Genomic DNA, 144179 nt, shown 5'->3' on the forward strand with positions numbered 1-144179 from the left:
TCTAAACAAATGGAAAAACATCAATTGCTCATGCATAGGATGAGCTAACCTAATAAAAATGACAATCCTACCAAAATTAATTTACTTATTTAGTGCCATACCCATTGAGTTACCAAAAAACTTTTTTACTGATTTAGAAAAAACATAACAAAGTTCATTTGGAAGAACAAAAGATCAAAGATATCTAGGGAAATGATGAAAAAAATACAAAGGAAGGTGGCCTTGCAGTCCCAGATCTCAAACTATATTATAAAGCAGTGGTCATCAAACTAATATGGTACTGGCTAAAAGACAGAAAGGAGGATCAATGGAATAGTCTTGGGGTAAGTGACCTCAGCAAGACAATCTATGATAAACCCAAAGATCCCAGCTTTGGGGACAAAAATCTATTTGATAAAAACTGCTGGGAAAATTGGAAGACAATATGGGAGAGATTAGGCTTGGATCAACATCTCATACCCGGCACCAAGATAAACTCAGAATGGGTGAATGACTTGAACATAAAGAAGGAAATTATAAGTAAATTACGTGAACACAGAATAGTATACATGCCCAATCTTTGGGAAAGGAAAGATTTCAAAACCAAACAAAAGTTAGAAAAAAATCACAACATGTAAAATCAATAATTTTGATGACATCGAATTAAAAAGTTTTTGTACAAAGAAAACCAATGCAACCAAAACTAGAAGGGAAATAACAAATTGGGAAATAATCTTCATAACAAAAACCTCTGACAAAGCTCTAATTACTCAAATTTATAAAGAGCTAAATCAATTGTACAAAAAAATCAAGCCATTCTCCAATTGATAAATGGGCAAGGGGCATGAATAGGCAATTTTCAGATAAATAAATCAAAACTATTAATAGGCACATGAAAAAGTGTTCTAAATCTCTTAAAATCAGAGAGATGCAAATCAAAACAACTCTGAGGTATCACCTCACACCCAGCAGATTGGCTAACATGACAGCAACAGAAAGTAATGAATGCTGGAGGGGATGTGGCAAAGTAGGGACATTAATTCATTGCTGGTGGAGTTGTGAATTGAGCCAACCATTCTGGAGGGCAATTTGAAACTATGCCCAAAGGGTGCTAAATGACTGTCTGCCTTTGATCCAGACATAGCATTGCTGGGTTTGTACCCCAAAGAGATAATAAGGAAAAAGACATATATAAGAATATTCATAGCTGCGCTCTTTGTGGTGGCAAAAAAAACTGGAAAATGAAGGGATGCCCTTCAACTGGGGAATGGCTGAACAAATTGTGGTATCTGTTGGTTATGGAATACTATTGTGCTCAAAGGAATAATGAACTGGAGGAATTCCATGGAGACTGGAATGACCTCCAGTAATTGATGCAGAGTGAGAGGAGCAGAACCAGGAGAACATTATACACAGAGACTGATACACTGTGGTACAACTGAATGTAATGGACTTCTCCATTAGTGGCATTAGTGGTGTGAGTAGAAACACCAAAGAAAAACAACTACTTGATTACATGGGTCAAGGGGGATATGATTGGGGATGGAGACTCTAAATGATCATCCTAGTGCAAACATCAACAACATGGAAATAGGTTCTGATCAAGGATACATGTAATACCCAGTGGAATTGCACATTGGCTACAGTAAGGGTGGGGGGAGGAGAGAGAGGGAAAGAATATGATTCTTGTAACCAAGGAATAATATTCTAAATTGACTAAATAAAATTAAAAAATAAAATAAAAACAAAAAAACATATATCTTCCCCCAAACCTGCTCTTCTTCCAAACTTCTCTATTATTGCAGGAGGCAACACCATCCTTTTGAGTGCAAACTTGGTGGTGGTCTATATTCCTCACTCTCACTCCACATATTAAATAAGTTTCTAAATCTTACTCTTTCTTTCTCTACAAAATTCCTCCAATTATTTCTCCTCTACACTCACACAGTTACCAACCTAAGTCAGGCATTCATCACCACTCATCTGGCCTGTTGAAATAGCCCTATTTGGTGCCCTTACCTCAAATCATTCCCTATGCCAATCCATCCTTTATACAAACTCCCAAAGTGATTTTCTTAAAGCATAACTCTGCTCATATCACCCTCCACATTTCCATTCAATAAACCCCAATGGATCTCTATAATTTCTAGGATCAAATATAAACTCCTCAGTTTTGTTTCAAAAATTCTTCATAGTTTCATGCCTTTCTGCCTTTCCAGTATTCCTATATCTTACTCCCCTGGATTCTCCTGGTTCTTCTCACTTCATATGTCTTTCCAGAATTTTTTTTAGTGATTATCTTGTTATTTCTTATGGCACAATGGTATTCCTTTATGATCATACACCACAACTTGTTTAGTTATTCCACAGTTGATGGACATCCCTTTATTTCTAGTTTTTGCCATCACAACGATAGCTGCTATAAATATTTTAGAACATTTAGATTCCTTTTCTTTTTCCTTGATCACCCTAGAAAATAAACCTAATAATGGTATTACTGGGTCAAAAGATATCAACAGTTTTATACCTCTTTGAGTATAATTCCTGATTGCTCTCCAAAATAGTGAGATCAGTTCACAGTTCCACCACAATGTAGTAGTGTCCTTATTTTCACATCCCTTCCAATCAATATTTGTCATTTTTTGACCTTTTATCACTTATAGCCAATCTGCTAATCATGAGATAATATCTCAGAGTTGCTGTGATTTGCATTTAATAATCAATAATGATGTATAACTTTTAAAATATCATTACATATAGAATTTTCTTCATACAAAAACTATCTGTTCATATCTTTTGACCCATTTATCAATTGGGGAATGACTCATATTCTTATATATTTGACAAAGGAGTTCTCTACATATTTTAGAGATGAAATCCTCTATCCAAGAAACTGCCTACAAAATTTTTTCCAACTTATTGCTTTCTTTCTAATCTTGGCTACATTGGTTTAATTTATACAAAAAATTTCAGATTAATGTATTCAAAATTATCCATTTTAAATTTCATACTTGCTTTCTATCTCTTGATTATTCATAAATTCTTCTCCTGTCCAAAAATCTGACATGTAATATGTTCCCTATTCTTCTAATTTATTTAAAATATCTTCCTTTATACCTACGTCATGAATTTTTATTTTCTCTAGGTAAATGATGTAAAATATTGGTCTATATCTAGTTTCTGTCAAACTGCTTTCCAATTGTCCCAAAAATTTTTAATAAATAGTGATTTCTTACTCCAAAAAACTTGGAATTTTACCTTTGTTAAACATGAAGATACTATAATCTTTCATGACTGTTTGCTCTATGTCAATTTTATTACACTGATCTATTTTTCTATTTCATAGTCAATACCAAATAGTTTTGATAATCATCACTTTATAATATAGTTTGAAATCTGGTACTGTTGGACATCTTTCCTTAACATTTTTTAAAATTATTTCCTTTGATATTCTTGACCTTTTGCTTTTTAAAATTAGTTTTTAAATTATATGTTTTTGTTCATTTGGCTGGAATAGCATTGAATTGGGTAGATTAGCTTAGTTAGGACTGTCATTTTAATTATATTGACTCTGACCATCCATGAAAAATTAATATTTTCCAATGATTTACATTTGACTTTATTTGTATAAAAAGCATTTATAATTATGTTCATATATGGTCTGGATTTATTTTAGAAGGTATGGTCCTAGGTATTTTATTCTATCTAGGATTCTATCTATGACTATAGGCTATCTCTTATTGCAGGACATTATTAGTGATAGATAGAAATGCTGAAATCTGTGGATTTATTTTATATCCAGCTATTTTTCTAAAATTATTGACAGTTTCAATTAATATTTTAGTTGCATCTCTAGGTATATATGCACATATGTGTATAACATTATCTGTGAAAAGAGAGAGGTTCATTATCTCTTTGCCCATTCTAATACCTTTTATTTCTTTTTTCTTCTCTTATTGCTATTGCTAGTATTTCTAGTATAATATTAAATAATATTGGTGATAATGGACATCCTTGTTTTACTCCTGATCTTATAGAAAAGGCTTCTAATTTATCCCCTTCTAGAAAATGTTTGTTGGTGATTTTTAAATATATACTTCTTGTTTATCTAAGATTGATCTAAAAATCCATTCATATATATGCTCTAAAGTGCTTTTAATTGGAATGTATTGCATATTGGCAAAAGATTTTTCTGCATCTTTTGATATAATCATAAGATTTTGGTACTTTCTGTTGATGTAATCAATTATGTTAATATTTTTTCCTTATTAACTATCCCTACATACCTAGTAAAAATACTATTTGGTCATAATGTTCAATATTTAGCATATGTTGTAGTTTCCTGGTAAATATTTTATTTAGAATTTTTGCATCTATATTCAGTAATGAAACTGGTCTATAATTTCCTTTCTCAGTTTTTGCTCTTCCTAGTTTAGGTATCATCACCATGTTTGTTTCATAAAAAGTTTCATAGGACTCTTTCTTTACCAATTGTTTGAAATAACTTGTTTAATATTGGAATTAGATGATCTTTAAGTGTTTGGTAAAATTCACTTGTAAATCCACCTGGTCCTGATGATTTTTTCTTAGGAAATTCTTTTATATAATGTTCAATTTCTTTTTCTAAAAAACATTTATTTAAATATTCTCTCTCTTCTTCTATTGGTATAGGCTATTACATTTTGTAGGTATTCATCTATCCCACTTAAATTATTAAATTTGTTGGCATATAATTGGGCAAAATAACTCCTAATAGTTGTTTTTATTTCATCTTTATTAGTGGTAAATTAATCTTTTTTCATTTTTGGTGCTAGTGGTTTTCTTCTCTTTTTTATTAACCAATTATTTTTCTATTTTGCTATTTTTATCATAAAAGCAATTCAATTTAACTTATTAATTCAATGGTTTTCTTACATTCAATTTTGTGCATCTCATTTTTAATTTTTTGGATTTCCAAATTATATTGGTAATTTTTAATTTGTTCTTTTTAAATATTTTTAAAATTTTAATATACAATTCATTGATCTGTTTGTCTCTTTTATTGGCATAAACATTTAGAGATATACATTTCCCTCTAATTACTGCTTTTCTCATATCATATGTTTTAGAATGTTGTCTCATTATTGTCATTGTCTTAAATAAAATTATTTATTGTTTCTATGACTTGTTCTTTAACCAACCCATTCTTTAAGATTAAGCAATTTAGTATCCAATTAATTTTTATTCTGTGATTCTATTGTCCTTCAACAAGTATAATTTTATTGTCTTGTGATCTAAAAAGGGCACATTTAATATTTCTGCTTTTTGCATTTAATTATAAAATTTCACATCTTAAATATGGCCAATTTTTGTAAAAGTACCATGAGCTACTGAGAAAAAGGTATATTCTATTCTATCCCCATACAGTTCTCTCCAGATATTTATTTATATAAGATTTTATTTATCTCCTTAACTTCTTTCTTATTTACTTTTTGGCTATATTTATCCATTTTTGATAGGGGAAGGTTAAAGTCTTCAATTATTATAGTTTTGTTATCTATTTCTACCCATAATGCCTTTAGCTTTTCCTTTTTAAATTTAGATTCTATAACATTGGGTACATATATGTTCAGTAATGATGATGCTTCATTATCTACAGTACCTTTTAACATAATGTAGTATTCTTGTTTATCTCTTTTAATTAGATGTTTCAGCTTTAACCTTGTCTGAGATCATTATTTCTATCTCTGCTTTTTTTTTCAGCTATAGCATAATATGGTCTGCTCCATCCCTCTATTTTTATTCTATGTGTGTCTCTTATTTTAAATGTTTCTTGTAGTCAACATATTGTTTGGTTTGGGTTTTTAATCCATTCTGCTGTCCATTTCCATTTTATAGGTGAAATCCCATTCACTTTCAAAGCTATAATTATTAGTTCTGTACTTCCATTCTATTTTTCTTCAGTACTATTCCTTCACTGGTCTCAATCTCACTTTTTATCATATCCCTCCTCAAAAATCTAATTTTCCTCTAACCATTACCTCCCTAATCCCCAACCCTTCTTTTATCTCAACTTCATTTTCCTCCCCCACCCATATGAGGTTCCCTCTCTTTCTTCCTTCCCTTATCTTCATAGTTGTTCATCTAATTGCCCTTCCATTAGTTCCTTTCTTACCTTTTTATTTGTTCATATAAATGACCTCTATAATTAATTACCTGGCTTGTCTTATACCTTTGCCCTTTTTCTTTTAATCTAGATGCCCTTCTAAAATTCACTTTTAATCTCTATCCTTCACTCTTGTATCTCCTTATAAGTTAAGAAAAAAATGTCCCCTTCTTTATGTATTTTTCCTTCTTTTATCCAGATATTATGAGTATAAAGTACTAGCATTACCATTCTTCCATCTCCTGCTTCCCTTCATTATATTTCTTTCATTCATGCCTTTTACATGAGATGATTATTCCGATTTATCCCTCTCCTTCCTATTTTATTTTTTAACTCATTCTATCATATTCAATTCAACCTTGAAAATTCTCTCTATAAAGGATCCTTTTCCCCACCCAATTAACAATCATTTTTAAGGTTTAAACATACCATTTTCCCATATGAATAATAAATATTTTGACCTTATTAAATCCTTTACAATTGGTTTTTTGTCATCTTCTTATGTCTCTTCTCATTCTTGTATATCAAATTTTCTATTCAGATTCTAGTCTTTTCTTCGAGAATATTTAGAAGTCTTTCTTTAAATAATTATTTCCTTTCTTATCTGATGTTACTCAGTTTTACTGGGTAGGTTATTCTTGGTTGTAAACCAGCTCATTTGCTCTTCAAAATGTTGTGTTCCGTGCCCTTCATTGTTTTCATTATTAATTAAATTAATAAAACCAAATTTAGTTGATTAAGTTTCTTGAGGCCAGGTACTATTCCATTTTTATCTTTGTACCCTCAACCCTTAGCACAGTGTCTGGCATATATGTAATAGACACTTAATGCCCGATAAGTGAATTATTAGTTGTTCATGGATAGGGCAGAATTTGTATCTTACTGTAGTAAAAATGTACACTTTCATGAGGGTATATTGTATAGCAGCTTTCCCATCTCTCCTTTCTGTTTGCTTAATTAATGAACAGATGGTTTGCAATTGAAATAAGGAAAATTTTCACAATTTTTCCTGACACCACAAATCCACAGAGACCCATTCACCTATGGAGGTGGAAATAAATGGCATCCTTTTTTCCCTCCACATACATTGAAGGGTTCAAGCTATCTTTTTTCTTTGTTTTAACCAAATTCCTTTGTCTGTTCTTGCTCTCCTTCTTCTCTTTGTTTTGTTCCCTGAAGCATAAGATCAGCCTCTTAACTTCACCCTAAATATAGCTGCTTTCTGCTATTATGTGACCTAGCACCATCTGCCCTGGTCTTGGTGACCCCTAAGATGACAAATATTTGAGAAATGAAATGAAATACAATATGAAAGGCAGCATTGTGTAGTGCAGTAGTTCTCATACTTATTAGTTATGATATTCTCTTATGCTCCTAAAAATCAAGGATCCCAAAAAACTTTTGTTTATTTAGGTTATATCTACTGATATTTTTAGAAAGTAAAGCTGAAAAGTTTTTAAAATACTTCTTCACTAATTCATTAAAGCAACAATAAACATAATGTATTAATATAAATAAAATATTTTATAAAATGGCTTTATTTTTTGTTTTGCATGATCACACATGTCTAACCTCAATCAAATTGCTTACCATGTCAAGGAAGGGATAAGGACAGGAAAGAGAATTTGAAACTAAAAAAAAATTTTTTTTAAGATACAATAAAAGTTGCTATTACATGTAATTATAAAAAATAAAATATTACATTTTAAAAATTGATATATTTTCTAAAATGAAAAAGTGAGAAGAGTATGATTATTTATGCAGCTTTATAAATCTTAAATGTCTGGCTTAATAAAAGACAGCTGGATTCTCATATCTGTTTTGGCATTCAATGTTGTTTTGGTTAAAGTATTATATGAAGAAAATCTGGCTTCACACAGATATGTAATTGGAAAAGGGTATAGTAGTCTAATAGTCAAATAATGCCTTAGTATTATTATGAAAATAGTTTTGACTTTGTAGACTTCCCTGAAAGGGTCTTGGGAATCTCCAGGAATAGACAGACCAAACTTTGAGAAGAGGTGATACAGAAGATTGAAAGTTGGCCTCAGAGTCCAGAGGGCCTGGGTTCCAATACCAACTCTGGCTGTGTGACCCTGGACAAGTCACAGAGACTTCCAGTGTCTCATAACTACTTATTCTCTGAGTCTGAGCTGCAGAGAAAGGTACAGATCTACTCTGGTAAAGGAAGGTCCTCACTAGCTACTCCCTACAGAAATGAAACTATAGGTACGTTAAAAACAAAACAAAACAAAACAAGATACAATTACAATGTGAGCAGGCAGTGGGAGATATTTTCTGAAGCACATAGCCTCATCTCGATTCACTAACATCCCAGCTCTAAATACATACTTTCTTTCTCTCTTTTCCTCTGCTGCCTCTCACCCTTCTCCTTTCTCACTTCTCCTTTTTTCTGGATCTTTTCTTCATTTTAATAATCTCTCAGTCTTAGCAACTCTAAAAATCTCTCATGGGCATTTCTTATTTAAGGGGAAAAGAAAAAAAATCAGTCAACAATGCCCCAGGTCCAGATAGAGGAATTGCTCTGTTAATGGCTCAGTCAAGTATAACTAGAAGAGAGAATACTTTCTAAATAAATCATTCTGCCCATGAAATATTTTTTAAACGGAGTCTTCTTTGCCCAAATGAGTCTGGCATAAAAAGGAAGGCCAGGCTTTCAGCAGTGAGTGAAAAAGCTCTAATTTTGTTTCTACTCAGATTTTCTCAGGTGAATAAATATTATGGAGCAAGTGCCCCATATTGCAATGGAGAGGCCAAGGTATAGGAAAAGACTGGCTCTTTGCTCCAAGCTGAGCAGGAGAGTAGATGACATTTGAAGTTCAAAGGAGGTAAGCTTTATTTAATGAAGAAAAATCTCATCTTTTAAGAAAATAAAAAATATCAATTAAAATATCCTGATAACCCTTTGAAAAATAATAGCATTCTTGGAGGATGTTGGCTTAGATTCTTCATTCACTGTAAAATTTGGGGTTTTTTTAAGCAGGTCTGAACAGTCAGTCATCATAACACACTTTTATTGTTCTTTTCAATCCCTAGAAGCTATCTTCTCTCTCTCTTTCTTTCTGTGTGTGTGTATGTCTCTGTCTCTGTCTCTATCTGTCTCTCTTTCTCTCTCCTTCCTTCCTTCCTTTTTTCTCTTCCTCCCTCCCTCCCTCTCTGTCTCTGTCTCTCTCTCAAACCTCTCCTTCTCTCTCTCTCAGTCTCTCTCTCTCTCTGTCAGTCCCTCTCAAATCTGTCTCTCTCTGTCTGGTCTCTATCTCTCTGTTTCTCTGTCTCTAGCTTTCTCTGCCTTTCTGTCTCTGTGTCTATCTGTTTCTCTGTCTGACTCTTTCTCTCTAACAAAAGGTGGTGACAGCCATTCTGATCATCTCTAAGCCCTCCTCGCTGTGCATAATTCTGTGTTTCAAGCAGTCTGAAACCCAAAATGAGAAATAATGATCTATCCTGTAGGCAGACTTAAAAATAAATTAAGGGATAAGACTCAGCGCCATGTTTTGTCCTGTCACTCTCTGCACCATGTTTCTAGGGGAAGCAAAGCTAAGCTACAGACCGAATTTCTACCTTAAGCAAACATTGAAAATTGACAAATAGGCTTCCTGCACCCTCAGCTTTCTTGCTTACTTTGAAAAGGTAACTGTCATTCTATGCAGTGCCCAGGCTGGAAGGCTAGGTATTGAGATTCCAAGGGGAAGCCACATCTTTAATGATACATTTGATAATTAAAGAATACAATAAACACAATTAGCATATGTTTTAAACAGTTTATTAGTGAAGCTTACCATAAAATCAGAATATATAGCGCTCCAGGGTTTGTTGGGATAACAGCTTTGAATCCTTAGAGTCATAAAATCCCTGGCTTGGAAGAAATGGGCATCTTTAAAATGATGAAATCAGCAGGCCTTGAGTTAGAACACACAGATTACAAACTCCAGCAGTTGGGCACTGTTCAGTGACTGTTGCAATGCAGTGGGGTGAAGTCATAGCTTAAAACTGCCCCAGTAGCTCAGCCAGGATAGGGAGGAGGAATGGGGAGAAAAAAGGGGGGGAGAGAAGAAAGAAAGAAGGGAACCAGGAGGAAGGAAAGGGGAAAGGAAGGGAGACTGCTGCTCAAAGAGGAGGATTAGAATGGGTTACCACAGGATATAACCTGCCAGGGAATAAATGCTTTAACTCTTTCCACATAGAATTTGTTTTGCTGGACTTTGCATGTTTGTTGTGAAAGTTTTCTGTTTTCCTTTTTGTTACTTGTTTGAAAGGTGAGGCAATGGAAGTGAGAAATAACAAATCTTTACAAAATTAATTAATTTTTTTTTAAAAACAGTGAGAAGATATTTCTAAACTGGGATGACAGTTCATAGTTCTAGATCTGCAAAGGACCCTAGAGGCCATCTGGTTCAATTTCCTCATTTGACAGTCGAGGAGACTGGGGCCCAAGAAGGTTAGGTATTAGTCACTCCTTCCCAGTTCAAGTGGCTAAGTCTTCTGTGTGTAAACAGAGCCCAACCACCCAGAGGGGAGATAGGCCTGGATCCTAGATTTAAGGATTGAGAAGGGACCTTCATTACTGAATCCTCCCCTCCACTGCCACCACCTATTTTATAGAAGAGAAAACTGAGACTAGGAGAGATGCTATAATTTGCCATTGAGCACACAGTAAGTAGCATAGTCCAGATTCTTACCCAATTCCTTTACACTGAACCTAGAGCCAGCACACTTGGGTTCTAAAGTTTCTTCTGTGAACCTGGGCAAGTTAGTTATATTCCTTGAACCTCAGTTTTCTTATCCGTGTAATGGAGACAGTACCTGAACGCTCCTACTTCCCTAGGCTTTTGTGAAGGCCGGCATTTTCTAAATCGTAAGCAGGCTCATCATCTTCCCAGGCTTTGGGAAGGACAAACGCAAGGTTATTGATCAGATTCGATCAAAGGTGACGTGGGGAGGCCGCCTGACCAGGTGGCCTCGCAAACATGATTGGCTTTCTGTCTTTAGCAAAAATCCCTGCGGGTCTCCAGGTAATTAATGAGTTGCCGCAGCTTCATCAGCGCCCTCCAAAACCCGGACTCAATGCCGGGCAAAATAAAGCCGGCTGAGCCATTCAAACTGTCTGACACTTGCCTTCCTGGCCTCGGTCCCAAGTCCCACTCCTGCTGTTGCCTTCCTCTGGCGCACTGCGCAGATACTCCGCTGTAAATGAGCAGCCCACGAGCTGTTTCTCATTCCAGGGGAGGAGCTGTCTTCCCCGGGCTTTTGGTGTTCCATTGTCTGGCTGGGGTGGGGGCTCTGCATCTTTGCGGGGGAGGGGAAGAGTAGGGGAGGCAGGAGCAAGCTCTTCTGATTCAGGTATTGCCGATTTCCAGCGGAGCCAGCGAGCGGGAGGGTATTGGGCTCAGTCACTGTCGGGTAGAAAGGTTGTGCTTTGACAGAGCTCTCTGCAGGCGTCGGGGTGAATCTCCAATTGTCAACTTCATAATGAATCTTCATCAGCTATGATGACTTCTCATTTCTGCAAAGAGAAGAGAGAATGGAAATCGAGCTGATGTTTGAATACATTCTTATGGGGAAATTGGGATGTTTGGACTTTAAATTAGATATGAAGACAGCTGATCATCTCCATAAAAATGCGAGTTTCACTCTAGCACAGGCATTTCAGATGTGCTCGGCTCTGGGTCCCTGGTGAACAGATTCAGTCACTGCTCAGCTGAGGATGCAACTCTGCTCTCTGTGAAGGAGATTTCAGGCTACAGTTATATTGTCGTGCACTAAAGTACTGATCGAGATGGAACAGAGAAAGTCAAGGGTTAAATATGTTTTAGGGACTGTGTGAGGGGCACAGCTTCTGGCTCAGGGAATTGAGAGCCAGGTCTAGAGACAGGAGGTCCTGAGATCAAATCTGGCTTCAGACACTTTAAAGCTGTGTGACCCTGGGCAAGTCACTTAACCCCCATTGCCTAACTCTTACCATTCTTCTACTTTGGAATCAATACACAGTATTGATTCTAAGATGGAAGGTAAGGGTTTTAAAAAAAAAAAGAAGGAAAAGTGTGACCTTGGATGTAATAAAAATTGTGAAAAAATTATGCATGAATTTTCAGGCATCCTGCATTTACAAAAACACACATATGTCATAAGATCAGCATGGAGGGTGTTTAGAGACCACCTAGACCAACCTAACACCCTCATTTTACAGAAGAGAAAACCAAAGTCCAAAGAATTTAAATGACTTGCTCAAGGATATAAGTAAAGTACAAGAGAAGCATTTGAGCCCAGATCTTCAAACTCCAAAGTCCAGGTTCTTAATCACTCTACATGTAATCTCTCTGACATGATCAAACTCAGATATAGAAATGAAATTTTTATAGGCTTATCCTTGGAAATGTGTGTTTATTCCCTTTATTGGAAGCTAATGTCCAATTATGACTTTGTTAAGTAATATTCTATGGATATGAAACTCAAGGCTCCATGGCTTACCAGAGGTGTTTTCTCCATAACCCATCCATATCTAAATCTTCTGTAAGTTGCTCTAGCAGAAATTTCTATCAGGATTCTGATTATAAGCCTCCAGCCTCTAAGCTGATTCTTGGATGACCTTCACTCATACCTCTAATAACTAGGTGATACAATGGCTACAGCACGAGTCCTGAAGTCAGAAAGACCTGAGGTCAAATCAGTCTCAGACACTTAATAGCTGTGATTCTGGACAAGTCACTTAACCTCTGTCTGCCTCAGTGTCCTCAACTGTACAATAAGGATAATAACAGTATCTACCTCACAGAGTTGTTGTGAGGATCAAATGAGACATCTGTAAAATACTTAGCAAAATGTCTGGCACATAATAAGCACGAGATAAATACTTATTCTTTCTCCTGCTTCCAGTAAAAATCAGAGTTTAGGTATATTGAGTTATTTTCTTTACAATTCCCTTTCAGTGGACTAAACTTGGGCTTAGAAAGCTTACATGATTTGTCTAAAGTCAATGACTAGTATCAGGATTGTGACTTGTACTTAGATCTCTTAGCTCTGTGTCCAATGTTCTTTCCACAATATTGTACTACCTTTCCAGTTCCTTGAACCTGCAAAAGCTTGTGTTCTGTTGTCATAGCCTTCAAGAGCCCAGAATCACCCCAACATCCTAAACAAAACTCAGTGAAGATATCTGTGAACTCCCTAGTTAAAAAGGAATCATCCAATCAGCCATTGTGGTGTTTTGCCCACCCAAAGTCTAACATCCAGATATTTGGAAACATCTGGATAGCTGCCTGAGTTTCTTTTGGATATGTAGAGATCATATAGAATTAGCTTAGAAGTCGGGCCTGTTTTCCTTTGTTCACACTTCTGGAACAACTGTACCACTGACAAGAATTAGAAAGTGTGAGGCCCTTACTTAGAAGAGATGCTGTAGAGAGGATTCCTGTGTGGGGTGGGAGTTTGGATTTCTTTACTCAGCAGGCATATGCTATGGGGCAGTGTAAGTGCATAACTCCTAAGGTTATTACTTGTAGACATAGGATTTCAGAGACTAGTTGAAAGGGAAAGTTACCACCAGCCTTAGAAGCTCAGATTTACATATAGCTTTTCTTACTGTAGCAATTCGAATTCATGTGAAGTAGTGTCAGTAGCTACTGAAGGCTGGACAGAGATACGTACTGTGTTATGATGTGTTGTGGCTCTAGCCACTGGAAAGGTTAGATAAGTAGAAAAGCAGGTAAATTGCTTTTCAGTCATCCCCCATCAGGTCAGAATTTTGGAGTTTTCAAATATGTGATATCTGTAGAGGAACTGTATAGATCATCTAATGTTAAAGCTGAAGTAGTCTTCAGAGATCATCTAATTCAACCCTTTCATTTTACAGAGAAGGGAACTAAGGCAAAGAAAGCAGATAATGAGAAACAATATTTCAAGATGGTCTTACAGTAGGCACTTTGGAAAAGAATAATAATCAAAAAGTGCCAATCCCACTTCCAGAGGGACTTATGGCTTAGGGACAGCTAGGGGGCACAATGGTTAGAATGCCAGACCTAGGAAGTTCTGAGTTCAACTCCAGTCTCGGACACTTACTATCTGTGCAACCTTGGGCAAGTCAAAACCTCTGTCTCAGTTTTCTGAGATGTGAAATGGAGATCATAATAGCACCTATTCCCAGGATTGCTGTGAGGATCCAAAAAGATATTAGTAAAGTGCTTAGCACAATGTCTGGCAAATAGTAGGTGGTTAATAAAGGCTTACTCTTTGCACTTCTATTGGATGGAGGGACTTGAATTTACATAAATAAAGGTGCATGTGAAACCTGTGCAAGTCAAAACCTTGAAATATCGCATCTTATTTTGAATGCATTCGAGTAGCTTGCTATTTGAGGAACCCTGCAGAGAGTGTTTTTGTAAAGTGAAGGCTCCTTCTGCAGTGTCAATAATGATTTCCAATTTGTTTTGTAATTTCATATGTTGGGTTGGCTTAAAGTAGAGCTAACCTGCTCCTATATATCGTAGTGGTCCAAACACAAAACCAACTATGGCTGCCAAGAGAAATATATTAAGAATAATAATAGCTCAAGTTTCCATCATGCTTTAAGGGTTACAAAATACCTTCTCCACAACCACTTTATGAAGTATGTAATTTTAGTAAATCCTCAACTTACAGATAAAGATACTTATGCTCATAGTGTAAAATAACTTGTCTAGGATCTCAAAGCTGCTAAATATAAGAACTAGGACTAGAATCCTGGATCTTATGACTGCAAAAGCAGTGTTGTTTCTATTCTTTCCAGTATGGCATGCTGCCTCCTCCAAATAAAGTGTCAGGATCTTGGAAAGGTAGGATGGAAATGGGAAAGATAACTGGACAAGCAACACTAAGATTGCCATCTGCAGTGACCATCATAATCCAATTTCCTTCCACCTTTTTTTAAAAACTTTCTTCAGACACTGAGATTGCCTACTCAGTTATTTTCTATTATTGAATTGTTTTGGTTGTCTACAAGGATATTCTGGCTCTCACTTTCCTGAGAGAAGCATGTGAAGGAGATATCCTTTGTTGTTGTCATTGTTTTTGTTGTTTTCAATGACACAATCATCTTTCAGTACAATGTTGGGGCTTAGTTCTGCAATGTGTCTACCAAGCTGGCAACGATTCCCAAAAGGAAAATTCCCTCTTCCCGTATATGCAAGAAGAAGGAGAGATATTTGAGGGAACTGGGTATGAAAGCCTGGAGAAGAGAAGATGTAAGGAAAGACATGACAGCTGTCTTCAAGCTTCTGAAAGGTTGACTTGGGGGAGATGGATTAGATTTATCCTGCTTGGCCCCTGGGGGTAGAACCAAAATCAATAGGCACAAGTCATAGGGGAGCAGATTTCAGTTCAATGTAAATAAGAGCTTTCTAACCATCAGAGATGCCCCAAAATGGAATTTGTTGCCTTAGGAGGGAGTGGGTCCTTGTCATTTGGAAGATTTGGGGCAGAAGCTGGATGACCACTTATAAGGGAGGCAATAGAGGGAATTAAAAGATTTCCACATAGATCAGGAGGTTGGATCCAACTTCAATATTCTACAATTCTAAGTTTGGAGTGAGTTGGATAGAGCTTGTCATTTGCAAAATGTGTGGCCTGAAGGGCTGTCACGGCAGGATGGTCAGGAGAACAAGTGAACTGGAAGGAGGACATTTCCTTTGGGCAGAAAGTACAAACAGAGCCTAAAAATTCAGAGCTTTTCAACTCCATGATTTCAACTGCAGTTGATCCAAGGGGTAGTTATAGGCATCTATCCCCTGAACTTAATTCAATTTGGCCAGTGTTTTAGAGCATCTACTGAGTTCTCAGTCCTGTACTTATAGTGCTATTTGAGGTACAAGAAGTGTAGACCCAGTCAGCCCCTGCACTTAATCTCCTTATTTCTAGCCTCAGCAATTGTAAATTTCTCTTTTGCCTTCTGCAGTCTTTCATCCAGTGGCCCCACTGAACCATTCCAGTTTGAGAAGAGCACATGAATTTAGGGGCAAAAAGAAACGTCAGAGATCATTTTGTCCATCTCCTTCATTTTACAGAAGAAGAATCTGAGTCTCCAGAAAGTGAAGAGAATTTCTCAAGCCTAAGCAGTTAGTAACAGAGTCAAGATTTGACTCTATGGTCCTTATATTCCACTTTCCAAACTGCAAGGTAAAAGGGCAGTTTTTATCTTTCCACGTCTTCCACTTCTTTCAAGTAGCCTCTCCCACCATCTTCCAAACATGCCTTATTTATTTATGCCTGGATGTCTTCTTTTATGTGGTTTCCCTCATCACAAGTAGCCTCTATTCTCTCCACTTCTCTAATTTGCACCATCTTTCAAAGTCCTACCACTTCAGGGAGCTTTTCTTGATCACTGTCACCCACACTGATTTTTCTCACCTCTGAATTCCTAGAGGATATGCCTGTATGGCACACTTTGTCATTTAGGATCATAAATTCACACATAAAGCTAGAAGGGACCTTAGACACCATCTTGTCCAACCACCTCACTTTATAATTGATGAACTTAGGGCCAGAAAAGCTGTACAAGGTCACACTAATAGAAGGTAGCAGAACCAAGATTTCCATCTAGGACCTCTAACTCAAAAGTTCTTTCTACTGTACCATTACTCTCTATACAGCCTTTGTGGTCATCTCTTTTCAATTGTCTCTTCCCCATCCCCCTACTCTCAAATCATCTGAACCCCAGAAAATGGCACTCCACCACAATGTATGTGCTTTCTTCACCAATTAGAATATAAACTCCTAGAGGGTAGAGATTATCTTGTTTGTTTGTGTTTGTATTTGTATTCTCAGAATTTCGCTCAGTGCCTGGATTGTAGTAAGCACTTAATTTTTCTATCATCTATCTATTTAGCTAGTATGTATGTATGTGTTTATCTTTCATCTATCTGTCTACCTATCTTTCTCTTCTCCACATTCAAACTGGAAACTTCATGAGAGTAATAACAATGTCTTATTTTTTTCTCTGTGTCTTGGTTGAGTAACTCTGCTCAGTAATATTAGTAGTAGTAATAGTAATAACAGTGACAACTAGCATTTATGAAATGCTTTAAATTTGGCAAAGCACTTTCCATGCATTATCTCATTTTATTCTCATAAGCTTGGGATGTAGGTGCATTATTATCTTTGTTTTACAGGTAAAGAAACTGAGACAGACAGAGGTTAAAGGACTTGCTCAAGATCACACAGCTGGTAAATGGCTGAGGTCATATTTGAATTCATGTCTTTCTGATTCTAGGTTCAGCATTCTATGGATTGTACCTCCTACTTGCCTTGAAATAGTGAAAAGAGTCCAGTCAGGACTCCTAGGTTGAAAACCTGGCTCTGACCTTTACCAACTGTGTGACCATGAATACGTTACTCTCTAAAATTGTTTCTTCATTGGCAAATAGGTGTGACAATACTCAAACTTCCTACCTCACAGCCCTATTATAAGGGACAGAGTTTGTAAGTCTTCAAAATTCTAGAAAAGGAAGTTGTTATTGTGACAAATTCTCCAAAAGAATTAAATAGCAATAAAATTCAGCGTGCACTTATGATAGCTTGTCATAACCCGGAGATAGCTACTCCACCAAGAAAAAGATGGGGATTTTCCCCTCACCCAAAAGGTAGGGTGTCAGGATATATGGCAATTCTGACTCCATACGTTATCCTGATTTGCTATGGCTACAAACTGCTATGATGTGATTGGAACTATTCCTGGACCATTACAACCAACCACAGCCAGTGGGACTTGAGGGAGAGAGGCCCATACGTGCATCAAATTTGCATTCCATGCAGCCAATTATATTAACCCAGCTATTTCTATCTCAGCATCACAGAAACAGTACAGGCTTGATTTCAGGCACATTTGATATTTGGGGGAATGTTTAATATTCATCAAATCACATTAATTCTGACCAGTAGCTTACATGCCTATATGCAATTTTGCAATTTTACAGCTTTGCTCAGACCCATGTATTGGAGCTTCACAATCAGCAGTCATTTGGATTAATACTGTGTCCCACATAATGCATTCCCTTCCCTCTGTCAACTATACTGTTACAAAGTGCAGCTAATGTCCCAGTAAAGAGGAAAACAAAGAGGTCAGAACTAGGAGCAACAAAGTGGGAATCACCTAGATGCACATTCTAGCCCAGATTAAGAAAACTATTTCTATCAAAGAAAGCTGGCCCATAGCAGAAGAGGCTATCTCAGTTGCTAGTAAGATTCCCATCACTAGAAGTCTTCAAGAGAAGAATTGTAGGATTTGCAATGTGAAGAAACCTTAAAAATCATGGATGATAGTCATCCCATCTTATTGATACAGAAACTGAGGTCTACCATGGTTAAGTGGCTTACCCAAGGTAGTAAGTAAGTAGCAAGTAAACCTATCATTCCTAAGTGTCAACTTTGTGCCTAACACTTTACTAAGAATTAAGAAGATACTAAAAGCAAAATCCTGCCATCAAGGAGCTCACATTCTAACAGGGGGGCTAACATGCAAACATCTCTGGACAGACAAGATACAAAGGGTAAATGGAAACCAGTTTCAGAAGGAAGGCTCCAGCATTGAGGGTGACTGGAAAAAGCCTCTTGACGAAGACAGGTCTTGAGTTGAGACTTGAAGAAAGCCAGGAAAACAAATAGAAAGAACATTCCTGGCTTGAGGGCTCTGCTGGAGGAAAGGCAGAGTCAAGAGATAAAAACAGGAACAGGAAGGAGACCAGCATTCTTGGATTGAGGTGTATGTGGTGGGGAGGAAAATATAAGAAGTCTGGAAAGGCAGAAAAGGACTAGCTGGTGAAGGGTTTGGTTTTAAAGCCAAATAGAAGATTCTATTTTAGATTCTGGCGATAATAGAAAGTCACTAGAGTTTATTGACTTGTGGGGTGTGGGGAATGGTGGTGTCCTCTATAGTAGTAGAGAAGTTTGGAAGAGAAGTTCATGGGGGGGGGGGGAAGGGGAAGATAATGGGTTCAGTCTAGGACAAGGATGAGTTTATAATCTCAATAAAATGTACTGTATGAGACCTATATCTCAATTAAGGCAGCTAGGCAAGGCAGTGGAAAGAGCCTTTTTGCAGAGTTTAAATCCAGGCTCACATACTTACTAGCTGTGGGAACATGGATAAGTCATTTAACCTCTGTCTGCCACAAATTTCTCATCTGCAAAATGGGTCTAATAACAGCACTTACCTGCCAAGGTTGTGAGGATAAATGAGATAACAGTCATAAAAGTGATTTTCAAAAATCTTAATATCCTACATAAACTCTAGTGTTATTATATAGGCAACTAATTGGTTTAGTAGATAGAATATTAGGCCTGGGTTCAGGAAGACTTTAGTTCAAATTTGGTCTTGGACACTAGCTATATAGCCTTGGTCAAGACATTTAACCTCTATTTGCCTCAGATTCCTTCACTATAAAATGAAGATTAATAATAACATTGACCTCATGGGGATGATACTTCTAGAATACTTAGCACAGCACCTAGCACATAGTAAACACTATATAAATGCTAGCTATTATATTATTAGCTGTGTCCAATGGACCATGGGAGATGAGAAGCTCTAGTTTCAGAGAGAGGTTAGGGCTGGATAAAATGATCTGGAAATAGTCTACATAGAGTTGATCATTAAATACAGGGAACTGATGAGATCACCAGGTATGAGGAAGAGAGAAGACCCAGGACAGATCCTTGGGGGACACCCATGCTTAGTGGGTATGATCTGGACCAAGATCCAGCGAAGGATTATGAGGAGTGTCTGGGATTCTGTGACTTCTTCACTAAGACTAGTTAGAATTTCTGTTTCCCAAGACTATTTCTTGAAGAACTTTCACCACATTTAGGACCCTTGAATACATGAAAATGTGTTTGTATTTTATGAGCTTTGCATTTTATACCAAGGACCCAGGCTCAGCAAACACAATCAGTCTTGGGAACAGAAGTTCTAAACAGAAGCACAACATGTGAATTTGCTAATTAGTCTTCTCTCACCCTGGACATTATCTGGGGTTCTGTTTTTAACCATAACATCTGCTCTAACAGTTTTGAGCTACGTACTCTATACATAGAGGGTGAGGGCTTATGCTTTTTTTTAAGTGATTCAATATGCAATTTTAAAAGTTCCTCAATTTAATGCACTTAACATGTTTCCATCTGTTGGCTGTACTTATATGAACTCTGCCTTAGAAAGGGTAAGATTGTTAGGTGTGGCATAGCATGCCTGTGATCCCTTCTTGGGGTAGGCCAAAGTTGACTGATTGCTTAAGTTCAAGAATTCTGAGTCCATTTTGTGTCTGCACCAACTCTAGAATAGATGGTAAGCCCACAGGAGTAGACGGTCACTAGGCTGTCTGGGAAGGAATAAACCAACCCAGAGCCGAAAAATGGAATTGGTCAAAGCTTCCATGTTGAGCAGTATTAGAATTGGGCCTTTCAGTGGCCATTAGACGTCCTGCCTGGGCAAGATACTGATACTCAGTCTCAAAAAAAGGTGGAGAGAAGGGCAGCTAAGTGACACAGTGAATAGAGTGCCAGGCCTGGAGTCAGGGGGATTTGACTTCAAAAGTGGCCTCAGACACTTCCTAGCTGTGTGACCCTAGGCAAGTCACTTAACTTCAATTGCTAGCCCTCACCATTTTTCTGCCTTAGAGTTGTAACTAAGACATAAAGTAAGGAATTTTTTATGGGGGATGTGGTAGGGAGAGATAAAACTATGAGAATTCTTTCTTGTCAAACCAAGATCTGAAGGATTCTACTAGACTAGAAAGCCAATCACATAGCTGTGATTTCTATCTTACATTGACATATATATGTACACACACAGATATAAATATATACATAAATATGTGTGTATATGATAAAGGAAATAGTCCATAGGCATTTTGAGGAGTTCTCCAATCATGGGAATAAGGACTAGAGGTTTGACTTTGTCAATATATGGAACTCCCAAATGAAAAAGCTCCCTCCATCAGTCAGTCCACAAGCACTTAATAAATGCTTACCATTTTCCAGGCACTGTGCAAAGTGATGAATATACAAAAAACAAAAACACTAGTTCCTACTCTCAAGAAGCTCATTTTCTAATAGGCAAGGTAACAAGCAAACAACTAATGAACAAGATATATGCAGGAAAAATTGGGGTAGTCCAAGAGGGAAGTATCTAAGATAAAGAAGAACCTGGAGAAGTTTTTTTTTTTTTTTTTATAGAATATGGGTCTTTAGCAAGGTCTTGAAGGAAGCCAAAGAAGCCAGGAAGGGGAGATGATGAGGGAGATAGCTCCAGGCATGAGAAATAGCCAGTTGAAGTGTTCAAAGTCAGAAGATGGAGTATGAAGACCAGAAAAAAAGGTTAGTGTCACTGTATCGAAGAGGGGAGGGGAGTATGTGGTGGAGACTTTATGTGGACCAAAGTCTCCAAAAACCCAACATAGAATTTTGTATTTGATCCTGGAGGTGATAGGGAGCCTCTGGAGTTTATCGAAAAGGGGGGTGATAGGGTCAGACCTGCATTTTAGGAAGTTTACTTTGACAGCTAAATGGAGAATAGCCTGGAATAAGTAGGTCTCCCTGCCAACAGGGCATGGCAATAGCCTACATGTGAGATGATGAGGGTTTGAACCAAGGCAGTGTCAATGTCAGAGGAGAGAAGGGAATTTATACTGGAAATGTTTCAAAAGTAAAGTCTTCAATACTTGGTGATAGATTTCATGTGAGGAGTGAGAAATTGAGGAGTTAAAGATTACACATAAATTGTAAGGTTGGATGACTGAAAAGATGGTAGAACCAATAGGGAAGCTCAAAAGAGGTGAGTTTAGGGAAAAGAAAATGAGTTTAGTTTTTCATACATCGAATCTAAGATATCTATAGGGTATCAGTATGAGATGTTCAAAAGGCACTTGAAGATGCAAGAGTGAAAGTAAGGAGAGAGGTTTTGTATTGTTCTAACTGAACAACATAACAAATAACTTTTGTAGAAATGTTTCATTTGGTCCTATTTGGGATTTTCTTGGCAAAGATTCTGAAGTGGTTTACCAATTCCTTCTTCAACTTATTTAAAAAAAAATCTTTACCATCTTGGTATCAATACTATGTATTGGTTCCAAGGTAGAAGAGTGGTAAGGGCTAAGCAATGGGGGTTAAGTGATTTGTCCAGGGTCACCCAGCTATGAAGTGTCTGAGGCCAAACTTGAACCCAGGAACTCCCATCTCTGGGCCTGACTCTCAATCCATTGAGCCACCCAGCTGCCCCCTTCAGTTCATTTTATACATAAGTATCTGTGCAAACAAAGTGAAGTGACTTATCCAGGGTTACACAGCTATTAAGTGTTTGAGGCCAGATTTGAACTCAGAAAGATGAGTCTTCCTGATTCAGATCCCTCCATCCACTGCACCACTAAGCTGCATAGGAGAGTTTAGAATGGAGTAAATAAAATCTATTAAACAACTTCATAGAGATAATAATTAAATCCTTGAATCACCAAGCAAATAGTTTAGAGACAGAAGAGAAGAGAACTAAGGACAGAGCCATGGCAAACATCACCAACTGATTGATCCCTTTTAAATTTATATTATTAGATAATTGATTAGAGCACTGAGAAGTTAAATGACCTAGGGTCACATAACCAGTAGGTATCAAAGGTAGAATTTGAACTCATTCTTCCTGACATGGAGGCTAGCTCTCCATTCACCATGCCACATTTCCTCTCCATGTTGTCTTTAAGAAATCAACAGATAAGATTCCTGAACTTAAATCATTATTTGAAAGAAAAGAGAAGGCATTTACTCATGGACTGAAAGCTTGACCATTGCCTCCAAAATAATTTTGGTTTCAGAAATTGGCATTACCTCTCCAGTGACTGACTAAGAAATCAGCCCCTGGGGTCCATAAAGCCAAGATATAAAACAAAATTCAATCTTTTTTTCTTTCATTCTTCAGGCCTTTCTTCACTTTTTTCCTTTATAAATTCTCTGGAACACAACAAAGGAAATCAGAAGATAGTTTCTCCATCCTACCTTTTCCCCCACCCAGAAGACATAATAGTGATTTATGTCAAAAAACATAATACATATAAAAAAACGAAGTCAAATTTATAAGAAAACAAGTTATTCCCCAGTTGGTCAAAGGATAATCATTTTAAATGTTCTAAATCACTATTGATTAGAAAATTTTGAATTGAAACAATTCTGAGATATCACTTCACACATGTCAAATTGGCCAATATGACAGAAAAAGAAAATTATAATGTTGGGAGGGATGTGGCAAAAAGTGAGATATTAATGCATTGTTGATGGAGTTGTGAACTGATCTAACCATTCTGCTGGGCAATTTGTAACTATGCCCAAAGGGCTATAAAACTGTGCATATCCTTTGACCCAGTAATTCCACTACTAGATCTGTATCCCAACAAGATGGGGTGGAAGAACCTATTTGTACAAAAATATTTATAGAAGCTCTTTTTGTGGTGTCAAAGAATTAAAAATTGAGGGCTTGCCCACCAACAGAGGTACAAATTGTGGTATATGATTGTGATGGAATACTATTGTGCTATAAGAAATTATGAGCAGGATTTCAGAAATGACTAGAAAGACCTACATGAACTGATGCAATGTGAAGTAAGCAGAACCAGGAGAACTGTGTACATAGTAATAGCAATAGTGTATGATGATCAGTTGTGAGACACTTAGCTACTTGAAGCAAATACAAAGGTTCAGGACAGTTCAAAAGAAAATTTAGACCAAAAAAATGACAAAGAATGCTCCACCTTCAGAGAAAGAACTGTTGGAGTTAGAATGCAGATGAAAGTATGCAATTTTTCACTTTGATTTATTTGTGTCTTTATTTGGGGGATTTGGTTTTATATGAGTATTCTCTCACAACAAAGCCCAAATTGAAAATATGCTTTGCATGATCATACATCTATAACATACAAACAGCTTACCATCTCTGAGAGGGGAGAAAGGAAAGAGTAAGGGAAATTATTTGGATCTTATAATTTCAAAAAACATCGAAAATTGTTATTACATGTGACTGGGAAAAATATTTTTTAAAAAGAATATTACATGTACTTACTCAGACTTCAGAGGAAGTGAGGTCATTGTTCTTGAACTTCAATCTTTTTTATAGAAGAGAGTGGGTTTTGAATCACCTAGAAAGTGAGATCACAGAACATAATCTTTTAGCCAGAGAAGTATGATGGCCTGGGAAGCTTTAGTTGTGGCACCTCCAGAGTGGCCCAAAGTTCAAATGTACCAGGGATCCGAATTCCTAGAGAGAGAAAGAGATTTCCTGATGCAGCATTCTTCTTGGAGAAGGAAGAGGAATCTAAGTGAGTGACTTGGACATCTATAAGTCCTATGAGAGAGATCACTTGTTCATCAGTATGGTTATCTCCAAAAGGAGCCCATTGTACAAGGTGTTACAGTAAGTCCTGGGGAGATAGGAGAAGTTGTAGGAAATAGGAAGACACTAGAATTACAGAGGATTGGCCCCAAGCACCCCCAACTTGAGTGTTTTATGTTTCTGTGTCTCCTCATGGAGACTTAATCCTGTGATTCCTTTTTGCTTTCAATCATTCCCAACATTAGGGTCTTTTCAACAAGTCCTCTCTTCTCATAATATGGTTAAAGTATTTAAGCTTCAGCTTAGTATTTGACCTTAGAGTGAATAGCCAAAGTTAATTTCTTTAAATAGTGATTGATCTGATCTCCTCGCTATCCAACGAACTCTTCAGTGTTCTCTAGCACCACAATTTGAAAGCATTAATTTTGCGGCACTCAGCTTTCCTTGTAGTCTAGCTCTCACAATCATACATTGCTTCCTGAGAGACAAAGTAATTTGTCTAAAAGTCATGAAGCTCATTGGTGACAGAGTTGCTATTTAAAACCAGGTTTTATGATTGATACTAGGCTATTTCTCCTCCACTATATTTCTTCAGAATAATTCAAGGAAATATTTTGTTTCTTTATATTATTATTGTTATTCATACTTCAAGACACGAAAAGCCATTATTTCAATGAGAATAGTTCCTCTCTCATCAAAGATCACAAATTTCTCTTACTAAACAGTCTTCACATGTTGCTATTGCAAAAAATAAAAATAAGAAATCATCACCCAGTGGTTATCAAATCCCTCTGCACTTATCAAGACTGATCTTTGTATATCTAAAATAGAGTTTGTCACTGGACCAGAACTTGGAAGCTTCCAGCTCAGCACAGCCTTTCAGCAATGCTTTAGAGAAGTTGGGTAACTTCCACTTTCTGATGAGGCATCAGAAACCTACTTGACCAGAGCCTGGTGCAGACTCTGAAATTTGAGCCTCACCTTTGAGCGTCCTGATCCTCTTCCCTAAAACCAGACTTCAGAGGCCAGTTCAGTCCCTTCAATAGTTCTGGGTGCCCTGAGAAATGAAAGAGAAAAGTGATTATTTGATTTATAAAAACTATGCTGCACCTAAGGGCTTCAGTGTAACCAAAACCAAAACCAAAGAAGCCCTTGGTTTACACAGTCACCTCAGGAAATGAGACCCAAAAGAACATGGAAGATACAGATACAGGAAAAAGGATGTCTGTGTCTCCTCTGGTGAATTAAAAGTTTTCAATACCCAGCTTAGAGTAAGTGCTTAATACATTCTTGTAGATTAATTGGTTTGATCTGTGTGTGATTTATAATGCAATCTAAAGGTAATAGGTTATCCGTCTTGAAAACTTTCATTTGCTTATAAAGGGAAGCCATATGTTTTCAAGTAGGAAGAAAATCAGTCAAATTCTACTTTCAACTCTACCACTAACTTTGGGTTTGGGGGCAAGTCACTACCCTCTCCATGACTCAGTTTCTTCCTCTGTAAAATGAAGTTGGACTAAGTAGTGGGTTCTTAACCTCAGGGGCACAGCCTTCTCACAATCTCCCCAAAAATCCATGTATAGATTTTAGGGGATCTGTGAATTTAGGTGAGGGGGAAAATCTTTATTATCACTAACCTCTAACTGAAATTTAGCATTTCTTTTACTTATGAATTTAGACTACAATACTTCATTTTGAGGAGTCCATGGCTTCATCAGACTTGCAAAGAAATCTATGAAACAAAAAGCAAACCCTCGAATTAAATTAAATCTTTTCAAGGTTCCTTCTGACTTTTGTCCTCTGCAGTAACTAGGCCTGTGCCTACTTATAACCCTGCTGTGGAATTACAGTTCTATTAGAGAATAATTGATACCTTTGACCTTTGCTCTCTTATTCTGGAAGTTTCTATCTTTTTGATGCTACCTAGTAAACAAAACCTTATTGTTTACTTCTCAGTGTCTTGGCCAATCCATTCAGGGGTTCCCACCCTTGTCCAAAGGAATCGATGTGCATACTATCAGGAATTTAGTTTGCATAAATCCACTTACCGATTGCACTTGATCATTAGGTCCATATTCAGAGGTGAACTGGAGTCATCCCGTGCTAGCCAATTGTAAAATTTTGGGTGCAAGCTTACAAATAAAGATATAAATTCATTCCTGTACCCCTGTCACATAAGGAGAATTGTTCTATGTGATTCTATGAACATATACAAAATATGTAAGAAATAAGTACAAGGCCATTTTAGATGGAGGACACTTAGCTAGAGGGAATCATAAAAAGTTATAGAAGATGATGGCAATCTTAAATAACTCGAAATACAATACAGGAATCACACTAGATGGGAAGACAAGAAAGGTTTGAGACCTGCAAGGTAGGAGAACCTACATCAATGAGGTCTACATCTACTGAAGTATTAGGATAAGAAAGAACAACTGAAAGTCTAGAACAGGGGGTCTTAAACACTGGGTCAATAAGCTTATTTATTTATTTATTTTTATTTTTACATGTTTTTTAATTTTTTATAATTATTATTTATTTTAAAATTTGTTTAATAGTTGTACTTTAATTTATTTCCTTTCTAATTATGTATATTTTATTTTATACATCTAAAAACGTTATTCTGAAAAGTCTATGGACTTCAGCAGATTGCCAGAAGGGTCAATGCTACCCACAAAAAAGGTTTAAGAGTCCCTGATCTGCCCTCTGGGCCTCTGGCCTTTTCTTCATGTTTTTGAACAGTCTATAAAAACCTTTTAAAAACACATTTCTATTTCATTAAACTATATCTTTAGTCATACTAATTGCTGCAATGTACCTCAGTCTTCGTGACAAGCATCATATCTAAGGGTCTTAAAAATAGCTGACACTCAAAAAATGTTTCTGGAATGAATGACAGAAGTGAACTAAGGAAATCAAATCATTTAGACACCCATCAGAGGGTAATGTTTTTCCTGACTCCTCACTTAGAATAAAAACCTCTGGAATAGACCCTCTGGGAGCTCAGGAGGCTGTCTCTCTAGGGATGGAGAAGAGCTTCTTCCACTTGTTGAATCCCTACTTTTCCTTTATATCAAAAGCTCTCTCACACATAAAGCTTTCTCTGATCACCCCACCCTCCCATCCAGGCTTCCCCTCACACTTTGCCTGTATCATATACTTTCAATGTATTTTTAAAACATATGATAGTTTGGATTCCTGTCATGTCCTCTACCATTCTGTAAATCTCCAGGGGAAGGAATGATGTTTTGTCTAAACTTTGTCTCTTCTCTAGCACTAGACACAGTGTTTTATAAGTAGGAAGAACTTAATGGTTATTAAATTGAATTGAGTTGAATGTTACTGAACCTCAGGTAAAATGAGGAAATTGGACTAGATGATCTCTGAAGTCTCTTCTATATCTAAATTGATTTAAAAGTGAGACAGGATCCTAAGTATCATGATTTCCTGCTCTGGAACCATTGATATAAGGCATTGAGCTGAAGGAAAATGTGGTGGAATAATATAGAAAACAGAGAGGGTCATGTCTAAATTCATATTCAAAAATATGTTCTGATATAAAATAAATGAAAATATACCAGTGAACCATACTTTACAAAGAAAATGAAATTCCATAAAACTGTATGAACTGATTTTAAAAATAAATTCAATCATATTTTAAATGCACTAAGATATCTTGTTATTTAAAATAATCATATAGTGAATCCCTTTGTAAAAGAAATAATACATCCTCTCTCCCCTACCATCCTATTTCATTTTCTGTGTAAGTTCAAATTTTTATATATTGGGTCTATGTAAAGCAATGTTAACTATATGTAAATTTCTATGCAAATGAAATTCAAAGGGGTGAGGGAAGCATTGGCTGCTTATAGGGATGGGAAGTTATCATTTCTTTGTCCTTAGGAAAAGACTGAGGTACCCCATCTTCTCCCTTAAAAAATAACTCAATGTAATATAAAGAATATTGGGCCTGAAGTAAAGAGAACTGAGTTCAAGTCATAGCTCAGATGCTTAATAGACATGTGACTGAGAAAATTATTTGATCTTTCTGAACCTAAGTTTTTGCATCTGTGGAATAAGGACTACATGATCTTTAAGGTCTGTTTGAAGACTAAACTTCATGCATCTATCACTTAGTCTTTCTAAGCCTCAGTTTCTTCATTTGCAAAATAGAAATATTAATTATTATGCTATCTAACTTGTAAGATAGCACCCTGGAAATTTTTTTAAGCTCTTACCTTCCGTCTTAGAATCAATACTGTGTATTGGTTCCAAGGCAGAAGAGTGGTAAGGGCTAGGCAATGGGGGTCAAGTGACTTGCCCAGGGACACACCACTAGGAAGTGGCTGAGGTCAGATTTGAACCTAGGACCTCCCATCTCTAGACCTGGCTCTCAATCCACTGAGCTACCCAGCTGCTCCCTCCCCCACCCCACCCACCCCCCCCCCCCCCCGCCCCGGAAATTTTAAAACACTTTTGTTATGGATTTGGCTCTGAAATTGGACTTGATATTGATGAAGCCTACTCTCAGGCATCCACAGTGAGACTCTAGCTATCTCAGGAAGACAGTATTACCATTAATTAGCCAATATTTATTGGCTGACCACCACCTGCAAGTGGTAAACCAAGCCTAGATACAACATAAGAACCATGTAGAGGAGAAAAAAAAGCAGACATATGGATGGCTCCCTTGGCCTTACAGGAGCAGCATACCAAAAAAGACAAAAAGACATACTCATGTCAGAGAAGCTTTCAAGGGCTCCTCAACAATATGGCCGTGCTCTTTCCATATCCTGGAATCATTTCCTGATTCTCTCAACTATTAACACTCTCTCCCTCTTGAAATTACTTTATAATAACTTTTATTTACTTGAACCAATGTTTTATCTCCTCCCCCAGCAGAAACGCAAGTCTCTTGAGGGCAGAGTGTTGTGTTTTTGTCTTTGTTTTCCCAGGACTTTGGACAACGTCTAGCACATACTACTGAAACATTTATTGAATTGAATAATAACCCAATTAAGTTCTCTGGCATTATAGAATGAATCAAGAGACACGGGTTCTACTCCTTTCTCCATTATTAACTTTCTATGCAGCTTGGAAGCTTCTCTTCAACTAGTTTCTTCATAAGTCACTTGAGGATAACTCTCTCTGCCCTGACTACCTCAAGGGGCTATGGTGAAACTCTAATGAAATGAAATAATAGTGGGAAAGCACTTTGGATAATGTACTTTTTGTCTTTAAAAAAACAGTAACATATTTTAAGCATCCAGTTCTTCAAGGAAATAGTGACCCACAATGGGGTCCAGGAAAACCCTGAGGCTCTGCTCTCCTGGATCTGGTTTAAGCTGAAAAGGCAGCCGAGCTCTCAGGAACAGAGAGTCCATCCAGATGAATCAAAATTACTTGCATGGCAAATCAAACCAAAAAGAGTTATTTTCCAAACGAGGCCTTTTACATAAGAGGAAAACACGGTCACAGTTGTGCAGCCATCTGCCTTCCTTATGACAAAATCACAGGGATTTTAAACATACTTAGGGAGCTTTATAGACAACTTCCCTCTCTCCACAATTTCATGAGTACAGTCTTCTCACCCTTTGGGAAATGATCCTGGCCACATGCCTGAGGCATAAGTTTGGAGAACCTGGACTTCAGTCAATTCAAATGTCTTCTATTCAAAAAGTCATTTAGATTATAGATTTAGAACTAGAAGGGACCTTAGAAACTATTTAGGCCAATCCTCTTATTTTACAGATGAGAAAATTAAGGTCCAGGAGGGTTAAGTTACTTGCCCAAGGTCACACCGGTAGTAAATGACAGGTAAAAATCTGAATCACTGACATCTGACTTTAAATCCAGTGATGTTTCCATCATCTCATGTTATCTAAAAGCATGGATCACATTTGAGATAATGAGAAAAACTGTCAAATATGGGATATGTTACAACCTTAATGTGTATTAATCTGTGATAGAGCCAGACCTCTACTTTCCTAAGTTCATTGTCTTATGGCATTAGCCCAGTAAAATGTTTCTGGCCCTTGTTTCCTAGACCTACTCATATTAAAGTATAATTTTTTATCAAAATAACTCCCTGAAGGTCAGAGATTCTAAGAAACAAAGGATACCACTAGCTAATCTCTATTAAACTTCAACTAATTAAATTTTATCCAATGTCTAAGACCACAGAAGCCTTTTTGAAACCTGACTTTGTCATCCAGTGTATTAGTTATATCTGACAAAGTCATGACATCCATAAATTTGATAATTCCTAATGATGACTGAGAGGAAAAGTGTCTCCGTTTTGCCATCTTAGTAATCTCTGGACACAAGAGGAAAAATAGTTTCTAACTCATTGATGGTCATGATATCATAGACATAGAACTGGAAGGCATTTTAGAGATTATTTAGTTTAACCTCCCCGTTTTATAGCCAAGGAAACTGAGTCCTGAAGAGGTTGTGATCTACATATGGTCATAAAAGTAACAAGTGGCAGAGCCAGGATTTGAACCAAGGTACTATGACTCCAAAACCCATATTCTTTCCATTGTACTGCCCTATCAGCTATGTAAAATAGGGAACAAAGATCATAGGAACTGTAAAGGACCTTGGAGGTCACCTCATTCAATTCCAATATGTCACAGATGAAGAAACTGAGATTCAGAAAGCTTAAGTGTTTTGGCCAAAGTGGTACAAAGTGAAAAAGCCAGAATTTAAGGTCCTTTGATTAAAAATCTGGGCTCTCTCTACTACACCCTGCTGACCCCTATAGATTAATACAGAAAAACAATACAGTCAGAACTTAGGTATAAAGTTGGCCAACATTAGCAGGTATCAGAATCCTGTACTATTATCTTTTGTTTGCCTCCTAGAATCTCTGAGTTGTATGAGATCTCAGATCTGATCCAGCCCTCCTTGTTCCTGAACAGAAATGTCCTACAGCATCCCCAACAAGTGACCATCAAGACTCCAAGTAAAGATTTACATCAACCGAAAACTCCCTAACATCTGAGGCGGTGGATTATACTTCTAAATATCTCCAATTGTCAGGAAGTTCTTCCTAATGTTGAGCCTAAATCAGTCTCTCTGCAATTTCCACACGATGTTCTTAATTGTTACCTCTGGAACCATGTAAAATAAATGTAATCTCCTCTCCACTTGAAATGTTTGAGGACAATTATTATTCCCTTTTAAGTCTTCTTGTCTCCAGCCAAACATTCCTCATTTCTTCAACCAATACTCAACTACATAGTATAGTTTTGGGTTCTCTCACTATCCTGATTACCCACTTGTCAATATCCTCCTGAATATGTGATGCCCTAAATATGAGTAAAATGCCCTCGATGTGCTCTGACTAGGGCAAAGAACAGCAAAGCTCACCACTTCACTTATTCTAGATCATTTCCTTCAAATGAATGCAGCCTAGCTTTTTTGGTTGCCATGTCACATTGTTGATTCATCTTTATAACATAGAGAGTCTTTTGCATGAACTATGGTATAAAAACTTCATTCAGTAGTTATTCACTTGATTTTTTGAACCCTTGTAGGACTTTACATTTATCCTTTTTGAATTTCATCTTATTCTATTCAGCCTATTATTTTAGCCTGTCAAGAACTTTTTGGATACAGACTCTATCAACCAAAATGTTAACGATCCCTTCCAGCTTCCTGTCACCCCATATTTGATAAACACAACATTTCTGCCTTTAGCCAAGTCATTGTTAAAAATTGTGGACAGAACAAGGCCAAGGACAGAGCTCTGTTATGGTCAACTAGAGATGCCCCTCCAGGGTGATTTTCATCCACTAATGACTACTCTTTAGGTTTTGTTATTCAACCAGTTTTCAATCAACTTAACTACCATCATCCAGCCTACATTTCTCTATTTATCTGATCCATAACGAAATTGTATTCTTTGCTGAAATTTAGAGACATTGTGTCTAGTATTCCTTGGATATTCATATACTCATATGCACGCTCACATGGACATAAACATGAGATCGTATACACATAGACATGCCCATTCATATTACCAAAGTTATAATGTTGAGATTTTCAGAGATTGCTCCTGAGAGATGAATGTGGCTTCTGTTTACAACCAATGACCAGTTTTTATTCCTGGTCTATACTTGTGAATACCCAGATGAATATCTTTTTAATCAGATATTTAAATAATTTGTTTTGTCTTCCTTTTTTTCTATCCAGAACTAAATATCTAACTATCTGAAAATATCTGAATGTATGACAATGTCTTGGGTAGACACTGACTGACCAGTGCATTTTCCCCTTCGATTTCTTCTTTGAATGAAGCACAAAGGTATTTCCTATGTTTTCAGGATGACAGGAGCATCATTTACAATAGGGCAATCTAATAACTCTGTCAAAAAAAAGAAATTAGGTTAGTCTGGCATGACCTGTTCTTGATGAGTCCATACTGGTTCTTAATGGTCACCTCTTCCCTTTCTAAGTGTTCATGATCCATCCTTTCCATAAAGTATTTGAGAATTTTGTCAGAAATTAAGTCCACTGGCTCACAATTTCATGAATCTAACTCCCTCTCCTTTTTACCAATCTCCAGGCCCAAAACATCTCCCTCATTCTCTTTCCTTCCCTTTTCTATCATAACTGCTCACATTTATATAGACTTTTAAGATTTAAAGTTTATAAAATATTTTCCATTAATCATCTGACTTGATCATCAGAACAACCCCAAAAAGAAGGCAACACCAGTATTATTACTTCCATTTTACACATTAGGAAGTTGAGGCTCAGAGAATTTAAGTAACCTTGACAGTAAACATAAGCTAATAGTTCTCAAAAGCAAGATCCAAATCCAGATTTGTTTCTGACTCCAATTCCAGTGTTCTTTCCTTTATACAACACTGCCTCTCTTTCCTAGGCTCTGGTGTGACCCCCCTTTCTCACCAGACTAATAGTCTCCCCTCGATTAGATCAAATCTCCTTTTCTCTTTGAACAATGTAACAGCAGTTTAATCTCCTCATCTTTCCACATCCAGAGGGCTAGCATACCATTCATTTGGAGCAAGAAGTTAATGATAATAGAACATTACCATCCAAACTCCACAAAATCACATCATAGAATCACTAATAAGGAAAGGATCTTGGAGACCTTTGGTATCTGCATGGAATACTTCTACAATGTCACTGACAAGTAGTCATCTGGCCTTTGCTGAAGTACCTCCAGTGAAAGGAAGAGTAATTCCCAAGGTCACCATTCCATTCCATTTTGAATAGTTCTAGTTAGCAAGTTTTTCCTTACATTGAGTTCATGTCTGCCCCATAGAAACCCCCATCCACTTCTCCTGGTTCTATCTTCTGGGGCAAAGTAAAACAAGTTTATTGGTTCCACTCTCAAGCATCTTACTTTATACAAATGAAGACCTGTGGCTAGAGAATGGATTGATTTATTAAAAGAGAAGATGCTGTTTAATGACTGACAGGGAAGCAATAGCATTTTAATATCAGAGAAGTTCATTCAAGGATGAGGTAGGTTCAACTACAGAGTACCAATATGTTAAAATATGATGGGAGAAAACTCACCTAAGAAACTGCCCTCTTCCTAATATCTGTTCATCATTGTCAGGCATTTTGAGAGAGAGACTGCATTTAACAAGTTTCATCCTCTCTGATAGCTTATGTGTTAAACTCTTTTACCATATGCCCATTCCAGGAATGTTTGGGAAGAATTAGGTCATCACTTAACCTTATCACTGATAAGTTGAGGAGAATGAAGGCAAAAAAAAAGAAGGACCTGCATACACCAGTCAAGGGGATTACTCCAATTCTCCTCTTCCATTTCTTAAGGCTACCACTGTTCAGATGTACCACAGCTTAAGATACGTCACCTCTAACTGAACAACAATAAGCAATAACAATTTAACATAATGAGTCAGTATCGTATAGTGTGGAGAAAAAACCACTGGTCTAAGAAGCAAAAGATGTGGGTTCTGGCTGAAAACTCATTCTTAACTTATTTTGTGACCTGGACAAGTCTCAGTTTCCTAGTCTGTGAAATGGGAGAAATTATGCCTACTTTTCCTACCAGAGAGGACTGTTGTAAGCAACAGATGTGGACATGTATGCAAAAGAGCCAAACAGGTATAATGTATTATTTTGAGAAAATTGGGAGATGAATATCCTAATATCTGACCTGGAAAGGAGTCATGCCATCTTGTTCTTTACTCCATCCATTTGTTCAAAAAGTCAGGCTTCATTCCACATCTTAGAAACTTTCACTTACTAGAAATGTGTATTTAACAATAAAAATTTAAACCCTAAAAGCATTTATACAATGGCTTTGTTGTGTGCAGAAGATTAAAGCCCCTTTCCATGAAAGTGTGGAATTTTCTAAATGCATCCTCTTTTCACAGGGCATCAAAGGGTTTGGGGCTGCTCTTTGATTTAGCCAAGTGAGCTGGTACATGGAAGGAGGAATACTCCTGAATGAGCTCATATTCTTTTCTTAATTTCCAGATATAAAATATCTGACTAGAATCATAAAATCATAGATACTATAGAGTCTGACCCTCCTCATTTTATAGATGAGGAAACTGAGACTGACAAAGGTCACATAACTAATAAATATCTGAGGCAATATTAGAATTCAGGCCTTCCTGACTATCCACTGTACTACCTAGATGCCTCAAGGAAACAGAAAGCACTTATGAGAATGAAAACTTAGGTAGAAAAAACAAATGAAAATTATAAAGAAATGTGAATGGTATGCGAAGAACAGGGAGACTCCAAATTAGTTCAATACTCAGACCATATTTCAGGTTCACATCCCTCATAACCATGCATCCCTCTTTGGAGCTGACCATTTGGGTCATAGGCCAATGTCCTTGGAACTATTGTATTTGGTATTTATATTATTTACAAAGACAAAGGCACATGTGGCTTGTGGATATCATAAAGCTAGAAGCAGGGAATAAATTATATTCTGGAAAAAGAGAGTCAGCCCCCAATACATCTTGATAGGCTAAAATGATGAGCTGGCTAGAAAAGTTTGTTAAAAAGACCAGGAGATTCCAGTTTACCACTAAGGTTCAAAAGAGGAGCATAGCAAGCAAAAAGTTAATTTAATCTCGGACTTTCCTGAAGGATTTTGATTTTGACAAGGTGGGGATCCTCTCAACTGACACAGAAACTTTTTAGTAGATTGTCTTCGTCTGCTGCTGTAGCCAAAGAATACTTGACCTGCTGCTCAGATGTGTGGAGATAAGCATCTCCAAATTTAGTTAGACTGCTCCCAAGATGACTGGAACATATTCTGTCATTAAACCTGTCATTGTGCCTTTCTAGCTTGAAAAAAATCTATAGAAGCTTGACACTGACAAAGCCTTTGAAAGCCTTGAGCAAGATTAGGACTTTGTATTTGTATATGATATTGTATCCTTCATAGAGGAATGCGATCTTGGGTTGCAGGATCTCCAGAACAAGGAAGGTTATATTACTGCTATTCTTTGCCCTGGTCAGTTCACAAGTAAATGTTCAGTTCTGGGAGCCTCAAATTTCAGGAAGGAAATTAACATATTTGAGTATGTGCAGAGAAGGGCATTCAAAATTACAAGGAAATTCAAAGCCATGCCATACATAAATCCATTGACATAGTAGAATGGGGAAAAAAAAAGACTTCTTCTGGACCCAGAGCCTAGATTCAAATTCCAAATGTTACTAATTGTCTTAGGCACTTAGCCTTCCTTTACCTTTGTTTCCTCGGCAGCAAAAAGAATCCATTGAGATCAATGGCCTCTAAGATCTCTTCCAGGTCTCAGTTGTATGAAATGGGGATGTTTAATGTGGAGATGAGAAGATTTAGGAGAAGTTACAATGCTTGTTTTAAATATTTGAAGAACTGTCATGTGAAAAAAGAACTGGACTTGTTTTGTGTGGTCTCAAAGATCAGAACTGGAACTAATAGGTGATTTGAACTAAACATAAGCAAAAGTTTCTTGGGATTGAGAAATCTTGGGAGCTAGTGATCTTGCTTATTCTGAAGATTTTCAAATAGCTGTTGGATGACTGATTATCAGAAACATTGTAAAGAGTATTCCCGTTCCAATAGAATTGTATTGGATGAATGGTCTCTTCTGCCTCATAGAATGAATCATATCTGGTTCCTCTTTCCATGACAGTTCTTTGAGTAGTTCCCTCCCCAGCTGTGTCCAGCTTAAACATTCCTTTTTCTTTCAAGTTCTTTTATAAGGCTATAACTAAAATGGCATGGTGTCACAACAATCAATTCATCAAAAAATGTTAATGGTAAAAGCAATTAAACTGAGTACTTAGTTTCAAGCCCCTAGTTGAAAGGTTTTGGTTTTTACAATAACTTTTCACAACTTGTTTTCCTACCAAAAAAATTTCAAAATATAAATTAGTTCAAATTGTGATTTAACAAATTCACAAAGGATAAAATCAAAATGAATTATTTAGGAATGAACCTACTGAATAGATACCATATGCAATTTCCATCTCCTCCTGCAATCATTTCCTATACTAGGCTCTACTCTATTGTACACACATATCCCATTCCAATCAAAGATAGAATTTTAGGCCAAAAAGTATAATGGTGAGTAATTCTGTAATTCATACTATTTAATTTTTAACTTAATTATATGATGAAAGTATCATAGAATTTAATAATAATTGGGGACATTTATTTAGCATTTTAAGATTTTCAAAGCATCTCACATTATCCTCATGATAAACCTATGATATAAGAACTACAGATATAATTACTTTGTTCAAATATGAAGAAACAGAAGCTCTAAAAGGTCACTCACCTTGCCCATCATCATACCACTAGTAAATGTCAGACCTGGGATTTGAACTGAGTCTGAGTACTCCAAGTACAGAACTCTTTTTTTCATAATACCATCTCATCTTTTGTTTCAAGTTGGAAAAGTCCTCATAAACCAGCTGGTCTAGCCTCTTCATGTTATAGTTAACAAGCATTTATTATGCACCAGACACTATATTAGGCATAGAAATTAAGGCCTAGAGAAGATCAAGAATTCTGAATATTTATGGTTGAGTAGAAAAAGTAACCAATCTGGCACCAGAGAATCTGGGGTCAAATCTTGACTCTGCCGCTTACCATATGTGTGAACTTAGGCATATACTTGAACCTCAAAGAACTTCAATTGCCTCATCTATAAAATAATGGGTGGAACTAAATAATCTCTAAATTTTCTTTTAGAAATCTCTGATCTTGTGATTTGCCCATGGTCACACAGGTAGTACATGAGCCAAGATTCAAACACAGGTTTCTGAAGGTCAAACCCAGGGCTTTAAAAAAAAAACTTGTATAAAGATAGCTATGGAAAGATTAATGTCAAATATATTAGTATATTTTATTTTGAACCACTTATTCCTTAGTTTGCTATGAGAGATTTCCCTTTCCTCATTCTGTTTGCCCAAGAACCACCATGAGGGTTACCTATAGCATATTAGGACTTTCCATATGATTGTGCCAGTGTTGCTAAGGTCAAGGACAGAACAGTTTGTCCTGAAAGAAGTGAACACCAACAACCAGATTGAGACAGGAAGAAAAGATCATAGTGGCATATGGAGGGAGCTGGGCTAGAATCTCCCTGAGAGAGTCTTGGTAATGTCTCATGGCAGAATGAACTGGGAAGACTTGGTCGATCCTGGACAAATGAGTCAGTCGTCCCACCAAAGTGTGGAACAGTTTGGGCTGCCTTTCACTGTTGGGCATATGTTAAAAGACATTCCTCTCTCACACACACAGACCTTTGGTGCCCACGCTCTCCTCGAGTTCTCAGTACAACCCCATTTGCAGCAGATTCATTAGTGATCATTAGCACTGGGTGTGGGACAGGCATCATGTCTGATTTCTAGGTTTACCACAGTCACAGAAAGTCTCTCTCTGTTACATTCCATTCCAATATGAATTATAAAACCAAAGAACCTCAAGGGACTTCTCATCCAGCCTCCATCTCTAGGCAAAAGTATACCTGAACAATCCTAATTCAATTCAACAAACATTTCTTAAGCACCTGCTATTAGCACAGGTTAGTGCTCAACTCTGGACATAGAAAAATGAAAAAACGGACTCATCCTCATTTAGGAAGGATCTGATACATCCTAGTTACATGAGACTGCCCTGTTTTAGAGATTAATTTTAAGGACTAATCAGGCTGTGCAGTGATTCACTTTGGAGCAGAGCAGATGGGAAGTGGGGAAGGGAGGAGGAGAGAAGGGTGGCTTTAAGAATTCCCTAGGGTGATATATCAGATTCAAAGAGTCTTAGATTTGGGCAGTTACATGTTTTGAGAGGGGGGAAGCAGGAAAGTAAAGAAGGGAGAAAGAGAGGTAGGGAGAGAGGGACAAAAGAGAAAGAGGAGAGGGAGAGGAAAAAAAGAAGAGGGGGGAGAGCAGATAGAAAAATAGAAAAAGAGAGTGGAAAGGGATAGAGAGGGAGGAGAAAGAAAATAGAGGAGAGAGAGAGAGACAGAGAGAGAGACAGAGAGAAACTACAAGCATTTCACCACCCCCACCACCTCCAGAGCTTGAAAAATGACCATTTTCTTTTTCCCATTAACCCCAACCTGCTGTGACCATTTTTCCCTTCCAAATGCAAACCATTTTTCTTCAGGATTTCAGAGACCATTTTAAACCTTAGCAAAGGACATTTTAATCCTACCAAAGCCCTACTGCCCTTTCCACAGATGGTCCATGACACACTTTGTGAGACCATCCTGAACTGGCAGACATGTGTTTGTAAGTTCTGTGCAGAGTATATATCCAAGCTGGTGATATTCAGTTTCTGAGGAGGCTGCCATAGGAGTAAGAAAGACAGAACAGCAGTGATCTCCTTTCCAATGAAATGTTACAGGGCAGGTTGTGCAAACACAAAGCTTCCATTCTGTGTGTGTGTGTGTGTGTGTGTGTGTGTGTGTGTGTGTGTGTGTGTGTGTATGTGTGTGTGTCTAGGTCTGGGTCTGGGTCTGGGTATCTCTCTGTCTTGATGTCTCTCTGTTCCTATGTTTCTGTCTCTATCTCTGTCTCTTCCTCTCCGTCTTCTCTCTCTCTCTCTCTCTCTCTCTCTCTCTCTCTCTCTCTCTCTCTCTCTCTCTCTCTCTCTCTCTCTCTCTGTCGCTCTCTGTCGATCTTACTCTCTCTCACTCTCTCCCCCCGCCACTGCTAACTGAAATAATGTTTTCAAATTTATCTCTTCTACATAATTTCCCATAAAAATGAAATCAGCATTTGACATCAGACATCAGAATCTAAAGCACAGCTCAGCTTTAAAAAGCCAGTTGCAATCTCTTATTTCGTCTTAGACATCTTAATAGTTAATTCAGGAAATATGCATGACACTATGCTACCCTAATAGGCCTTGCTGGGTCAGGCATGACTTTGTTAGCTAGAGAATGTCCCATGTATCCTGTTCCCTGCTCCTAAGAAATCTGGTGGGGGGGGGGGGGGGGAATGATATCTTTTTGATGCAACTTCCCCTTTACTCAAGGAGTGCATTTCTGATTCCTCTTAAGTAATTGAAGATATCACAGATACAATCAAGAGTCAAACTCTTCAAGATGAAAATGTCTCGATGATGAATCAAGTTAATGGAAACAAAATCCCAGTCCTGCCTGATTAGAGAACCCAGAGACTTATCAGAGACAGGAACATACAAGCCAACTCACAATCTGACCTTGTAACGAATGAGAGCTGAAAAGCAATTAATTGAGAAATTATCAGGGAAAAGAGAAGTTGTACGGTTGGTTAGGTACAGCAATATGTCAATGGGCCAGGGATTGATTTGGCTAGAGTGCCTCAAGGTCTCTGTTCTGATGATTCAGGAGTTGAAAGAATTGACCTGAGCTAAGCACTAAAGAATGCAAGGGGTCAAATGTGAGTGTCCTCATTTAGCAGAAGGGATCACTATTCATGTATTAAGATTATAGTTAAGCCAAGTTCTTAATGAAAGGTAGGTTTATCAGGTTTCTTATTAATAGTAATAATACTTGTATTGATATTATGCTATAAGGTTTTTACAAAGTACTTCACATGCCTTTTCTCATTGGATTCTTAAAATATCTCAGTGAGGTTGGTGCTATTATTATATCCATTTTACAATTGAGGAAATTTGAGAAGTCAAATGACTTGTCCAGGAGCATCCACTAATAAGCTTCTGAGGAGGGATTTGAACTCAGGTTACCTTGAATAGATGGTCCAGTGGATAGAGTTACAGGCCTGGAGTCAGGGAGAATAATCTTCCTGAGCTCAAATCTGGTCTCAGACACTTATTGGTTGTGTGAACCTGAGCAAGTCCCATTTACCTCAGTCTTCTCATCTGTAAAATGAGCTGGGAGAAGGAAATGCAAACTACTCCAGTATCTTTGCCAGAAAAACCCCAAATGGGTCACCAAAAGTCAGACATGACTGGAACAAGTGGACAACAACATCTTGACTCCAAATCTAGCACTAAGTTTACTTTGTGTGGTAGTAAATAGCTCCTGTTCCCATCATTCAGATTCTGTAGGCATTACTCCTGAATTTCTTTTCTGCAGCAAAGATGGAACTTACAGAATGAAAAAGGAAATTTAAAGATCACTAACTCCATCCTCTTCATTTTACAAAGAAACCAAGGAGAAATGACTTGTCTAGAATCATACAGCTAGTGTAACAACTGGCATTCAAACCCAAATTTTTTCCTCCAACTCCATGTTCTTTCCAGTTCACCACCTTATGACATTTTGCAGACATTCTGGCTTTTCCCAACGATCCTATATCTTCAGGCAGCTAGGTGGTAAAGTAGATGGAACACTAAACCTAACATCAGGAAAACGTGAATTCAATTCTGGCCTCAGACACTTAGCTGTGTGATGCTGGGCAAGTCATTTACTCTGCCTCAGTTTCCTCATTGGTAAAATGGGGAATGATAATAGCATCTGTCTCCCAGGATTTTTATGAGGATAAAATGTGATATTTTTAAGTGTTTGCAAACCTCAAAGCACTCTATAAATGCTAACAATTACTTAATATTTTTCTTCAAGTCCCCAATAACTGCCATGCAATTATTGTGCACTTTGATCACCAATCAAAGCGGGCCAACATTAATTTACAAAAGCAGTGAGCCACACCCATAAGGAAATATTTTGCAAGATAAATACTGTTCTCAGTTTTTAACAAATACTCATATGTAGTGGCTAATTTGACCCAAAAGTTTTTGACCATTCACTCTACAAAATAGACCCTTCCCCTAACAAACAATACTCACCAAATGAGAAAGCAGAAAGAGCAAATGCATTTGTGTTTTCAAACTTGGAGCACATTTTACCAAAGCAGTTTTCCTCTTTAATTTTAAACATGTGTATGTTAAGGGAAAAATGTTATCCAAATACTTAAAATTTCAGCAAGCTAAACAAATCTGGGTGCTTCTTTTTAAAACAGATTTTTTTTTAATTGTAAATAAATTGGGGAAAAAAAATTTGGTCAGACTCAACCTGGGAGAAGAAATTGAATCCAGTCTTCCATATGGAAAACAGGATAACTGCTTAATCCAGTGATTCTGACCTTCAGTGAAGGGTATGAAATCTTGGGGCTCAAGACAAGAATAGCAGGGGATTTTTATTTTTTAAAAATTTATTTTTCTGGGGAGAGAAAATTAGGCCAAACTGGAACACACACACACACACACACAATACAACCTGATCTGGAAAACCAAGCATTTAAAAGGGAACTTTTTTTCCTAAACATTAATTGTTCCCCAACCAACCGGTCAGCCCTGAGTGCTTTCTGACACAAACAAATATTTTGTTTGCATAAAATATTTTGTTGTATATAAAGCTAAAGTCTATCATAGGGACTTGGATCATTCTGAAATGTTTCCATTCTAGACTGTGCTTTCATGAGTGATGGATGCCATGGCTCATATTAGCATCCTTGAGCCAAACTGAAAAGAGATGTCCAAATACTTGGTTGGTCCTCAGGTCCTCCACAAAGGCCAGTATACACTGGGGAGTCACAAGTTCTAGACTTAATTCTTTGAGTTCTAATCTCATTTTGTTTCTCTTTGCCTCAGTTCCTTCCTCTGTACAATAAAGAGATTAGATTAGATGATCTATAAAGTCTTTTCAAATAATGCCATGCTATGACCTATGATGGTTACTTCAACCAAATTAACTCACTTTTGCTTATTCTTGTCTTAGTATACTTGATTTGGTTCATGTAGATGCTCTTGGTTTTATAAATAATTATTTTTGCTTTCTTCTTCCAGAGAAATGAGCTGTTTGCTTTCTATTCCCGGATATTACTTTATCTTGGGCCTTCAGATTTCATACATTCCATTTAGCTAAGTGCCACTGGTTAAATAATTTGGAAGGATTGGTGGTTATCTTTTCTTTGTTTGTCATTATCATTATTAATCTGGACTTCCAGCAGGAATGCAGGCAATGCAGTAGTGTGTCCTTTTCTTTCACCCTCATCAACTCTCTGGAGATAGTCAGAACTTAATATTGATTGATGCTCTTACAACATACTAGACCTAAAGAGAGCCCGTATGTATTTGCAGAAGGCTGGAAACCTTATTTCATATCTGACTGTGGGGGTGAACCAGGATGAAATGTTGTGAAGGTCACACAGCTCGTTTACATCATATGCTTATTTGAAAAGGTGAGAACCAATAGAGAGCAACCCATCACCAGGTGGGAGTCCTGGCCCTTGGGACCCACCTAGCTCAGAGCTGTTTATCATTGGTCCCTGCGTTCAGCACCTAGCTGAGAGCTGCTTATGTTCATCCCTGGTCCCTGAACTGGGCATCCAGCCTGAAGTGGTTCAGCAGGCAAGGTGCTTAATGATCTACTAGAACAGCTGTCCAGGTGTTGAAAGTTTTGAGGTTAAGGAGAAATGCATGGGCAGCTGTGACCCGGAAAAGCTGAGAAATGGTAAGAGTAGCAGCTGGACCATCCATCTTCCATTCACCAAGGGAGACTACCCTGGTCGGGCCAGCCGCCCAGTTCTCACTGCAACCCCTGCTTTCTGTAGTCTTATTCTAAAAATGAGTCAGCCCCACATGCTAACCCCAATCCAGGCCAGCCCACCTGATACCACTGGGACCATGTGAGCCATATGGAGAGAAGGGCTATAAATATTCATTTCTAGTATTTTTAAAGAAACAGATGCCTTAAGAAAGAGCCATGACAAAAATACCATGAGCTCCCCCTTTCAGACTTTTTGCTCTAAGGACAGTCTAACCTCATTAATTTGGACTCCACTAATGCAGAATTTATGATTATTCGACCAGACTATGTTGCCTTTCTTTTATTCTCCGTAGGAAAAAATCACTATGCAAATTAGTAGGACAAATATAATGCAGGGACCACGTTTAGCCTACCTAGAAAAACTAACTTTTTTTAGGACTTTGGAACATTTATTGCCTGTCCCCCAATGCTTGCTGCTAAATATATATGAATCTTACTATTCATTGAAGTAGACCCAGTAGGATTTCTTTTGAGTAAATATGTCATTACTATAATTCTTCATCTCATCCAAAGATCCAGAATTTCATTAATATGAGTTCTCCTTTCTCCAATACACATTTCACCTCCTTCCTTCCTTAATTGTTTTTAATAAATTGGCATAGCTAAAGATATTCATCCTCTGATGACCAACTCTCTAGTGAAGAATTCCACACTTATCTAGACTGGTTATCAGAAAGCAAACACAGTTTTGTTTTTTTGTTTTTCAAAGAAAAGAAGCAAAGCTTTTCCACTTGGTAGGACTTTGGCAGAGTTTGTTTCACTGGCATAACCTTCAAGAACCCAAGATCAATTCCACTTCATCATGAGGTAGCAGAGAAAGTAATAAATGGAGACAGAGTTCTTAGATGAGTTTGAAATTGGTCAAATAGTATATCATTTAATACTGGGAGTGGGGAGGAAGAAAGGCAAGAGGAAACCACAGAATTTTGAGAATCTATTTACAAAATTTTAACCCAGTGCACCATTCACTTGGCCCTGATCCCAGAGAACTGGGAAGGAATTTAGGCACAGTCTTTTAGTAGGTTGAGGCCACAGAACTGATGATTGCTGATTTGTTCATAGATGGAATGGGCAGAGAAATTGGGCACTAATTCATTTTGGTGTTTGAACATTTGCAAAGCAAAGTCATGCTTGAGAAGGGTGAAGAGGGGACAGGGAAACTCCAGAGAGTTCATTCATGTCATTCTCCACCCTTCAATCAACTCTACTAGTTCTCTATTGTCTCCAAGAGCAAGTAGAAAATCCTCTGTTTGATTTTTAAAGCTTTTTTTAAAACCTATAGACCCTTGCTACCTTTCCAGTCTTTTGCTGCCCCTTGCTACCCTCCATGTACTTTATGATCCAGTGACACCGGTCTCCTTGCTGATCCTTGAATGTGACATTCCATCTCCTAAACTGAAGCATTTTCTCTAGCTGTCCCTCTCACCTGGAATTATTGACCTCCTGGCATTCTTAGCTTCATTCAAGACCCACCTTCTATAAAAAGCCTTTCCTAGTCCCCCCTTAATCTTTAGAACGTTCCCTCTGTTGATTATCTCCAATCTACCCTGCTTATATTCTGTTTGTATATAACTATTCACATTTTGCCTGCTTCCACCCCACCCTACCCCACCCCTCTGCTTAGCCTGTGAGCTTTTGAGAGTAGGAACTGTTTTTTGCCTTTCTTTGTATTCCCAGCACTTGACTAGCTCCTGGCCCATAGTAGGTACTTAATAAATGTTAGTTGATTGTCCATCTGCCTGTATTTACACATGTACGTACACACTTGCATGAACCATGCACACACATTGATGAGTCTACATGCACAAATCCATTCAAGCCACATAGACTTTTACTAGTTCCAGTAATACCACTGAACTCTGAGTTTTTCATCGCCTTTCTTTGGGGATATTTTAGTTTCCCCAGAGTTTGGGTTCTTGGAGAGCTCAGCACCTGTCACCTCTGGAATCCCTGGCTGTTTGTTTGTTTTTTCAGTCCATCTGCTTTTGCTGCTTTAATATCAGGCTGGGGCTTGGGCCATGTTCTCTAGCTCTCATTCCTCTTGATTCCCTTTGGTGAAGGCTCTCCCTGTGGCTGCCAACACTGTGGTAAACAATCCATTTATTCTGACAGTCTTAAAAGCTTCTTGGGGGAGTTTATTTTTTTATGCCTTCAAGAGGGTCAAAGAGAAATCTCAAAAAAAGAAGATAAAGAAAAATAGAAACCTTTACCTGAATCTTCTGAAACGCTCTGAGTAACTCACTATTGTTCCTCTGATACACTGAAATCCCGGCAGTACAAAAGGAAAAAGCACAAGGTGAAAAAATAATAACTATTATTTACTTGGTGCCTTAAGTTTTGAAAATTATTTTATAGAGATGATCACATTTTATCTTCATAACCCTGGGAGGTAAATATTGTTATAATCCCCATTTTACAGATGAGGAAACTAAAGTAGGCTAAGTGACTATCCACAGTCACCTAGCTAGATAGTCTGAGGCTAAATTTGAACTCGAGGCTTCCTGATTCTGGGTATAATGCTCTACCCACTGAGTTAGCATCTTCTAACCAGACACATTCCCCACTTCATTAACAAGTTCTTCTCACACATTGCTGGCAGTTGTGAGGACTGTTCTCTGGATATGACCGAGTCCTCTGGAGCTAGGATGACCCCACATGCATATATGTGTAACCTTTTCACAGACCACATACACATGTGCTTTCTATATCAATCTAGAAATAAGAGCAAAGAGCAGAAAACTCCAGGAAACAACAATAATGCCTACTCGTTTTATTTTAATTTAAGGCAAATGGGACTAAGTAACTTGCCCAGAGTGGCACAGTCAGATCCTCTCAACTCCAGACCTGGCACTCCATCCACTGTGCCACCTAACTGTCCCTTACCTATTCATTTTAGACAGGTCCCAGCATCACTGCAAACAAGAAATACATCATACCAAATGACAAAGCTTCAATTAGATAAATTCAATAAATATTAATTGTGTGCTAAACATTGGAGGTGATGCAAAGTAAACATGATTTCATTCAATAAATGTTTTCTAAGGACCTACTATGAAAAATCCCTTTGCTCTTAGAACTTGAGATCGATTTTTTTTTAAAAGGCACTCTCCCTTCAAGGATTTTTATTGGCGTTCAGTCGTTTCAAGCTTGTCTGACTCCTAGTAACCCCATTGGGGATTTTCTTCACAAAGATACTGGAGTGGTTTGCCATTTCCTTCTCCAGCTCATTTTACAGATGAGAAAAACGAGGTAAACAAGATTAAGTGACTTGCCCAGGATCACTTAACTAATAAGTATCTGAAGCCAAATTTGAAATTAGGAAGTTCAATTCTTCCTGTCTCCAAGCCCAGTGCTCTATCCATTGCACCATCTAGATGACAAGCTGTCCTCCTTCAAGTATAGTATAGTCTAATAGTCTTATACAGGGATGGGGGTAGGGGGAGGATTCAGTATATGCACAAATAAGTCTGATACAAAGTAGAATGAAAAAGGCCAAGAAAAAAAAACAGAGAAAGTAGTCTGGGAATATTTTAGAGGGAAGAGACTATTTTTAGCTAGGAGGACCAAGGAAGCTACATTAAAGAGGTTACCCAAACTTGAATGAAGATTTGAAAGAAGACGGTGCTTTTAACAGATGAGGATAGGTGGGAAATATGTTCTGTACATGGTTTATGGCCTGCTCAACATCCAGAGGCAGGACAAGGAGGGACAAGATAAGAAGGAGCTAGTAGTCCAGGTTGGCTGCCTCTCAGAATGCATGAAGGAGAGTGGTATGGAATAAGTCTGAAAAGGAAGTTTGGAATCAGATTGTGGAAAGACCTTAAATGCCAGGCTTAGAGATTTGTATTTTTATCCTAAAAAATGAAGGCATGGTTCCAGTCCTCTTGAAGCTTACAGACTGATAATGAAACTCATAATTGTATTCCATTCCCCAAGAGGATAATTTGGTGAGCTCTCAGACATCAGCAGGAAAAGAGGCAGCATGGTTTAATGACAAGAGGATAAGATTTGGATTCAGAAGAACTAAATTCAAATTCTACTAGTACAATTTACTACCTGTGGGTCTTGTAGTATATTGTAGTGGTTAGAGTTTGGGACTTGGATTCAAATTTTTCCCCTAAAACTTACTAGCTCTCCTCCAACACTGACATCACTCTAGGGCTTGTCCTTGTCATTTTTTATCTGAACTATTGTAATAGTTAATATTAGTTATTAGTAATAATAGTAATATTGTGGGTCTGCCTGCTTCAAGTCTATGCTCCTGACTCCAATCCATCCTCCCTTCAGTTATTAAAGTAACTTTCCAAGAACAAAGGTCTGATCATGACAGCCCTTACTTGATAAATTCCAGTGACTCCCTATTACCTCTAGGATAAAATACAAAATATTTTGTTAGGTATTCAAAGTTCTTCATAAACTAGTCCCCTCCTACCTTTCCAATCTTCCTACTCTTCAACCTATAGACTTTGACTCAGTGACACTGGCCTCTTAGCTGTTCCATAAATAAGACACTTCATCTCAGAGAGGATCACAGGAAGTAAAAATGGATCATTTTGATTACATGAAATTAAAAAGCACAAACAAAACTAATGCAGCCAAAATTAGAAGAATTTCTAATTTTGTGAAAAGGTGGAATTTTATAGCAAGTTTCTTGATAAAGACCCCATCTTTCAAATATACAAGGAACTGAGTCAAATTTATAAAAATAAAAGCTCTCCTTTAATTAATAAATGGTCAAAGGATATAGAAAAGCAGTTTTCAGGAGAAAAAAATCAAAGCTTTCAATAGTCACATTAAAAATGCTCTCAATCACTATTAATTACAGAAATGCACCTGAAAATACCTCTGAGGAACCACCTCACACATAATAGATTGACTAATATGATAGAAAAGGAAAATAATAAACGCACTGTTGGATTTATGAGTTGGTCCAACCATTCTGGAAAACACTTTGGAACTATGAATAAACCATACAAACCTTTTTGATCCAGCAATAACATGATGAAGTCTATATCCCAAAGAGATCAAAGAAAAGGAGAAAGGACCAATATGTATAAAAATATTTATAGAAGCTCTTTTTCTGGTGACAAAGAGATGGAAATTGATGGGAGATCAAGACAATAATCCAAGACAATTCCAAAGGACTTGTTATGAAAGAGAGAGTAACTATTAACTCTGAATACAGATTGAAGCATACTTTTTCACTTCATCTTTCTTGCTTTTGTTTTTGCACAAGGTTAATTTGAAAATGTATTTTGCCTCACTTCACATGTAAAATTGATATCATATTGCTTGACTTCTCAATGCGAGGGGATAGGCTGGTGGAGGGAGAGAATTTGGAAGTGTAATCTTTTAAAAATGAATGTTAAAAATATTTTTTAAAAAAGATCCTCTGTCTCTCATCTCTGGACAGTTTATCTCGCTGTCCTCCATGCCTTCTCCACTCCACCTACTGAACTCTCTGGCTTCCTTTAAAGTTCAATCGAAATCCCTTCTTTCAGTGGAAACTTTTCCAACTTCTTAATACTAGTGCCTTTCTTTTGTTAATTATTTCCTATTTATCCTGTATACTGCGCACGGTCTATATATTGCATGTTGTCTCTCCCATTAGAGTATGATCTCTGAGGGCAAGGACTGCCTTTTGCCTCTTTTTGTGTTCCCAGCACTTAGAACATAGTGGGAACATAGTGAGCATTAAATAAATAAATATTGATTGATTGATTGATAGCTATTATGGCATTGGGCAAATATCTTTCTGCCTCCTCTTTTCTTAGGGTGTAAAAAGGGGATAATAATAACTAGAGTGTTACCATTCCTAAAACTATATAACTCACAATCTCTTACTGATGCATTTTCCTTTACTCTGGACAACAATTAGCTTCAGGCAAAGGCATTTACTGAAATAGTACAGTGAGAATAGTAATGGTGAAACATTACTCCATAAATCTGGAGCACACTCTTCCAAATATCTAGTACACCAATAGGAAAATTGGATGCCCATAGTGTTAACAAATAGAAAGGCACACTTGTAGAAAAAATTATTGTTGTTCAGTCATGTCCAAACTTGATGACTCAATTAGGGGTTTTCTTGGCAAAGATACTGGAGTGGTTCACCATTTCCTTCTACAGCTCATTTTAAAGATGAGAAAACTGAGATAAGTTACCCAGGGTCACCCAGATTTTAAATGTCTGAGACCAGATTTGAACCCAGGAAGACTTATCTTCCTGACTTCAGGCCTGAGCACCCTATCCACTGTACCACCTAGCTGCCTCTGGGAATATACATGTGGTCAAGTCAAGTGCAAGAAGGGAATATTCATGCCTTTGACACTGGGGTCTCAATATCTTTTTTCTCTTGTTATATCCTGGCACATTTTTTACATGCTTACTATGGGCTAGGCACTGTGTTAAGCACTTGGGATATATGGGGGGAGGGGCATATTTGTGTATGTGTAGTTTTTGAGGGCAAAAATTTACATTCTAATAGAAGACAATAGCTATTTAAAAAAGTGGTGGGCTGGGAAAGGTGTTTTGGTCTGGAAAGTCAGTGGTGACTGGAACTAAAGGGAAATTGATTTGACCTTTCCAGAAATTAATTATATTGTTGACTTGATGACTCTTCTCAGAGCACAAGGCAATGTGTCATAAAAATGGCCAGAAAGCAGCATAGTACCTGGGTAAACATGCACATGCACATAAAATACATGTATCTATGTATGCATATATGTTTATAGAGAGAGGTGCGCATGTGTGTGTATGTGTATATATGCATGTGTGTATACAGATATAAATATAAATATATACATTCTTACCAATCATGAGCTTTAAGGGGAGTGTATATATGCATGTGTTTGTCATATATGGGGTTGTTCACTATACCAGTCGAGGTTCAGGGTACAAAATGTTTCAGAGTCCAAACAAGGCAAACACCAGAATTCAAGAAGTACAGATGACAGCTGTGTTCAGATTTTATATGTGAAGTAGACCATCGAAGTCCACTTCTAGTTTCCCTTCCTTAAAGGAGAGGCTCAAGGGAGGATAAGACAAATGGAACAGTTGGGGCAGGGAAGGAAAGAGGAAGTGTGTCACCATTGTATGAGCCACTACAAATTGGTGTCACTTCCCTCCTCTTTGCTCACTGGCTGCTAGGACATGGCCATCTTCACCATCCCAATTCAGGGACTCTTGTGGTGGGAAAGATCAGCTGCTGGAAAACCCATGGAAGGCCTTGGGGAATGCCATGGCCCGAGGTAATCAGCAGGCGAAGTTATTATCATTATGCTGCTAATTAATTCCCAGCTCATTACATTTCCTGTGGCTAATTTGTACTCGCCGCTGATTTGATTAAACTCATCTCTATGCTAATAAATGTGTTTTCCATTTGTTTTAGCGACTGTAGGAAAAGGGCTTGATATTTACATATTTTGACGTTTATCAGAGAAATCGCAGCATCTGAATTAATTCCTCTCTGATTTATAAGTTTTAAAAAGGGAAATTTAAGGGTCATGCCTATTTTCTGATTTTCCCCCCACAGCAGGTATTAAAGGCTGCTATATATCCCCACCCTGCCTTTATTCCCAATATCTCTCAAAAGGGTCATAAACTATTTCCCAAATCTTTTACCACTAGGAGACTAATGCCTGGACAAGTACTAGAAAGAACTCATGTGTGTGTGTGTGTGTGTGTGTATGTGTGTGTGTGTGTGTGTGTGTGTGCATATGAACACACTACAGTAGCTATCCTCTCTGGTCTCTTCTGGTTGGACACTGTTCTTAAAAAAAAGGTCATCTATTTTATTCACCATCCCCAATCACCATAGTCATTACTTGCTTGCCTATTCCATATAGCTATATCTTGGTTCCCTCCCTCCATGCCATAGCAAAAACAGTGTCAGGGACCAAGAAAGATTCTGAGATTCTTAGAATTGAAAGGGACCTCAGAGGCCATTTAGTTCTGCCCACACCTAACCAAGAACACCTTCTCCAACATCATCCACAAACAATCATCTAATTTCTACATGAAGTCCTATAGTGATGAAGAACCCACTATACCCCATGGCAGTCAAATCCATTCAGACATTCCAGTGTCCATTCTATTTGGACAGCTCTATAAGGTTCAGGAGTTTTTCTTTATACAGAGCTTAAGCCTGCCTTTCTGAAACATCCATCCTCGTTTTACCCTCTAGCACCAGGCAGAGAAAATCTAACATGGCATTCCTCTAAATACTTAAAAAATGATGCTATACTCTTTCAAATCTTCTCTTCTCAAAGCTAAAAATCTCAGGCCCTAAAGACTTGTCTAAACTGATACAGAATATAAAGAAGAACCAAATGAATAATATACACTGTCTACAACAGAAGGTGAAGGTAACATTAAAAGGTTATAAAGCATAGGTCAAATAGAGGATGGAACTGGTTGTTAAATTTGTTAAATTTGACACATGCATCCATCCTTTTTGTTAAGAAACAGTGAACTACAAAAATGGAAATTAACATGCATTGTCTATCTCAATAATTTTATTAGGGGGTTTTATTTAACTTCTTTTTATAGGAACGTGTTCTTGGGAAGGAATGTTTGTCAGTAGTCACTAATGTATAAAATAAAATATATTCCTGAAAAAATATTTAAATCTCCACTTCCATTCATGGTTTCTCATCATATCATTTCACATTTGAAATTAGCTTCCTTTGAATAGCCTCTAATTTGGAGGTTTTGGGGGGAGAAAGGGGCCACTTTCATAAAATATAGGGAAAGAACTAAGCAAAGTGTTCTCAATGTGATCTGCCTAAGATGGAGTACAGCAGATTTCCCTCTCTTAATCGGTATGTTATGTCTTTTTTATTGAAAACCCAGATCTTTCAAATGAATTGTGGTTCAGGTAGAATTCATCTGTTTTGTATTTGTAAAGTTAGGTATTTTGGGTTTTTTAACCAAAACTATAGGGTTTAACTTTTATCCTGATTAAGTTTTATCTTGTTAAATCAGTCAGGCTCAGTGGTTCTCAAAAAGTAGTCTGGGGACTGCTAGGGACCCCTAAGATGCTTTCAGGAGGAAGCCTTATGGTCAAAACTACTTTCCTAATAATACTAATTATTTATATTATATTTAATTTCTAATATGGCAAATATAAATAAACATAAGCCACATAAACAAAAATTCTTAGGGGAAGGGGGGTCCTCATCAGTTTAAAAAGTGAAAAATAATCCTGAGATTAAGTTTTTTAAAAATTTGAGAACTGCTAGTGTAACCTGTTAAGATATTTTAGAATCTTGACTCTGTAATACAACATATTACATATCCTTCCCAACTTTATATCATCTACAAATTGAATGAATGCCATCTAAAATTTAATCTAAGCCATTGATTTTTAAAATGATGAATAACACAGAGCCAAAGACAGATTTTCTGGGGCAATCCACTAGAGACCTTACTCCAAGTTAATATCAAACTGCTTTTTGGAACCAGTCATTCAACAAGTTGTAATCCATCTAGCTCTCTTATTATGTAGACCACATCTATCCAGATTGTCCACAAGGAAACCACGAGAGACTCCATCCCACCAGAGATTCATAGCCCATTAGAACTAAAAGGAAACTGAGAGATCACCTAATCAAACCCCCTCCTTTGCCAGATGAGGAAATTAAGACCCCAAGAGATAAATGGCTTGCCCAAAGTCATACAGTGAGTTGGTATCAGTGACAGGAAAATAACCTTTGACTCCTGTGCTCTTTCCCCTGTACCCTATTTCCTCACTTTGGTGGCCTATCTAACATGAACACAGTAACCATGCTCACCATTCTGTATTCTTGCAAGGATGTTTTCTTTGTGATACCACCCTTAGCATGAAAGAGACCACAGCATAGCAGGAGCCAAAAGAACGGTCCCACTCCCTAAGGTAGCTACAACAGCATGGGCAGGAAACTCCTCCAAAGAAGACAAATTGCTGGATCCTTGCTGGAGCTTTTCCTCCAGTCTCCCCCAATAATCTTCTATTCAATGATAACTTAACATCAAGCCTGGGAAGTAGAAGCATTCTGTCTCTATTTTTCCCTGAATCTCTACCTTACCCCCACCCTACTCATTCACATAATTCTAGAATATCAGAGCTAAAAGAGAACTTAGAAGAAAGCATAGATTTCTAAAGACAACTGGAAGTGACATGCAAATGTAAAATGTTAAAGCTAGATGGGACCTTAGAACACAGAAAATAGAATATTAGAGTGGAAGGGGCCTTAGAACCTGTTTGTTAAGTCAGAGTTATAAGGGACCTTAATCATCATTTAGTCGTATCTTCTCACTTAACAATGGAGGCTCTGAAGTCCAGAGGGAAGGCTTGACCACTTTAATTCCCTTTGGCTTTGCTGGAAAGATCCCACTCAACATGAGACCCACTGTCTTCCTTAAGGGTCCCCTAATATGGCAGGGAAGGCATGAATTAATTGCACATAGGAGGAAAATGACTGAATGTTCCTGAATCACCAACCAAACACCCTAGCCTGGGTTTTGGGTCTGCAATAATCTTAGTGGGATTTAATATCTATAAAAGATCAATTTGTAAAATGAGAAGAACTTTGGTCTTTAATGGATATTTAAATTATAACGATTAAGTACGCTGCAAGAATGAAGAGGAATCTAGATAATTTGTATAAGACAAGACCATATGGGGGAGCATCTAGTGGATAAAGTACCTGATTTAGAGTCAGGGAGACTCATCTTCCTGAGTTCAAATCTGATCCCAAACCCTTACTAGTTGCGTGACCCTGAATAAGTCACTTAACCCTGTTTGTCTCATCAATAAAATGAGCTGGTGAAATGACAAACCACTCTGATGTCTTTGTTAAGAAAACCCCAAATGGGGTGATGAGGAGTCAGACACAACTGAAATGACTAAACAACAATATGGCTATATTGAGGGGGAATCTAACACCCTCCTAGCATTGTTCTCCCTTTGTTAAAAGAAAGATGTTGACATTCTATTCTTGGGGGCAGCTGGGTAGCACAGTGGATTGAGAACCAGTCCTAGAGACTGGAGGTCCTAGGTTCAAATCTGGCTTCAGCCACTTCCCAGCTGTGTGACCCTGGGCAAGTCACTTGACCCCCATTGCCTAGCCCTTACCACTCTTCTGCCTTGGAGCCAATACACAGTATTGACTCCAAGACGGAAGGTAAGGGTTTAAAAAAAAAAAGAAAGAAAGATGTTGACATTCTATTCTTGTCAGGTTTGGGGGGAAGGACTAAGAGGTTTCTGCCTTTTTTATGTATTACTTGATAATTCTCAGTAAATACAATTAAATTCCCTAGTCAGAGAACTAGAAAGGAAGACTGCTGGCTCAGACCTCAGATCAGCATTCATTTCAGGAAGTTGCTTGTACAGTTTTACAGATACACTTCCCATGTCAACTCAGGGACTGTAGGATTATGGGCCTTCCCCTGAGTCAGTGCTGACGCAGCTGCCTAACTGGGCCATAGCATGTGATGGTTTCCTAATAGGGACAAACACTACCCAGGGACTGAGATGAGCACAACTCATTTGACTTGTGAGGGTTTGCTGTAAGTGGCGTTGAAAGGTGAAGAAATTAGCCTAACTGACTGACTCACCACATCCTTGGGACTTGGATTGAAAACTTAAAATTCTCTTGGAGGGGGAGAAGGGCAATTAAGCACAGTAAGTCACCTACAGATGACTCTACAGTCCACTGTTCATTATTCTTCCTGAAAGGTTTCTGATGAGGTTTCTTCCTCTTTCAAACTGAGATTTAGGTTTGCATCACAGTAGACAACTGAAAGATAACTTTTTACATATTTATAATGTTTTAAGGTTTGCAAAGCACTTAATCTCAAATAATTATCACAACAACCCTGAGAGGTAGGTGTTATGATCTTCATTTTATAACTAAGTAAACAGATTTAAAGAGGTTAAGAAATTTATCCAGGGTCTCACAAGTAGGAAATGTCTAAGGCAAGATTTACACATGGGTCATCTAGATTCCCAAGTCCAGGACTCTATTCACTATTCCAAGTAGGGAGTCTTAGGAATTCTCTTTGTTCTTTTATGAAAAGAGATCTCTCAGGCTCCTCTATCAAAAATAGAGTTCCTCAACTTGAGTTCACATGAGTCCATAGACTGATAAATTTCAAGGTTTCCATAAATTTACATGGGGAAAAAATACATCTTTATTTTCATTAACCTTTGGTTTTCTTTGTTATTCTATATATTTTATTTTATTTTATGCATTTCAAAACATTTTTCTAAGACAGGATTCATAGACTTTTCCAGTTCCCCAAATGGGTCCCTAGGACAAAATAGTCTAAGAACACTCCATCTAAAAAAAAATCATTATCCTGGGAAACAAATGATAGAGAACAGTATCATATGCCAATTAAGAATCAAATTGGAGCAATCATGGGTCAGTCACAACAGATCATGATAGATGATGCAGAGACAAAGGCATAGGTTTGAGTCTGTGCTGAGATATAGGACAGAATAACCTCTCTGAGTTCTACCTCCCTCTCTCACTTGGTTCATCCTAGTATCTTAGGGACACGATTATAAAAGAAGATTCCTAGGACTATAACCCATACATACTTCTGGGTCAAGGATCAAAGCATAAAGACCAAAGAAGGACCAGCATCTGCTCCTTGTCTAGTCTAAGAACTAGAATCTGGAACAGGAGGCCTGGAACAGGCAGACTCTGATACTGTAGCTCCCCTAAACCCCAAGCAGATATTATTTCTGGAGATTTTTTCCTCATCTCTGACCACTTTTGTTTGTACCATGTTATCACTTCCTACCTGGTCCCAGGAAGCAAAAATAGTTATTAAATCCAGTACTTCCCAGATGATGACTTTTTTTAACCCTTGCCTTCCATCTTGGAATCAATACTATGTATTGGTTCCAAGGCAGAAGAGTGGTAAGGGCTAGGCAATGGAGGTCAAGTGACTTGCCCAGGGTCACACAGCTGGGAAGTGTCTGAGGCCAAATTTGAACCTAGGACCTCTCATCTCTGGGCCTGGCTATCAATCCACTGAACCACCCAGCTTCTCCCTGATGACTTCTTTAAGAGCTCCTTGCATCTGTAGGTTGGATTTAGGAAGGACAAAATAAAGATTTAGTATTTAGTTCATTTTAATTTGTTATTTAAATGTCACCTATTTAATTTTCTTCATGGAAAAAAGTCTTTCAAATAAGTTCAATCCCAAAATTGATTTTTTTTGGTGAATATGAATTAAGCATGTAGGACAAGACCCAGAAGGATCAATATCCTATTCGTAACTGAGATTCTATTGTTGGGGCTAGAAGAACCAGCACAAACTCTCCATATCTCTCCTTCTGTAGACCTCACGTTATACTTAATTGTCACCTTTCTTATGTGCTTATCTCTTATTTGGCACAATAGTTATTTGAGGGTGTAGGTCAAATCTTCCTTCCATGAGGGAGGTACTGTTTTGTATCTTATTTTTCTCTCTCTCCCAGTTCCTATGCACATAGAGTAGCCACCTGATAAATATTTGTTGAGTTGATTTTACTTAAACAGACTTCCAAACTAGGTAGACCTGGAAATCCATTTGAAAGTGGGAGATGCAAGATACAGTGAGATACAACAACAAAAGTCGTTACTATCACTATATTTTTTTCCAAAGGAGAGATGTGTGATACTATATTTTATCAGAAAGAAACCTAGAAATGGAAGTAGCTTATATTTTGAAAGCCCAACAAGTCAATTTAAATTCAATTCAGCTACTATTTACTGGGGTACAAATGCTACTGCATTCTCTAGACCTTCAGATCTCTTGAGACCATGCCCCAAGAGACATAACCCACTCAGCTTTGTAACTCTGCCTGGGGCTCATTCTGTCTTGATTGGGGTGTGAGTATGTGAGTGTAAATGTACATGAGCCACTATATCTAGTCAGCCTCAGATCTGTTTCAAATTCCACCTTAGCCATCTTCTTCCCAACCAACATTTTGCCTCAATTGCCACCCCCACTACTTTGCACATCTTTCTCTGAGAGCACTATAGTAGTTTTGGTCCTGCCATTCCTATTGGAAATGGCATATTAATCAGCCTCCCCAGGGAACCACTTTACCATCCCTGTGGCATCCCAAAACACCATTTCCTGGCCACCAGTCCTTTATAAACAGTAAGCTCCTAGAGGCAAAGGACTGTCTCATTTTTGTATTTGAATCCTGACTCTTAGCAAAGTGCTTAGCCCACACTAAGTACTTAATAAGTGTTTTTTCATTCATTCATTCATTTATTGAGATTCTCTTGTGTCCCGGGCCATGTGCTAATCACTTTGAATAGGATGTGATTCTTGCCCTCCTGAAGTTCCTAGCCAATTAGGGGGGATTAAATATGTACATAAGTAACTAAAATCACTAGATCATACTGTGATCATACTCTGAGCTTTCTGTCAAGGACCCCTAATGTCCAGTATGCCTCTCCCTATAGTTTTTGCAATATGTTAAATTTTTGTCAGAATTCTCAACACAGATTTCCAAGGGACTAATGGGAAGAAACAGCTTTCATCATCTTTCCTGGAAACTTCCTTTACCTTTCCCTTGGGCTCCCCAGTGGTCCTGGCTTTGAAGAAATGTGATAGGAAGTGATTTTTTTTCTTCCAGCACAAAGATGCCAACATTTCCCAGGCTTTAACAAAGTCCAGAATTGACCAGACCACAAGTTACAAGGTTCAGGATGTTGTTGCTTTGGGTTGTGTCAATGGAAGCAGAAATTAAGTCTCACATAGACTCAGAAGCCCAATTCTTGGGTCAGAGTCCAAGCTGCATTTATAAAATATTCCAATGTCCACTGTTAAGCTAAGGTCTATAAATAGGTATGTCCCCATCAAATTGTATGAAATGAATTCACAAAAACTTTATAATGGGACAAATTATTCCATAGAAAGAGGATACATAGACACATATATTTGACATATGTACATATCTATTATTCATATCTAGTGCTCCTGGGAAATACTTTGTAATGAGATAGCACAGGGCATTAGATATGGAATGAATTGAGAGTCAGGAAGCTCTGGGTTCAAATTCTACTTCATATATTTACTAGCTAGGTGGCCCTGGGTCAAATCAGTTAACTGCTCTACATCTCAATTTTCATTTCTGCAATCAATAGACCATCAGACAAATAATATCAAGATTTCCACAGAATTTCAGAGTTGCAACAGACCTCAAAGGTCATCATGCCCATCTGCAACACATGAAGACCTTCCACCCTTTTTATAATACCCACAACAACTTGGTCAGCCAATCTTTACTCAAAGATACAACCCCCTACCCCATAAGAGAAACCCACCACATCCCAAAGAGGTCCATTCTACTTGGGAAAATTCTAATTGGAGGACATTTTTCCTTGCAATTAGTCAAAAGTCACCTTTCTGTGCCTTTCAGCTGGGTTTCTAATTCTTCCCTCTGGAGCCAAACAGAACAAGTTTAATGCTATTTCTATATGATGGCCCTTTAGACATTTGAAGACAACTCTCCCTTCCACTGCCCTTTCCTATAAGCTATCATTTCTATGTTCTTTCCTCTTGATCCTCCTATGGCCTGATCTATATTCCCTTTGCCATCTGTTCATTTTTATCTGGACATATGGTAGTGTGGAAGGGTCCTCCCTAAAATGCAGTACTCAGAAGTGAACACAATACTCCAGATGTGGCCCGATCAGAGCAAAGGTCAAGAACATTAGAAGAAGCTTGGTTATATAATTTATAGCATTATATTGACTAACAACATTTATCAATGCCGTCTAATGCAGGTATTCCTTTGCTAGTAGGTTCATTCACTGTATTCATGCTTATACGTACATTGTCTTTTATTCCATGTTTTGCTTTAAACTTAGATCTCATTTACTTCAGGCTTTGCTGCCAATTGGTAAGAGACAATGTGTTTGAACATAACCCACCATGTGAATTGTACATGAAAAAATTGTCTAGCCTCATTGCTTCTACACTCTGATCACTTTCTTCTAACTAATAATAATAATAATAATTAACATTTATATGGTGCCTATTATGTGTCAGGCATTGTGCTAAGCACTTTACAATTATTATCTCATTTGATCCTCAGAGCAACCCTTGGAAAGAGGTACTATTTTTATCCCCATTTTACAGATAATGAGACTGAGGCAAACAGAAGTTGAGTGACTTGCCCAGAGTCATATGGCCATTAAGTGTCTGATGACAAATTTGAACTCAAGTCTTTCAGACTCCAGGATCAGCATTCTATCTATAGCACTACTGAGCTGCCTCTAAATCTCTGTGATATGGTTAATGATATCACGCAAATGAAACTATTCATTCCAAAATTACCAAGAATCTCGTAATTGTCAAATCTAATACCTTTTACTAAATTCCCATGTTTCTTGCTCTCTTTGCATTCACTGTCTTCCTAGATGATCTTTTCTGTCCAGTTTTATGTAACATTGTTCTCTCCTCCAACCTGTTACCACTCCTTTTCTTTCTTTTTTTTTTAACTCTTACTCTCCATCTCAATAACAACTCTAAGACAGGAGGGTAAATGCAAGGCAAATGGGGTCAAGTGACTTGTCCGGGGTCACACAGCTAGGAAGTGTCTGAGGTCAGATTTGAATCCATGTCCTTCTATCTATCCACTATCCAGGTCTATCCACTGTGCTTCTAGCTGCCCCCTTTTCTATCTCCTTTGCTGCTATGCTTCCTTAACTGTGGTAGTACCCCCAAAGCTTTGCCCTATCCTCTCTTCTCTTTTCTTCCCATAACTTTACCTTCATGAAGTTATTGGGTACCATGGGTCTAATTATCATCTCTATGCACCTGACTCCTAGATCCAAATATATAATGTTAGTCTCTCCAGAGTGTGAGTCATCAACTGCTTTTTGGTCATTTTAACCTGGATGTCTCCTAGCTCCTCAAGTTCCAAAATGGAATCAGTTTTCCTTTCCCTCAAACCTATCCACTTCCAAACATCCCTATTTCTGTAAAAGTCACCACCCCCGTTCCGGTTTACTCAGTTACTCAGCTTACAGTCTCATTGTCACCCTCTCCTTCATACACATATCTAATCTTTTATCAAATTCTGTTATTTCTACCACCACAGAAGCTTTTACATACTTTTTTCCACTCAGAGTCCCCACCATCATCATGACTTGATCACCTCTCACCTGGATTATTGAACTGACCTCCTAATTAGTCTCCTCACTTCCCTCAGTTCTTCTCACTCTATCCTCCATAGCTGCCAAAGGGATTTTCCAAAAAATGCAGCTATGGCCATGTCATCTTTTCCAATCACTTAACTCCAAGAGTTGCCTGGTTCCTCCTTTCCACTACTACCAGTATCCTCCCTCAAAGTTTGCCTTCCAAATGGTATAAAACACTATATATTTGTTGTTTGCACAGTTATTTTAATATTGTCTCTCCTATTAGAATGTAAGCTCCTTGAGTGAAGGGATTGTGTTTTTCTCTTGCTTTGAATCCCTAGCTTTTAACACAGTCCCTGGCACAGAGTGAGGTTTTAATAAATATTTGTTCATTGACTGATGAACTGGCATCCTTTTAGCACTAGAATCAAATATAAATTTCTCTTATTTGGCATTCAAAGCTTTTTGTAACCCATCTCATCCTACTTTCCTAGTCTTTATTATATACAACTTTTGGCACACATTCTGATCTTCTTGCTATTTTTTGAACATAAAACTCAATCTCCTTTCTCTGTTCTTTGACACTGATTGGATGTCCTTCTTAATTGGTATGCATTCCCTAACCTTCCAGTTTCCCAAAAGGCTCAATTTCAAATGCCATCTTCTGTATGAGGCTTTTACAACCCTCTTTTCCCAGCTACTAGTACCTCCTCCCAAGATTACCTTGAATCTATTTTGTTTATTTTGTATATACCTATTTTGTTTATGTTGTGTCACCTGTTGAATGTAAGTTCCTTGAAGGCAGAGACTGCCTCACTCTTGTCTGTAGTCCCAGACTCTACCATACTACTTGGTACATAACAGAGGCCCAATGACTGTTTGTTGATAGATTGATAGACTGCCTATACCTTTATGTTCTTCACATTTTTTTGGCAAGTCTCTGACTTCGGTAAATCAATAAAAATCCATAGAATCACAGATTCTCAAAGTTGGAATGGACCTTAGGGTTTATATAGTCTAATTCCTAATGGAAGGACAGTGCTTTTAGTCATTGGTGGTATTTACGCTTATTTTCCAAGTACGGAATTCTGTCTCCATCTCAGAAAACCAGTCCCCACAAGGAAACTCTAAAGCAGTGGTTCTCACCCTTTCTAATGCCGTGACCCCACAATACAGTTCCTCATATTGCAGTGACCCCAAACCAAAAAATTATTTGGGTGGCTACTTCAAAACTGTAATTTTGCTACAGTTATGATTCGGAATGTAAATACCTGATATGCATTATGTATTCTCATTGCTACAAATCGAGAGGTTGAGAACCGCTGCTCTAAAGTAAGCTAAATATATATCCAGAAAACTCAGAAATTATTTCTACAAGAAGAAATCATTTGGGACAGATCCTGGCTTTTCTCTTAGAAAATTGTGGGCTTGAATAGGACCTTAGGTAGAGGGAAGATTGGTGGTTGTTTTCTCAAAGAACTAGAGCTGAGCTATCACCTCCCTCCATCCCAGCTGCTGGACTAAGCCCAGTGGAGATCCCCTGAGAGCCAAGAGTGATAGATACCAACCCACCTTTGCAGCACTGACTTTCCCAAAGCAATGCCAGCTCAACCAGGATTCCAAAAGCCAGTGGAGACTGCTGTATAGCTCCCCAATTCCTAGCTTTTCTGAGGAACTGGCTTTGGCCAGCCTTGCCTGGGCTTCCGGTCGATCCATCTTTAATGAGAGATGACAGTGCAAGTTCCCTTAAGGGAGAGCATGGGCAATTTCGGTTCTGGCATTTTAGTTTATCACTAACCAGCAGTTTTCAAAAGGGTACAGCTAAAAAAGGATTGGACCTGCCTATCTGTGGAAGAAGTTGGGCGTAAAATGTGTGGGGAGGAGAGCTCTGTTGCCTTCTAACTGCTCCAGTTACTGTGTTGACAAAAAGAAGCTGGAATAGCTTTTGTTTAGAGTTTCAAGCTTCCCCACTACCTTCCCTATCCTCCCCCCATTCCCTTTTAAAGGTGTTAACCATTCAGCCACACAGACCCAATAATCCATGCGGTTTTGTTTGAGTGCAGAGGTTTCATCCATATTTTATTACTGTTGGTTTCCATGCTCTGACCATCTACCATGTCATGACAGCTGAGGTCCCAACCTTTATAGTTTATTAATCCCAACAGTTATATTCAAATAATACTCAGGGCCTGACTCCAGCCCCCATCAGCCAGGAGACTCAGAATTAAAGCCCTGGCTCTTCCCAGGGCTTCCCAATTATCCTTCAATGGGGCCTTCCTTTTTTCTCCTTCAGCACACATATGTGACCCTCATTAATTTTATGCGTATGGGTAACTCCCATTAATATTAATGGCACTCAGGCCTATGCTTTGTGAAGAGAAAGTTCTTTAGTGGCCAGGTCTCTCTCTCTATTCCCCCAATTCCCAACATGCCTATATTTACTTATTTTATTTTTTTAAATTAAGTCATTTAATCTTTCTCTCTCTCACCTCATCTCACTGGGGGATGGGGACAGAACCTTGTAACAAATATGCATAGTCAAGCAAAATAAATCTTTGACATTGGTCAGGTCCAGAAATATGTCTCACTCCTAAATCCACCTCCTCTCTATCTGGATATGGGTTGTACATTTCATCTATCCTCTAGAATCAGAGTAGATCATGGCACTGCTCTTAAGTCTTTCAAAGTTATTTGTTTTCATAGTGTTGTTATTGTACACATTTCTTTAGTTCTGCTCATTTCCTTTTGTATCAATTCATACAAGTCTGCTCAGGATTTTCTGAAATTTTCCTTCCTAATTTCCTGTGGCACAATAATATTTCATTACATTAAAAATGATTCAGCTATTCTCTAAAACTTCTTAGTTTCCAGTTCTTTGCCAATTCAAAAAGATATCTGTGCTGCCTAGGCACAAGAAAGAGGTTTAGTGTCCAGAATAAGAAGGTGACAGCTTCTGCCTTCTCCTTCCTAGTCAGAACAAGTTTGGCCAATACATTTCAAGCAGGACTTGAATAAATTGAAGGTGTCTCAGAGATAGAAACCAAGATCATGAGAGAATTAGAAATCTTACCATAAGAAAACAGGTTGAAGGAATTTAAGGTATTTATTCTGGAGGAGCAGCTATATGGTACAGTAGATAGAATGGATAGAGTACCAGGCCTGGAGTCAGGAAGATATGAGTTCAAGTCCACCCTTAGATACTTATTAACTGTATGACCCAGAGCAAGTCACTTTACCCTGTTTGCCTAAATTTAGTCATCTATAAAATGAGCTGGTGAAGCTAATGACAAATCACTCCAGTATCTTTGCCAAGAAAATCCCAAATGGGGTCATGAAGTGTCAGATATGCCTGAAAGACTGAATGACAACAACAAAGTTTTGGAGAAGGGAAAACATATAGGGATGTGTGTGTGTGTGTGTGTGTGTGTGTGTGTGTGTGTGTATATATATATATATATATATGTGTGTGTGTGTGTATATATATATTTGATACATATATTATATATAATACATATATATTTGATAAGTATATATTATATATAATACATATATATTTGATAACTATATTCAAATTTTAAAAGGTCTGTCAGAGGGTAGAAGAATTTACACTGGGGGAGAATAAGGAATAAAGGGTGGCAGCTGAAAAAAGGCAGATTTCAGTTCATTATAAGGAAAAACTCTAATAGCCTTCAAAAATAGAATGTGCCACCCTGTGGAGTAATGAGTTACCCCTCATTGATAATCTTCAATAATAGGTAGAATCTGGGGAGCTAGGTAGCACAGTGGGAAGGAGGAGGAGGAAGAGAAGGAAAAGGAGATGGAGAAGGAGAAGGAGGAGGAGGAGGAGGAAAAGGAGGAGAAGGAAGAGGAGGGGAGGAGGAGGAGGGGAGAAGGAGGAGAAAGAGAAGAAGAGGGAGGAGGAAGAAGAAGAAAAGGAGAAGAGGAGAAGGAGGAGAAGGAGGAGAAGGAGGAGGAGGAGGAGGAGGAGGAGGAGAAGAAGAAGAAGAAGAAGAAGAAGAAGAAGAAGAAGAAGAAGAAGAAGAAGAAGAAGAAGAAGAAGAAGAAGAAGAAGAAGAAGAAGAAGAAGAAGAAGAAGAAAGAAGAAGAAGAAGAAGAAGAAGAAGAAGAAGAAGAAGAAGAAGAAGAAGAAGAAGAAGAAGAAGAAGAAGAAGAAGAAGAAGAAGAAGAAGAAGAAGAAGAAGAAGAAGAAGAAGAAGAAGAAGAAGAAATTGGAAAGAAGTTATTTTAAAAGGTATACAAGAGCTCTTGAAGCCTCATGTAACTGTTAACTTTTCACCAAAATCACAGGCCTTTAGAGACTGAAAGAACCCCAGATATCATCTAGTCTAACACCTTCATTTTATAAAAGAAATGGAGGTACAAAAAAGGAAGTGACTTTCCCAAAGTCACACAGCTAGGCAGTAGAGTATGACCCTGAACTTATATCTTTTGGCTCCAAGTCCATAGCATACCTCCTCATGCTTTATTCCAGAAGTCAGTGCCTTTTGAAGATGAGAACCAGGCTGACACTGTTGTAACTGAACTTCTTTAATACATGAATGTGTCATTTGTGCCTGTCTTCCTTTCTAGAGATGTCAGTGAGCTCCAGGAAAAGGTTTACCAGGAAAGTAGACTCTTCTACCCCAGGTTTGAGGATCAGAGAATCATCTGGGCAAGAATGGGTCAAAGAGTTGTCCTTTTCTCCTTTTATGAGTTAATTATTTCATCATGCATCTGTTCATACAAATCTTCCCAGGATTTCCCTGAAAATTTTCCTCTCTAATTTCTACTTTCCCATACATTTATTTCTATAGTAAGAGTTCACAAAATATCCCAGAAGAGTAGCAAAAGAAGGGACCTTTGTGAACTTTATAATATGATCCCCTCATTTAACAGAGGAGAAAATTAAGAGCCACAGAAGGAAAATGGCTTTCTCAAGGTCTCACAGCTGCACTAAAACTGAGGTGTCCCTGCTCTCCCAACTCCCAATCCAATCCTCTTTCTACCATGTTATTTATTCCTTTTTCAAGTTTTCTCCTAGTTATTTGCACTAGGGACAAGGGAGAATAACACCAATAATTCCAAAGAAAGGGAAACCCAAAAAACTCCTGGTGGCATGATTTTCACAGAATATTACAAGTAGAAAATACCTCAGGGATCAGCTAACCCAACACCCTTCTTTTATAAATAAAAAACATGAAGTGAGGGGGGGGGGAAATCAGATTAAGTGAGTAGCCCAAGATTACCCATGTTACTATCTATGCCAGAACCAGGATTCAAACCCAAGGTACCCCAAATCCTGTGCTCAGACCCTGACCTTTCTCTTAGACCCAGGATTTTTCTTTCTTGGTATCTTAGGAGAATCTAGCATTTCCAAGTTCCAGGAAAACAGATGGTTTTGCCTGTATGGAGCACCAGAATGCTGCTCCCATGAGCTGTAGAAGCCGTCAGGAATGAGCTGATGTAGGCAGGCACACAGCATGGCACGTGACCTCCCTAGGCCCATCTCAGCGGGACTGTTTGCTTTATCCTAGCAAGAACTAGGAAGGATGTGCTGCGTACAAAGGGTAAGTTTTAGTTTTATCCCACTAAATCAGTCTTCCCCAAAATACCTCACCTTTCATGTTTGAAACATTTCCCTTTCAATAAATAGATTTCCATACAGAAACCCCCAATGAATGCCTTCCTGTTTTCTGTCTCTGCTGAGGATTTTTTTCCCTTCTTATAATGCCTTTTTTAGGTTGTGTTTTTTTTTTAATAATATTTAGGTGGCATAGTGCCCTCTCTGTAGCATGATGCACTAGACAAGCAAAGATATGGTAGTCAAGGAACCTGGGTTCTGTTGCCAAGTTCAGCTGTAAAACATTAAATTTCTAAAGCTTAATTTCTTTAAGCTTTATTTTCTTTTCTCCCAGTTTCTAGAGGCTTCCTTCCTGGTGTAAATTTCCATCCATTCTGTATCTTATATGTAGCTATTTATTTATAAATTTTATATATGCATATATATTTAGGGCAACTTACCAGCTGACTGATCTTGGAAAAGTCTCTTATCCCTCAGTTTCTTCTTTCTTCATCTGTCAAATGAACTAGAGGAGGAAGTGACAAACCACTCCAGTATCTTTTCCAAAAAAATTCCAAATGGGATCATGAAGAGTTGAAATGAATGGAATGACTAGACAACATCATTTATTTATATGTTGTCCCTCCAATTAGAGTATTAACTCCCTGAGGGCAGGCACAGTTTTTTACTCTCTTTGTATTCTCAGAACTTAACCTGGAACAGATTAAATGCTTAATAAATTCTTGCTGATTAATTGCCCACTTATTTATGTTTACTCTTGCACTAAAGTCCTCTCTTATTCCTTGTATAGTCACAGAGGCTTTCCTGGTTCCTTACTGACTATGCCAGCAGAAACAAGCTCTTATATATTCCACCAAGTCAGAAATACTCTTACTGCTGAACCTAATATTGGACTGTATGGCTTGTCTAGTGACCAGCTTCACTGCATTCCAAGTACCTCATAACCAGAAAGTCAACCATCAGCTGATAACTTATGGCCATAGCAATTTATGTAGACAAAATTGGCAGAGCCAAACTTTATAGTACTACATAAATATTAGTTATGATTATTAATTCATTTTAATCCCTAAAAACAAACTTTAACTTAAGGTTCAAGGTACCAGAATAATTAGAAGAATATTGGATCCTGCACTACCCTGAGATCAACAAAACTGCTTCATGTATGGTTTTTATTTTTGTTTTCAAATTAACTCACTAGTAACATAATTCCTGATTGACCAATTCATCGCATGCAGGTATTTAATAAATATTCCATGCTTGATTGACCTGTTGATTCCCTCCAAATAGCAAAGGCATGTGTTTATATGGATTAAAGATGTTTCCTGATCACATTTTAGTAAATTAAACTTGGTTGTCAGCAAAGATCTAATGAAAAGAAATCTTCCATCTTAGTTATATAAGGTCAACTGAGTCCTCGCTGCTGCTAGGCAAATCTTGCTACATCTCTATTATCAATGCTCTATTCCACTCCAAAGGAGCCCTTCCAGCCTTTTCCATCTCTCTTTCCCCTCCTCCAGTTCTTACAACTGAAAGAATGCTTCATTTTATAGGAAAAAAATTAACACTATTCACCACAAGCTCCCTCTTCTCCATATCATATCATTCAGATGCCTTCTTTTTTTTCCAAAACTTTCACTTTCTAGCTTAGTAACAATTCTAAGACAGAACATCAAGGGCTAGACAAATAGGTGTAAGTGACTTGCCCAGGATCACACAGCTTAGAAGTGTCTGAGGCCAAATATGAACCCAGGTCCTCCAAACGCCAGACTTAGCACTCTGTCCATTGTACCACCTAGCTGCCCTTCTTAGTTGCCTTCTACCATCATTCCTCATATTATCACTCTTGTATCTCATGAAGAGGTGACCTTACACCTTACAAATATTACCTTTCTATCTGATCAAGAGATTTCTTTCTATCCTGTCTCCTCCAACAAATATTCATCTCTGTTATTCCTATTCTGTCCCTTATTTTCAGGTTCTCTTTGTCTAGTGGCTTCTTTCCTGCTGCCTATAAGAATGTTCTTGTCTCCCTCATCCTCTAAAAGCCTTCACTAGGTCCTTCTGTCCCCACTAACTCTCATTTATACCTCTTCTGCCCTCTGTGACTAAACTCCTTTAAAAAGGACATCTCCACTCTCTCTCATTCTCTTCTTAACCCATTACAGTTTGCATCCTTGCTGCATCATTTCATGAAAACTTCTCTCTGAAAAACTACCAATAATTGATTGTCAAATCCAATGACCTTTTCTCAACCCTCATTCTCCTCTACCTCTCCATACCCTTTAACACTATTAATATCTTTTCTCTCTAAATTTTTGAGATACCACCTCTTTCCTGATTCTCCTCCTGCCTAACTGCTCTTCCTCAGTTTTCTGCTATATCCCTCTCCTAATCACACTCTAATCAAAGGTATCCTACAGGGTTCTATCTTGCACCCTCTTCTCTTCTCCCTTCCTGCTACTTCACTTGGGGATCTCTTTAGCTCCCAAGGATTTAATGGCCTTCTCTATGATGATGTTTTTCAGATCTACTTATCTTGTCCTAACCTCTCTGCTTACCTCCAAACACACATCTCCAGCTGCCTTTCAGACATTTTAAACTGGATATCTAGTAAACATCTTAAACTCAACGTGTCCAAAATTGAACTTATTCTCCCCCCCTAAAAATTCCTACCCTCATCCTATACGCCTCTCTCTCTTACTCCCTATAGCCAATCTATTATGAAGGACTACTGATTTCACCCTTGCTATACCTTTCAAATACACCCCTTTCTCTCTGATACTGCCACCACTCTAGTGCAGACCCCTCCTCACCTCATGCCTCAACTACTGCAACAGCTTGCTAGTGGGTCTGTGTGCTCAAAGTCTCTCTCCACTCAAATCTACCCTCCATTCAATCATTAAAATGCTTTTCCTTTTAAAGGTTTGACCATGTCACCCAACTTCCTACACTCAAATTCCAATGGTTCCCCCAAACCTCCAGGATCAAATACGAAAAGCTCTGTTTAGTATTCAACACCCTTCATAATCTAGGCCCTTCCAACCTTTTCAATCTTTGTACACCTCACTCCCCAACATGTACTCTTTGACCCCGTGGCACTGGCCTCTTGACTGTTATATGAACAAAATAATCCATTTCTCTCATTCAGGCATTTTTTTTCACTTTTTTTCATTTTATTTTTTTCTCCAATTACTTATAAAATAAAGAATTTTAACATTCATTTAAAGAAATATGTTTGAATCCCAAATTCTTTCCTCTATTCCCACTACCCTCACTTAGATGACTAGCAATCTGATAGATATTTTACATTTGAAATAAAAATTTTTCCATATTAATAATTTCATGGGAGAAAATTCAAAAATAATGAAGAAAGAAAGTGAAATATAGCACTCTTTGGTCTCACTTCTGGCATTTTCTCTAGCTGACCTCCCTGCCCAGGAAGTTTTCCTTCTTCATCTCTGCCGATTGGCTTCCCTAGCTTCTCTAAATTTCAGCTGAAATCCTATCTTCTTCAGGAAGCCTTTTCCAAACCCCTCTTAATTCTAGGACTTTCCCTTTTTTTAATTATTGGAAGTTATTTGCCTCTTGTCTTCCCTATTAGATTGTGAACTTCTTGAAGGTAGATATTTTCTTTTCCCTCTTTTTGTATACTCAGTGTTTGGCACAATCCTTAGCACATAAGAAATGCTTAATAAATATTTATCAAGGGGAAGTTTAGGGGGCTTACTGGAATGAGAGCCAGAGCTGGAGATGGGAGGTCTTGGGTTCAAATTTGACCTCAGATACTTCCTAACTGTGTCACCCTGGATGTCACCTAATCACTTAACTGATACTTGGCATTAATTATAAGACATGATTAGGGGAAAGAAAGAAAGAATGAAAGGAAGGTAGGAAGGAAGGAAGCAAGGAAGCAAGGAAGCAAGGAAGCAAGGAAGCAAGGAAGCAAGGAAGCAAGGAAGCAAGGAAGCAAGGAAGGAAGGAAGGAAAACTAGGTGTCTCAGTGGATAAAATGCTTGACCTAAAATCGAGATGACCTGAATTAAAATTAAACTGTATAACCCTGGACAAGTCACATAAAATCCATCAGTCTCTGTTTCCTCATCTGTAAAATAAGAAGGAAAACTATACTGATTATCTCACAAAGTTGTTGAAAGGATCAAATAAAATAAGTATTATATAAATCTTAATTATTATTATACTTTTTTGAAGACATAACTTAGACAGGTAACCTAAATGTTTCATTTTTTTTTTTAAATAGTGCTAAGGTATGAAGGATTGAAGATCTTTGCTCAACCCTAGCAGGAAGAACTAAAGTCTCTGTCTTTGTCTCTCTCCTCTTTGTATGATTTGGTTTGTTTCTTTGTATTTTGTATTGGATATGTTTCTTTGTATTTCTCTGTCTCTTCCAAAATCAAATAATAAATTCTAAACTTGTCTTATTGAAAATTTCAGGCTTTAAAATTTGAAGGAAACAATGTAGAGAACTGCATTGCAGAACCTGATTGTGATAAATAAGGAAGAACAAGTTGCTAAAATAGCAACAAATGGAATCTTAGGAGGAAGTAACCCCTCTTTCTCTTGTGACAAAGAGGTGTTATAGAGGAAAGAAAAGCTAGATATATTCTAACAGATAAATTACATTTGGAGACAGCAGAGGAGAAAAAGTTCAGGGAAGGTAAGCAGAACCCCCCCGTATAAAATGTTAAAGGTAAGTAGACCCAAGAAGGACTCGAGATTCGAAATTATGAAATTATAAAGATATAAACATATGATTCTGATGAAGAAGAGACATTCATTTAAAGAGACAGAGTCAGATGCATATGAACTTATAGACCGATATTCAAATACATACACAGAGAGAGAGAGAGAGAGAGAGAGAGAGAGAGAGAGAGAGAGAGAGAGAGAGAGAGAGAGAGAGAGAGGAAGAAAATGCTGGTAACAGAGAATTAATATCCAAAAACTGCATTGTCCCAGGACAGTTAGGTGCTTCACTGGATAGAGATCCAGGCCTGGAGACAGAAGATCATGGGTTCAAATTTGACTTCAGATATATCCTAGCTGTGTGGCATTGAATAAATCACTTAGTCCCCATTGCCTAGCCACTCTTCTGCCTTGGAACCAATACATAGTATTGATTCAAATACAGAGGATAAGAGGGTTTTTTTAAGATAGCATAGTCTTGTAGGAATACTTTCAGAAGCATAAAATCTCCAAATGATCTGGGTCTAACAGTAAATACTAAAGAGCTGTTGTAATTGTTTTGATGGTGGTGGTGGTGATGATGGTGGTAGTAATGAAGGTGTGTGGCTGTTACTGCTATCATTATTGTTATATTGGGGATAAGAGGAAAATCAAAGAAGGACTGGACCATGTCTGGGAGTCAATGGGATGGGATAATGATAATCTATAAGGGAGAGAAGGTGTAACAGTTCAAATGTGTAACAGTTCAAATATAATTTTGTATCTCATTTTTTAACAAGAAGAATGGCTTCAGACTGGAAATGATGTGACAAAAATGGTGATTAGGGACTTAGAAAAAAGAGTAGATTATAAGAGAGTACCTAATTGCCCTCAATAATAAATTCAATTCAGTTGGCCCAGATCAACTTTATTCTAGAGTTTAATTATAGGACCACAGTCAGAAGATCATCATCATAGGATATATCCTTAGATTAAGATCTGGATGAAACCTTAGAGGAAATGGACCTAGAAATGAAAGAAACCTCTGAGGTCTTCTAATCCTATTTGATCACTTTACAGATGAGAAAACTGAGATCTGGAGAAGCTGCATGACCTGCCCAAAAGTTACACACAGGTAGCAAGTGGCAGAAACAGGACTGGAATTCAGATCCTCTGCTTTGCAGACCCAGTATACCTTCTATCATAATCCAGGTCCTAAAAGAATTGCTAGGTTTAATTGCTGAACCACTTACCTAAAAAATGAAAGAAAACCAGAAAGATGCTCCAGGGCTGCAGATGGACAAGTGCTGCCTCAAATTTCAAAAAGTGGAGACTTGAGCCTTCAACTATAAACTACCAAGATTGCCTTAGAATTCTGGCAAATTTTTAGAATGTATTAAGGAGGTGGTTTGTGAGCATTTGGAAAGGAAAATGATCTCTAAGAATCCGTGTGTCTTCATCAAGAACAAGTCATGCCAGAATAACTTCATTTCCTTTTTTGACAGTATTACAAGACTGGTAGAACAAAGGAACATACATATCCCTAGATTTCAGCAAAACATTTGACAAAGTCTCTTGTGCTATCTTTGTGAACAAGATCAAGAAATGTGTACTAGGTGAGATTACCTTTTAGGAGGATTAGGTGAATGAACAGACCCAAAAAGCGATGATTGATGAATCCATGTAAACTTGGAGGGAGGTCTCTGGTGGTGTGCTTCAAGCATCTGTCCTTGGCTCTGTTCTGTTCAGCATTTTTATCAATTATTTGGATGAAGGCTTAGATGGCATGCTCATCAAATTTGCAGATGACATAAATCTGGCAGGGATAGCTCACACAGTGAATGATAGCTCAGGATCCAAAAGGATCTTGACAGGCTATAATGATAGGCCACATCTAATAAAGTGAAATTTAATAGGAATAACTGGAGTTCTACACTTGTGTTTAAAAAGAACAAGCTTCTTTATACAAGCACATGGCAGGCAAAAAGTTAACCCGATCTCAGTTTGCATTAATAGAAGCATAGAATCCAAAATGAGGGATGTGATCATCCCAACTTCATCCTCCTTTAGTCAAATGACTGCTGAAATTGAGTGTTCCATTCTGAGAATCATGTTTTAGGATGGATACTGAAAAACTGGAAGTCTAGAAGAGAGTGTCCAGGACAAAGAGGAGACTACAGATCCTATTGTATATATATCCGTTATGTTTAGCCTAAAGAAGAGAAAACTTTGTTCTGTGTTCAAATGTTTGAAGGGCTGTTATGTGGAAATGAGATTAGACTTATTCTCCTTAGCTGAAGAAGCAGAATTAGGAACTGTGGGTCAAAATTAGCAAAGCAGCAAATTTTGGCTCTGTAAGAAAAACTACCTAAGAAGTATAGCTGTTCAAAAGTGGAAAAGGGAAGCCTTGAAAGGTAGTGAGATCGCCTTATCAGGAGCTCTTAGCCCATAGCCCCCAACTAGTCTCAGAATAGATTTCAGGAGGTCTGTGAACTTGAATGCATATTTTTATTCTTACTATAATTGGTTTCCTTTGTAATTCTATGTATTTTATTATTCACTTAAAAACATTATTCTGGGAGGGAAGGGAGCAGTGTGCCTTTCTTGGTTTTCCCCCTACCCATATTACCACTCACTCTCTTGTCTTATCTGCTAGATCTTCATCCATATCATGGCCTTTAAGTGAAAGCATCCCTCAGGGTTCTATCCTTGGGCTCTCTTCTCTTCTCCCTCAGTACTACACTTGAAGATCTCAGCAACTCCCATGGATTTAATTACCATCTTTATGCTGATGAATCAAAGATTTACTTCCTGCTCCAATTTCTCTGCTGACCTCCAAACTCACATCTCTAACTGCCTTTCAGACATCTAGAATTGAATGTCCAGCAGACATCTTACATTCAACATGTCTAAAACCGGACTCATTATCTTCCCCCCCCCAGGCCTCTTCCCCCACTATTCTTCCCTGTTACTATAGAAGACAACCCCATCTTCTTAGTTCCTTAGACTCATACCCTAAGAGTCATCCTGGATTCCTCCCTATCACTTGCCCCCCAAATCCAAGCTGTTGCTAAAAACCTGTCGAATTCACCATTGCGACATCTCTAGAATATGAGCCTGTCTTCCTCTAACAACTCTAGGCCAGGTCCTCCTACACTTTGATTACTGCAATAGCCTGCTGGTGGGTCTGCCTAGTGATGTCTCTACACATTCCAGTCTATCTTCCATTTAGCCAAAAGTGTGATTCTCCTAAAACTCGGGTTCAGTCATGTCCCCATCCTATTCAATAAACTCCAGTGGCTTCCTATTGCCTCTGGGATCAAATACAACATGTTCTATTTGACATTCGAAACCCTCGAAATAGACCACTCCTATCTTTCCAGTCTTCTTATACCTTACTCCCCAACATGTTCTCTTCAATACAGTGGCACTGGTCTCCTAACTGTTACACAAACCAGACACTCAATCTCTTGGCTCAGGACTTTTTTTTTCTGGCTGTCTTTCATGCCTGGAATGCTCCCCCTTCTCATCTCTGCCTATTGACCTCCCTGGCTTCCTTTAAGTACCATCTCAAAGCACAACTTCTAAAAGAAGCCTTTCTCAACCCCTCTTAATTCTAATGCTTTCCCTCCTTTAATTAGTTCTTATTTATCTTATGTACAGCTTGTTATATATAAATATATATATATATTTTTACACTTGTTTTCTATGTGATATTGTAAGCTCTTTAAAAACAAGGACTTTTTCACTGTTTTTCTATCTCTAATACTTAGCATAGTGGCTAACACATAGGAGGTACTTGATAAATGTTTATTGATTGATTGAAACGGGTTCACAAAACAAAAAAATTTAAGAACTTCTGAACCAGATGAACATTTTTCAGATATGCTATAGGGAAATTCTTTTCAGGTAAAGGTTGAAAGAGATAACCTTTAACATCCCTCTTAAAATATTAAAAATTTTTACTTCAATTTATCTGAAGGAGGAAAATTCCTACTGACCAGGGTGATCAGGAAAAACTTCACAGGGAAGATGAACATTAAGGTTCCCTTTAAATAATGTTTAGAAATTCAATAAGCAAAGAGGAGTGCATGAGGGCATTCCAAACCTAGGAAACAGTGTAAACAAAAGCAGAAGAGCATATGGACATTTATAGGTGGCAGGGACCATAAAGTGTTTAGTTACCATTTTTATATATAGCTTAATACATACTTTTTATAAATATGTAATTAAAATAAATATGCTTATCCTATGTCCAAAAATATGTCTCATTCTTTTTTTCTCCTCCCCACTCCTCCCCAAGAAGGCAGCTAATGAGATAGTTACATATATTATATATATATATATATATTTATATTTATATATATACATTTATTTATATTTTTACATATATTTATATATATATACATATATATTATCATATAATACATACTTCCCTGCTTGTCATGCTGTGAAACAAGATATGAATTGCCTGCACTAAAGAAAAATTCATGGAGGAAATAAAGGGAAGAATGTTATGTTTCAATCTGGCATTCAGATGCCATCTGTTCCTTCTATATGGCAGTGGATATCCTTTCTCATCATGAGTCCCTTGGAATTGTCCTGGATCCTTGCCTTGTTGATAATAGTTGTCATTCACAGTTGATCGTCATACATGATTGTTGTTGCTGTGTACAACATTCTCCTGGTTCTGCTTACTTCACTTTGCATCATTTCATATAAATCTTTTAAGTTTTAATTTATTTCATCTTATCATTTCTTATGGCACAGGAGTATTCCATTATAATCATCTATCACAACTTGTTCAGCCATTCCCCAGTTAATGGATATCCCTTCAGTTTCCAGTTCTTTGACACCTCAAAAGATTCTGATGAGAAAGAATTTATTCTGAGAGACATAGAATGCAAGGAGGAGATATGGTAAAACTGAAAAATTAAGATGGCACTAGATTATGGCAAACCTTGAATGCCAGAAAAAGAGTTTGAATTTCATTCAAGGTGCAATAGGAAGTGACTGCACATTTTTGAGTAAGGGAGAGAGAGAAATGATCAGATCTGAACATAAGAAGGATTGGACTGACAGTTGGCAGGAGTCAGAAGGATCTCAATAAACTAGAATAACAATCCACATCTATAATAAAAGGATGTGTTAGAATAAGAAAAGAATAGAAGTTTTAAGAACTGTTGAAAGATGTAAAAAAACAAAAACAAACAAACAAACAAAAAGCCCTCTTCCCTTCCTGTATATTGGTTCTGAGGCAGAAGAGTGATAAAGCTAGGCAGTGGGGGTTAAGTTACTTACTCAGGGTCACACAGTGAGGAAGTGACCTCCCATCTCTCACCTGACTAAAAATCCACTAAGCCAATCTAATGACCTCTAGTGGAAGACTTTTGCAGATATGATGAGTGGGTAATAGTAATTAATGGGTGATAGAAGTGATTATATGGAGAAAAGTAAGCAAAGGCAAGAGTTTTTGTACAGGTAAATTTTTTACAAACAATAATTTATTGGGTATCAGAAAAAAAGGTATAAGAAAGAAAGAGCCTCAAGATTACAAAAATAGGATAGCATTTCATCAGGAATGTTATCGGAGAGATTTCTGCTCAGTGGGAGTTAAATTAGATGACATCCAAGATTCTCTCAACCTCCATTTTAATATTTTAATATGCCCATGCCAATGTAATATGCCAATGCCACTTTAATATTTCTCATTTACTAGGATTTGGGATTGTTTTTATAGTAGGTAACAATAATTATAATATGTTTCCTTCAGCAGTTCTGCTTGGTTTGGACTCCACAAAGATGATGTCCCAAACAGGATAAACCGATACACCTGAAATATCATCACCATATTGATCAACTCAGCTTTGGATACTCAATACCATCTCAACTCCCTCCGCCTGCTCTCCTCTCTGATTGGACGTCTGGAAGGTAGAACACCAAACTCCCCACAAAACTTTCCTTTACATAGTGCTGGGCTCTGGACTTCTAGCTCACACTCTACTTTCCATCAGCATCTCTGGTTTGGATTGGATGCAGGGTACCCCTTTCCTCCTCTCTCACTACATTTCCATCTTCTTGTTGTGAATTGTCTTTTCCATTAAATAGTAAACTCCTTGAGGCCACTGATTGTCTTTTTTCTTATTTACATCTTCAGCATTTAGCCCAGACTGGAATTTAGTAGAAACTTCATAAATGTTTATTGACTTGAATTGAGAATTACAAAGCACTTTCCTCTCAGCATCCTTTCTGATCAGGACTAGAAAAGAGGTAACTGAAGGATCAGGCAGGAGCCAAGGCAAGGGAGTGAGAGAGTTTGAGCTCGGGATTCGGGGTCCTGCAATCAGGGTAGATAAGCTGATGCAATGAGATCAAAATAGCCACCATTACCTCCCCCCAAAATACCATTAGCACCTAAGGAGATAAACTTGCTTCTTTCACTCCTTGAGTCAAAACACGGTTCCTTATTTTCCACGGAAGAGACTTCGGGATGAGGTGCCTCCCTGAACATTCTTCAGGCTCCCTGCAAGAGAAAAGAACAGTACATTCTCACCAGAAATGGAAATAAGGACCTTTTGTTTAAAATGCCGACTTAAGAGAAAGCTCTTCAGATTGATTGCTTCTTGTGTATTTAAAAGAAGGACAACTACTGGCATGAACAATCTCTTGGTAATTGAGTGGGCTTCCAATAATTCTATTACTGGTTAGACCAAAGTAAGCCAGGGAAAATCCGGTTTCTGCGAATGCTTCAGGTTTCATTTCTAGCAAGCTGCGGGGGAGAAAGTTGATGCCAACCAACTGCAAGGCACCTTCAATGTCTTCTCTTGCTGCCACCATGACCAAGAAAATTAGGGACCTTTGAGGGGGTTTTCCCCTTCCTAATTCAGTTACTTCCGTCTTAGGGGAGAAAGAGAGGGGACAGTTAGTAGCAGTTGGTGTAAAGTCGCAGCAGTTTCATGCAGCAGACTCCCTGTTGGCGAGCTTGTGGCACTTTTCTCTAAATGGTATTTCCTGATCATTAGTATTCCAGTGCCTATTTTTTAAATCATTTCAGCTTGGTCACTAGTCACTTGGGGGAAATATTTGAAAGGCTGAAAAGAGGACCATTCGTCCTTTTGGGACTTGTTTATGTCTTTTTTCCCCTTCTAGTCACTGCTCAGGAGTCACTTCAAAGATTGAACTGGATACTGGCTTTAGCTGCACCCTGACAACACATGCAATCAGACAGTTCCCAGGAGATAACTGCTCAAGGTCTATAGCTGGACCTCGGGAACAGAGTAAGGCAATGTCACTTCACAAAAGATGGAGTCAAAATGCTAAGTGAAAGAAATGCACAAGCCTCCAATTCTGAAAGCAAGTCCACATTCACAAGAATCCAAGCAGAGCAAACAATGACTTTTCCTGCATTGTACATTGTTGATGTATTTTACAGGACAATATACTTGGTCGGGTAACAAGCAACAACAATTCTCTCCATCTCTCTCTCTCTCTCTCTCTCTCTCTCTCTCTCTCTCTCTCTCTCTCTCTCTCTCTCTCTCTCTCTCTCCTCCCTCTCTTACTCTCTCTCCTTCTCTCACACACACAATATATATAAATGTCAGCTGTTATTATTACTTCATACACATACATAAACACAGAAAGAGCAAAGGGGCAGCTCATCTGAGTAAATGATAAGCCAAAACATGAATTCAGCTTAAAAAGAAGTTATCCCTCTTTTACCATTGCAGAGTTTAAAAAACAAGTCAAGACAGATAGAAACAAAAGTAAGCTTTGATGTATCTCCTTTCTAATATTGATTACTCAGATTTCCTCTTTCAGTTTAATTTTCCACTGAATTAGCTACATTGTATATAACAGAAATGTTATTTTTAAATGACTATTTTAATTCTTTGAAATTACATGCAACTTCCCCTTCGTGATTGATAGATATATTGTTCAGTTACTGTATTGTGAAAGCAATAAATATATGTAACAGGTAACGAATATTATGGGTTATGAATTTTAAAATTAAATCTAACACAGAAACTGTTTCTTGACAGAGTCTGATGAGATAATGCCTTAGGTTCCACAATTATGCAGTTCAACATTTGGATAAATCATATGAAAGTAAGTATTTAGTACCATTTTTCATAATCACTATTAATGAGACCCAAATGAGAGCTGAGGGCACACGTAAGCGAGTTTTGACAAGATAAATAGCATATGGGTAGTGTTGTCAGCCACAGAAAACCCAGCCTGCTCAGCCCCTACACAGCCGAAAAGCAGCACTGAAATGGGGCTAGTAACATTTCCTTATTAGGAACAATCTGTGCCTGCTCAAGTTTTCTGTTTCTGAGAAGATGGCTCATGTTCCAGCAGGATGTTCCATGCTGGAATCATAGAATGTTAGAGCAAGGAGGAGAAACCTTAGATATAGAATGTCAGAGCTAGGCAGGACCTCAGAACAAAGAACATAAGATGTCAGAGCTAGCCAAGACCTTAGAACAAAGAACATAGAATGTCAGAGCTAGACAGAACGATCAATGCTCTTTGTTCTTAGAACAAAGAACAACGAATGTCAGAGGGGGGAGGAAGGACCTTAGAACATAGAATTACAGAACTAGACAAGACTTTGGAACAAAGAACATAGAATGTTAGAGTAGGGTGGGGGCACCTTAGGAAATAGAATGTGAGAGTGAGGCAGGATCTTAGAACAAAGACCATTGAATTACAGAGCTAGACAGGACTTTGGAACAAAAAACATGGACTGTTGGAGTTAGAAGAGTCTTTGAGATCATTTATTCCAACCCCCTCCCTTTTTCTGAGTGAAGAAGCAGAGAATTTAAGTGACTTAAAAGTCATGTACCACATTGATGGGAGAACCAGAAAGAGATCTCTGGCCTCTAGGCTCCCAAGCCAGTGTTCTTTTTATGAAATACAGAAAACTCAAGTTTTTATAAGATAATGTCAGCTATGACCCGAACCATACATTGATATCACTAAAGGATCTTTCTGAGTCAAGTTATGAAACCCAGTGCCCACTACTTCTATAGCTGTCACCCATTCATGCATGGGACCTACCTTGGTATAAACCTTTCTGGCAAAATCCAAAGGTTAATCAAAGAACTTCAGGCAAAATAAATTGTTTAACTTATTTTCTTTTGCAGTTGTGGGAATATGGACCTGACAATCTGACTAGCCAGAGAATTCTCCATTAGAGGACTAAAGAGTATTACAGAAAGAGAGAGAACACAATGTAATGTGATGCAATGGAAAGAGAATTTGGGTTGAGTCAAATATTGATTCAATTCCTTAATTATCAGCTAGGTAGCAAAAAGGATAGTGGTGGACCTGGAGTCAGAAAATCCTGAGTTCAAATCCAGCCTGAGAAATTTACCATGTAACCCTGGGCAAGTCACCCTAGGCTCTGTCTACTTCAGTTACCTCAATTATAATTTAGAGATAACAGCACCTACCTCTAAGGGTTGTCATGTAGATCAACTGAGATAATATTTGTAGAGCACTTAGCACAGTCCCAGGCCCAACAAATTACTTATCAATACTTATTTACTCCTAGTCCATCACTTGTGTAATCATGGGGGGACTTAAATTCTGAGAGTCTTTTTTACCTCTTCTGCAAAGTGAGAAGGTTGGATTTGACCCATTATTTCTGTTTCTTCCAACTCTAAATACTAACATCATTTGAATTGGCTTGCATCCTGACAAGGAAAGAGGAAGGTAAGAGTGCTATGCCCTAATACCAAGGGAAATTTTGTCATTTAGTCATTTCAGTAATGTCTGACTTCATGACCCCATTTGGGATTTTCTTGGCAAAGACACTGGAGTAGTTAGCTATTTCCTTCTCCAGATCATTTTCCAGGTGAGGAAATGGTGACAAACAGGGTTAAATTACTTGCCCAGGGTCACACAGCTAATAAATGTTTAAGGCTAGATTTGAATTCAGGAAAATGAGTCTTTTGAACTCCAGACCCAGCATTGCACCACTGAGCTACACACCCAGGGAACTAGGAAGGCTGGAACTCACAACTGACATTTATGCTCTCCCTTTTCCCCTACAGCTTCTTTCTGAGTCAATTTTCCAGCTTTTCTGCCATTTCTACCATCTCTCTCTCTCTCTCTCTCTCTCTCTCTCTCTCTCTCTCTCTCTCTCTCTCTCTCTCTCTCTCTCTCTCTCTCTCTCTCTCTCAAATGAATGCTATTTTAAGCCAGTCTATCTTGAAAGATGGAAATGTTATTAATATTCACTTATTAAACTGAATTTTACCATTCACAGCATCAGGTGTTTAATGAGCTTTGTATGAACAGTCTATTGTATTTGATGCATTTCTTAAAAGATCTGAGCAACTTTCAAAAGCATGGTTTACTCTGATCCTCACTTACATGGAAAATCAGTGACTGGGTGTCCATTTTCTAAACAACATTTGCCATTCAGCAGCAAATAAAAGGTCCAGCCTTAAGCATGCTAAACAAGAGCAGTCCCTTAATTAGCAAAGACCATCCCTTGAGCTTTTTTCTATATACATTAATCTCTACAAAGCAACATTATCAATAGATTGTATAAAAGCCGAGTACATCCCACTTCACCCCCTCACCATCCAGTTCTTGACAAATTTGCTTTTCCCCCCAGAGGTGTGGTTCAGAGTGTCCAAATAAGAGTGGCCATTGCTCTGGTGATCTGCAAGAAGATCCAGTCTCCTTTACCACCCCCACCTGCTTAAACTCACAATATTATTATTAGACATAGTCACTGCCACCAGGGGTTTGCAACAGTTGGATGGAACCTGAAATCAAAGCTGGGGATTGCAGCCTTCAAAGGGCTCTACTGGCTTCAATATGATGCATTCTACCCCAAGTAGGGTTAAAGATGTCAGATGCATATCAGTCTGGAAGAATCCCTAAAGGAAATCTGGAAAACAAGGGAAACTGGGCCAAAATGTATAGGGGAATTCAGTACAGGCTCCCCTGCAGGCTTCAGTTGTACAAGTCAATATTAATCAGTGGGGGAGGGCATAGTAGGGTGGGAGTTGAGATCAAAAGAGTCGTTGCTGTTTTCTATAGGGGGAGAGGAGGGCTTTGATGTCATCCACTCTCTGGTACACTGCCTAATGAACTGAAATTGTGACACAGTGACACCCTGGAAAATTTGAAAGCACTTGCCACAATGACATATCTTTTGGATTTTGCCTTTCTTTCTTTCTTTCTTTCTTTTTTTTATCAAGCCATGTGCCTTCTTTATTACAATCTAAAAAGAGGGAAGGGGGAGGGAGAAGGAAAACGGAGGGAGAAAAAAAAACCTTGAACTCCAGGATGAAGTTAAAATATTGATGGGGAAGACATAGGGGTTTAGTAAGGAGAAGGAGGCTGCTTCATAGCAGATCACATGAAAGCTGTTCAGCTTACATGCACAAGAATGCACACCAGGATTCTTGCAAATGTACTTGGAGCTGATCAGATCAAGAAATCTAAACAAGAAAGAAGAAGCAGAATTTTCCTTCCTACATTCAATCCTATCTCATCTGCTCAAGGAGAGAATGCAGAGCTATGGAAAGCCAAAATTGAAAGCATCTCCATAATTCCCAAAACAACTTCAAATGATACTTCTATCTTGCAAAGGCCCCAGCATCCTCCACCAGGAAGTCAAGCCAGAGAATCATTCCTAAAGGTCTTTCTCTTCATTCCCTAAAGCATTCCTAAGAATAGTCAATCCTAAAGGAACAAATTAGATTTAACTTTCTTACTTGTGATCACATCACTGCTGGATGGGTCTTTCAAACAAAGCATTTTAAGAAGGATTAACATTTCTTGTCATTTATTGCACTTGGTTTCCCCTGTCTATGGTACTGACCCCTGTAAAACATGCCCTAATGGACTATAAGCAGCTTTGCCAGGTTGTATCCGGTTGTTGGATATAAAACCTCTCTCTCCTGAGGTGGTTGGGGAAGGAGTTAACACTCATTGGGTCCTATTCAATGAACAACTACTGGGTCAGGTTAGTGAGGCCTGCTTTCTGTGACAAACTTCTTTGTCTACTATGCTAATTCTTGGTTTCTATTTTAGCAAAGGACCCAAAATAGTTGCATGTGTCACTGGATGATAGCTCTAGAGATGGAAGGGATTCTAGAAAACCCTTCATTTTACAGATGAGGAAACTGAGTTCTTAGAGAAACTAGATGACCTACCCAAGATCACATAGGTAGGAAGTGACAGTGTTTGAGGAGGGGAATGATGGATAAAGAAGTTATAAAGCACTAAGAAAAGCTCTTTCTCTTTCCTCTCCTCATTTCAGAAAAGTCTCTGCAAAGGATATTTTTGAGAGGAATTTTCCTTAGCCAATTTTCCCTTTTTAAATAAATCCCCCTGTCATTTCTAAATAAATCCCTTTTTTTCAATACTGAAGCATACAGATACTCTTCAAAAGCAACTTTCCCAATGTCAAGAACAGACATCTTAGAGCACACAAGGCAAAAAAAAAAACTGCAGCATAGGATTCCAAAAAGAGGAGGAGGAAGAAAAAAAAAGAAAGAAAGAGAAAGGGTATCCATCTTTAACTGATAATGCAAAGCAATAGAAAGGACAGGGTCATAGATTCTCCCTGGAAGACAAACAGCATAATCTTTCCTGCTAAGAAACTCAGGAAAGCAAGAAAGCTCTAGGCAAAAAAGGGCTGTTTACAGGAGTCTATGTGAAAGAAATAAGAAGCCTTCAGTGAATCAGTCTTTGGTTTCCTGAAGAGTTACTTGACTATTTTAATATATATTCATTTGGGCTACTTGACAATGCATTTTCTTAGGTGTTGGAACAGCCTTTGTATGATTATGCTATAGAGAACAGTTTCATTTGGTGGCTTCCTCTGGCAAAAATAAGACAATAAAATTGACCCTCCCCCAGGTTTGGTGATTTGGGAACCTGGAAAAACTCTCAAAGTAAACTGTGGCCAGTCACTATAAGCCAGCTCATTGTTTCCTATTTGTGGTCAATTTAGTTCTTTTGACTTACTAGTAGAGCAGCTATTTGAATAGAGCTTCATTTTCATCGAATGATCTGACCTGTTTCAGCAAAAGATAAAGATCTTCCTAGACATAAAATAAGGAGGAGCTCAGCTATTTCCAAGGGGAAAAAAAATCTGGATCTGAAACCAAATATTTAAAAAATTGTCTATTTCATGTGAAGGACTGAGGATGATATATTGGAAATTTTATAATTTCGTAAAGAGTTAATATTCTGCTTTTGAGGACCTTCCTTATTGAATATAACATCCCCCCATGGAGAGAAATGAGAACTGAGAAATGTACAAGAGTACAATCATATATATTGTCTAGAGGCAACGTAGGGTATGGTGCAAAAAAGCACTGGATAGGAAGGCAAATGATCTAGGCTTATCTTTGCTGCTTACTAGTTGTATGACCTTGCACAAATTGTTTCCTCACTCTAAGGAAAAATCGGTTTCCTTACCTCGAAAATAGGATTAATGATAATCATACTACCTATTTCCCTCTCAGGTACTTTTAAATAAAGCATTCTATGTAAACTGTAAAATACTATAGAAATGTCTATACTATACTATACTAATACTATAGAAATGAAACATAGCTTGTAATCCTTCATCAAAATATAAGAATATTTTAAATAGATCATCCTGAAAAATAAGCAGGGCTTAGACCAGGAAGTATTTCCAAATGGGAACAGAATCAACCAGTCACTGTGTATTTGTGTGCATTTACACACTTGCAAATATCACATATTCAGAGAGGTTCACAAGAACCAAACTAGACTTTCCAATAACTTGACTTCCTAATAATCGAGTTTATCATTAGAAGAAATTTATGTTGTTCTGGTGTTGGGGAGGCAGGCCCTGAAGGAGAGAGAAGGAAGGGGCAGAGTTTGGGGCTTAGGGACTCTGAGAGGTCACCACCATTACTCTCAGCTACATGTGCATGTCAGCTGCGCAGAAGGGCCTGAAGGAACCATTGATCTGTCTCTGTCACCTCTTTAAGGGAAAAGAGAAAGCTACGGCAAAATTAGAGAATATGGAGAATAGAGAGAAAAGAGCTTATAGCTGCTCATGAGCCATATATCCCTGAGTGACTCAAATCCACCAGTCATTCCTCTTTTGCTCCTTTCCCTGTAAATCCACAGACCACAGCTGCCTAGAGGCATAGCGCAAAGAAGAAAGATTATTTTTGTTCCCTAGCCCTCTCTGGCTTTTTCCAAATCATTTCTGAACCCAAATAACAAAAGAGAAGCTTTCCAAGGAGGTTGATTTCAGAGTACCTACATATCTTTTTTTGGAGGGGTAAAAGAGATTAAAATTCTTTTTGGCTGGCCCAACTCCCCACCCACCATAAAAGAAGGCAAACAGGGTTAAAAAGGAAAGCAGGGATCTGAACTTCAGGTCATTTGAATAGGATCAAATATGAAGCCTGTGTAATTAGAAGATATGTGCTCCTCCTCTCAGTCAGAGCCATTTGTTAGGACACTGAGCAGCTGAACCTGGCCCATACCCATAGCCGCAGTTCCTGATATTTTGATGCAGGAATCAAATCATTCCTTTCTATGTAGGGCATATCTACCTCTGTTCAGCAACCCTGACTCCAGTGAGCTGCCCTTATGAGGCTAATGCTTCTAAAGAAAATGAGCTACAGTTAACTCCTTCTTGCCTGTGGCAATGTCACTGCTGGGCTTATAATTTTTAATAAAGCTTTACAAGAAATACATGGCATTTCATGCTGGCAACCACAATTAGACTATTTCAACCCCATTAACAATGTCCCTATAAAATCTGCTTAATGTGACTAATTGAAGGTACTTTTGATGCCACATTTTCCTCTTCCCTTCTTGTATTTTATTCATCTTTCTTCAGTCAGGGCATCCTTTGCATTTGTAAGTAGAAAAAAATATTTTTATCTTTCATGGAGCCAAGAAGCCATGTAAGACACATATGAAACAAAGTAATTTACTCTCAACCTCCTTCCCTTTTCTTTGTCAAATGGTTCCTCCCCTCCAAACTACACAAGGAAATTTTGCCTTTCCAAGACCACTTTGATTAGATCTTTTCTTCTTTCTCCCCTTACCATACCTCCTTGGTTTTCCTGTCGTTGTTGTTGATGTTATTTGTTCGTTTGTTTTTTAATGCCAAGAGAACCTGCCCATTACCTTTGGTAAACAGGGGAAGGTCTAAAATGGGGAAGAAAACAAGTTTTTGTTGTTGTTGTTTTCTGAAGCATGTGGAAGGAATAAAGTATTCAGACTAGATCTTGGCTAAGGGATGTCTTCCTTATTCTACAGCATCGACCAGATTGAAACTGAAGCTTTACAGTTAGCACTCGCTCGTTTTCAACAAGGGTCGCAGCATGAAAGAGGCCACTGCTTCCCAGGCCTTGCTCAGGAGACCTTTTCTCTCAATGAACTGATAGGATTGCTATAAAATATTCATCTGGCCAGCGAACCGATAGGATTGCAAAACATTTTTCTGGCAAGAGAAGCCCGGCTGCCCATCTGAAGCAACAGAGGAGAGGCAGCGACAGCAGTAGCATGGGATGGCAGAGTCCAATTGATCACCTGAGTTCAACTTGGCCTTATCAGAAAGCTTTACTCGCTGTTAAGTTGATAATACAGCCAGCTGCAGAGAGCCAGTTGTAAATTAGCCCCGAATCACAGTCCTTTAACTTCGATTGTCTGTTATTGTGATTGTCTCTTCGGTGGTAATAGGAAGCGACCCTGATTCGGGTGACAAATGTACCTGTCCTTTTCCGACTGCGGGCTTGGCTGAGAGATAAAATACCTGGCCAAGCGGGGCTCGCTCAGCGCGGAGTGACTGGCCCAGGATGGCCAGCACAACCTAGACCCGCAGCAAGAAGGAATCCACAGGAATACGCTCCCCACCACAGGCTCTTTTCTCTCTGCAGTGAGAATGGCTTGCCTGCCTTTGGGGTACATGGGAATCTGTGTTAGTCCATTAATAACGCAGACCTTACATTTCAAGGTACATGTTTCTAATTCGGGTGAAGCTTTCATTCTGGCTCTCTCCATCATCGCCACCCACCCCCCTCCTTTCCTCCCACCTCCTTCAGCCACTCCCGAGTCAGTGCTGCCCCCTGCTGGCCCACAGGGACTCGGCAAAAAAGGGGGAGGGGGAGGAGAAGAAGGGTACGAGGAGGAGGAGGGGATGGAAGAGGAGGGAGAAAGAGGAGAGGGAAAGAGGAGGAGGAAAAGAAGGGGTGGAGGAGGAGAGAGGAGAGAAGGGAAGGGAGGAGGAGGGGTGGTGAATTGGGACAGTGTCAGCTCCTGTCAGCATCATCATTCTGGTTACCATGGCAATGAGAGGGGGTGGGGGAGATAGAAGGGGGTTCTGCTGCAAATCCTTTCTGCCGAGGTAAAGCCGAATTCCTCCCGCTTGGCGGGGAATGAGGCCCCGGGAGCTAGGATGTGGTAGGGGAAAAGGGGAGAAGAAGTCGGGGAGGAGGGAGAGTGAGGTGGGGGAGGAGGCGGCAAGGAAGGAGGAAAAGGAAGCTTTTCCATCCCCAAATCCCTTTCCCCTTCTGCGGAATATGCAAATTCATCTCCCACCCCCCACTCCCCAATAAATCTTGGTGAGATGAAATAGTTACTCTTATATGGATGAGCGTTGGGGGAGGTGGGAGGAAAGGCGGGTCCAGGCACGTGGGTAGGAGGAAGAGCAGCGCAAAACTTCTCTCCTTGGGCGAGAGCTGCTCAGGAGGCTTGGGTCTGTCACACACACTGCACTGCCGCTGTGGGCAGCATTCACCGTGCTATTTATACAGCCAAAACCGCGGCTTTAGCAGGGACACAATTAGCAACCCCATTAATTCCACCTAGGCTCAAGCTTCCTAATTAGATTACTTCAGACTTCTTTCAGAGCAATATTTCTACTATTAAGCATCTGTAGCAGTGTAAACCCATGTGCTTCACTATCAGGGCTCACTTCAAAAATAATTAAGTGTCTTTCGGAAATGACTTGTGCACTCAGCCCAGCGAAAAGACACGGATGCCGCGGCAGCCCGAGTTGTAGAAGGGGCAGGGCGGGGCGGGGAGGGGCGGGCCCGGTGGCAGGGCCGCGGGGCAGTGGCAGCGCCCTAGGAGGATGCGGACTGTAGCCGCAGTGGGCCTCGTGGCCACCGACGGAGCCGCCCCAGGGAGAGGGCATTTCAGCGAAGGTTGAGCTAGAGCTGTTCTCCAGCCTGCTCGGGAGATGGGATCCCAATTACCAGCCTCTCCCCGAGCTAGCTCTCTATGAAGCCTGGCTTCACAATGATGATGAGGTCGATAACTATGGTATATTATTGTTATTGAATGCCCAGGCCTCTCTTGGTCTGGTCCTTTAATAGAAGAAAAAGCTGGAGTTGTTGGCAGATGCTTAACCGTAGCAGGACCGAAGAAACCCCGATAATAGTTCCCGACATGTTTCTACGAAGCTGCGGAAACATTTCTGCTTGGGCAGGCAAGAAAAGAGAAGCTGCCTAACGAGCTGCATTTGAGTCAAGGATAAAGAGGCCTGGCACCCCAAACAACTGAGCCACCCCTATCCTCAGGAAGCGAGGTGACCATAAGTAGGAACCTGCCATCCTGTAGAATGATTAGTATTCAACTCACAGGCCCTGGGGGAGGGACACACATCCCAGCATGCACCTGGCCCCAAATTGCGGACCATCATCCATTGCTTGTGCTGCAGTGGCCATCTGGTTTGAAAACAACAGGCCAAACGGTTTAAGCATAACGTCATATAATCCACCATGCCGAGTGGGAAGGCGAAGAGGGATGGAGCAGGGGGAAGAAAATGGAGAAATGCCCGCAAGAGAGAAAAGAAACGCAATGGAAGAAGGGAGGGCGGGGCGTTTGGTTTTACTGCAGAGTAGAGTCTGAAAGATAAAATACCTTAACGAAATGGTAGGAGTTTCTGAGGAGAACGTGATTCCGCATACAGAATCTAGGGCTGCTAACTCTGAGGGAGGTGAGAGGAAACCATTCAACAGAAAGGTTTGCGCCTTATTCATATCAAATCTCCGCAGTGGGGTTGTCATTATGGGAAATATTCAGACTCGCATCACACCCTTCCCTGACTGTATACAATACATTAAGGCTTGCGACGACTCCCTCATAAATTAGAATCCCCTCGATGTTACATTCTACATAAAATCTCCTCTATTTCTTCACTTATTGCTTTATATAAACAAACATGAGAGCTGCGTTCTAAATAAAGTTATTTGTCTATGTAAATTAATATATCATATTCTCTCCTGAAATATAGAGAATTATTTGTCTCTAGAGAAATCATGTTAAAGACTGACATAGTGTATAACCATGTTCATTTGCATATGCAGATATGTCTAATTATTCAACTTGCAATTAAAGGCTTGTGTGTCAGCAAATGAGACTAATTAGATACATTTATCTATGATAATCAGCTTTATTACAAACAAAATAGATTCCCCTTCATTTCACAGGGAAGTGTTACATGGTGGATGCAGAATGATGGTCAAGAGAAGAGAATAGGAATTACCTAGAATGAGACCCAGAACTCCAAGTATCTGTGAATTATATTGAGGACTCTGACATGAGGAAAAGCACGAGTAGTACCTGTCTCAGAGTTAAGAGAATTTCGTTTGAATGACATTTACAAGTCTAATTCTGGAGTCTAAATTGGCTGGAGGGAGTGAAGCAGTCACTGCAATCTTTCATTCAATCTTAATCTGCTTTCCCAACAGCCAGGCTGCCAGAGAATGGGCCTGACACACAGTTTTTGGAAATTCTAACTTGTTTCCCCTTATTCTTCGGTTTGCTGTTTAGGACATTAGAAACGTTTTCAACTAATGAGAAAGCCTGTTAAGTCATCATCACACTGAGTCCAAGCAGTCTAGCAATAAGATGAGACTTGTTAGAAATGCTAAATCATTCCTAACAAAATCATGTTTCTGTCCCTAGAGAAGGGCAATGGGGAGTCTATCACTAGTGGGTCTGGAGGAAGCTGCTAACCTCCCTTTCCCAGGTGAAACCATCCTGAGAAAAGCTGAGTAGAGTCCAGTGGGTGTCTTCATGGAGGAGAATAAAAAGCTCTTGAATTCCTCTTAAGGGAGGAAAAGGGAGAAAAACAGGAAGGATAAAGGAGAAAAAGAGAGAGGAGAAAAAACTCATTTGTTCTATGATTCTCTAGTAGGGTTGCTTGGCTAGAGTTTGAAGTTTTATTGAGTTTTTTTAAAATATGAATTGATGAGATTGTGTTCAGATCCAATCTTCACTGGTTATTTGCTACCTAGCTGTAGGAAGGCTGTACATTTTTCACTCAAATTGATACAGACTTTGTCTTCATTTTACTTCCCTAGGAAGGTCTCCTCAGGAAGGCAATTTTGTAAACAGACCCAAGGGGCCAGAGAAAGTTGAGCATCTCTTTACAGGGACCCTGTCTGCTCTGATGCAACTAGTTGGAAATAGTTTGAGATTTCCTTCTTTATATTTTCTCTCTAAAGAAAGCCTACACTTCTCCAGATGTGGAAAATGTCACTGGGTATCAAGTGACACCTGGACCATATTTCAGAACAAGAACCCAGTTGGTGGCCCCCCTTCCACTCATTTGGGTTCATTCTAAGATCCTCCTCTTTCAAACATTCATCTAATAATCACTTATTAAATGTATACTGTAGGCAGGGCAGTTATGCTAAGTACTCTGAGGTAATTAAAGATTATTAAGACATGGTCCTTATCTTCATGTAGCTTATAGTCCAACAGAAATTTTTCCAACTTTTCTCTCCTTTGATTCCCCTAATGACTCTTACTTAAGGAATATTGACAGGCTATAGAAGACAGGGATAGTCAAAGTTTTAGCTTCACAATGGCACTCTCATACTGATAAATTATCAGTCAGTACTATTTCCCCATCTAAATACTTTTATCTGACTCTCAAGGTACCTCATGTCATGGTCCCATCTCTCCAACACAGATCTTTTATTCTAATCAATCTGTACTCACTTTCCCCTGCATGGACCAAGTTTACTTCCTTTGTTCAGAACAATAGAGGTAAGGCCTAGACATATATGGGCTCTGCTTAGGATTTACAGCCCTTCAAAAATAGGGCCATTCCTATATTTCCAGTCTTCTTACATCTTACTACCCTCCATGCACTATACTGGACTATAAGCTGTTTCTAAAACAAGACAAGATATTACATCTGACATCCTGCCTTTTCACTGTCTGTACCCCATGCCTGGAATATTCTCCTTTCTCCTCTTTTCCTTCTGGCATCCCTGGCTTCCTTCAAGACTCAGTTCAAATCCTACCCTCTATAGGAGGCCTTTCCTGGCATTCCTCCCTAGCCTCTCCTGTTGCTATTGCTGAGATTATCTTACAGTTATACTACACTTCAACTAGATATATAGATATAGATGATAGATATATAGATATATACTAGATATATAGATGTGTTGTCTTCTCCATTCATATGTGAGCTCTGAAGTGCAGGGATCTTGATTTTGCCTTTCATTGTGTCCCTAGTGGTTACTACAGTGTACCTGGTATGTAAGAAATACTTAATAAATGTTTCTTGACTCGATCAACTAACTGGACCTGTGATTTCACTGGTATAGAGAAGTACCAGATGGTGATTGCCTAAGTTTGAATTCCTCAAACTCTAAATCCAATGGTCTTCACACATACACACACACACACACACACACACACACACTCCTAAAATACTTTTCCTTACCCATATCCAAACGTGACCCATCCCTTAAAGTTCCATATCCTTCAGGAAGTCTTTTTCTGGAAACTCTCAATGAGTATCCTACCAGTAGGATCTTTTTTTTTTTTTTAATAAACCCTTACCTTCTGTCTTGGAGTCAATACTGTGTATTGGCTCCAAGGCAGAAGAGTGGTAAGGGCTAGGCAATGGGGGTCAAGTGACTTGCCCAGGGTCACACAGCTAGGAAGTGGCTGAGGCCAGATTTGAACCTAGGACCTCCCGTCTCTAGGCCTGGTTCTCAATCCACTGAGCTACCCAGCTGCCCCCTTCTGTAGGATCTTAAAATGGAAAACACTCAATGATCCAGAAGTCTGGTTGGATTTACATTTGTACCGCACCACACCAATTAAGAGTTCCTTTTGTTTGGTCTTATATCATTTGTCCTTGGTTCATGTATCTTAGCCTCTATCTCTCTAGCTAGGCTATAATAGGGTATATCTTCAACTTTTTTGTATCCCTCAGTGCCAATTATAAGACTGTACATATAGAAGGCATCCAACAAACATCTGATTCCTTTCCTCTCCCCCCCCACTTCTCATATATATATATATATATATATATATATGTATATATATATATATACATGCACGTACACACACACACACATTCTCATACCTCACATAAAGTAAAATTATGGTAAAGAAAGGAGATTAGGAAAAGAAAATGAAATGAACAATGTTATAGGCTATAATAACATTTTATTAGAAAATCTTAGGATGTTAGCTAGAATGGACCTTAGGAATCATCTCATCCAATCCTGACTCATACAAGAATCCTTTCAACAGACGTGATAAGCTCAGCCTCTGGTTAAAGACCTCCAAAGGACAAGGCTTTCAAGAAAAATTCAATCTTCTCTGGTCTCTCCTAGGGATTGTTTTTCATACCTCTGGTTTGGCTGTATTTCCTTCTGCTTAGCCATACCTTTCTTTCTAATTCTTCTTCTTGGCATATATCCAGTCTTCCCAATGACATTGTGAGCTCCCTGAGGGCTGGGACCACATCTTATTTCTATATTCCTCCATGGCTCCTAGCACAGGGCCTTATCAGAACTGGTGACTAATAAAATTTGTCAATAGAATGAACAAGAAAATAAGAAGGAATAGAAAAAGACATTGGCAGTATTTATTAAGTATCTTCTTTGTGCAAACCACCTAACAAGGCAGTGAGCACAGCTGCTTTCTCCTTAGGTTCACTGATTTCTTCTCTCTCTCCTCTCAGAATAACTTCCATCTATTCTGTACATATCTTGTATTTACTCAGGCATTTACATGTCATGTCTGCCAATAGAATGTATGCTCCTTGAGAGCAGGAACAATTGCTTTTTACTTTATATCTCTAGCACTTGGGATGGAGCTTAACACATTATAAATGCTTAACAAATGCTTGTTAACTTGGCTGATTTCTCTGGTCAGGTGCTAATTTCTTTTGAGTTCTTGTGACTGTCCCACATTTCCAAAAAGAGAAGGCTATAATGAGCCCTCCCTATTGAGGAACTTTGATTCTGGCATAAGTAGAACCAAGTCCATTAACTACATTTTTCTCTTTTGAATGTAATATATTTTATATTGGATTTCTATTCAATTATTACTCACTTTATATAAACCCAATAGGTAAAAATCCAGATTTATGGATAGATGTATAAATACATAGATGGATGAATATTTTGGGGTGTAATGAATCAGTTTGCAAAAGAATAAGACCCAGACTTAAAGAATATCAAAACTAGAAAAAAGCTAGAATATCATCTAGCCCATCTCCTTCACTTTATAGAGAAATAAACTGAGGCCTAAAGAAAGTAACCCAGTTGGGCACCAGGGGATATGCATCAATATTTTCAGTTCTCCATAAGATCATCTAGCTCATCAGAAAAGGAAAAGTTAATATATAGCCTTGAGTTTGTAACTCATTGCAACAGAATGATTTCCTAAGTAGGAGAATCTTAAAGATTTAAGGGGGACAGGGAAGGAAGCTATCCAGAAGTAATAAAATGGACAGCAGCCTATAGAGAGAGTTTCAATGGCCAAGAGAACCCTTTGCATCTAGACATCACTGGATCAAAAGCTCCTCTAACTTCTTTTTTTTTGTTTGTTTTTAATTTTTTTTATTTGGTCAATTTCAAACATTATTCCTTGGTTACAAAAATCATTTTCTATTCCTCCTACCCCTCCTCCCACCCCTCCCATAGCCGATACTCAATGTCACTGGGTATTACATGTGTCCTTGATCAGAACCCATTTCCATGTTGTTGTTGGTGTTTGCATTAGGATGTTCATTTAGAATCTACATCCCCAACCATATCCCCTCGACCTATGTAATCAAGCAGTTGTTTCTCTTCTATGTTTCTACTCCCACAGTTTTTCCTCTGAATGTGGATAGTGTTCTTTCTCATAGATTCCTCCTAGTTGTTCAGGAACACTGCATTGCCACTAATAGAGAAGTTCATTACATTCGATTGTACCACACTGTATTAGTCTCTGTGTACAATGTTCTCCTGGTTCTGCTCCTTTCACTCTGCATCACTTCCTGGAGGTTGTTCCAGTTCCCATGGAATTCAGCCTCTTTATTATTCCTTTGAGCACAATAGTATTCCATCACCAACTGATACCACAATTTGTTCAGCCATTCTCCAATTGAAGGGCATCTCCTCATTTTCCAATTTTTGGCCACCACAAAGAGTGTAGCTAAGAATATTCTTGTACAAGTCTTTTTCCTTATTATCTCTTTGGGGTACAAACCCAGCAGTGCTATGTCTGGATCAAAGGGCAGACAGTCTTTTAGTGCCCTTTGGGCATAGTTCCAAATTGCCCTCCAGAATGGTTGGATCAATTCACAACTCCACCAGCTATGAATTAATGTCCCCACTTTGCCACATCCCCTCCAGCATTCATTATTTTCCTTTGCTGTCATGTTAGCCAATCTGCTAGGTGTGAGGTGATACCTCAGAGTTATTTTGATTTGTATCTCTCTGATTATAAGAGATTAAGAACACTTTTCATGTGCTTATTAATAGTTTTGTTTTCTTTGACTGAAAATTGCCTATTCATGTCCCTTGCCCATTTATCAATTGGAGAATGACTTGATTAGACCTTTGTCAGAGGTTTTTGTTATGAAGATTGTTTCCCAATTTGTTATTTCCCTTCTGATTTTGGTTACATTGGTTTTGTTTGTATAAAAACTTCTTAATTTGATGTAATCAAAATTATTTATTTTACATTTTGTGATTCTTTCTAACTCTTGCTTGGTTTTAAAGTCTTTCCTTTCCCAAAGGTCTGACATGTATACTATTCTGGTTTCACATAATTTACTTATAGGTTCCTTCTTTATGTTCAATCATTCACCCATTCTCAGTTTATCTTGGTGTAGGGTGTGAGGTGTTGATCCAAACCTAATCTCTCCTACACTGTCTTCCAATTTCCCCAGCAGTTTTTATCAAAACTGGGTTTTTGTCCCAAAAGCTGGGATCTTCAGGCTTGTCATAGACTGTCTAGCTGAGGTCACTTATCCCAAGTCTATTCCCCTGATCCTTCTTTCTGTCTCTTAGCCAGTACCATATTGTTTTGATGACCACTGCTTTATAGTATAGTTTGAGATCTGGTACTTCTAGGCCACCTTCCTTTGCATTTTTTTTTCATGATTTCCCTGGATATCCTTGATCTTTTGTTCTTCCAAATGAACTTTGTTATCTTTTTTTCTAATTCAGCAAAAAAAATTTTGGTAGTTCGATGGGTATGGCACTAAATAAGTAAATAAGTTTGGGTAGTATGGTCATTTTTATTATGTTACCTCATCCTACCCATGAGCAGTTAATGCTTTTCCAATTGCTTAGATCTAGTTTTAATTGTGTGGAAAGCGTTTTGTAGTTGTTTTCATATAGTTCCTGTGTTTGTCTTGGCAGATAGATTCCTAAGTATTTTATATTATCTAGGGTGATTTTAAATGGAATTTCTCTTTCTAATTCCTGCTGCTGAGATGTATTGGAGATAGATAGAAATGCTGATGACTTATGTAGGTTTGTATCATACAACTTTGCTAAAGTTGTTGATTATTTCCACTAGCTTTTTAGTTGATTCTCAAGGATTCTTTAAGTAGACCATCATATCATCCGCAAAGAGGTGATAGCTTGGTCTCTTCATTGCCTATTTTAATACCCTCTAACTTCTTAAGGAAAAAAGGGAAAGAAGAACACACACAAAAATTTGATATTACCAGGGAATACATTGACCTATTTGCTATAGACTATGATTCAAACCTAACAAATCAATGATGGATTCTCTACATGACACTGCTAGATCATATTTTGAGAGACTAAGTTAAGACAGGAACTCTTCCACCAATATCTGAAAGTGCACTTTTCATATATAATGTAACCAATATGGTGGGTACAGTTGCTGCAGAAATTAACATATTTTCAGCCTTTTTGAAGTCAATGTTGTCATTTAATTCCTCTAACTTTTTTTTTAACTACAATAATCTCAAAAGCATAGAGCATCAGAAAGAGGAGCGAGAAAATCAGCAACTGAGTTAATTATGTATCCCTCATATGAAATATCATTAATCGTATGCTCATTTTTCATTAAATAGGTCTGGAAACTTTTGCAATTGCCTGACAAAAAAGGAAAGACTTTAAGGCTTTATTTGGTCTATTCTAATGAGAGTTACTCATTTTAGGTCAATTAACACCAAATTGCAGACTCTGATAACCAGAGGTTTTACTCTTTGTTAAAAATAAGTAATGAAACTTTTTTTTCTAGCCAAGTTTTCTAGGTAGCACTACTCAAGATAATAACATATTTCTCAGAAACTTTCAGAGGAAAAAATCCAGAATTCACCCTTGAATATCGCCTCAGAGAAATTATGGTTCCAAAACCTAGGCTGACTACCTATCTCCTTCTATTCTCACTAGTTTATTCTTTCCCAGTCAATAACAGAGCTCCTTCCTCTACTTACAGTGTGATTAGCCATCAAAACTTTCTCCAACCAAATTAACAAGAATGTAGGGCATGTGTGTGTTAGTGTGTCTCTCTGTCTATGCATGTGTGTGTGATGTGCGTGTTTTAGGAGACCTAGAATGGAAAGGATTCAGACTTCTGAGATGGGCAAGAGTGAGGCTGTTCACATGTTGGAATATGGGCATTTTGCAAAAAGACATGGACACTATAAGCAAAGCTGCTACTGCTTTAAATTAAATGCTGCCTCAGCCAGTCCCTCTGGAGTTGATAGAAATCTAATTAGTCAGACAATCTGGCACCAAATGTCCTAATTTCCTCAATCCATGTGGGACTTGAGTGCTCTCTTATTCGCTGTAGCTCTAAATTTCATCCTGTGCCTTTGTAACCTTTCTCGTTTTCCACACAGACCTGGGATTGGATAGAAGGTGATTCCTATCAAAACCCTAATTGTTTTTCATAAACCTTTAATTAATTAGACTCAGTATCATGAAAGGCACTTAAAATGTCCACAATTTGTTTAGAGTAGAGGGGGGCAAGAGAAACAGAGAGCTTTTCCTTTGTAGAAACAACTGAAGTTGCTGTGGAGGTGAGAATTTTACCCAGAAGTGAGATGCATGCTAATCTGTCTGTCCTGAACTGTCCTTGTGTGGCCTACATTGCCATTAAAACCAGCAGGAACTCATCTTGGACCATGTGAAGGAACTCTCAGAGTCTAAACAACTTCCAAAGACACCAAACAGGTATGGTCCTGACTTGGGACTTTTATCCTAAATGCATCCTGCTGTCCTGTGATGCCACAGGATTGAATGATATACATACTCAAAACAAGGACATCAACTTAAAAGACTTTTAAGGGAAGAAAAGGGTTAACTCCAAACCATCTCTGCCTTGCAGTAGCTTTCACATAGGACTCAAGCATAAATGGGACAGTCCTCCATTAATAATCTGGTGTTGAAAAGTGCATAGATTTATTATTTTACTAAAAACTTCCCCCCCCCTCACCTTGTAGCTGAGCTACCCATTTCAAGAAACGTGAAATATATTAAAAAACTTCAATAGAGTAAAATAATTTCTAACTTTTCCTTAAAGTTTGATGAAAAGAAAATTACTCAGTTCTTACCTAATTCTCTCAATGGGGATCTAGTCAATTGTTCAGCTATTTGACAAATATTTTTGAGTACCTACTGTGTGCAAGGTCTTGTGCTATTCATAGCAGATGGGTAGTAATAAGACCCTGCTCAGTGGCTAGTAACTAGTCTTATATTTCATAAAGGGAAGGAAGTCATCTTTTCCTGGTAATAAATTCCCTTCAATCAAGATTGTTCTGTCAAAACAATGGCAGCTGTCCAAGGTCATAGAGAAAAGAGAGAATAGATGTGCATGACATAAGGATGTGTGGTCAGGTCCATTGTTTCTCCATACCATATGTGCAACATTACAGCTATAAAATCCCATTATTTCCTTCTCTCTCCTAGTCCCCTACTTTCCAAAGTTCCTTCCTCTTACTTTTGAAAGTATATACCAACCAAATAGTCCCTGTGACAAAGGATGAATAAAGGACAGCAGCTAATGAAAAGATGGCATGCTTTCTAATGTAGCATGTCCCAAACTGAATGTTTTGTGGAAACATCTTCCTGAAGCTAAGGCTAGCCTCTACATACTGTCATTCTACTCAATGAGAAAAAATTATTTAGTTTGAGAGATGCTCTATTAATAAGCATCTATTTGCAATCTGGCCTCAGCCACTTCCTAGCTGTGTGACCCTGGGCAAGTCACTTGACCCCCATTGCCTACCCTTACCACTCTTCTGCCTTGGAGCCAATACACAGTATTGACTCCAAGACAGAAGGTAAGGGTTTTAAAAAAAAATTAAAATAAAAAAAATAAGCATCTATTTGCAAATGAACTTCACATTAAGCAAATCCAAGTCAAAATATCCAGACTTACAAGAGAAAGGTTAGAGGTAAGATTTCATGAATGGATCCTTTTAAATAACAAGCTCCCTTGTTATGTTTTTTAAAATTGGATTTCCATGCAACTTTAAGGTTATGCATCTTTAAAGGAATATGATAGCCCCTATTTGAGGGGCATTCGAATGAAAGAGGAATTAGACTTATTCTGCTGGGCCCCAAAGGGAGCACTGGATGGAAGAAGTTGTAAAATAGAGGTATATTTAGAATTGATGCAAGAAAACTTCCCAACAATTAAGATTATTCAATAGAGTAATATGAAGCCTTGGGGAGTTTCCCCTAATTAGAGGTCTTCAAACACAAACTAGATGACCTCTTAGCAAGTATGAGCCAGGCTAGATGGTTGCCAAGATCTCTTTCAACTCTCAAGAATTTTAGTAAATAAAGCAAAGAATCTTCAATATGTCAACCATTAATTTTCTGGCATATCTTATATGAGTCCTAGAATTAAAAAGTTTGTCCCTGGTGAAGGGAGGTTTTTATATGAAACTTAATTTCAGTGGAATTCATCACATGGAGTTGGAGATTCTTTAGCAGTAATCACTACTTTGGAGAAGGGTTTGTTAGCCTTGGTAGAATTTAAATAATAATAGCATCACAGCTCTAAACACAGAACATAACAGTGTCATTAGTAGTCCTTGGATTTTGGCACAATGCCTCACTTCCAGGTAGAAAGGGGAAATATAAAGTACTTAGGGCATTTTACAAGGCATTATTGATTCAATTGGTAGATACTGTGATGCTGACTCTGAGTGTTGTAGACATTCATAGGCTCTTAGAATCTAGATCCTAGGTATAGATCTGGAAAGGACCCAAAAGGCCATCTAGTCTAAACTCCCTCATTTTCCAGATGATGAAACAGAGATACTGGCACATGAATTGATTTTCCCAAGAGCACCCAAGTAGTTAGAGTAATGTTTGAATCCAGGACCTCTGATTTCATATCCAATGCCTTTTCCACTATATTATACTTCCTCCCCTTTGAAGGTAGAAAGCATTTGGGGCCAGAGAAGTAGTCAATAAAGTATCTACAGAGGAGATAGGATTGGAAGGATAAGTGGAGGTTCAAAATGCAGTGAAGAATGTGGTTAAATGGACATAGTGTAATGCTTTGATGCCAACATCTCTAGGGGGTACACCATCACTCTACTTCAAAATTTTCTGTCTGACCAATGACACCATTTCTGAGGGTACCATCCTTTACCTAGAATTTGTCTTCCTATACCATTATTCCCCTCTTCCATTGGAATGGGCCACCCCTCCCCCTCTCTTGAAATGAATGCAACTCGACAGAAAAGACTGTCCTCTGCCCATACTACCCTCTTGCTGATGAGCTCATAATCAACAATGCACAATCCCAGAACTCTTCTCTAGTCTATCTCCCTGCTTTCAGGATATACCCCCAAAACTGTACTTGGCATATGAAATTCTTATTTTTAAAGATGACTGGAAGAAGGAAACTCCATAATGAATGGAAATGATAATATTTTGAATAATTCCAATTGAACCCCATCTGAATTTGGTCACTTCTAAAGGGAGTTTTCACCTGAAGTTCTGTCCTCGAGTTTTTTCTTTCAACGAACTTTTTTTACAAGCTCATTCATTCCCATAGCTACAACTATCACCTCCAAGTATGTTTCACAGCTTGATTTCTCTAGGCCTGTCCTTTCAACCAAGACCCAGATCGACAGCTCTAACTGTCTATAAGAGAACTCTACCTGTAGGTTCTATCTACATCTCAAATACATGTCCAAAATCAAGTTTATTATTTACTTCAGAAGACATTCCTCCTCCTTCCAACTTCACTGTTTTTATCAGTGGCATTGACATTCACCTATTGCCCCGTGTTGATAACCTTGGAGTTGTTTTGTACTGTTCCTTTTTCCCTCTCTTCTTATTTGCTATCAGTTATCAGTTACCAAGTCTATTTGCACAATATTTTCCCCATTCATTCTATTTTCTATTTCCACTGTTGCCACTGGAGCACATGCCATTGCTGTAGCCTCTTAATAGGTCTCTCTATCTCCTCTTTTTGCTTCCTCTATTCCACACTTCACACTGTCAAACTGTTCTCTAAGTTTGGACATGCAGTGTCTGTCTAAAACCCTTTAAATGCTCTTTATTGAATACCATATTAAGTTAAACTCCCTTTTTTGGCACTCAAAACCCTCGATAAGCTAACACCATTCTATCTAACCAGTCTTAGCTTATATTATTACTCTCAAAATACTCTATGTTTGTCAGACTATAACACTCCCCATGAATTGATTTTCCCAAGAAATTTTCCTGCCTCTAAACTTTTGCTCCTGATATACCTGGAATGCCCTCTTCCACTCATTTAATTACTAGTTGTTGTCATTCAGTCATTTTTCAGTCTTGTTAACTCTTTGTGACCCCATTTTCTTGGCAAAGATACTGGAATATCTTGCCATTTCCTTCTCTAGCTCCTTTTATAGATGAGGAAACTGAGGCAAACAAGTATAGATAATTTGCCCTTGGTCACAGAACTAGGAAGTGTCTGAGGCCAGATTTGAACTCAAGAGGATGAGTCTCTCTGGCTCCAAGCCTGGTACTCTAACCACTGTGCCACCTAGATACCCCTTTAATTCCTAACCATTCATTAAACTCACTAAATTGAACTCTAAATGTTACTTCTTCCCTCATTCCAGACTTCATATTTCCCTTTCTTTTTACTCCTTATCAAGCACCATTTTGAATTATAGTTATTAATATATTTGCTAAAACTACCTATTAGATTATAGGCCCCATGAAGACAAGGATTGTATCTCATTTAAACTTCTTTAGCACCTAGCATCAATAATCTACATTATGTGTTCAATAAATCTTTGTTGGATTAAACTGAATGATTATATTGGGCTGTTTCTATTTAGAATGTTCTAAGAAATAAGAAAGTTCCATAATATACTTTGAGATCTTTGGATGGCTGATATCAGAGAAAGTCTATCTAAATGTGAGTGTCATGAGCTGTGTCCCCAGGGGAACCCAGTGCCATAGATCACTGGCAACCCACCAATCCAGCTAGTGCTGGTGACAATATAATTTGTTGCCATGGCGAGCATTGTGATATCACACAGAGGGGGCATTCTGACTCTGGCATGATAGATTTAAGGGTATCAGGGACAGAAGGGGGACTATAGAAAACAAAATCCAACCCAATGAAGACAGCCAACATCCATCATTCTCTAAGTCTGTCCTATAGAAGATTGCTTACAAAGTTCACACTGGAAACTAGGGCTTTAGCATCCTTATCCTCAAAGAAGAGGTGGGGGTCAAGGTGATTATGTTCTTAGTAAATCACTTTCCAGAGGGGTTTGAGTAAATTGTAAGATACATGTTGAATTAAAAGCAACAAAAGAGAAGACAGTGATTCCTTGAAGTAGGGTTTATTTCTAAAAATTCAGAGTTTTCCCACATTATCTGATCATCCTCTACTTATGACAAATAGGTATGTGCTCAGGAGAATGGTAGCTACTATTATTTCTTATTTAAAGATGGGAAAAGTGAAAGACAGAGAAGCAGCATGACTTATGCAAAGTCACAAAATTGGTCAGTAGTAGAGATCTTCTGCCACCTTCTCTCTCCTCCCCCAAAGCCAGGGATTTTTTTTTAATCCCCATCCAAAAGCTCCTCACTTATGGCCCTGAAAGTAAATGTAAAACACCATACACAGTTCTACATCTTCAAGGAACCCTGGAATTCTCGTTTGTCAGATTCAACCATATGATCCCAGAGAATTCCTTTTCTATTCCTTCTTCCCAAGCAAACCCTTCTGTAGCATATTTCATATTTCTCCACATCCTTTATTCCACTAAACATAACACAGGATAACACAGGTGCAAAGATGGTAGAGAAGGGGGAAGTCAAAGGGTTGAGAGGAAGGGTAATTTATATAGGCAGCATCCTAATTCAAAAGGTTGTATCAGTTTGAAAATTACCTTTGCTCTGGGCCTCCCCAAGTTATTAAAAGTGTGGTTCAGGAGGGCATCTTGAGCTGTGAATCACTTGTCATGAAGAAAGCTTTTGACTCTGACCTCCTAAGGATTTCTGCTAAAATTGCATATTGCATTAATAAATAAAGTGACAAATTAGGAAAGAATGTTGCCAGGGTATCTGGGAAAATAACTGGGAGAAGCAACTTCTAGGACAGTCTGTGCCCTTATACGTGCCAGGGAACGTTCACTGTCATGCTCAGTTGTTGTGGAATGGCCTTAGTGGGCAGAGTCTTTTTAAAGCAGGTTCCATAGGCAGTCATTGGATATTTAAATGGACATTACAGACAACAGCTGAATGTACTAAACTATTGAGGCATGGGCCAATTCCACTTCCATTCTAGTTCTTGGCACAGAATTAGGTCCTCTGGGAGAAAAGGTGGTCAAAATAGTCCCATAGAATCTTTGAAACTCAGAAATGGGTCTAACCCAATGAGAAAAACACAGAACAAGGTATAAAATGCTTACCACTAAGAAAACACACCTCTCCATTAGTACAAAGCACTGAGATAAAATTTTAAAATCACTGGTGTGATAAGACCACTATCTACTGGGGTTTTCCCCTCCCCTTGCAAAATGGAGTAGGCTAGTTTTTCCTCTAAAAAAGAGATATAGATGGTCCCAGAATTTAATGGGTTCAGAGGGCCAAGGCTCAAGCTGGGTTTTCTTTTGACACAACTTCATGGTAGCTTCTAGTCATTGCTTCCCAAAAGTATAAAAGCACAGAATTGAAGGCCTTAAGGCTTGGCAAATACCCCCCAATATATTGTGACTCTCCATATTCTGCCCTGCTGACCAGATCCATTTCCATTTGGACAAAAGATTGTGGGGGCTGAGGGGAGGGTTTGTGCCTATCCTGGCTAAGGGTTGGAGTATCCTTGTTCAATAATTCTGTCATGGCTAATTAAACCTTTTATAAGCTGTCAAATGCCTCATTTTGTCCCAAAATTGAACCTGAGCTAACAGGGTCTGACCTGAGTCAGACCTGTCCCTAATAACTGGATTTGGAGTCAGAAGACCTATGTGACTTTAGGCAAATCATTCCTCTTTCTGGGCCTCAGTTTCCTTATATGTAAAAGAAGAATGCTAGACTAAGTATTTTTCTTCACTCTTTTGAGCAATAGATCCTATTATCATGAACTCTCTTAGGACAAAAACTATACCTCCTACTTTTCTCCTTCTCCCTCCTATAGTGCTAAACATACATACACACACACATGTGACTGATTGATTAAAGCTGGCCTTAACATCATGTTTGAACTTTTTGAATTTTTTTTCCTATCTCCTTCACAAGTCTAAAGTTCCTTCCAGCTCTAAACCTATAATCCTCAGATCATGAACAAGGAATAAATTGATTATCCAGTGCTTTTAAAAAATCCCTTATCTCATCAGTATAAATACTCTCTCTACCCAAACAGATTGTGGGCTGGTTTCAGGAGAAGCTGTAGCCAAAAAAAAAAATATCCCAATGACCCACCTTTTGGTAACAAGCCTCCTGGAACCTAGCTAGGCGGGTCCTTAGACAACAGGAACACAGAGTCTATCCCTGGCCTGTTGTTGACATGTTTCCAGTTTGGCAGGAGCAGCCAGAGCTTGCAACCTGCTTGGCTTAGTCTCTGAGAACCCAGCTTCATCTAGAAACCCACTGTGAAACACTGAAGGACTTTAGTGCAAGAATTATACAATGTATTTTCGATTAAATTTAAAGTCACTTTTCCAGGTATTGTATTCTAGAAAAATAAAATTGATGAAAAGGGGGTTCCTCGCTGCCCCACATTATCAATGAAATACTGGTCCAATCCCTATGCAGTTATGTAGGGCACTGGATAACTCAGAGATCTACAGTCCAGAAGACCCAAGTTCAAATGCTGCTTCAGATACTATCTGTGATGGTAATTAAGGCAAGTCACTTACCCTTTCTCCACCTCAGTTTCCTAATCTGTAAAATGAGACTAATAATAGTACCTACCTGCCAGGATTGTTGAGAGGCTAAAATGAAATAAAATTTATAAAATGTTATATAAATGCTAGTAATTATTGTTATTATCTGTAGCAGGCAGGCAAGACTTCCTTTTAGCCAAACTACTCTGTAGCCCCTGTTTTCTGTCCCTTTGAGAATTAGCATAACCAGTTTTCCTTACCATCCAAGTGAGTAAATTCAACAACTCACAACTAGTAATCACTTAATAAATAATTTTTCATTGATTCATCTACTGTGTATGTGTGCAGCACTAAGCTTAGAGAATGACTTGATGAAGCCTTGCACAATACCATATGCATAGAAAGCGCTTAATAAATTTAATAGAATTTAAGCTAGAAGATCTGGATTCAAAATCTAACCTATTTATTTTCTACAAAAGCTCAGGTAATGTGACCACTATGAACCTTGGTTTCCATGTGGATAAAATGAGGATGATTTCTAAAGTCTCCTCTAACTCTGAATTTGTGATCATGTTACCACAAGGTCCCTTCCAACTCTATGATTGATAACTGATTGATATCGTAGTAGAAAATGTTCAGCTTGGAGTCAAGAAAACCTGAGTTCAAATGCCGCCTCAAACATTAGCTTTGTGATCAGTTTTCTCATCTGTAAAGCAGGCACAGCAATATCACCTCCTTCATAGAGTTTAAAGGAATGTAAGGATAAAATGAGATAACTTGTGTAAAGCACTTTGTAATCCTAATGAGCTATGTAAATACTATTATTGTTACATGGTCTATGATTCTATGTAGCTTTTATTCTGACTAAAACAAAGATAATTTTCTAATGCAAAAAAAAATATGATATATGTTTAAGTATGCAAAATGCTATATCTGGCTGAATGGAGAAAAAACATTACTAAGGGGAAAATAATGGCCTCTAGATCTATACCCCCTAAGATTTGCCCGATACTTTTTTCTCAGAATAATCCTGTGAGGTAAGTAGTATCTATAAGTGTTATAGACCCTACTTTACGTTGAGGAAATTATGACTCTGAAAGATGAGGTGAATTGCCTGGTTACATAGTAAAGTTAATATCTGAGATGGGCTTTTAAGCCAACTCAACTGGATTCCAAGACCAGTACTCTAGCATCTCTTTCTTTTCATATAGCCTCTTACGAAAGACTTCTTGGAGGAGGTGGGCTTTGAAGGATAGAAAGAACCAGAAACAATGCCCTGTCCTCTTGTTGGCTCTGCTAGAACTCAGGAGAGAATATCCAAATGAATGTGTCCCAAAACTACACACCTTCATCTGTATCTTCTTGTGGTTACAATTATTAGAGGCAATTCAAGGAACAGTATCCAGATTATTGGGTTTGGAATTTTTTTTTTTAGTCTTCCCAAAGTTAACTGGTTTTGGAATTGTCTGCAACACCTGCACGGTGAGATAAGTCAGATGATGTATTCAGAAATGCTTTGCTTGGGAAGGTTACATCTTTCATAAGCATGGCTCTGAAGTCTGTGTTTAAATATAAAATAAAATTTTCCTCCTGCTTTACATATATTGATGAATCTATTTGAAAGGTGGCTGAGTTCCTCTGTGCTGGGGGGCTTTGTTTTCTCAACACCCAGATGCCAAAATCACAAGTCCTTTTGTTATTCTCTTGCCTGTTCACCTGCTAAACACAGAGACTTTCTCATCACCTATCAGAACTGCTTTTATAGATACATCACACCAAATCAGTGTCTGGTAGGTCTGATTTTCCTATGAACACATATGGATTTATGTACCTTCCAAGATGGAACTAGCCCCAAAAACAAGCTACAAAAAGACTCAAGCTATTTTAAAGTCTCTTCTGAAGCAAAATCTTTTCCTCTCTAAAAAAAATAGCTGGTAAGGAAATGACTTAAAAGTTGTATGACTCCAAGATGGGTGCTAAGTGTCTGTATATCAATACACATGTTAACAGTACCCACATATTTAAAATGTGGGACCATATGGCTAGCCCTTCATCCATTATCATTTTACCAAGTATCATTGTTAAAACCAGAGTGACCAGATATTCTGGAATAAAAGAGTCTAGAATGTACCCCTTCTCTCTCATTAAAAGAAAATTCTACCCTAGGAATCCAATAGCAAGTTTTCCATGCTATGACTAACCTATATACAGGGAGCTAGTAGTCACCATTACAGGGATTAAAGTTAAGAAAACATTTTTTGATTGGCAAAATTGGAAAGGGGCATAGAGACTGCGAAAGGGAGAGAGATGCTGTCCTTTCTTTCAGGAGAATCTCTAATATCCAAATCAATCCATAGTTTCATCAAGTGAGATAATTGTGTCCTCTTGACTATTAAAGGTAAATGCACTAGTGGGGGATTCTGAGTTTTAGGACTACAGCTTCACAGGGGACCTTGCACCTGAGGTAGTTAACCCCTGGAGTTAACTAGATAGCAATAGAAATTGTGTCAACATACACCCTGTGAAGCCCCCAGTCACATTCTACCAAAAATTTCACTTTCTATTAAGAAAATGCAAAAGATGAAAATATAATTTTATTTATTTTTAAACTCTTACCTTCCATCTTAGAATCAATACTGTGTATTGGTTCCAAGACAGAAGAATTGTAAGGGCTAGGCAATAAGGGTTAAGTGACTTGCCCAGGGTCACACCGTTAGGAAATGCCTGAGACCAGATTTAAACCCAGGACCTCCCATTGCTGGACCTGCTCTCAATCCACTGAACCACTTAACTGCTCCCCAAAATATAATTTTTAATTAAGCAAAATAATACAGCAGGGACAGGGTATAATTATTCACTTTATAAAAAGGTTTACTGAAAAGGTACTTTAAATATAGAACTTCCTTCATGGAGTTAGTTGTATTTTGATTTGCAAAATTTGACTCACTTGCAATATCTCATATCACGTTTATCAAGTTAAGTCCACCTATATTTAATTAGCATTTGTATAGGGTAAAAATCTCAATTGAATTACTCAAAATATCATATTTTCCCTTTATTTTCCAGACATTCTCATTCCTTCCCCCCCCCCTCATTATATGAAACCTCAGGGGAAAATAACAGTAGTTCAAAGTCCCTTGTGTCCATTAAACAGACTTGAAAATCAATAGCAGGGATGGTTGCCTGAGGACTAGGGAGAGTACCATTTTCACTAAACCCCAGCATGCTCCTGGGCATATATTCCTACCTCAGTGCTGATCACACATGCTCAGGTACATACTTTCACCTGTGATTTCATTCTAAGATTAGTGCCTAGCAATCAGTACAGTTAATATGTTACTACTAAATAAGTTAATTACATTATTACTTTCTGACATTGCAATCACAAGATTTTTATGTTTTGATGCTAAATCTGGTAAAACTTTAAATTAGAGTAATTAAATAATTAGCCAGAAGATGTGACAAGCTAACAAAACGATTGCCCTCTTTTTATTTATCTATTATGCCCTGATGCACCAGTCCTGGTTTCTTCTTCAGAGTGAAGGTCCCAAAGGCAAATGCTGCAGGGAAGGCATTTCCTGTTCAAATGACCCAGCTGCCATTGGAAGTCCATCTTGACTATTTCCCACTCAATTGCCTACATTCCATGAGCATCATTTTATTCTGTCCTGGCACCGAAGTTTTCTCATCCTCCCTAAAGTGGCTCTTCCTCCTCTGGAATTCTTGTACCTTTTCTCTCAGGCCATACAGACAGGCAATAATGACTTTTTCTTCATTGCCTATACATCTCAGCACCTGCCTGTAGGTTTGTACCTTTGGCTTTGAGCCTTCATTGCTTACATGCTGTACCATAGGACATAAAGACAAATGAGATAAATGGTTATTTTCCTTTTTCTTCCCAATGCCTTCCTATTGCAACAACAGCAGGGTTTAGAGATGTTTAAAAATGAAAATATCTCCAGTAAACACAATCACACCACATACACACATGCACACCCCACATACCACTCATACACTCACACACACACACACACACACACACACACACACAACAAAGCAATCTACAGCCTTGTGTAACATCTTGAGTCAAAGATATTTGTCACATAGAGACTCAGAACAGTCAAAAATCAAATAGCAATTTAGATGCCTAGACAAGATTAAATCCAAAGCCCCTACCTTTTCTTCTTCTTCCTCTCCCTTAATTCTCTAGCTCTTGCTCTTCCTCTTCTCCCACCCTCCCATCTCCCTCTATTCACCCTTCCCCCCAAATGAGACAGTTCGCTAACTGGCAAATTATAGATTGTTCGTGATCATGGGATTCTGGGGGGCCTTAAAGCAATTTGAAGAAACATCAAGCTTTCAGTCAAATTTGATATATGCAAATATTTAGGAACTAGATGCTCAAAAAAGCAATATTTATAAAGCTTTTGGCACCAGCTGTGGTGGTATTTTTTTCTTATCAGGTGATTTCTCTTTCAAGGTTGTGTGTGAGTAAGAAAAGTCATAGTGATTATTGCATAGGCTGCTTCATTTAGAAATGAAAGAAAACACTGTATTTTTTTAAAGCACAATGTGACTCTCTATAGCAACAAGAGGCCACCTGAACAGGTACTGGTTATGGTTGTACTTCCAGTGCTTTGGGAAGAAATATCGACAGCTGTAGCTTGTTTTCCTTTGCAACTTCTTGCTTTAATTTCTGTGTCTTTACCCAAGATGTGTGAAATCATCTGTGTTTGGGGGAGGCAAGAATTTGTTGTTCCTATAGCAAAATGAAAAAACCCCTTCCTTCCCAAACCTGAAGCAAATAGGAAAATATTTTGTCAGGAGGCATTTTATTTGAAGGTGATGAAAATAACGACAGTTATTATTAGTGTATGGCCACAAAGAAAAGAAGTATTTTTAGAAAGTATTTTCCCAATGGAATCTAATATTATTATATTACATCATAATATATTATACAATCTAAATTATTTCAATGTTAAGGATCTCCAAGAAGGGATAAAGAGCACCAAGGATGAAGGTTGGACTTGATTTTTCTTTAAGATTTTAAAAAATATTCTTATTTTCAGTTCAAAATTCTCTCCCTTTCCCACCCATTGAGAAGGCAAGAAATACAATTCCTCTTATACATATGAAACATGGAAGACATATTTCCACATTAGTCCTGTTGTAAAAATATTAAATAGGAAGAAAAATAAAGAGGAAAAAGAACATCGTTCCACATGTACTAAGAATCCATCTCTGGTTCTCCTCTGGAGGTGAATAGAGTTTTTCACCATAAGTCCGTGACCATTGTACTGATCAGAGTAATGAAGTCTTCACAACTGATTATTATTAAAATTCTACTATTACTATGTATGATGTTCTCCTGGTTCTGCTCACTTTACTCCACATCAGTTCATATATATCTTCCCAGGTTTTTCTGAAACCATTCTCTTCATCATTTCTTATAGCACAATAGTATTTTATCATATTCATAGACTATAATTTGTTCAGTCATTTCCTACTTGATGAACATCCCCTCAGTTTTCAATTCTTTGCCAGAGGGTTGAGCTTTAATTAAAACATATCACTTTTATTCTTTGGGGGGGGGATCTTAAGATGCTGATGAGGCTCCATGCCATTTAGCAGGAGAGATCCTCTGAGAGATTAAACTGAAGTCATAGCCATCAATGCAAGTTATGGATACAATAGCAAACGGCAGCATCACAGCACCAAAGTATGAGATTTTATTTTTCATATACTGTATTATTTCCTATTTATCAGGGAGAATTACTCTGTGTTCCTCTATCTGGGATCTGAATCAGAGATACCATCTAGTCTGCTACTTTTTACATTTTCTTTGTTCTTGAGAATCCAAAGGAATGTCTTTCTTTTTAACAGATTTTGTTTAATAATTAAAGGGGACAAGGGCTCTTTCCATGTGATGTAGGTATAAGGATGGGTAGACAGGTTGATGGATCACCTCTTAAATCATCTATCACCAATTAAAAATGTCTGAGAATGGTCAAGGGAAGGGCTGAATAATGAGCCCTTAAAAAAATATATAAAACATTGCCTGAGGCAGTGCTGGTCATCCCTAGTCATGAGAGACAGCCATGGAGACTTATACCACTTTACCAGTTAAGAGGTTGGCTTAAACCATAAACCTGATATAATCAATAAACTTATACTCTTATCCGAAAATTGGTCTCTTTAGATAATTTTTGTTCATAACAAGAGCCAACCAATAGATCTGTTGGTGACATCCAGATTATCACCTAATTCACCAGGGATGTGAAGCTCTAGTGCATTCTTCATGGATGCAGTTAGTATGTGCCTATATATATATATATATATATATATATATATATATATATATATATTGCACTGACTACTATTGAGTCACAAAAGAAATATGAGACAAAGCCTCTGCCCACAAATAATGTATGGGACATTATATATGTAGGATCATTTCCAGACTCCCCCCCCTACAACAGCACATCTAGAAGATCACTACCACAGATTCAAGGGGATAGTTGGTGGGTCCAAAACTACAGATCATCACCCCCAACATGCAACACATCTTTGAGGCTGTAAGGTCCCCATTTTCTCTTCTTATGGTGTCCTCATGCTGCTCCTCTGAAGTACAGTATGTCTGTTGGGTATGTCATTCCACTGGGATCTTCTGGCCTTGCTCTTGATGGGCACAGTATTTCCTGCGGAGTGAGTAGCTACAGTGTAAGACATCATGGCTATTCAAGGGGAAGAGAGAGAAACTTCTTTACCCCCAATCCCAACCCAAAGAGGCAAAGAGTAATTCCATCTTGGGTTTTATTCTTCTTCTGTAACTGGATTTATTCTTGACTGCAAGAGGTCAAACTCCTCAAATCTGTCTCCTCCCTGACTTACTTCTTAGATAGAGTATAACTTGCTCTTTATATTTTTTAACTTGCTCTTTAAATGCCACTGGGTTTTTACTGAGCTTTTAGCTCACCAATGGATATTCACCCTATAATTCAATCAAATTTGAATGAAGAATTTCTTCATGCCTTGTAAAGGGGTAACAAAGTATAAATGTTACCTTATAATTCATTTAAGACCTTAATACTTGTTGTCCCTTATATTCTATTACTTTTATCAAAATTTATTGGTAAAATTATCAACTCCCCTGTCAGTTACTTGCTTCACCCCCTACAATCTGTAGTTTCATCAAATAGGCTGAGGAAAAAACAACTGATGAGGATTGTATGATTGACCTTCCCCACTACATACATATGTAATTTTATATGCTAGTCAGATCCAGTCCATGACAGACATGGGTCCAAAAACTCCTCTGAGTCATATTCCTGCTAAGGAAAACTATGAGAACATCTGTATCTTATTAATGTCTTTTTCTACACACAAAAAAAGGACTTTAGGTTCCTCTGCAAGTATTTAGGACCATGATGGTGAACCTGTGGCACATGTGTCAGCACGGACACATGTAGCCATTTTCCATAGTACACAGCTTCATGCAGCCTCAGTGTACCTTGGGGCCCAGGAGCTGCCCGGGGAGCTGTGCACCCGCAGCTGTGGCCATGGCCATGCCCTGGTCCAGCCTCAGGGGAGGGCTGCTCCATGTGCTGGCCATAGGGGCAAGCAGCAGGCAGTGAGCAGCAGGCGGGCACATGCCAGGTGGCTGGGGCACATGGGGCTCCCGAGGGGGTGGGAGGAGGAGAGTGCACAGAAGGAGCATGGGCAGGTAAGCAGACTGGTGGGCAACGGTCGCTGCTCTCAGCACCCCTGGGCCAGCTGGCTGGGGAGGAGTGGCGCTGGCTAGGCTTGTAGAAGACTGGGCGGGGTTCTGGCCCACATACAAAGGAGGAGTACCTGGAACTGATTACCAGACACTTTTAGCACCCTGAGAAATATAGCAATGGCTTTACTCACAATTTTCCCTCTACCTACTTTTGTGAGACCTTATTCTCAGCATTAAATAATATCAAAACCAACAAAAGAAACAGATTGACAGATGAAGTTAGAAACACTTGCTTGGGCTTGAAGGGTACAAAATACCAACCTTCAATTGAAGATTTAGCAACAAAAAAGTCACTAATAGGTAGGTTAGTTAAAGAATTCCCTCTCTCCACTACTTATCTTAGTTCACAGCATCCCACACAAGTTAAATAATATTAAGACCAACAAAAGAAAGCAACTGACAGATGAACAGAAAAGTCACTAAGCAGGTAAGTTAAGTAATTAGTTTTTGGTTTATTAATTACAGTTATATATTACAATTATACATTTTTGTTATTTAAACTATAAATATCACAAAATTATGGTTTTTTCCTCAAAGTGGCACACCACCTGAGTTATGCTTTTTTTTTTTTGGCAAATTTTGACACACCAAGCTCAAAAGGTCACCCATCACTGACTTAGGACCTGTATAATTCACATGACTCACAATAGCAGCAGTGGGCTAGGTTCAAATCATTCCTCAGTCTACACAATTACCTCCTGTACCAGTTCTTTAGTCCTAGTAAAGAAAAGGTCCTTGGAATTGCTCATCCTTATCAGGCCTCTTTCATAATTTCAGATTCTCTATTTGACAACAGATTCTCAGTGAATATAGTTCTCTGAAGGATCCACATTGTTGCACAGGCCTTTCCCAAGGTCCTTGGAAACTCATTTTCTCCATCTTTTCTCCTCATGTTTTATGTGTTCCCTCTAATATTTAGAAGCAATTCATATCTTATGTATGTATCATAGGTATATAGAAAGATAACATTAAGTTCAAATTTGTTGCTGTTGAGTCATTTTAGTTATATCCAACTCTTCATGATCCCATTTGGGGTTTTCTTAGCAAGGATACTAGAGTAGTTCGTATTTCCTTCTCCAGCTCATTTTACAGATGAGGAAACTAAGGTAGATGGGGTTGAGGGACTTGCCCAGGATCACATGGCTAGTGTCTGGGGCTAGTGTTTGAACTCAAGAAGATGAATCTTCCTGACTCTATCTACTCTATCACCTAGCAGCCTGTTTAAGTTAAGATATCTATATCCATATTAATTATATTCTAGAGTATTGAAAAAGCTTACAAATGTGATCTTAGAACCATTATTGCCTATCTCTAAGAAATTACACTGAATTAGAAAAATAGAAGAATATTAGAGACTGCTATGGGTTCTAATTTTCAAAAATCCCTGATCTCTAAGAGAAATAACATGGGGAGACAATACAGAAGAGTTCAGCTGCTGAGCAGTTGGGAAAGCCCAGTGATTCTTAGAGTAGAATGGCAGAGAAAATGCTAATGCATCTTCTTTAGCATCATTTCCATTGATAGAACCATGTCCATTTCTGATGCTGAACCATTTGAGAATGCCAAGGACCTTGGGAGCAAAAACTTTACTTCCTGGGTCTTTTATAACTATACCTGCTGACTGAGATAGTAGTTTGATCCACCTAGGACATGCTGCCTCCTGTATTTCCTTCAGGGTTCTATAGACCAATTCCCTTATGTTATAAATAAGGAAAATGAAGCCCAGAAAAACCAAATAAGCTGAAATGGACGTTAATCACTGGTTAAGTTTTAATAAGAAAAAAAATCAAAAGACTGTCCCAGGGAATAAATCACTGATGATGAAATTTCAGGCACTAGAAAAGATCACTGGGAGAAATTGGGGGGGCATTTGACTATGAGAGGGTTACTCCAGAGGTACCCTGCATATTTTAGTGTCTTCTTTGCCTTGCCTCTTGAAAACTCTTGGGTTAAAAGGAGGGAATGACTGTGCAATCTGGTGATACTAGGTCCTTATACGCAAGACTGCCTTGAAGTGTTACTCTCACTTCCAAACATGTTTCAGACAATATTTTCCTTCGGCACACTAACAAATGGACAATCAGCATTTCTAGAACTGAAGCATTACCACTCAGAAATTTTTCTGAAGCTACCAGCATCCAATCCAAGAGCATGAGTGGTATTAAGTTGAAAACTTAGGATAAGAAGGTAATAGATAAAAAAAAGAAGTCAGATCTTGCAAGAGCCTTATTTCTGTCATCCCTGAAAGGAGCTGGCAAATAACAGGAAAGGAAACTAAAAGGAAAAAGTCGTTAAAGTCCTTGACTCAAATAATGCCTCTATTAGCTGTAATGAGCAACTTGTCAGGGTCAGTGCCCTAGAGAACTTGGTACTGTAATGATCTCTCTCTGTCTGCCTGTCTCTCTCTGTCTCTCTGTCTGTCTGTCTGTCTCTGTCTGCCTATCTCTCTCTGTCTCTCTGTCTATCTCTCTGTCTCTGTCTCTCTGTCTCTCTCTGTCTCTGTCTCTGTCTCTCTGTCTCTCTCTGTTTCTCTGTCTCTCTCTGTCTCTCTGTCTCTCTGTCTCTCTCTCTCTCTCTCTCTCTCTGTCTCTCTCTCTCTCTCTCTCTCTCTCTCTCTCCCCCTCCCCTCTCTTAATATCTTTGTCTATCTCTCTTTCTCTCCCAGACTTTACTTAACTCTTTGGCATCACTTCTATGTTCCTATCTGCTCTGTTGTTTCCTTTTCTCTCATATGCTGGATGTAGACAAGTTTCTGTCCTCAGTTTACACATCTTCCTACTCTTCTCCTCCCATTGAGAACATCAGACCTAACCCTAATGCTTTCTTGTGTGAAGACTCCCTTTCCAGCACCACCACTATGACCAACCCCAGCATCTCCAAGGATTCATGACCACTAAAGACCAACAACATGACCAGTTTACTGTCATCATGGCCAAAGGTCAAGGGGAGATATTAAGCTATTCTCCTTTTAGGTTAATTTGTAAAAAATGAGGAATAGGAAGAAGCAGGAAGAGGACAATGAAAAAAAGAGTGAAAGGGAGGAGAAAGAAATGGTCCTTAAAGAAATCAACCCCCTTGCTCCCTCCTTCAAATGGGATATTATCATATTCAATGGTCCCATCTCCTTTCCCATTCATTCCACATGTTGCATTGCAATTATTGCAGAGTTTTCTTGGATATTTGGTCTACATTACAAGAGAAAACTAAAAAGAGCGATGCTTTACTCAGAGGAGCAAGCAGACTTGTGATGATTCTCCAGTCTAAGCACTTTTAACCTTCCCACTTAAAAAAAGTGTCAGTTTTTTCTTCATATCTTCCCCAATTCCAAATGATCCTACTCTCTGTCTCCTTCAGAAAGATGAAATCTCTTAGATTTATCTGTCATCCATTCACTTCTTCATCTACTCTGTTATTCCCTCAATGAATATTTAATACCATCAACAAAAAGTACCAGACCTACATATATGATAGTGTAATTTGATAGGAACTGGAAAATATGCCTCCCATCCTACATCTATATATTAATAGTGAAATATAGATATAGTTATCTCCCCTAGCAGCTTCTTATTGTTGTCTGAAATTCCATATTTAGAGCATGATTCCTTTGAGTCAAGCACCAGCTTCTTTAGGGTTTTCTCTTTAAATTTAGCAGACACATACATGAAACAGTTCTGGAACAATTTCAGGACTATACTTAGAAGAATCAGTGTAGAATCCTAAAATGTCAGAAGCTAAGGATCATTTATTTCAACCTTCTCATTTTACAAATGAAGAAACTGAGGTTCAGAAAAGGGAACTGTCTTGCCCGTGATCACATAGCCTCATTCAACTGCATTAATACAGGCCTGGGCCTTTCTGGGTGAATTCTTAACTTTTTTCCGAAGAATCACTACAAACTAATACAAGGCCAAAGACTGTGGTGCCAGGTGGCGGCTACATTTCCTACTGTGAGAGATGATCTCCAAAACAAACCCTGATGCAAGCCCTGGGTGGGGGACAAGGCCTTAGGTCATAAAGAGGCAGCAGAAACTTAAAAAAAAAAAAGTCTATGCTCTATTTGGTTGATCAAAAACTGATTTTCTTTTTAAGGGCCAATTTGACCATTATAATGGGTTGAATAAATCACGTATGTGCAAACAGCTGAAGTCTTCTTGCGGCTTTTTAAAATACCAAATGCAAAATCAGAAAGTTACCAGTTTTAAAAAGAAGGGTGCATTTTCTTTGTTCCTTTTCAATCCTCACCAATTGCAAGAGCTTAGCCTTGAACTGAGACAAAATCAAAACAAGGCTAATTCAGGAAACAAATGCATAGAATCTGTCATTCTATCCAAAAGGAAAATGCCATTCTCCTGGAAAGTAACTCGTTTTTATATTTGGGCTGTGGTTGAATATTTATACTCAGCTTCCAACTTGAAATTTCTAGATGTGAACTTTGTAAACTCATCTCTCTTCACAGAACATAATGTTTCTTTCTGTGCCTAAGCTAATTGCAGGATTCCAAAGCCAAAGTCGCAGTAGGGAACAAAAAAGAGGGAAGAGGAAAGAAAGGATCAAAACTTGTATACAAATAGCTCTGGCTAAAGGAAAATAGGTATCCTGCTTTGTGTGCCAATTCTCATCCCAGATAGAAAGAAGAATCATTGGAAGGAATCATAAGAGGGAAGGAAGGAAAGAAGGAAGAAAGGAAGGAAAGAAGAAAGAAAGGAAGGAAGGCGAATAGAGAATAAAGAAACTATTTTGATTTTTTTCTAGCAATAACCACATTCAAATGTACTATTTAAAAACTACATTTGCACTTTCCACCCTGCTGCATCCCATGATTGCAGTGTGATTATTAAACACTTCATAAATAATAATGTGACATTTTCCGATTGTGCATCTGATTAAATGGCCATTCTTCTTTCTGCCTGAGTCCATGGACAGATGAAATTGCTGAGGACAGGACATTTTCAAGTGGCCTCCATCCCCCTCTGCTGGTCCCCCGGGATAAGAAGTCACTGCAGTCTCCCAATTAAATGTGTGCAGATGTGAACCTCACCAAGCGTGAGGTGAGTCATTCTCTCCAGGGCCAGTTTTCTCCTACAGCAACCTCTTTCCTTTCCTTGGCCCAGGACACTGACTTTGTTTCCAAATAAATTTTTGGGATGATTTTGCAGCCCCATTCATTGGTAATACTATCCATCCTGGGATGGCAGAAAGGTGGACAAGCTACAAGCTTGGCCAAGCTTTGCTACCCTAATTCCATAGCTCCCACTCCTAGCTCCCCAGAATTGATAACTTTGGGAAGTCAGCACTGTTTGCTGAACAAAGAAAACTGCAGGTATTCTTGTGCTGATTCCCCAGTGCCAGGAAGACTATTCCTTTGAAAATCTCTCTTTCCACTATTTCTCTTCATTAAAGCAAAATCCGCTCCACCCAGTTTAGATTTAGGACAAGTTTCACCCCCCTGGAAGGAGAGAACGCTTTCCCCAGCATAATCACCCTCTCAGAAAATGACTGAAGGAGACAGGGCAGGATACCAAGCCCAACCCAGCCATCTGCCTAGACAGGGTCCTCTAATATCAGAAAGGGGGAAAAAAATTGGCTTCCATTTTGGGGTTATCATATTTGGATGATACTAGATCTACCCTAGTGATCGCTCCTCTCCTCCTCTTCCTCTTCCTCCTCTTTTCATCAGTTATGGAATTGTCTCTGGCTCCCACTTTAACAATAGAGCTACTTTATCTCTCCTTTGGGTGGTCAAGGTTGCTGCAGTTTCAGCTTGACAGGCTCTAAAACTGACTTCCCTTTATACCCCCATGCCAGAAACCTTTTTAACTGATAATTTCAGGTTAAAAGAATTTCTATCACTTCTTTGTCACCACAGGCCTAGCAAAATGAGACAAAGAGAGAGATGATCTTTGACCACACAAGCCTTTCTGATAGAACCTGTCCTGTTCGGCTTTATAACAGAGCTGCCAGCCTCTCTCGATCACTGTTCTTTTATCCTTGTTTTTGCTTCAGATAGTTTAAAAGCTCACCTTTCTCCTGCAGGCCTCACCTAGCATTCCCTTTTTGCACTTATTGTGCCTAATTATATAATACAGTGATTTGTATGTGTTTCCTATCCCAAAGGCAAGCTCTTTGTGGACAAGAACCAGAATGTTTCCTGGAGAATCATAAACCTCAGAACCTTAAAGGACCTCGGAAATTGTTGAGTTGGATACCTCTTGTATTTCCTTTTGGAATCTACCTTCTGAGGCGTCCCATTCTTCTTTTGGATATATTAAATTATTAGAAAGCTTTCCTTATATGGAACTGAAATCTACTTCTCTGAAACTTCCATGCATTGTTCTTGGTTCTGCCCTCTGGGACCAAGCAGAACACATTTAATCCCTCTTTTCTGATAGCTGTTCAAAGACAGCCATAGTGGTCCTCCAAGTCTTCTTTTCTCCAAGTTCAACATCCCAGTTCCTTCAAGAAATCATCCTATGAATGCTGATCTACACAAAAAGGGTCAAAGTCAAGACTGCTGCAAAATGTCCTACTGTGGTCCAAATCAGATTGAAATGTAATTGGGAAATATTTAACAAAGTAAACAAAAATGCAGTACAATATAGATGGAGCAGCTAGGCAGCACAGTGGGTACAGCACAAGACCTAGAATTGAGAATATGAACCTGGGTTCATATTTGGCCTTAGATACTTCCTAACTGTATTACTCTGGGAAAGTCACTTACCCCTGTTTGCCTAACCCTTGCCCTTCTGTCATAGAGTTATCACTAGGACAGAAAGTAGGGGTTTAAAAAATACAATATGAATAATGTTCATTTGTTTTCTAAGTCAATATGAGAACTGCAGGGTTTTTCTATTTGAGTTTGATATTACTGATCTAGGCTAAACACTTCTAGACAAAAAGTGATGAATTCAAGAAGCAAAATAAGATATGCATTTCTGGATAGAGACAATTTGTTACAAGAGTTTTATTTTTCTCTTTTTTTTCTTTTAAACTGAAGGGAGAGAAAATAGGTGCTTGTTAATTGAAAAAATAAGTGAGATTTTTTAAAAATTCTCTATGATGTGGTCTCTAGTCTCTTTACCAACCTGGACATCTTCCTCTGGTCAGTCTTCAAGCTTATGAAACTGGATCTGTGATTTCATTGGTATTCATTGGTATAAGAAACTCTTATATAAGGGAGGGGTGTATGGAGTGTCCAGGGAGGGGTAGTATCTCTGGTATGGAGGGCTTGTCGTGCCCTCCTGGGGCAGCTCTCCAGCCTCTGACCCCCACCTGACACCCAGCTCTCACTTGTGGCTCCCAGTAGCTGCTAGCATGCAGCAGCGGCCACACCCCGGGCAACGGCTTCAACAGGCCGGCTAAACCTTGTGAGGGTAGCCATCTGGTCGTCAACCCCTGGTGAACCAGGGCTTTGCTCACCCAGCATGTGAAGACTGCTTCGGCTGAATAGATGGAAGAAACCAACAAGAAGGTTCAACGGCTGAGAGGGCGACGCAGCAAAGCACTGTGGAGTGCTTAGGGCGTGTTGGAGCACAAAGGACAACACGGCCATCCAATGCAGCTGAGGAAGTCTCCAGGTGTAACGACTTTTCGTGCCACTGGACCCAGGCTTCCAACGCCAAGAGAGTGGGACTGTCTCTGTGCATCGTCTTTTCCACTTAAATCTTCATGCACAAGTGTCTTTGTGCACAAAAACGCACAGACAATCGTCATCCTCGGTTACCGAGAAACTACTACCATTTAAGGGAATTCCCTCTACCAATACAAATTAGTATATCTTCCACAATGTATAGTGGTATTTAAAAACACACACACACACACACACACACACACACACACACACACACATACACACACACACACACACCTTACTTTCTGTCCTAGTTCTGAGGTAGAAAAAGCAGCAAGGACTAGGCAATGAGGTTTAAGTAAATTGTCCAGGGTCTCACAGTTAAGAAGTGTCTGAGGCCAAATTTGAACCCAGGTCCTCCCAACTCCAAGCCTGGTGCTCTATCCATTGAGTCATCTAACTGTCCCTGAAATGTATAGTCTTTGACAGTTGCCCAAAGTCCTGAGGGGCCTAGGGTAACATAGCCAATATATATCCAAAGCAGGCCTTGAATCCAGTCTTCTTGGCACCAGGGCAGCTCTTTATCTACTTTACAAAGGTGCCACTCTAATCAATGCCCCACCTACAATGCAGGGTGTAGTACTCCATATCTGATATGAGCAAGGCACATTGAGAAACTTTTTCTCTATCCCAATGGTGATTACAAAACTCTTCACCAACATGCATTTAATAAGCATTTGTTGAATTGACTTGAGCATAAATTACCTTCCAAGTATATGGTTTTATTAGCAGAGGACCATTAATAATTAAGTGGAGAGATGCTTAGAAATTATTCCTAGAGAATAACTGACTGTTCCTTCACTTCCCCAACCCTACCCTGCTGTCATGATGATAGATGAGACCACAAACAATATATTGGGGGTGACTAGCCAAGGTGAGGTGATTACTGTCCTCCCCAGTTCCCTGGGGGGTAAGGGAGGGGAATATTGCTGATACTAGGCAGAACTAATAGCATTTCCCCTCTGCACTTAGATTGTCAACATCAACAGACACCATTAAAGTGAAAGAGAAGGGGGCAGCTGGGTGGCTCAGTGGATTGAGAGTCAGGCCTAGAGATGGGAGGTCCTGGGTTCAAATGTGACTTCCCAGCTGGTGACCCTGGGCAAGTCACTTGACCCCCATTGCCTAGCCCTTACCACTCTTCTGCCTTGGAGCCAGTACACAGTATTGACTCCAAGACGGAAGGTAAGGGTTTAAAAAAATAAAAATAAGTAAAGTGAAAGAGAAGGGGAAGCTAGGTGACACAGTGGATAGAATGCCAGGCTTGGGGTCAGGAGGACCTGGGTTCAAATCTAGCCTAATATGCTTTCTTATCTGTGTGACCCCAGGCAAGTCACTTAACTCCTATTACCTAGCCCTTGCTGCCTTTCTGTCTTAGAATTGATAAGGAAGGCAGAAGGTAAGGGTTTGTTTTTTTTTTAGAGTCTTTTAAAGTGAAAGGGAAAGGTGAGGGGACAATTGGAAAGAAGAAAGAAAGGTAGATTAACAAGCTCTTGAAAAGAAAAATTATTTCCCCAGACTCAGCATTTCATCTCCTATTTTTGCATAGGAGATGCAATCCAAGCCATTCCCCAAGCTTGGCATGCATTTCCTCCTCATTTGTTTACATTTCTTATCTTCTTTCAAGGTTCAGATAAGGTGCCACCCCTCCATAAGCCTTCCTAGATTTCCCTTATTACTAATGTCAGTTTTCTATTCTAATTATCTTATATTATATATGCTGTATTCCTTACAGAGAATGGTAAGACCTTGGAAATTGGTAACTAGACCTGTATTCGAATCTTGATTCCACTTACTTGCTGTATGACCAAGAACAAAGTGATTTAACCTCACAAAACCTCAGAATTGTTTCCCAGTGGATGGAATAGTGAACTAGGAGTTTGGTCTACCTGAATTTGTAGACTTTAGAACATTAACTTTATTAGTGAGGGATGGTAATAAGGAAGTGATAAAAGATGTTATAGGATGCTGATTGGGAATTGGAGGCAATAGAATCAGAGAGTTGGAAGAAACTTCAAATGACATCTATTCAACCACTTCACCTATCTAAATAACAAATCCATTCTGTAGCATCCTCAACAAATGTTTATCCTTTTATTTAAATACTTCATGAGTATACCACATGAGTGGTATACTCATGACCATGGAATTCAAAGAGAAGATGAAGAGAATAGTGATAGGTAATGTGCTGATGGAGAGTTCTTAGGAAAGTAGTAAGGAAAATGATGGAGAGATGTGTTTGCAGCATGGTCAGAAGCAGAAATAGGGAAGTGATAAGACCAAGAATGGGAAAGCTGATGCAAGTTACTTTTAGAGGCACTTGATGGATGAGAGATAGAACATTCCAACTTATTCTCTTTATGTGGCTTATTTTCTCCATCTATAAAGTGTGATTGTGACACCAGACTTATTTCCCCTTTGGAGAAGCTGCACGTTGAAAAAGATCACAGCTTAGGAAGGTGATAGTCACTCCTGAGAATGGAAAGATCCCAGGAAAACATGGCAAATAGTTTTAGTCTATGAAACAACAGAGTCAAATCTGTTCCCATTTAAGGAGATCCTTTACTTAAGCTCTCTGAATGTCATATTTGCCATTTGTAAATTAGGGGTTGGGGTGGACTAGATGACCTCTAAGGTTTCTTCCAATTCTTTCAACTCTAAATCTATGATCTCTTTGGCCACACTGGTATGGTACCAATGCTATGTAGGTAACATAAAACCAATTCTCAATCTCCTTTCACCAGGAAAAGTTTTAATGAGATCTTTAGTCTTATTCTGAAAAAATAAAAAAGGAAGGAAGGAAGGAAGGAAGGAAGGAAGGAAGGAAGGAAGGAAGGAAGGAAGGAAGGAAGGAAGGAAGGAAGGAAGGAAGGAAGGAAGGAAGGAAGGAAGGAAGGAAGGAAGGAAGGAAACAGAGAAGGAGGGAGAGAAGGGAGGGAAGGAATGAAGGAGGGAGGGGAAAGGAAGAGAAGGAAAAGAGAGGGGGAGAGAGGAAGGGATGGGGGGGGGAGAAAAATCTTTCCATTACAATGGAAACAAAAGGGACCATACACAATTAAACTAAACATCCAATTCTTTTTCCACTTCTAGTTGATCCAGATAACATACACACTGTTCTCATTTCTCTCTGATGTCTGGTCTGACCATGATTAACCTCAAAGACCTTGAGTAGTGAAATGAATCCCCATCATTTAGAATATTCCCATCTCTAACCCATAACCTAAACATTCCATGGCATGCCTCAGACCTTAAAAAAAAAAAAAGAAAACCAGGCAGATGGGCAAATGGTACAGCTGAGGAGAGAAATATCTGCTGATTTCTCTAAAAAGAGGAGGCAAAAAAAAAAAAAACCTTCTCACCCCCTTGTGCTAAGGACATTCTGAGCAAATACTACTTAAGGAACAATCTTAATTTTGACTGCTCCCAGGAGAGCAGTAAGCCGGCTCGGAGAACTTCATTATCCTGTGCATTAGTGCTACCCCATTTGCTTCTCCTCCCCCACCCCACCCCCACTCTCTCTCCACCCCCGCAACACAGCTGCCCTCAGTCAGAGACCAGCTGAGTTTTCCAATCAGATGACGCAGCAGACATGTGCCCTGCCTTTTTGGACCAGGTTCGGAAATAACCGAATGTTCTCACCCCTACCCAGGTCAGATCTAGCATCAGGACACTGGCATTTCGCTTCCAGTCCTGTAGGCTTCCTAGTCAGGTCAGTGGCTGCTGTCCAGGTTAGTTACAACAATCTCAACTATTTCAAATAGATTTTGCTCCTTTTGCAGATGGTTAATACTCCATGCCATGTGGCACGAAGGGCTCCAAAGCACTCCCTGCCTCTCTCCTGAGCAGTAGCAGCAAGCTGGCTGGGCAGCAGTCTGAAATAGCCCCGGTTTTGTGGTGCTTGTAAGCAGTCTTGATTAGGAGGGGTGTGGGCCCAGGCTGCTGAGATTCTCCCGCCATCCAGGAGCCCCGAGACCTTTATCTCCTATGTGTGCTCCTCAGGGCTGTACTGAGAGAGTACTGTTGCTGTCTCGTCATTCCAAGAATGGTATCTGAGCACACTGACAAAATGGGGTAAGAGAAAGAACTCCAGTCTTTCTGGAGCCAAGTTCAAGTTCCATTTCCTCTATTCCTTAATAAATGTCTAACCTGAGTTAGCTCCCTCATCCTCACACAACTGACTTCACAGGCCTTGCAGGAAGAAAGTCTTTGGAAAAGCTTAAAGCACTATATAAAAGTGAATTGTTATTAATAAAATGACAGAGGGTGAAAGACAACAGAGAGGCAGAGAGGAACGGATTCTTCATATGGCTGATGGCAGATTCAGAAGAGATGTCTAAATTTATCTACCTCTGATGCATCTTCAGGAACTAAATAAAGTAGGATTCCCTGGGCAGGAGGCTACTCACATTTATCTCACTGCCAGTCATGTGGGTATTGGTAAATATATTCAGTCCAGCATTCTTCATACTGTCAAGCCGCTAACCAACAGATTTATTTGGGTCTTTAAAAAAAAAGAATTTGACAATTTAGGTAAGATTTTCCAGCTAAAAGGATTGATTTTTTTTTAAGTTTGGATTTTGTACAATTTCACACAATAGAAAACATTCTGAATTTTAGAGTGGGAGACTGAGATTTTAGTCCCAACCCTGATACATCACAGCTTTATGACCTTGGGCAAGTCATATAACAAACCTCAGTTTCCACATCTATGAAACAGAAATACTGCTACTTGCATTATGTACCTTATAACCTTTTTCAAGAAAGGAAAGAATTCTTTAAGCCTTTAAAAATGCTAAAGCAATACGAGTTCTGTTTTTAAAGGACTATTTCCTAAGTGACCTTGGAAGGTCATAGTGATTTCCCTGCCATCATGTGAAATATGTAAATAAAGTTATTTTCCATATTTAATTTTTCTCCTTTGCTTCTTAAAACATGAACTATTGATCAGTGATCAAATGAGCCTTCTACCCCTTGTCACAGGTCATAAGATCTCTCTGACACCTTAACTTTGCTTGAATCTATTTTCATGAAGGACTATCTCATTGTCTAGAGGAAAACTTCCTTTGCTTCTATAACTTTTAGTAGAAGATCCTTAGAATTCCCAGCCCTTCAAAGATTGCTAAGGGGTGAGATACTGCCTGTCATTTTCTTGGAAAATCAATGATTCTATTAATCTAACCCTGGAAATGTGTTTCCAAAAATCCTAAACCTGAGATATGGGTAGACCAGAACCTCTGATTAGGATATTGACCTGAGACCATTCAGAGACTTTCTTGATTCTACTTTAAAGAACTATAGTAAACATATAATTAAGACAAAGGATAAGAGAATCTGATCTGAATCCTAAACAAAGTCTGACTTGCCAAATATTTAAAAAGAAATGCAGTTCAAGGACAGCTAAGTGGCTCAGTGAATTGAAAGTCAAGCCAAGAGATAGGAGATTCTGGGTTTAAATCTGGCCTGAGATATTTCCTAACTGTGTGATCCTGGGCAAGTCACTTAACCCCCATTGCCTAGCCCTTACCACTCTTCTGTCTGTGAACCAGTATAGACTCTAAGACAGAAGGTGAAAGCTTTTAAAAAATGCAATTAATACTTTCAAATACTTGAAAGTTACCTGACCAGCTAACAATGTGTTGCCAAGTATAAGACCTTAGGGGGACTACTTAAGCAAAAATTCATTCATATGTAACATCCTGTGTACAAGTAGCTACTACCAAATGTTGGTTCTCTAAATTAGATCTAAATTATGCCCATAATCTTTACACTGAATTTTCTTAACAAACTGATTTCATTCTCTTCTTTTTCAGAAGATGACCTCATTCTCCTATTTATCCAAGAAAAAAACAGGCCATCTGTAACTAGGGCAGGGCAATCAGGGCTTTGCCCCAGGGCAATGAAACTCAGAAGGTGCTGACAGCATTTGTACTACTTCCACAGAATCAACTGGGCCTAGTACCTACTTCAAGACTAATTAGCTAAAATTGGAATATGCAAGATAGTGTTTCTTCTTCCCATCCCCCCTATAGCTGCCTAAATCCACATGAGCTCCATTCTAGGCCTCCCTCCAAGGCTGAAGTTTCCCCAGGAGTGTCCTTGAAATATCCTTGCATCTCTACCCATTGTGACTGGTGTTCTGAGATCTGACTCTCCTAATAGAAGTAGTGTCTCATGGTCTTTTCATGCTTTTAAATTAATATCTCTTAAAAAGTTGAATTTAGGACACATAATGCCTGCCCATGCACCAAAATTTCTAGTGAACTCAACTGGTGAGCTTCTTCTTCTCCCTTCTCTATATTCCTCAAAATCCCTTAGTATCATCATGTCCTTTTCTCCAGTCTCTGAAGAAATTATCCTCCTAAAAATGCCAACCCATCTTGGGCCTAACTCTTCTGTCTCTATCAAGAGCTTTTCCCCATCAGTCATTCCCTCCATTTCTCATCTATTTCTCACTTTCTGACACTTCCTCCTCTGCTGACAACAAATATGCCTAGGCTGACTTCATCCTTATGAAACTTTCATTTATCCCTACTGTCTTCTCAAGTTGCTATCCTTTATCTTTTCAACCTGTTTGCTGCCTCCACTTCTGTAATACCTATTATTTCTTATTCCCTAACTTCCAAATTCACCACTCTACTGGAACCTCTTTCTCCAAGAATTAACTGCTAGACTTGACAGGCTTTTCTAAATGCTTATTCTACTAAATGATAGCAGCTTTTGACATCACCACATCCATCCTCCTGGAAGTGATTTCCTTTCAACTATGGCTACTCTCTTGTGGTTCTTTCTACTTGTATGCTGCTTCCTTTGCTTTATCATTATCTACCTTCTACCCTTAAGCATGAATGCTCCAAAAAGTTCAGTCCTGGTCCTCTGTCTTCTTTGCTTTTTCTATACTTTCTTCCTTAATCATCATATATATTCCTTGGTTCAGTGATCATCTCTGGGCAGATGACTCCCAGATCTAGTCCAAATCCAGGTCTAATCTCTCTCCTAAATTCTAATTTCATATTACCAACTGCCTGCTGGGCATCTTCACTGTATATATCTTGTTGCCTATTTCTGCTGAGAGTTCTGTCATTGGAATCATCCTTGACTCTATACTCTCCCTTACTCTAACACACACACACACACACACACACACACACACACACACACACCCCAAATCAGTTGTCAAGTCCCATTTACCTTCACAACATGTCTTATCAGTGCTTTTTCCTCCATTCAAAAGGCCATTACACTATTTCAGGCTTTCCTCATATTTCTCCTGCTCTATTACCAGTCTATTTATGTTACTTCCTTTTCAAAAACTTTCAAAGTGGCTCCTCATTAATGCTAGGATGAAATACAAATTAAGCAGCCTGGCATTTAAGGCTTTCCTCAAGTTGGCTCCAATCTACCTTTCCAGATTTAATTCATATTCATTACTTCCTATCATATACTGTTTAGTGCATGCAAGCTGGACTACTAGTTATTCCCTAAATTTATCAATCACCTCCCACCTCCATGCATTTGTACAAGCTGTCCCCAGTACCTAAAATGCATGCCTTCTTGTTCTCTATTTCTTAGAATTATTATGTTCCTTCACAGTTCAACTCAAATGCCAGCTCCTTCATAAAACCTCCTCTGGTCCTCATGGTCCTTCATCCTCTCTCCTTAAATAACCCTGGATACTTAGTAATATATTTGTATACATGTTGTATCTTATCTCTCTGATAGAATGTAAACTCCTTATGGGAAGGAACTTTCATTTTTGTCCTTAGATACTGAAATATTAAACTGAACAGTGCAAAGGTAAAATTCAACCCAGTTCCAGCTAATAATATTCCAAACATTCTTTTCCATAAATTCACCAAAGGGTTTCACCATCCTGTTTCCACATATGATTTTGTACAACATAGGACAATCACCCCAGAGCTAGAAGGAAATTAGACTAGAACTAAAAACATAGACTTATTGGCAGCCCAGAATCTATATAAAGATGGAAATTTTCTGCATCTTAGCCATGACTCTGCTCTTCTTCCAATAAAGGTCATTCAGCTGAGCTAGGTGTCCTCCTAGTTCATGGGATGCATTATCCAAGAGAGGGGTAGGATCCAATCAGAATCTGCCTCACTATACCACCCTGCCCAACTCCAACATTGTTCCCTGGAAGGCAATTGCTGCCATAGTGAAATTTTTAAAAATGGAAATTAACTGAAAATAAATACTACCCCATTTCCCAATTCCCAATTTTAAAACCAAAGCAATGACTAATTATTAGAGAGAATAAGGTACAAAGGTGTACAGATCTCTGGAGACAGGGTGTTGACTTAATTGTAATCAAGTGGGTCTGACATTAATCAGTCAACAAAGATTTGTTGAACTACTCTTGCTTGGTCAGCCCTATTCTTAGTGCTGTAGGGAGGACAGAGAAGAAGATAGGCTCTCTGCCCTCCAGGAGCTCTCAATCTTAATAATGAATGGAGACTCACAGGCAACAAACCATTATCAAATCATAAAAGCCAGGGTGCTCTCAGACACTCAATCCACTGGATTTTAGGACTGGCCACTTCCAGGTGGGGCAGGTAGAAACTGCAAAGCAGAAGTCCAAATGGTGTCCTATGGCAGTCTGGAAAACAAAAGGTTATTGGCTAATAATCCCATTGGGTTTTTGAAGAAAACACCAAACATCACAAGTGTCCCAGGGCTGGTTGGCTCACCTTGGCACGTCAGTTGATTCTTCCCTCTATGGGGAGGCTCCCAAGGGACTCCCAGTCCTCTGAAAGCAAGGCAGTCAGCCATGAACACATTGCTCACAAAACCTACTGGCAGGCCTAGTCTCCATTCATGCAGAATATTGTCCTTAATAAATATTTATAGGTCACACTACAAGGCTGGAGCCAGCCAACCCAGAGACGTTCCCCTACCCCTGATACACTACAACTGAGTAAGCAGCAAACCTCATGAACAGCTACAATTCCACACTACCCCCTCCTTCCCTCCATCCCTTCATACCACCACAAAAAAAAAAAATGTAGGTTTCCTTCCCCTCCTCTGTATGAAACCTGGACTTAATTGAGGATGTAGCTCTTTATTTTCTTTCCCTCACTGGGCCCAGACCATGAAATATTTATTTCTCTCATCACGCCTCTGTGCTCTAACAGGCTAAAAAAACCCAATTCCCCATGGGCCCAGAGAGTAAATTGTTAGTCAATAAACCCAAATAAGGAAATGCACAAATAAAATTGGAAGCCAAGGCTTGCCTCCGACAGAACCAGAAACCTGATTCAGCAGAAGGGCAGAACAAGGAAGCGTCATAAAAGATTTACTGTGCTCACTCAGCAATGTCCTCCATCCTCTGATTGGGATGCATCCAGCGTAATTATTGTAGAGAAATGCTCTCCTTTCCCTTGCTTTAACCACCATGCCAAAGTACAGTGCAAACCTAGTGAGGTTTTATGGCTGGATGGAATTTACATTAATTCCTTTGGGCCTAGAGGCCCAGCCCAGGCTGACAGGGGCAAACTCATCATAAATATTCAAAAAAAAATTTTTTTTGCATTTTGTGTGCATATGCACAAAGAGAGAGGCTCCCAGAAAGTGCAAAGCTTAGAAAACAAAGCCCAAATTGCCATTAACTGGCTTTGATGAACATGTCCAGCCTCTTGCCTGCATTGTTTCTCTCCCTCATTAGGAATGAATTCAGATGTGTGTGGTGGGGGAAGGTGGGAAGGGAAGGAAATATGTTAAAACAGTGACTACACTTGGCTCTTTCAGTTCTGATACCAAAGTAAACGGAGGAGGGAGACTGGGGGCCAGGGGTAGTAGATTGTCCATAGATACTTTTCTGTATTTAATGTTTAAAAATATTTTTAAAGAAGGCATTCATTCCCTACCAACACCAAGAGTTTAATGAGTTAGAATGCCAGTAGAATGTAGCCTCCATCAGAGCAAGGATCCTCTTGTTATCTTTGTATCCCCAAACGATAGCCCAGTGCCTCATATGTGATAGGTTCTTAATAAATATTTGTTATACTACATTGGATGAAACTGAAGATGAATGTTGGAGGTCATTAAATAAGATGTTGGAATGATGACTGCATCTGGAGTCAAGGGTTCAGGATTCAAAACCTGGCTGGGCTACTTCCTACACTAATGACCTTAGGAACTTACCCTCTCTGGGCCTCAGTTTCATCTGCCCACAAAATGATTTAGCTAGTTCCAGTTCTTTCTCTGGTTCCATAGATTCTAATTCCATAAAACCTAACTAACTCTTTCATCATATGGATGATTTTTAAAACCCTTATTTTCTGAATTAGAATTGATACTAAATATCTGTCCCAAGGCAGAAAAAAGGCAATGGGGGTTAATCGACTTGCCCAAGGTCCCATAGCTAGGAAGTGTCTGAAGTCAAATTGAACCCAGGACCTCCTATCTTCAGGCCTAGCTTTCTATCCATTGAGCCATCTAGCCACCTCATATGGACTTGTTTTTTAAGGCAAGACAGGAAAGCTTCAATTCAATGCAATTCAATAAGCATTTTAGCACCTTTTCCGTGTAAGGCACTATTCTACTTGCTAGGGATCACAAGCATTTATTAAGTATTTAGTATGTGTCAGACATTGTGTTAAGCTTGGAAATAAAGAATTTCAAAGATAAAGTGAGAGGCACTGAGGTAGTACAGTGGATAGAGCACTGGGTCTGGAGTCAGGAAGACTCATCTTCCTGAGTTCAAATCTGACCTCAGACACTTAATAGCTATGTGACCCTGGGCAAGTCACTTCACCCTGTTAGGCTCAGTTACTCATATGTAAAATAAGGCAGTGATGGTAATGGCAAACCACTCCAGAGTCTCTGTCAAGAAAACCCAAAAGGAGTCACAAATTTATAGACACAACTGAAATGACCAAACAATAACAAAGCAAAGACAAAAATGAAAAATAGTTCCTGAATTCACGAAGCTAATACTTTACTGAATGATCTCTGAAGTCTTTTTCATCTATAAATTCTTTAACCCCAATAATTCTAAATTTAAAATGGAATTAGGGAAGGAAAAATTTTATCTCCTTGAGAGCAGGGCCAATGTACTACCCAATAGAGCTCAATATATGTTCATCGAAGGAATGAATAACTGTAGTGGCTCGAAAGGAAGAACAGAAGTTCAACCTAAATGTTAGACTTAAGGGAAGAAAAGAAGGTGAATCCACTACCATTAAGTCAGCTGGAAATGAGTATTCATCCTGATGCTTATTAGAAAATAATTATAGATTTAGAGCAAGTCTTAAAAATTGCCTCGTTTACCTCCATTTTACAATGAAAAAAACTGAGTCATAAAGTGAATTACCCCAAGTCACATGGGTAGAAAATAGCAGAACTAGCTTTTGAATCCAGATTCCCCAAATCCAGCATTCTTCATGTTAGACCAAAAGGCCTCCCCTCTTCTAAGAAGGAAAGTGGCCCAAGAATGAAGCAACGTTGTAAATAGAAAGAACACTGTAGTGGGATCTTTCACAAAACTGAACAGTGCAACTGGGTCCCAACTGCAACACTTACAAGTGGTGTTACTTTGGACTTAGTCATCCTGACTCAGTTTCCTCATTGATAAAATAAGAATAATATCTGTACTAGTTATTGGAAAGAAAGTATTTTGCAAACTTAGAAGGATGTAGAAATATGCTTTTTGTTTGTTTGTCTTCTGGCTTTGCCACACAGTACAGAACTGATCTTGGGCAAATTAGCAAATTCAATTCAGTTGGGCATGCATTTGTTAACCTCTCTGAGAATTAGTTTCCTCATCCCTAAAACAGAAAAAATAAAAATCACACCCCTCTATCCTAGAACTATGGCAAAGATCAAAGAAGGATTAGTATCTATAAAACAAGCAGCTAGATGGCACAGTCAAAAGAAAGCCAGGCTTGGAGTTCAAGTCCAGCCTCAGACACTTACTGGCTGTGTCACCCTGGATAAGTCACTAAACCCTATTTACTTCAATTTCCTCATCTGAAAAACAAAATGCTAAATCACTCCAACATCTTTGCCAAGATAAGGGATCCTGGAGTCTAAGATGGGACTGGTGATGGGGTGGGGGTGGGGGGGTGGGGAGGGGAATGAATCCATCATCCCAACCATCTATAAAGTGTTGTTTAGCCTTAAAGCCCTCTCTAGGTGTAAGCCATTGTTATTTGTATTCTCCAAATAGCTGTAGCAGAATGCGTCTTGCTGAGGGATTAGCAGAAAGCATTCACGAGGGTCGTATGTGGCTCAGAGCAGGTGAATGCGGTAAAACCTGGCTGACTCTGCCTTCAGAGCGACTTTGTTAAGAGAAAGGGGGGCAGGGAGGATGAAAAATTGAAATTCTGTTGTCAAGTAACATCACGCTTTAATTTCATGCCACATTATGGCAATCTGGTCGGCAAAGCACTCCCAGAGAGTAAGTGCGGCCCGCGTGTTATAGCTTTTGCTGGCAGCCCCACAGGCCCTGGAGACCCAGAGCCCTCCACTAATTGTAAACCCGATTAAATAGCAGTGTGAAGAAGTTTGATTAATTCAATCTATCTCCAAGCATCAGGACCGGCAACCAGACATGGCCAAAGCCCCATGTCTTCCCAGACTCCCATCCTTTGTTCTTTGCACTTAAAAGGGAAAGGGAAGACAGGATGGGAAATGAGGTTGGAGCGGAAGGGGGACAGACAGGGAAGCACAATGGGAAAGTAACAAAATTGTGAAATATGAGAAACAATTTCGTTTTCCTTTCTTAAGAATGAACCTTCCATCTTAAAAAAAAAAAGGCATTAAAATGATCATTTCAATTAGCATCTTTCTGCACTTGCCCAGGCAAATTACCATATTAATAAACTTCTGATAGACTTTCAAAGGCTGCTTAGCTGAGGGCTTGTGATCAAGCTAAATTCATGGTCCCTTGGACAGGGGGGATTTGGACTTGATTAATTTTTGTTGCTTTGCTTTAAGTGAAAATGTCGATCTGGCTCCATGTGTGCTGTGTGTCTGCACCAGGGTGAGTGTAAACCAAGGAAGCTGACAGTGCAATACCAGGACCCTCCTTTTTTTTTCCATGAGAAATATATTTTATTGATAAAACCTTCCTTCATAAGCAGCCTTAAAACAATGTATGACATTAGACTCTGCAAGTAAAAACTGTGCTCCAAGTCAGTTGATGATAAAAACCAGTCTTGACACCTTATTTTAAACACACATACCTGTTAAAGTAGGATTGGGGGTGCAGCTGGGTAGCTCAGTAGATTGACAGCCAGACTAGAGGTCCTAAATTCAAATTTGGCCTTAGATGCTTCCCAGCTGTGTGACCCTGGGCAAGTCACTTAACCCCCATTGCCTAGCCCTTACCACTCTCCTGCCTTGGAACCAATACACAGTATTGGTTCTAATATGGAAAGTTAAAGGTTTTTTTAAAAATAAAATAAAATAAAGTTGGGTTGGGGTTCTGAGAGGTAATCCTGATTTTTTTAAAAGTCTAATTCAAAAATCGAGCATGACTATGAAGCACTATCATGCCCCTTCCCTGAAGTCTGCAGCAAGGTGCCCACATATCAGTTCTTGAATAGTTATTTTAAAATAGGAATCAGGACAATGCCCAATAGGGCTGGCAATAAAAATGACTTTGGAAATGGCTGTTTTCTTCTGCAGCAAAAGAAAAATCTGACCCAGGAGAAGGTCAGGTAAGTGAAGTTCTGGGAAATCTGGGAAACCATTTGGGAAACCCTTTCCTGAGTTCTGTAAAAAAGAAAATAGAAGGAGCACACACAGTATTAATATGAGTCCATATCAAGGCAACAGGGCCCAAGTGGGGCCACTCTTCCAAGAACCAAGAGTGGGCCTTTCCCATCTCTAGCCTCAAACACAAGGCCTCTTCTTTTGGGTACTTAAGGGGTAAGCTGTTAGCCTGCTTGATGGCTGTTTGTAAAAAACACAGCAGCCATGACCCCATTAGTTGCCTCTTCACTTATTTTACTCCAGGCTTTAATCATAAATGTCGGTACAGATTTCAGCTTATGCGTCTGTGACTCATTCCTCCTGCTCATATAATAATAACATAAAAATAGTTCACATTTATATAGCGATTTGAGGTTTTCAAAGCAATTTGCATACATTATCTCATTTGATCTTCACAACATTGATTGGCAACCTGTCATAGGGGATAGAAAGCCCACCTTGAGTCAAGATGATCAGGGTTCAGGTTTTGCTTCTGACATAGATGAGGGCAATCAAGTCACTTAACCTCTTAATGCTCCCAGCAACTTTCTAAGACAATTGTAGGATAGTCAACAATCTACAAGCATCTTTAGAGGGAGTTTCCTCACTGAAATCACAGGTCCAGAACCATTCAAAAAAATCTTTAGAACCACCCTGAGAAGAAAGAGTTGTTATTATGTTCACTTTACAAAAAGAAAAACAAAGTCAAAGAACATATAACTAACTTGCTACGGGTCACACAACTGGTAAGTATCAAAGGTGGGATTCAAACACATTATCTTCATGGTTTCAAGTCCAATGTTCAGTCTACAATACCAACTTCCATTTCCATAGCACTTCAGGATTTGTGAAACATTTACAACATGTCTAGGAAGACAATGCAAGAATTTATTACCCCTGGTTTAGAGAAGAAAAAAAAAACTGAGTCACACAAGAGACATGGTGTGGCGGTGAAGGACTGGCCAGCAGCCCTCACACTAAAGGAAAGATAGAAGTTTATCTCTAGGGGAACCAGGATCTGAAGCAGGGAGGGATGGCAAGAGAGAGACCAGACATCCAATCATATATAAATCGAGCTCCACAGACTTAAGCTCCGGCCTTCCACTTCATAGCTACATGAGACAGTGAGAAGACCACAACATAACATCATGGGCATCAAAAATGAGCTTAGAGATCAGGAGAGACAAAGCCCAGTCCTCAAAGCCGAGCTTTGATCACGGACTGTTACGGCTTAATGATAGGAGTTAGAGCAGTAGAGGTGAAGGAGTGAGCATGGCCGGAGGCCTGCCCCCTGAGAGAGAGAGATAGTAGTAAGGAAGAAAGATGAGTGGGTAAAGCAGGGCTGGGCCTGTGGGCTCGTCTATTTATTGATTATCATATGCAAAGATACATAATACATAGTAATTAATGACATAGGGGATTATCATTGGTAGAAAGGTAAATTGTCATAAGATAAGGGTGGATCCTTCTTCAGCCTGGGGAGAACAAAGAAACCTACTTTTGCGCCCAAACTAGTTGGGATCAAAGTTCATTGCCTTACTGGCCATGCACAGGACAGAGAATGCGCTCTTCTCAGGCCTAACTTTATTGCTTAATTATCTGTCTTGAGTAAACACAGCTGTGGACTACTACACATGGCATGCCCCAAACCATAATAGTGTCATAGTCAGATCTCAAATTCAAGTCTTCCAACTCCAAGACCAATAGTATAAAGTGTCAAAGATAGCACTTTCATGCCTAGACTCACAGTAGCATTTTGGGAAACACTTTCATTCTTCCTCTTCACTCTAGCCACAACTTTATGGAGCTTCATCTTTTGTTTACCAATAGTTCCTATTTGTAGCTGTCCAGCAGAGACTACTTTGAATGGATTCATAGATTCCTGAGATGATAGGTTTTACAATAGGGAGTATTCATAGATGGTTTAGATTATGAGGAATTTTGGAGATCTAGTCCAATTCATTATTTTATAGATAAGGAAACTAAGGTCAAGAGAGTAAAATTAACTCCTCCAAGCTTACTCACACTCACACACATAGAGTTAGCTAGATAATTAGTAGATCTTTCCATCATACAATGTCCAAGAAGGTGTGGGATTAATAAATGAATAACAAGCCTATAACAGGTCATTGAAGAAAGTTTGTCACAATTTTCTGGGTAGAATCCCCTTCCCTCCAAGTGAATTCTTTATCATTATAATCAAGGAAAAAGAGATGTTCACTTCCTCCAGATCAAATCAAAGACAACAATTCTATCCCTTGGTCCCCCAAGCCCATTCTAGGAAGGGGCTGTCCAAACCATCGAAAGGGAAAGGAAAGCTGAACTGAGGCAACTAGGTAGCACAGTGGCTAGAGAGCCAGGCCTGGAGTCAGGAGGACCTGTATTCAAATCTGGTCTCAGATATTTCCTAGCTATGTGACCCTGGGCACGTCACTTAATCTTGAGAGAAAAAGAAGGAAGGAAGGAAGGAAGGAAGGAAGGAAGGAAGGAAGGAAGGAAGGAAGGAAGGAAGGAAGGAAGGAAGGAAGGAAGGAAGGGAGGGAGGGAGGGAGGGAGGGAGGGAGGGAGGGAGGGAGGGAGGGAGGGAGGAAGGAAGGAAGGAAGGAAGGAAGGAAGGAAGGAAGGAAGGAAGGAAGGAAGGAAGGAAGGAAGGAAGGAAGGAAGGAAGGAAGGAAGGAAGGGAGGAAGGAAGGAAGGAAGGGAGGGAGGGAGGGAGGGAGGGAGGGAGGGAGGGAGGGAGGGAGGAAGGAAGGAAGGAAGGGAGGGAGGAAGGAAGGAAGGGAGGGAGGGAGGGAGGGGGGGAGGGAGGAAGGGAGGAAGGAAGGAAGGGAGGGAGGGAGGGAGGGAGGAAGGAAGGAAGGAAGGAAGGAAGGAAGGAAGGAAGGAAGGAAGGAAGGAAGGAAGGAAGGAAGGAAGGAAGGAAGGAAGGAAGGAAGGAAGGGAGGGAGGGAGGGAGGGAGGAAGGGAGGGAGGGAGGGAGGGAGGGAGGGAGGAAGGAAGGAAGGAAGGAAGGAAGGAAGGAAGGAAGGAAGGAAGGAAGGAAGGAAGGAAGGAAGGAAGGAAGGAAGGAAGGAAGGAAGGAAGGAAGGAAGGAAGGAAGGAAGGAAGGAAGGAAGGGAGGGAGGGAGGGAGGAAGGAAGGAAGGAAGGAAGGAAGGAAGGAAGGAAGGAAGGAAGGAAGGAAGGAAGGAAGGAAGGAAGGAAGGAAGGAAGGAAGGGAGGGAGGAAGGAAGGGAGGGAGGGAGGGAGGGAGGGAGGAAGGAAGGGAGGAAGGAAGGAAGTGAAGGAAGCGAAGGAAGGAAGGAAGGAAGGAAGGAAGGGAGGGAGGGAGGGAGGGAGGGAGGGTAATAGAAGGATTGGGAGGGAAACAGGGGAAATGGAAGGAGAGAGGGGGAAATGGAGAGAGAGAGAAGATTCTTCTTCCCCTCTCTTTTTCTGGAAGAGAGATAGCCAAGTCTTGTCTCCCTGACAGAGTGAATATGTCGCCTCAGAAGATAGTTCGATAGTTCTGGGAGATGGAAGACAAGAACTGGAGAGGTTAGCTTTGGTAAGATGACCCACTGCTTCCCCTTTGGTCCCAGTTATTGTTGAGAGGCAGGATGGATTCTTCTGCCTCTGGTCTCCTTAAGTACACTCACTGTCATTTCCCTCCAGAAACCTGGGGTCACATCACTATCAAAGAGAGATGTTGTTCCTTGGGTTAGTCAGTTTGGATCACTAGGATCCTGAGCTAACCTTCCCTTTTGGGGGAGAGATGTGATTCTCCCCAAATCTTCTGTCGCCTTTCCTAGTATCAGAAAACAGCCAGACCTAATTCTAAAGTAGCAAACAATTTATTTAGGTTCACGCAGGGAAGGAGAGGTAAGGGTGTCAGGAAAGGAAAGTGGGGAAGTAGGAAGCCCTAACACTTGTCCCCTCTGGCAGACTGGCCCCCAAGTTCTCTGGTTTCAAGGCTGAATGCCTTGAACCCTCTTCTGGCCAGCTGCTGGTTGATCTCTATTCCTCAGCTAACTAGCTTTTAATTCACGAGTCCAGAAACAGGTCAGGGAGAGAGAGAAATCTCAGGGAAAGATCTGGATGACCCTGGCCTGAGTGAGTCCAAATCCAAAACCCCCTTGAGAATTCAGGTAGTTCTTGAAGAGTCTTAGTGGAGGTATTTTTGGGTCCCAGAAGGAATAACAGATCCCAAACGGATGGGCTCTTTCTCAGCTTCCAGGAAAACCACCTTCCTTCTTCATCTCCCAGACTGGAAGACAGTTGACAGTTGGCTTCAGAGTTCTAACCCCTTTAGAACTCTCAGGCTTCTCTCTCTGCCCCTCCTCCGATGCTCTTCAGCTGATCTCTCCTTCAGCCTAGCTTCTCATTGCAACCCCCTGGATCTCTCTTTCTTTCCATTACAAATACCCCTTTTCGTCTTGTGCACTGTTAACCAAACAGTGCACTGGGGTTTAACAAGTAACTCAATATTTTAGTTCTTAACCCTGACTACTTTACTATCCCACTCCCAAAAGAAAAAAAAAATCTCTCTTTCCCTCAACTTTACCTTACTCTTATTTTACCTTACCTAAGCCTATATATATACTAAGACAAAGCTCTGGGGAAATATCCAGGGTAGGTGTGGTTTTGTTACACAGGGTTGATACAATTGAATAACATATTTTGGACTAACAATGTCCCAGAACAATATGCAACAATATTGATTTGAAACTACTTGGCAACAATATCTTAATGATCTCTAAACTATGGTAACATTTCCTAACTCCTTAGGTTATCTTTAACTTCTCTAGCTATTACAAATTCTTTAATACTTTAAGATATTTAAGTTGTCTATATTATGTACCCTGTTCTTTCCCTGTTGATGGTTCTCTAAGCTTTGAACTTCCCTTTTCAGGCCTGACTATTCTCTTTCACTGATATAAGTTATGTTAAGATAATTGATTGATTCCTACCTTATTTTGGTATGTTAGTTCTCTAAAATGTATATTATTTATATTATGTACATGTATGCTTACTGTACAATCATTACAATATTACAATAAATACAATCATTACATATACATGAGTTCTGCTTTGGAGTCAAGCAGACAGAAAAGGTTTTTTCTGGTTCTTTTCTACCTGTTTGAGTCTTGCAAGAACTTTATTTACAAGTATATACATTTTTAATTATCATGGGCCTTGCTTATTTATGACAAGGCTCCTAAATCAGTGTGTTTTATGGTTATGTTCTAAATATATTCTGTGGCATGTATATACTTACTCCCTGCCAATGGATCCTCTTCCCATGTTGACTGGCGTGTCTATCTTCCTTTTATTCTGGGTTTATATATGTGTTGCATGTGTGTCCTTAATGTGAAATTAATATATATGGTGCTTCATTTCATGTGACATGTTCCTTTTATTTCCTTTTTTCCTATATAATTCATGGGTTAAAGTTCTTTTGCCTGTCTCTTATTGTTTATTTAAAGTGAATGATGGTCCTGGAAGGATTCTTCCTCGTCTTGATCTTTAGTTGAACTCTTCATCTGTGCAGGAAACATGCTTGACTGTTGTCTCACCTCCATTATAGATTCTTTTGTCTTCTTTTACAGGAACGTGTTTGTGGGTAAGATTTGTGTCCAGTAGGGTGAGTGTGTGTGTAAGATTGGTTAAGATTGTATGCATGTGAGTAAGAATGCATGTACAGTCTGGATCTTCCTATCTCATCCAGACAGACTGAAAGTTTAGTGGTCACTCGTAAATCCAACCATCATAATACTGATGGGCACAGAACTTTTTACCTCCTTTTCTAACATTTCTAACATGGTCCAGTTCACTCTTCCTTAGGCATCCTCATGGCCCCCCAAAATATTGATACCAGACTTATTGTGGAAATCAAATCAGCTTTAGTCCTATTGCAGGCAGCTCAGAACGCCCAAACTTAAGCAATACACCAGCCTCAACCCCACCCAGAGTAGGAGTTATAAGTGTGTTCCATGAAATCTAACCCTCTCATATTCTCTTTATCCCACCTGTTTAGATAGTAGAGAACCCCTATAGCTAGGCATTGCAAGACTATTATACAGAGTATCAATACTGAACAGAGAATTGAGCAAGATAAGACATGAACATAGAAGAATATATAAATTGTATGTCAAAGAGATTGGTATATCTTGGCTCAAACCACTCTATATGTAATAGTAAAAGAAATTGTAGTGAAAATGACAGCAAGAGAGGGACCGGATGAGGCTGAGATTTGTGGTCTAGCTGTAATACCTGTGGTATTTAGTCCCTGTATCGTCACTGAACTGAATGAAGTTGTTCACATGTATCTTTGTCATTCCATGCTGCTCCAAAAATTACGGTGTGCACCACATTTGAAGGAGAAAACCATGGCAAAACCTGTGATTGAGTCAAACCTAGAGGTTCTAAGAATAGTACCTACCAAAATTATTCCTAATTTCCAATCCCTAGAGAAGGATACCTCAGAGTAGGCATGTAACAAAGAAGAAGAAACAGGTATGTTTAGTGCAGACAAATCCTTAGCTGAAGCAGGGTGGCCATAAGGCAAGCTGTGCTGGGAAAGGATAAGAGAGAAAATTGAGGACTTTGGGGATGAAAACAACAGTTGGAAGAGCAACCTGAGAGGCAGGTGGAGAAATCTGGATTTGATTCAAGGGGTAATAAGGACCCACCATGAGTCCTTGAGTGAGGATAGTGGTGTGAAAGAAGTGGGGTTGAAACCTAGAGAGATCTGGAATAAGAAGCATAAAATACAATTACCCAAATGCAGTATCCGTGTTCCATAGTTTGGACTTCATCCAGGTAATGAAGGCTGGTTAAGTATTTCACACAGCACATTCTCAACCACTTCCTGGAATTTTTCATCAAATAAAGCAGTATTAAATTAGTATGAGGTCTATTGTGGTATGGAAATGACCCTGAGCTCTCAGAGTCTCCCTAATGATCTATTCAATATTTTCTCCAAGATTCTACCAAGCCAGAAGGCTTTGAGAACAGGCCCAACACAATAAGTAGCTGTCCAATAAGGACCAGTATAGCTAAGTACAAATATCCCCATTAATAGATGATGGACTGTGTGGCCACAGAAATATATGACTGGCTGTCTACAACATCAGAGAATTTTACACTATATTCTTAGGTGGAACGTACTCCCCAAATGTTATATATATACATTCATAATACACATATGTGGTTTATAGATATATATATATATATGCATATATGTGTATCATTATCTGGATATACATGTTTATATGTAGGTACCTATGCACTTTAAGTAATTTAATCTATATATATAGTGTGTTCACATGTGTGTGATTATCCATCTATATTTACCTACGTGCATGTACACATGTGTAATTATACACATACATGTGGTTGTATATAGATCTCTTTGTTGTACACATATGTATGTAATTACATGTGTGTGTATAGGTAATTCATATATAGTTGTTTGAATGGTGTCTCTTCCAATAGACTCTGAGTTCCTTGACAGTGGAGACTCTTTTTTTGCCCTTCTTTGCATCCTTGGCACTTAGCAGATTACCTAGTCCATAAAAAATGGTTAATAAATACTAGTTGACTGATAGATAATTTAATACAATGTAAACTCTCATTATAAGCCTAAGAGGGATAGAATACTAACTACCAGGGACATTAGAAAAGTCCTCATATACCTGTGTCATATTTTAAATAAAAATAGGGAGAGGCAGAGTGAGGAGAAAAATACATTCCAGGTTTGGGGGACAATTTTGCAAAAGCATAAAGGTGGAGGAGGAAAATGCCGTGTGTGAGGTAAACCTAGCAGGCCAGTTTGACTAGAACAGAGAGTGGGAGGCAGAAGGCTTTAAGTGCCAGGCTGAGGATTTGGCATTTTATCCCTTAGGTAATACAGAATCATTGAAAATTCCAGGACCAACCCAGATATTCTAACTCCAAATCCTGTGTTCTCTCTCCCCTACATGGTGCTGCCTCCAAAAGAACACCAGATTTGTATACTTTAATAAAGATCCTTTTTTGTGATCACTCGATTTCAAATAACAGAATTGCTAATCCATTGGGTATCAATGACACTATTTGTAGCATCACTGTCAACACAGTTGTACATAGAGTGATATTCAATTACTATTGCTATTCATCAGCAGCCTCTGAAGGAATGCTGTTCAATCCAGCAAAGTGGTTTCCTGGAGATCCTGGGGACCATCATTTTAAAAAAGCATATCTTTGCGGCTACCTATGGACCTCCATTCTAGGGAGAATGATGATGCCCTTGCAGGAAGGCACTAAAGCTGATTCAATGACAACTGCTAAGCAAGTAGGGCATTCAGAATTCTTCTGCATTTCATCAAAATGAAAGGCCATTTACCTCCCCCATCCCTGCCTGTCCCCCTTCCCCACCTCCTCCTTCTTCTCCTCCTCCTACTCCTCAGCACAGAATACACCTCAGGACTCTGGGACCTGCTGTCTCTCTGGAATGTATTTCTTTCAAAGGCCACTGAGCCTCACATTACAGCTACACGGTGAGAAAAGCAGGGAACAGTAGGAAATGATAGTTTACACAAATGGATGTGGAAATGCATTTTCTCCTGTACTTAGAGAAATAACAGCTTTCAAAAGAGATCTAAATCCTAGCAACAAGCACTTCATAAATGCAAAAGGTCCTTCCCTTTTTTATGTAACAGCTTAAAGAGGCTTCTCTTCTGTGTAAACTCATTTTAAAAATATCCACCCTATCCTATTTGGATGGGCTTAAATTATGTGATCTGGAAAGGAGGTGAATGTAAATTCCCTTCTCTGAGTTCTACCCGTGGGTTGATACTGTTAACTAGGATGGCAAGGTACTGGCTCATCCAAATGTCAAATAATTGAGCAGAATTTTTTCATTGTAAACTTAGAAGCCAGGTGCCTTGGAATTTTGAATCATCAGTGGTGAATATCTGAACTGTGTGTTTCCCACAATCTTCCAAGATCATTAGGTTATTAAGAATCCCAAAAGTCAGGAGGTCTTATTGAAGCAGGGATCCTCTCCACACCAACCCTAATAAATGGTCTGGTAGCCTCTGCTTCAAGAACTCCCACGATGGTAAGCTTAACTCTCTCACAAGGCAGTGCGTTCCTTTGGGGAATAGCTGTAATTGTTAGTAAGTTTTTCCTTTTATATTTCTCCCAACCCCCAGACTCACTCTCCCAACTCCTCATAACCGAAGGCCAGAACCCTATTGCTCACAAGCTCCTGTGCAATGTGCTTTCCCTAGTATCAATCAACCAGCTGATATCAATTAGCTTTAACAAAAAGAAAATTTCCTGGGAAGGTGTAGCTAGGACTGGAGTTATAAAATAAATCAAATGTATTATGTTATTGTTATGTTATATATTATATTATGTTATATAAAAAATATAAAAATAAATGATAACAAAAAACAACATTGCATCTAGCCCATTGGTACATGTTTCTTATAAATAAAAGTAATATTCAAATGTTTAAAAACATTCTTCCTAGTCAGGAGTTGCAGACTTCCCATGCAATACACAAGATCCTCAAAGAATCACACTAATGAGGCATACTTGTAGGGAACATGTGGGACCAAGAGATAGTTTACATCTCCTGGACCTTGGAATTCTTTTTCCCTTCAAGAAGGCTACACCTTGGTTGCTTCAGAGAGTGGAATAATCCATGAACAAGTTCCTTTCTGGCTCAGCTGGGCTGATTCCTTCCAGAATTCAACACACAGGTCAATCCATTGTTGTTCTGAGTCAAGCAGAATCCTCCACCTCCTCCAGGACTCCAGTTATTGGTAGAACTTCAGATGGCTTTGAGGGATCTCCTTGTCTCACTATTTGAATCTGAAATCCTCAGAATATTCATTTAGTATTACCTAAGATCATAAAAAAAGGAAACACAAGAAACAGAGGCACCATGTGCTCAGGAATATATGGGGGTTGGATTGGGGAATACTACTTGCCTCTGCCTCTCCCACATCCAAGAAGCCACAGCAGACTCCTTCACTCAAAAACCACCAAAAGACAATGAGAGCTCATCTTTGTGATTTTTTTAAAAAATGTTCCCTAATTTCTGGTTCTTCAGATAATTAAAAAATCATTCATTATCAAAATACCAGCCTCTCAGTCACTCATGGCTAGAAGAAAGCTCACAAAGGCTCCACATATTGGATTGGAACCAGAAGGGAATATTACATGCTCCAGGAAAGAAAAATCCACACATGCTCCAAGGACTGGGCTCTCATTGTCTAGTCTCCACCATTATATTTGTCTTTGTTAGATGAAGGGAGTTTGATTAATTATTCAAATACAAACACACATACACACACTTCATCAATTCATCTATGGATCTATGGTCTGAGTGATGTGGGTGTCTGCCCCCACCCCAACTAGTGGATTTTGTGGATCTATAGTTACATACAATATGTTGGTTCCACTGTTGGAGTCTGATTAAAGACCAAAGCATGCCCTTTTTCACTTTATTTCCTTCACGAGTTTCTTATTGTATGTGTGATATGTGTTTTCTTTCACATGATATAGAATATGGAAATATGTATGGCATGAAAGCACTGGTATGACCTATATAAGACTATTTACCACCTCAAGGAGGG

General features: G+C 38.8%; 1 long non-coding RNA gene across 1 annotated transcript; it reads right to left on the reverse strand.

Annotated features, from left to right (window-relative positions):
• Positions 1–9892: 9892 nt before the first annotated feature.
• LOC103097230 (uncharacterized) lies at positions 9893–102630 on the reverse strand. The gene is made up of 5 exons (XR_008915416.1): positions 102519–102630; positions 77309–77417; positions 25455–25530; positions 24204–24279; positions 9893–11648 (listed from the first exon to the last, which is right to left on the reverse strand). It is a non-coding gene; the product is annotated as an uncharacterized LOC103097230 (long non-coding RNA).
• Between the last annotated feature and the right edge of the window lie 41549 nt (positions 102631–144179).

Source organism: Monodelphis domestica, chromosome 1 (assembly GCF_027887165.1).
Source record: "Monodelphis domestica isolate mMonDom1 chromosome 1, mMonDom1.pri, whole genome shotgun sequence".
Taxonomy (NCBI): domain Eukaryota; kingdom Metazoa; phylum Chordata; class Mammalia; order Didelphimorphia; family Didelphidae; genus Monodelphis; species Monodelphis domestica.